The 141,747-nt window shown below is 52.6% G+C and overlaps 2 protein-coding genes across 2 annotated transcripts; one reads left to right on the forward strand and one right to left on the reverse strand.

The window, feature by feature from the left end:
- On the reverse strand, positions 8,770-14,451 carry GDF7 (growth differentiation factor 7). The gene is made up of 2 exons (XM_018054777.1): positions 14,058-14,451; positions 8,770-11,422 (listed from the first exon to the last, which is right to left on the reverse strand). The coding sequence occupies exons 1-2, from the start codon at positions 14,449-14,451 to the stop codon at positions 10,461-10,463; spliced, it is 1,356 nt and encodes a 451-aa protein (XP_017910266.1). The 3' UTR covers positions 8,770-10,460.
- HS1BP3 (HCLS1 binding protein 3) lies at positions 27,720-64,914 on the forward strand. Its single transcript, XM_018055593.1, has 7 exons — positions 27,720-27,835; positions 34,110-34,275; positions 38,955-39,162; positions 40,672-40,882; positions 54,635-54,795; positions 56,089-56,224; positions 62,635-64,914. Exons 1-7 carry the CDS (start codon positions 27,804-27,806, stop codon positions 62,900-62,902), a joined length of 1,182 nt encoding a protein of 393 aa, XP_017911082.1. The 5' UTR covers positions 27,720-27,803; the 3' UTR covers positions 62,903-64,914.

Genomic DNA, 141,747 nt, shown 5'->3' on the forward strand with positions numbered 1-141,747 from the left:
CGTCAATAACTTGTTTTCTAAATTAATAAGTTGTTGCCATACTTAATATGCAAGCTCTCAAGAAGTATAGTTCCCTCAGTCGGTCGGACTTGTCAGAGGATCACATCGCTGGGACTCCTTGTCCCTCAGAACTGAGTGTGTAAATGGAATTGTGACAAGGGCTTGCTCGCTTATCCCTTAAGCACTTCCCCAGCCTCACTGTGCACCGCTGAGTCAGATTCCAGGACATAGGCTGGCCTCTCTCAGCAAGGCCACTGCGTGCCATGGCCCATTCTTTGGCTGTCCAGCTGCAACTGTTACTTCCATTCTTCTGTGATTAGAAAACCTCTAGACTTTGGGTATTAGCAATGACCAAATATGTGGTTATTATTTGCTGTGCGCTAACCCCGTGCGGCACCCCAAGTGGGAATTATAAGCAACAATACACGAGCCCTGGCTCCAAGACAGCAGAGCGTTTTCATTTTGCATCACATTCCTCAGACGTTCTGGCAGAGGGGCTGTGCTGACCTCCCCACACCGGGACAGACTCCCTTGCTGGGTGAGTCTATGGGAAAATTCCTCTTCCCGGGACGGGAATGTGACCCTGTGACTGGGCAGCCACGACAGCCAGGGATGCGGGTGCACCTGCAGGGCCTCCCCCCGCACCCACAGCGGGACCAGCATCCCGCCTCTGCAAATCCACGCTGCGCGGGCTTCACACCACATCTGGGCTTCCTCCCGCTGGCCGCCGCTGCAGGGCCAAGCACCTGCATGTGATTAGGGCTCGGCGAAGCCCCCAGCCTCACGGTCGGGGGCTACACTCCGGTGACACGTCACAGCAGACGAGCTTATGCCCAGATCACTGTTTCTTCTGAGCAGAACAGAGCTTCCCTGGGGCACAAGAGCACAAGGGATCCACAACCAGATCAGGCAGCTCCGCTCTCAGGGAGGTAGCAGGTGGTAGCATCTTGGCCTCAGCCTGCCTTGAGATGAGCAGGCAGTGGGCACACCAGGGCCGGGGCCTGGAGGAGCGGAGAAGTCTTTCTTCGCCTCCTTTTAGCATCGGTCATTGCAGGGCCTTTAGACCATCTCTCAACAGTGTTTGGGAAATAGGATAAAATTTTAAATGCGGCTCCTGACTTCCCCTTCTCCCTGTAACTAGCCCTTCTCAGCTGAAAGCGTACTCCTCTAACCACAGAATTCCGGGGTAGGTTAAGTGGAGAGTAAAAATACGAAAATGAAGAACTGACTGAGGGTTGTTATCATCAAAGTAATGTAATACTTTACCTTTTTCAATGGCAGAGTCATGAAGCCTGTGCGTTTACAACAACCTGCCAAATGAGTTAGTTACAAGGTGAACATTTTTCTGCCAAAGAAACTCCTTGGAACTTACCTGGTGGTCCAGTTCAAACCCTGTGCTTCCAATGTAGGGGGCACAGGTTCGATCCCTGTTTGGGAAACTATTAATAAGATCCCACGTGCCCTGCAGTGCAGCCAAAATGGTTTGGTTTTTTTTTTTAATTTTTTTAACTTAGAGGCTCCTTTATTTGGTAGTCATGAAAGTAAGAAGCAAAAAGGGAGCTTTCTCTATTTACCTTTCACCAGAGAAAGACACATGACATGGGGATGGGCATTAAAATCCCACAAGAACACTGGATTACAACGGACGTGCGCTTGATCACTCTGCGAAAAGGTGAGTCACACTGGCCCAATCCATATCCCAGAGAAGGTGATCCTCGTCACAAGTCAGTAGTGAGGCCAAGTCCTCATCCCACAACTGCTGCTCCGTCACTAGTTCCCCAGAAATACCTAGGAACGGATGAAATCAACAGTTTTCTCACTCAACTACAGGAAACAGCTGGGAGAGGAAGACTGTGTGGTCCATCCTCTCCTGCCCAGTCTAGAAGAGCTGCTGAAGGAGCCGAGACAGCATCACCAAGCACAGATCTCTGTATCTGTCCAGAAGAGTACCGAGAAGCAGTGCCCCGTCAAACTCGCTGCAGGACTTTCTGGTTTTCCTGACGCATGTTAACTGGCCTTGCAGAGGAAGCTGCAGCAGTTGGGCTTCTGCTGCTAGGAGTCACAACTGTGCAGCCTCCAGGGAGGGAGTGCCTGGGCTTCTAGATCCAGCAGCAGCCCGATACATCTGTAAACAGAGAATCTGTCCACTCACTCTGTGCTTGGAATGACAGTGATCACACATTACCGATGCCAGTGCTTGTTTTCCAAAGAGCCGGCGTTTTCCTCTGTGTTTTGGCCTCTTCTCCCCTGAACCCAAGCTTGATTCTTCTCCCTTCCCCTGCAGTGGCTTCATACCATGTGTGGCTGCACAGTGTCCTCTGCAGTGTTATGACCCAGGGAGCAGCAGCCCCATGGCTCAAGCCCCCACCTTCCTGGACTCACAGCCTGAGGTGTTTCAAGGGGGAGCAGTCGGTCAGCTTAAAGACTCATGGGCCCAGAACCTCCGGTTCCAATGTACCTGCTCCTAAACTCTCAGAGGTTGACTGCTATTCTCAACACAGGAAAACACGATAACAAGTCAAAAAGTGGTTCTCTAAAGACCAGCCAGGAGCAATTTTAACAATAAAATATTTAATCAACTTATCTGTACAAAATATTAAAACAGTTAATGAAGAGTACACAAGCATGTTTAACAAATATATACTGCTATTTAACTGTCCAGAAAAAAAGAGATTGCTGTTTTACAGTTCATTTACACTCCAATATGTACAGTCTATTTAAATTTGAGAATACATATACACAGTGGGTTTGTACCTGCCCTTGAAGAGTCCCCTGCTAGCCGGCCTGGGCGCAGGGGTGGCATTCACGACATCAGCTCGTGCCGCTCAGATGGCCAAGCCGGGCAGCAGGGAGATGAACGGCCCAAGCTCCAGCCCCCAAGCCTCAGGCCGAACCAGAGCTAGAAGACAGGTGACAAAGGAAATTTCAGCTTGTGTTAAAAACCTCCCCGGCTTCCCCATCTCACTCCCAAGCCAAGCTGAGAAACAGTGTCATTGCAAAACAAAAGCGGGGTCTATCCATGCCCCCAAATCGTTAACTGTGTCTTTACCTGCTGACTGAACGGCATGTCATTCAGCTGTGATGGCATCGCCATCATTTCGAGTTTCGCCCATTTCCTTTAAAATCACCGTATCGGCACTGGAGGGCATGTTTGGCAAAGGGCAGGGTGCCCACCACATCAGACGCCACTGCCCGCCCAGCGCCTGTGCAAACACACCACAGGTAAGCTGGTGCCGGACTTCTGCAGAAGCCTTCACAGTGAGAAGAGCTGCTGCTTTATATATTTAAAAAAAGAAGAAGAAGAAAGAAAATGCTTTCTAAACTTTTCAGAATCTCCTATTTTCATCTATTGAAGGCAAGTAAAAAAATCATTACAGAAATCTTGTTAAAAGAAATCATTAACTTTCCATGTGGGATGAAATACTTGCAGCTAAAAGACCTAAAGTGACTTGAAGATGATTCTTCCTCATAAAAAACATAAAAGTTCTTCGTGCTACAGCATAAAGTGAAATGCCAAAAAACAAAATGAAACCACTACTCTAAAGATGCTCTCCAGGTGGAGAAAGACAGAGACGTTCCCCCCTTCCAGAGCCTCCATTCCTGGCTTGGAACTTGAGTACTTCCCAGCCAGAAAACACATTTTATCACGAGCTTGCTTTCTCCCTGAACTGTATCATCACTTTCGAAACAGAGTACTGCATGGCTGACTTTGCTCTGACTCTCACGGGTCCTGACCCGGAAATATAAGTTGCAAAGAAAATAAGCCCTGCTAATGGGTGCAGCCTTCCTCAAGCCAGCCTGCTCCCCTCAAGCCAAGTTCCTGCTGCCCTGAGCCACGGGGACACGTGCACCTTTTTCTGCCCTTGGCAGCCTTCAGTCACTCAGAGATAGACATGCAGACAAGGAAAGGCCTCTGACACCTTGTCACTGCTTTTCAGAGTCACTCACCCCCGGAAAAATCTAGGTGAGGGCCACTCCAGGTTGAGAGGCGTGAGAGAAAATGGGCCTGTCACAAAGAATGTACAACAGGTATGGTTGTGTGTGGCTGCAGCGAACCTCCAGCCAGAGATGGCTCTTCCCGATCCTGCAGCCCAGGGAGTGGCCTCAAGGGAAGGGCGTGCTTCCCGGGCAGAGATGGGTTTGTATTGACCCCTAACTCAGCAGGACTCCCATGAATAAGCCCCACAGGGTAGGAGTCTTGTCACTGTCCGCCACAAGCACACCTCAGCCCAGGAAGGTCCTGCTGAGGTTCTAAATTCTGGCAGCCAAGTGTCTGAGCGGAGTCGAGGCTGGGAACAGATAGATACTTTGCCCCCGCCTTTGGATGCAGTAACTGCTGGTCAGGTGGGAAAGCACAGAGAAGAAAAGAACCAGCTGCAAAGAAAACCGCCACTGGCTCATGCCCACCTGGCCAGATCTCCACACCAGCACACTCCTGTTGGCCTACATCTTAAAAGCCAGTGAAAAAGAAACGCAAAAGCAAAACCACCTCGCTGCGTCTGGAAGGTCTTGAACCTCCAGGCCTGAAGGCACCTGGAACTTGCTGTGCAAAGCTTCTTCTTGTTTTTCTAGACAATTTATTTCACATCCCATTACTGACTTAGAAGATTAAAAGCTTCTGCACTGCCCTAAACTAGTTCACCAGGCCAAAAACAGAGTGAAAACTGCTTCATACAGTAAGTACCACACCAAGCTGTCCTGCCCACAGACTCACCTGCCTGCAGAAACACCTCTTGGGAAGGGTCTATGAACACCCCAGCCGTCTTACTCCATAGGGGGGTGTGTGTGAGAGAGAAGCTAGTCCATTCTTCTGCCAGCACAGCACACAGACTAGATACTAGAGGATACTAGCAGGGGCCCACGGACTGCCACTGGAAGGTCTGCCAAGGCAGAGAAAGCTTACCACCGCCCACTGCCTGTGACCCTCTGAGGGTATATTTGTACTTTTCAACAAGTACAAGCATGACTTGAAATGCAAACTGATTTTGCAATGACCTCACACGCTTTGATTTTACCCTGGGAGGCCTGGATGGCTCTGCTACAGCTGCTGCTGCAGCCACAAAGCCCCAACCTCCCAACGCTGCCCGCCGCCAAGCCCCAGGCCCTCTGCTCACACAGCAAACAAGGTGGAGGCAATTGCGGGGCGGGTGGGAAGAAGCTGAGCTCTGGAAGCAGCGAGCAGCCCTGAATGACGGACCAGAGCCCACGTGGCCAAAATCACCCCCACTGATGGACCAGGCCGACTTCCAACCCTCTCCATGCAGCCACATCCATGCAGCTGGCTGTCTGCAGACTGGGAGTGTGGCCTTCCCAGACGGAACAGGCTTCTCTAACCTAGAGCCTCGGTGGGAGCTAACTGTTTGCGCAGTTTTAAGCTCTGGGTGCATATTAAAGTCCAGGACAGCACAAAAGGAGGAAGAAGCCTGCTCCAATAAAGGGCCGTAGGTTCCAGGAGCCAAAGGCTGAGCTGTCTGAAAAGTAAGAAATAACATCTTTTTTCTCTCCTCCCTTCTTGTGTTCCTTAGTGTTCAACTCTGCTACTGGTGTCCAGGGCTTCAAAAAGAAGAGGAAGCATAGCTTTTCTGGCATCTGCCCCTGGGTCCCACCCCTAGTAGCTGGGCCACACGCTGGCCCAGCAATGAGGTGACTGAGGGCCAGGTGGGGCCCTGGCGAAACAGTTCATCCTCAGGTGGGCTTGCCTGCCTTGTCCAGGGACTCCACGACAGCCCAAGGCCCTGTCTGGGCTGCAGCAAGGCGCCACCTTTTCTGTCCTTTCCTCCCAGAGGGGTAGTGTGGGAGCCCCCGCCCAAGACTTGGTCACAGAAAAAATCTCAGCTAAGTGTGGCTCTACCCACCCTGGAGCACAGGCAGAATTCCAGCGGGGCCAATAGCGCCCCTCAGCTGGGACATGATGTGAGAAAAGCTGTGGCTCTGGTGGGCTGAGCCCGACCCCCGGGACTCTTGGCCTACCTTGCCCCGGGAGGATACCAGAGCAACATCCAAGAAGCACCAATGGAAGCCAAGAGTGTAATGAACAGACACACACCCACCCCCACACACACACACAGGAAAAAGCTACAGCACCTGTGATAGCGGCTCTGGGGCTGGGTTAGAGGGAACCTTCTCCAGGAAGTCACCTCTGCTCTGCCTTTGAATGACATGAATGGGCTCTGGGGACGAAGGACAATTCTAAACCACAGGACCCAAGCGCTTCTCATTTTACTGACGCTCTGAGCAGGGAGGTAACCACCCATGACTTGCTAGACTTCTCCAGAGACGTCCAGTAGCGTGGCCTTCCTGCGGGTATTTTTACGGTGGGCTCAGCCTCCGCACTGCCCACAGCCCTGTGGAGGTGTCCAGCTTCTTCCCACCTCACTGCCCTCTAGCTTCTGGGGTCACTCAGCCATGACTCTTTCCTCCCCAATCCAGACCCTTTCTGAGAGCACGATCCAACCTAGGCCCTCTTGGACCCTGCTTTCCAGCACCTAACAGTCCAGCCCACCTGGCGTCCCCCAGAGGTCCGCTGCCCAAGGCCCACTGAGCTGGCCCTGCTTTCTTGACCTGCAGGAAGCTCTGTGTCCCAAGAATCCCCAAGGCCCCCGACAGCATGTATGGTCCACAGGAGGCTACAGTGCTTTCTGGTCCTCTCATTGTATTCTCTAGAGCCCACGTTCAAGCAAGAGGAAAGTCAGACTTTGCACGAGCTGCACTTGGAAAGCATTCAGTTTTTGTCTCTGCTTTAAGGAAAAGATCAGTCTACAGTCCCTAGTTATTTTTTGCTTAGAGTTTGAATGAGATTGCAAACAGGATAACTGACTTGTAGGGTTTGAGTTACACTGTGATGACATCCAGAAGGTAGTCAGACTCTCTTGAGCACAAATGGGAGTGAGGTTTCTGCTCCTGCTGACACCTCCTCCGAGAGGCGTCAAGGGAGAAGTCCCCGTAGAGGGTCTGACAGGGTGACTCGACAATCACACAGTCCACCTGTCTTCTCCCTTCCCTTCCATGGCAACAACAAAACTGGCCAGGACAGGAGGGTGAAGGGGAGTGCGTACAGGTGAACGGCGTGGCTCAGGCCTGCTCCCCCAAGCTAAGCTGACAAGGCCTGCCACCGTCTCCAGAGGACCCAGTCCTGCTGCTTGGAAACCCAGAATTCAACCAGGCAAGCATGGCAGCATCGGCGGGCACAGCCACTTACCAGCGCTGGGGTCACCCTTAATATGGAAGTCTGGCTTCAAGCGGCAGTGACCAGACTGCCTGGGTGCCTGGCAGACCTGGCACCATCCCCGAGGGCCCCAGCTGGCCTGCCCTGTGCTCCCCAGGCAGCAATGCCAAACTCTCCTCTCTAGCAAAGAATGGTTTGAAGGATCTCGATTCTTCCCCAGCAATCTAGAAAGTTGGGTCTCCTTTGAGAGGAAGAGTTTGGGGACCCAAGGCTAAAGGAGGGCCACCTTCACTCACAGTCCTGACACTCTGTCCATGACTGTCAGCAGCCCATTTTCCCTCCGTGGGGACCGGAGATTCCAGCTGGCTGATTCAGGCCCGCTCCCCACTGCCTGGAAGACAGATGACAGTACAGGGTACTACTGACCGTGCAGGCAAAACACGTGCGTCCACGTCTTGACAAAGCTATCCTAACCACATCGCCACAGCAAGAATCTGTCTCCATGTGTGATGGCCCATTTGCTGTCTTTTTTTACAAAGCAAAACACATCATCCTCTCTGTTCACCTCCTTTTAACTCTGAGATATAGAGGCCTGAGACGGAACACAGTGGCCGCTGGTTGGTTCATGCGGCTCCAGATGCAATCTAGGCGGCATTCCTTTTATCTGGTAAACAAAGAACACACTGAGGCCATAAGGGGTCATCGAAGGAACTGTCAGTGACTAAGGACAATGCCCCCCACCATGGGGTGCAGCCTGGACTCGAGATGAGGGAGACACCCCACTTCCTCCATCACTTCCATTACATCTTGGTGGAAGCGGGTCAACAGGAGGAAACAGAAAATAGACTTTTTTTTTTCCTGTTACAGAAAGCTCAGACTAAATCAAGACATTTCTTCCCCTCCAGTTGTTTCTCCTAGTCATTAACAAAGTATCAAATGTTTGCTTTTGTCCAAAGAGATGAAATATCCTAGAATTTCTTCAAAATAATATTTAGCTATAGTTTTTCAGCTCCCTTTCTAAAACTTCTAATATCATGACTTTTAATACTTTAGTGCCCTTTTAAAAAAATTCTTCATTGTGACAGGTCTCAGAGTAATCACTAGGCAAATACTATTCAAATCATAGTTTAGAAAATGAGAGTTTCACTTCTCTGGCAAAATTCATAGATGTTTGCCCAGTCACTGAAATTGACTGGAAGTGTACTGCAGCAGCTACTTTGGGATTTTTGTTTTAATGAGAAGAGACTTGCATTTTCTGGTTATGGATAGCTACTTACATAGCCACAGCATATAAATTCACATTATAAATGTGGTTTCTCCTCCTATGGGGGGATTTTAAAAGATAAAAAGGACTCAGGTGGGGACCCTTAAATAAATGAGTTATATCTAAATCTTTCAAATCTCTCTTTAAGAGAATTCTCTCTGAGAATGAAGATTTGTATAAATCGCCCTGGATCTTAGCATCCAAGACAAGAAGAGTAGCGAAGAAGGCCTCTCAGGGACCCTAAAGGAGAAAGACCAGCATAGCCTTAAGCAGGAGGACCAGGAGGGCTGCAGGGTTTCTCAAGAAAGCCCTTGGAGCCCCAGGCAGGTGGAATCCAACCTGTTTCTTTCCCTTCTCCCAATCATTTACACAGGCCACAGAGGGCCCCCAGGCAGAAATCAACCAAATAAAACAATGAAGGCTGGCATGTTCTGCCTCCCTTTTACAGGGACAGACAATCCTACTATCAGCAAGACTTCTTGAGGCAAAACAGAGAGACTGGGGATAGTCTTCCACTTCTGGCCCCCACACCACGGTCCTTCTGAAGGGACCACAGCAGCGAAACTGCAGATGCCTCTCCACGGAGCAAGGAGGGGAGGGACCGACCTTCCTCCTGCTCCGAACCACTGGGCTGTGGGGAACTGAAATCTCACAAAAGCACTTTTGTGTGGCTTCACTTCCCGTTACTATCACACTGCCAAAAACTACAGCAACAACACAGTGAAAGCGTGCAAAAGCCGACACAGACTTGATAGCTAAGCACAAGCACATGTGGGCCACTCGGAGGGTGCCATTTGGAGGGGGCTGTGCCTACCTGGCAGACAAGCCCCAGTCCTCCGTCCTTGGCAGGAGCCTGCCCACCCCACCCACCTCTGTGCCTCTTTCCAACCCTAGAAGCCTCCTCCCAGCTCCTTAGAAAAACCTCCTGGCAGGTCTTTGGGGAAAGTCATAGCAACCCCCTTTCCCAATCCCCAGACATTGCACCAGCTTCCTCCTGCGTCCCCCCAAGGCCCTAGGACCACCTTGGTCTACCCAGCTTAGGAGCTGCAGGACCTGGAAGACACCACTCTACCCCATGACAAGTCAGATCAGTCCCACAGTTAAAAGCCTATCCCCCATCTCACTTATCCGCTCCTAAATTGTTTTTTCCACTTTCCAGATAATTCCCAATTTGAATTGATTAAAACAAAAAACAAACAAACAAAAAAACTGGTGCTGACCTTTGCAGAGATCTGGGAAGCTCCACAATGCAGTCTTTCCGACAAACTCCCCTTTCAAAACTAGGAAATGTTAGACTTTTGGAAGTTAAAGGAAAAAGATGAGGCCTTTTGCAGCGGTTCCTCTCCAGAGTTAATGACGCGGATGCAGATACAACGCAAACTTTCAGAAAGGGCATTACCTGGCAGACAAGCCCCAGTCCTCCGTCCTTGGCAGGAGCCTGCCCACCCCACCCACCTCTGTGCCTCTTTCCAACCCTAGAAGCCTCCTCCCAGCTCCTAAGAAAAACCTCCTGGGGTGTTGCCCCAGGAGCAACACCGGGAACTCTGCCCCCTCCCTCCCAGCCAGCTGTGCCCCACACTTGGCCAGAAACAAAAAGGGGGTGAAATGAGACTTACTCGAGTATCCCGTTAGTTCCCCCTACTCTGAAGCCCCCAATTCCCTAACCTGATTCTACTCGATTTAGTGCCAGTTACTGTCACGGAAACGCACCCCCTCTCTCCCCAAAAGGGGGCAGTGGGCGCAAAAATAGATATCTATTTGCAAAATACACATGACCTGTGACATTCGGTAGCGTCAGATCCTCTCTTCCCAAGGCCTTCCGATGCGTCCACCGTGCACATGTGCACGAGTGAGGAGTGTGCGGCTGTGCATGCTGGTACGTGAACGTGCGCGCTCCCTCCTCCGCGAGGGCGCCGGGCCAGACTCGGACGCGCACCCCCGCGAGGCGACAGGCTCTGCCCCAAGCTGCTTTTCAGCGGGGAGTCCCTGGGTGGCGCGGCTGCGCCCGCCCTGGCCCAGCCGGCCCGCATGCTACCTGCAGCCGCACGCCTCCACCACCATGTCCTCGTACTGCTTGTAGACCACGTTGTTGGCGGCGTCGATGTAGAGGATGCTGATCGGGCTGAGGCGCGCGGGCACGCAGCAGGAGGCTGGCGCCGCATCCGGGGCCATGGAGTTCAGCAGCGTCTGAATGATGGCGTGGTTGGTGGGCTCAAGGTGCGAGCGCAGCGGGAAGTCGCACACGCCCTCGCAGTGGTATGCCTCGTAGTCCAGGGGCGCGATGATCCAGTCGTCCCAACCCAGCTCCTTGAAGTCCACGTGCAAGGGCTTGCGGCTACAGCGGCTCCGGACCCTGCGCCCGTGGCCCCGGCCCGCGCCCCCGCCGCTGCCCTGAGCTGCCCGCGCCCCGGCCAACGCCGTCCGCCGCCGCCTGCGCCCGCCGATGACCGCGGTCGGCGAGCCCACGCCGGGTCCCGGATCCGGCCGCGACTCCGCGGCCCGCGCGGCCCCGAGCGCGCGCGCCTGGGAGCGTATCTCTCGGAACAGGCTCTCCTTCCTCTGCGTGCGGGAGGAGACCACCAGCAGCGCGCGTTCCTCCGCCGCCGCGCCGCCGCCGCCGCCCCGCAAACCGAAGCCCAGCAGCCGCAGTGCCAGCGGGACCCGCGCCGAACCCACCACTCCACGCAGCGAGAGGCAGAACGCGCGGCTGGGGCGCGGTTCCCGGCGGTGGCGCCGTAAGGCGTCTGCCACGTCGAACACCTCCCAGCGCGCAGTGTCCAGGGACTCGGCGGCCCGGGAGTGCAGCAGGCGCGGGGCGCGCGCGGCGTTGGGGCACGTGGACAGCAGCAGCAACGGGAGACTCGCGCTGCCGGGGCCCCGCGCCCCGGACTCGCGGCGCAGCACGCGCAGCTCCGCGCCCAACACCTCGTCTGCGTCGGGAAGGCTGGACACGTCGAACAGGAAGTTCAGGCCCGTCTCGGCTGCCGATTCGTCTGCAGGGGACGGGCAGAGACAGAGAAAGAACGGGAGTGAGAGCGAAGCGTGCACCCTCTAACTGCAAACAGTCCCAGCTGCCCTGGATGTGGGAGCAAGGTTCGCTGTGGCCGGCGCCCACTCGCACATCTCGGCTCCAGTCCAAAAGCCGTCAGCCTGGCCGAAAAGAGAGGGAGCCGTCGCTCAGGTTATCGGGATGTGAGCTTTGATTCGAGCTAAATGATGTCCAACAACCCAACGAACTTAGCGCGCCTCGTGGGCACCCGAGACCCAAGCCTTAGGGCTCCTACAGTTCGGCTGTCTGCCCCAGAACCATGGGTTTTCGAAGACTAAGGCGGAGGCCAGACTTTCGGCCGGTGGCAGAAAAAGAGGCCTGATGGGCGCATCAGAAGTCGTGCACCTCTTAAAGACCTGGAGGCCAGGCCAGGCACGGTCCGGGGACTGCTCGTTATGGCCCTCCTTACCCGCCAGGAGAGTCTCAGAGTCTCGGTTGGGCGAAAACCGAAAGTTCTTGTCCCCTGAAAACTGCTTCTGCGGCTTCCCTTCCCTAGCCCTGCCTGGACATTCCAGCCGGACACGATCTCCCGGGCAGGCTGGGCCTCCAAGATTCGTCCAGAAGAGGCACGTGTCCGCAGGGCTGCAGACCCCCTTTCCCGCATCCAGGCTCCTTGCTCTGCCGGAGGGGAACTGAGGCCCAAATAGGGGCCCGGGTCAGGCCCTGGTCGCAATGGGAACTACAGGCTCAAACTTCTCCCAGTGTTTCCGCCACCTCCGACGGAAGGGAAAGGCGTTAAGGGAGCGCAAGCCACTTTCTGCGAAGGGCTTAAAGCGGCCGGGACGCCTTGCTGCAGGGAAGGCAGAGGACCACTGGCTTTCCCGCCAGGGCCCCGCTGGTCCCCTCGCAGACCTAGCCTTTCCCTCCGTTAGGACTCAACTCGGCCTCTGGGATTTTACTTCTCATCGTAGACACTTTTTTTCTTTGGGGGCTCAGAAAGGAAGAAAAGAGCTGAAATTCCACCAAGCAGCAGATAAGGAGCTCCCTTTGAAGAAGGTCATATGGTTTCGTTTTGCCCCAAACGCGAAGAAACTGTGCAGACTCCCCCCACTGTTGGAGTGTTGCTCACCAACCACTGGACGCCAAGCCATCGACTCCTGGGGACCGAAGTGTGGGTGCTGCCCCGGCAGCCCTCAGGCAGCCCTGCTCTGAGTGGAGGCTCAGGGCAGAAGGCAAGCAGGAGAGGCACTAGGCAAAGTGCTCCTTCGGTCTCCCCATGCGTTCTCCCGGGGCTTTGGGAGCGGCAGCACTCTCTCTGAGCTTCCCTTGCAAGCCTCTCCCTGGTTTGAGATTCTGCTGCTGCATCCTCTCCGAGATTTCCTGTGATTTAGCTCAGGCTGAGGCCACTGCAGGCCTAACTCGATCTAAGGAAGAGCATCTGGTGCCTCTCTACAAGCTCAGGGCCATACACATCTCACCTCTCCCACAGCTGGGAGACCCCCTCCCCAGGGTCTGCACACCAGGACTCAGGCTCCCTACAAGTACCCTAGCATCCCATCCAGGGGGCACCCCAGGCTCTCAGAGAATGCTTAAAAATTTCCACCAGACTTTAGGGCCATTTGGGCCCAGACGGTCCCTGCATTCCCAAATAAAGCGGCCTGTGTAGACCCTGTGTGTATGCTGGAGGGAATAAGAGACCTGATTACTGCACCCCCTCTACCTGCCTTCCCAGGCTAGCAGTGGATATACAGAACCCTCCATTGGCTCCCAGCAGGGCCTGGGTGGCAGCAGCACTTATTTCCCAGCCCTATTGCCTTTCTTTCCCTCCTGCCTTCCAGGCTGGGTCTCTGGCTGGATAGAATTAAGGCCGAAATTACTTGCATTTCCGCCTGAAATTAGTTAAATTTTCCCTATCTGTCTGCTCTAATGGCTTCAATAGAGATTAATAAAATCCAGATGACACTCCCCAACCACCACTGCCTCACCCAAGTCCTACCTTTGGAGGGCTCAGGGTGGAGCAAGGTGGGGTGCTTGGTCCCAGAGAGGCCTGAATTCCTGCAGGTTGGCGGGCCCTCCTCTCCTCTCTGCATAGCCTCCTCTCCTCTACCTCCCCAGGGATCCAGCCCCAGGCAGGCACCCGTCTACACCGAGATCAGCCTGCTGAGAAGGGCCCTCCTCGCACCTGGTGATGCCACCAGCCTCTCCGGAGCCCTGTACTTTAGTCTGATGCCCGCTCTGTCCTGCGTTCGCCTCCGTTTCCCCGTTTGTACAGCCCTCCCCGCAAGATTGAGAGCAGCAGAGCAGTCAAGCAGCCAACGCCGCCACCTCTGCTCAGTCCCTCTGCGCCGAATACCCTCCTTACTTCTCCGGATCTCCAACTCAGCCTGCCTCCTCGAAGGGACCCGCGGGGCTGGCAGGGCCAGGGCACCCCGGGCAGAGGATGGGCATAGCCCTCTGGGGCGCGGGCCCCCGCCAGCTGCCGCGGCTCTAGCCAGAGTCCAGGCGCTGCGAGGTCGGGTGCGTGGGCCTCGGAGAACTTTCTAACACCTGAGCCTGGGACCGAGGCCCCCCGAGCCACACCGAGGGGAATGGTGCTGGGGCGCAAGACAGGATGGACGGGCGCGGTAACGGCAGAGTACCTGGGGTCGCCTGGTCCGCGAAGCCGGTGACTGTGTCCGCGCGGCCGTGGCGGCCAGATCCCGAGGTGGAGGCGGCGACTGGCCCGGCCGGAGTCCTCCCGGCCAGGCTCCTGTAAAGCGACATCATGAACTGGTGCGGCACCACCGAGCCGTTCCTGAAGCCGGAGCCCGTGGCGCGGCGCGCACCGCGGGGCCCGGGAGACGCGGCGGCCGGGGCAGCGGAGGCGCCCGCAGCCGCGGCGAGGGTTGTCCCGCCGCCGCCGCCGCCGCCCCCAGGACTTTCGGCCGGCCCTGCCCCCGCCGCCCGCAGCACGGCGGCTGCTTCTAGCCCGTCGCGGGGGCGGCAGGCGCTCAGCAGCCAGAGGCACAGCGCGGCGGCCGCGCTCAGGTCCATGGGCTCCGAGGGCCAGGCGGGCGGGCGGCGCGGGCTCCGTGGCTTCGGGAAGTCCCCCGGCGCCTTTTGAACATAATGTTTAATAATGGGGGAAGTGTGCGCTGCAAGCTGCGGCCCCCCTCATCTCCCACTCCACCCCACCCCACCCCACCCCCGTCAACGCCCGGAGCAGCGCCCCCTGCTGAACACTCGAACCTCAGCGCCGCGCCCCCTACTCCGGCCTAAAGCCGAGCCCCGGGCCGGAGCCTCCTCGTCCCACCCGAGCTCTTCGTCCCCACTCTCGCCAGGCGAGTGTCACCGACCCGAGGCTCCAGCCACCCACCTGGGCCCCGCCTCGCTTCCCCGGGGCCAGGCGTCCACCCCCCCTCCTCCGCCCACGCTGCGCCCGGGGCCAGATGCGCCCTCGGGAGTCAGAGGCTCCGAGGCCTCGCGCGTACCCGCCCAGCTCCTTCCCAACTCCCCTGCGGAGAACCACCCGCCCCCTCCCCGCTCCTATTCTGCCCGAGACGCCGGAGGTGGGGCGGCGGAGGGCTCGCCCCGCCGGTCAGTGCCACGATTCCGTGGCCAGGGCGCACAAAGAGGCCACGAGGGCGCACAGAGGCCACAGGGCGCCTGGGGTCGTCGCCAAAGCGTATTTTTGCTCACGGGTCCCGCGGTTCCCCACCCTGGCACAGCCTTCAAAGATCGGAGCGGGAGGCGGGAGCAGGAAAGAGGACCGGTAGGGAAGAGAGAGTTAGGGGCCTGAAAGGACAGGCCGGAAAGACAGCTGGACGAGGACCGACGGTCGAACCAGCAAAGGTAGGGGTGCGGAACGCGTGCTTAGACGGGCGCCAGGATCTTAAAGGAGTTCCGGAACTACGAAGGCAACTTCGGGGTAATGAGGGGGTTCCCGCGCGGGAGTGGCTCAACTTCATCTGCGCGTGGACAGGAAGGACCCCTTCCGCCCGCCCGCCTCCCGGGGAGCCCCGGCGGACGGAAACGGGCTCTTGGGTATGTTGGAGAGAGCCTGGAGCCGGGAGGGCGGGCGGCGAAGAGCCTCAGGGTAGCGCCTCTGTAATTCCTTCCCGGGCCGCGGTTCTCGAGTTGAGTTGGTGGGTAGCGAGGAGGATGGAGGGGGCGCCCAAGACCGCCGTCGCAAGGGCGGCGGGGCGCTTGAGTGAGCAGCCGGCAGAGGTAGGTTCAGAGGCCGCCAACTCAGGGAGATGCGCCGAGGAGAGAGGTCTGGGTGTTGGCTCAGCTCCACCAGCAGCCGGGACATCGGTCCGTAGAGGGCCGGAAGGCTCAGCGGATGGACGATCTGCTGGTGGGCGGACAGAGGGCCGGAAGCTGACGGATCCTCATAGCAGGGCAGGCGCATCTTTTTCTTTTAACATTGTATTTGCTACCGAGCTCTAAATCTAGACGGGGGCAGCAAGTCACGGTTTCTTTGAGTAGGTGATCAGCGTCAATGCGACGCCTCGGGACCCAAAGTCTCAGGAGTTTCGCTCTGGCTCGGCCGCCGCGCGCTCTGACCCACGGAGGATGCCGGCCTCGTGGAGCTCCTGGGCCGACGGCGGCCCCAGGCTCCCGAGCTCCCCTGTACCCGCTGCTTCGTCCCAAGTCAACTTACCAGTCGTCATCCTGCCGACCACTGCGAAGATGCAGGGCCCACTCAGCGTGGGACTTTGGGTCACTCGCCACTCGGGATTTAGGGGAGCAGGAGAGACCTGGCAAGGGGTCAGACCCCAAGCGGATCAGGTGGACGGGGGGGGGGGGGGGGGTGGGGTGGGGGCCGAGGTTCGCGTGGGAATGTCTGGGCAGGAAGGGCAGTGGGGGGCTGGGATTACTGGGGCTGCATTAACCCAACTGGATTTGGGGGCCAAGGACCCAAAGCTTCGACAAGGCCGTGGTCAGGGATCTTCCTCTCTAGCTGGTGCTGGTACAGAGGGGCCCTGCAGGAATCCAGGCAGGCTGCCTGGCAGAACTGACCCCCTAGAGAGAGACACTGATCAGTCAAAGTAGTGGCCCCTCAGCCACAGCTGTCTCTGTGAAGGCCACAACTGGATCCCTGGTGTCTTTCTTGAACTCCCTTCCTGCTGGGTGCAACCACGGTGAACAGTCTTTAGATGTTTTGCATATCATCAAGACCCTGATTTGTGCAAACACTCTGGCATCTCTGAGCTGGAGTCCGGTAGTCTTGGTTCTTGTCCTGGTTTTGCTGTTAACAACCAGACCCCATTGCATCGTCTGGGCTTCAGTTCCTCCAATTGTGTGAAGGCAAGAACCTGAAGGGTCCTGGCACTGGCCTGGCAGAGCAGGTGCCAAATAAACTTTGTTGATTGCATGATACCGCCACCTTGAGATCACTCTGGGGCTTAGGAATGAGGAGTTGGTTGGAATCCCTGGGCCCCTGCTGTCCCTAGGGGAACAGGGACAGCAAGCTCCTTTGAGACAGAATGTCCTCATCTGTAAAATGGGGAGATTCTCAATTCAGGAGGTTGGTGTGGATCCAGGATAACAGGTGGGCACAGAGGGGGCTCGGAGCCTCGCCCCTCGCAGTCTGTTCCGGATCCCTAGGGTGATGACGGCTGAGGAGGCAGCAGCTTCTAGGCACTGGGAGGCTCTGGAGGAGAGTGCTGGGGGCAGGCTGCTGCTGCTGGAGCCCCACCCATCACGTGTGTGCTTGAGCCAGGCCTTAGCCACTGTCGCCTGTGTTTCTTGGTCTGTCAAGTCAGACAACAGTGCATTTCTTCATCATTTAGCCATTCCTCTATTCATCTCTTCTTTCCTGTAAACACTTAACCATGAGTGGCTTTCCGCATATTGTGAATTCAGCAACACACAGGACAAATGCACGGAGCTCTCGTAAGGGATGGTAAACACATGCATAAATGCACCTGAATATATGGTGCACTGTTAGGTGGTTCAAAGTAAAGTGATGGGGGACTTCCCTGGCGGTCCAGTGGCTAAGAATTTGCCTTGCAGTGCAGAGGACACCAGTCTGATCCCTGGTTGGGGAACTAGGGTCTTACATGCAGCAGAGCAGCTAACCCAAGTGCCACAACTAAGCCCTGATGCTGGCAAAAATAAAAAAAGTAAACTGATGGGAAGCAGGGCCTGGGGGTCTTTTTGACCAGCAGTGACCACATTGAAGCAGAGCTCAGAAAGGAGAGAGGCAGAAGGAAGCTTGGCTCATGCCTGGCTCCCTCTCCTTCCTCTCAAATAATGATGGTAACCAATGGTTACCGTTAACTAAATGATAATTATGGTTCTCCAAGTACCAGCTGCTACTGCTAAGTCACTTCAGTCCTGTCCGACTCTTTGTGACCCCATGGACTGTAGCCCACCAGGCTTCTCTGTCCATGGGATTCTCCAGGCAAGAATACTGGAATGGGTTGCCGTTTCCTTCTCCACCAAGTACCAGGCATGTTGCTAACTGCTTAAATGATCTCATGGCACTTACGTCTCACCACTGCTCTGTCCTGTGAGGTGCGTGCATGCATGCTCAATTGCTACAGTGTATCCAACTCTTTGCAACCCCATGGACTGTAGCCTGCCAGGCTCTTCTGTCTATGGGATTTCCCAAGCAAGAATACTGGAGTGGGTTCCCATTTCCTTCTGCAGGGGATCTTCTCGACCCAGGGGTCAAACCTGCATCTCCTGTGTCTCCCGCATTACAGGCGGATTCTTTACCCGCTGAGCCACCTGGAAAGCCCGTCAGACATTAGGGTACCCATTTTACCAACAGAGAAAGTTGAGTCACAGAGAAATGTAACACCTTCCGCAGGTAACCTGGTGAATGGCAGAGCCTGGAGTCATTCTGTCTGTACCCAACCCTTGGCTGCTCACAGCGGAGATGGGATTGTAGGGGTGTGACCTGCAATACTCTGCTCAGCTCCAGTGGAGAGGCAGAAGGTCCTGCCTTGCCCTGCAAGCTCTTTGGAAAATTCTTGGCAGAAAAAAAACTCTCAGGTCCAGGTGAGGCTTATGAAAGCATCGTCTTGAGGACTCCCTCCTGCCTCTGGCATCAGCTGGGAGCTCGCCAACTGAACATAGTCTGTCATCGGCAGCAGCAGGGCCTGCCCTTGGCTGGAGAAGCCACAGAGCTCAGAGCAGGACGAGCCGGTAGGAGCATGTGGTCTGACAGCTAAGTTTACATGAAGTGACCTGTCAGCAAGCCAGGCCCACAGCGAGGGCTTGACTTGGACCAGGTCTCCCATGCCCTGTTCAGGGCTTCCCTGGGAGCCATGACTGAGCATCTGTCTGGAGTGAAGACGGCTCCCTCCCTGAGGACAGGGGAACATGACACTAGGAGTTCCTGGCCCCCCATCAGGCCTTCTGCTGAGTGGGTGGCTGGCCTCCTGGGGCCCACAGGGCCAGGCCAACCCCGGGCTCACTTGGGGCTTCCTCCAGGGTCACAGGGGCCTTTGGTAGGTGGGCCAGGCAGGTGGGAGTGCTCTCTCCTGGCCTGGAGGCGTTGTGCCCTACCTGCTGCACGGCACACTTTGAAGGTGGCCTCCTAGTCCCCCATGGTATGCAGCAGTCAGAGGGCAGCTGGTTCAGGAAACTTAGAGACAGCTGGGAGAAAACCAGGGGCTGCAAGTTCCAACTTCTGTTCTTTATTAGTCTGAAGGCCACCCCTCAGTATCCCAAGAACTCCAGACTTCAGCTGTTACCTCCTCAGAGAGCAGAGGTGAGACTGGCTCCAACAGGGGGAGGACAGAGAGGCAGCCTGGTTGGGGGGTGGGTGTTTCTTAGCTGGGGTGGGGAGAAGCGGTCCCCACACTCTCACCCCCAGATCCTTGCCTTGGCGAGCACCTGGTCACCCACCTGTCCTCTGCAGAAGCTATTTGCTTCCTCTGGCCACCACGTTTCTGACTCAGGTCCTAGAATTCAAGGATTTGAAAGAATTTGCTGTTGTTGCTCAGTAGCTAAGTTGTATCTGACTCTTTATGACCCCATGACTGAAGCACGCCAGGCTTCCCTGTCCTTCATTATCTCCCAGAGTTTGCTCAGATTCATGTTCCTTGAGTTGGTGATGCCATCCAACCATCTCATCCTCTGTCGTCCATTTCTCCTCCTGCTGTCAATCTTTCCCAGCATCAGGATGTTTCCCAACGAATCAGTTCTTTGCATCAGGTGGCCAAAGTATTGGAGCTTCAGCTTCAGTATCAGTCCTTCCAATGAATATTCAGGACTGATTTCCTTTAGGATTGACTGGTTGGATCTCCTTGCTGTCCAAGGGACTCTCAAGAGTCTTCTCTAGCACCACAATTCATGTTGATGTATGGCAAAACCAATACAATATTGTAAAGTAGTTAGCCTCCAATTAAAATAAATAAATTTAAATTTTTTTTAAAAAAGCATCAGTTCTTTGGTGCTCAGGCTTCTTTATGGTTCAACCCTCACATTCATACATGACTACTGGAAAAAAACCCATAGCTTTGACTATATGAACCTTTGTCAGCAAAATAATGTCTCTAGTTTTTAATATGCTGTCTAGGTTTGTCATAGCCTTCCTTCCAAGAGCAAGCATCTTAATTTTGTGCATGCAATCACCATCTGCAGTGATTTTGGAGCCCAAGAAAATAAAATCCGCCACTGTTTCCACTTTTTCCCCTTCAATTTACCATGAAGTGATGGGTCCAGATGCCGTAATTTTAGTTTGTTTGAATGTTGAATTTTAAGCCAAGTTTTTCACTCTCCTCTTTCACCTTCATCAAGAGGCTCTTTAGTTCCTCTTCCTGGGTGGTGTGATCTGCATATCTGAGGTTGTTGATATTTCTCTAAGCAATCTTGATTCCAGCTTGTGATTCATCAGCCTGGCATTTCACATGACGTACTCTGCATATAAATTAAATAAGCAGAGTGACAATATACAACCTTTACATAGTTCTTTCCCAATTTTGAACCAGTAAGTTGTTCCATGTCCAGTTCTAACTGTTGCTTCTTGACCTGCATACTGGTTTCTCAGGAGACAGGTAAGGTGATTTGGTATTCCCATCTCTAAGAAATTTCCACAGTTTGTCGTGATCCACACAGTCAAAGACTTTAGTATAATCAAATAAGCAGTAGTAGATGTTTTTCTGAAATTTCTGTGCTTTCTCTATGATCCAACAAAAGTTGGCAATTTGATCTCTGGTTACTGTGCCTTTTCTAAACCTAGCTTGTACATTCGGAAGTTCTCAGTTCATGTACTGTTGAAGGCTAACTTGAAAGATCTTGAGTTTTACCTTGCTAGCATGTGAAATGAGTACAATTGTGCGGCAGTTTGAACATTCTTTGGCGCTGCCCTTCTTTGGGATTGAAATAAAAACCAACCTTTTCCAGTCCTGTGGCCTCTGCTGAGTTTTCCAAATTTGCTGACATATTGAGAGCAGCACTTTCACAGCATCATCTTTTAGGATTTGAAGTAGCTCAGAGGGGATTCCATCACCTCCACTAGCTTTGTTCATAGTAATGGTTCCTAAGGCCCACTTGACTTTACACTCCAGGATGTCTAAAAGAATATTTGGGATTCTTTGGGCCAACTTTTCATATGATGCCTGACTCTTCACAAACTGCTACCAAGGCTCTGTTTGCGTACCTGCAGAACGGGAGCTCCCTCCTGGTCCCAGGTAGTCTCCTGACAGCTCTGAAGGTGAGGCAGTCTGTACCCGGTGCCTGGGAGAGCCACTACACCTCTCAAAGGCACCTCTGCTGACAGAAGTTCATGAGTCACCTGGGAACGTGAACTGGCACACTAGGGTTGATGCCACTTGGGAAGTCAGTCTTGGATTCTACCAGCTGGAGCCACTGGAAATTGGACCCACTCTGCTGCAGCCTGGAGCCCCTGATGACAAGAGAAGGTTCCTTGCCCTGCGCCTTGCATTGTCCATGCAGGGCAGCCAAGTCCCCAAGGAGAGAAAAGGATCAGCACCCTGGCATTTGGCATCACAGCTGCCAGGGAAGGGGAGGCCCCTCTGTGATCCCGTGTCTTTGCTCTCTGTGTGTCTCGGAAGGTCCCAGCCCAGCTCTGCTCTGGGTACCCTGGAGGAGAGGAAGAGGATGGTTGAGGGCTCAGCCCCTGCCCTGCCCATCGTTAGGGGCTGTGGGCCCTTGCAGCCCAGCACTATATTGGAAGTAAAACAGATGCCCCCCTGGGCTATAATGTTGATGGTTCCTGAGAGTCAAGAGACCAGAATTCAAATCTGGCCTCTAACCTCAGACCCCAAGTCCCTTGGCCCTTCCTGGCTTTTGATCCCCAGACTCTGATAACGATCCCCAGTGAGGCTAATAATCAAACGTCCACCAAGGGTCCACCTGTGAGAGGTGGGAAGCGGGTGAGGATGGGGGCCAGTGCTAAGGACCAAGGTAGGGGCCAGCCCCCCGGTTTGGAATGTATTCAGAGCTGGAGAGGGTTAGCTTTGAGGAGGCAGCATCAGCCTGGGGCTGTGTCCCCAAAGAAGGTGTCCCTGGGAGGGCTGGGGATGGTGACAACCCCAACCACCGCATCCGAGCTGTTGCTTCCTGTTCAGCCAGAGATGTGCTGTAGCCACCTCCCCCCGGAAAGACCAGGGGTGGGGCTGTGCATGTGGGACGATCCCCACAGGCCTCTAGCTCAGCCCCATCTGATGCCCAGGTCTGGGCTTCCTCCGGCTGCGATGCATTTCCCATGCTCCATGCAAGGCTTGTCTGCCCCCAGGTTACCCCAGGCAACAGCTCTGGCATCCACACCGGGGTGGGCTGCAGCCCGTCACCAGCCACTGGCGTGGCCCCACCCTTGAGTGAGGGGAGGAGCTGGGCTGAGAAGAAGGGAGTGGAATAGTTTCTTTTCCAGAAGTTTCACAAGGGTTTCTCAGGGCCCTTCCTTTGGGGTTGGGACAAATGGCAGCGGGCTGGTGGATACTGCCACCTGCTGGTCACTGGTTATAACAGCACCACAGTGTGGCTGAACCCCCATCCTGCTCAGATTTACAAAGGCCAGTCTGGGAGAAGACTCAGGAAGCTCTGCACGGGGACCCTGAGGTTGAACCAGCTTACCTGGAGCTCTAAGGTATCCTGGGAGTTGAGGGGACAAGGACCACACGTCTCCACTGAGGTCACGAGAGAAACCAGAAGGTGGAGTCATGATAAACACTGGCTTCCAAACCACTTTTATAGTGCCCTAGTTTTGTGACCTTAAGTTAATTAACTTGTTATCCTCCACCTTTCAATGGAGACAGAGATTCCTGCCTGTCAGGTGTACCTAAGGATAAAGGAAACAAAGTAGGTAAGAGCTTTACCTTAGCGCCTGGCTCAGTAAATGCTGGCTTTTACAGCTTTTACTGGTTTAGCTGTAAAGTCAACTGGTTAAGTCAGTCCTGGTTTAACCCGTCCAAAGACTGATCAAACCTGTCCATCCAGTCTCTTCTATGTGGTCTTCCAGGCATTTCCCCTCTGTCGACTTGCCCATCTTGTGAACATTAATAGTCTGAAGCTATGCCTCCATTAGATTTTCTTGGAGACCTTTGTCAACACATGAGATTGAAACAAAACAAACTCCTTTTAGAATAAAAACTGGTGACACTTAGAATGTGCAGTGATTCAGAATGCTGGGTCCTCCAATTTGTCAGGTAGGAGCCCCGGGTTTCTAGTCTAGTCACACAATGAACAGAGAACCAAACTGTCTTCTTTCCCTGGGAAAATAGGGGTTAACAGAGGTCAAGAACAGGCTTGGAGGACCCAGAAGATGTGTCCCAAAGTCTAGAATGTGAGATCTTGCAGACACTCCAGAGGATGAGGACCCTGGGACCAGAATGTCTCATGTTCCCATAGCAGAGTGTCGAACACCACACAGCTGACCTGGGGACCCGGTATCCTCACCTTGGATGGCCTGTCTCAGGTTCTCTGGTCCACGTGGCAAACACATCTGTGAGATCTTCAGGAGGCTGGGCTCGAAGGCTGCAAAGTGTTGAGGCTGCCTACAAAACTGGGGACTTGGCCTTAGGCCACGGCAACCCCTTTGTTTCCCACTTTCCTAGGTAGCTGATCCACTTCTGAATAATACCTTAATTTAGGGCAGAGCCCCAGCTGGGTCCTGTCCTCCCAGACATTTTTTTCTGGCTTGAATAAAGAGTTGAAGAGCTCTAGTCAAAGTGCTTCGGGGAAGGCAATGGCACCCCACTCCAGTACTCTTGCCTGGAAAATCCCATGGACGGAGGAGCCTGGTGGGCTGCAGTCCATGGGGTCCCGAAGAGTCGGACACGGCTGAGCGACTTCACTTTCACTTTTCACTTTCATCCATTGGAGAAGGAAATGGCAGCCCACTCCACTTTTCTTGCCTGGAGAATCCCAGGGACAGGGGAGCCTGGTAGGCTGCCCTCTATGGGGTCACACAGAGTCAGACACGACTGAAGCAACTTAGCAACAGCAGCAGCAGTCAAAGTGCTTATCCTGATCGCTGAGGACACAAAGAGTTAGAAAAATACAGGGTGACAACATCAAAATCCCCAAAGTCACCAGCAAATCATTGCAAATTAAAACAATACCATTTTTATTTACTTCTCAGGTTAGTAAAACTGAAGAATGTAAAATGCATTCTTGGTGAAAGGAGATACAAGTAGGCATTCTAATATATACCCTTGGTGGGAATGCAAGTTCAGGGAAATTTCCCAAGAGCACTGTGACAGCAGCGACACTTTTTAAAAATTTATTTATTTATTTATTTTATTTGGCTGCACCAGGTCTCAGTTGAGGTATGCAAGATCTAGATCCCTGATCAGGGATGGAACCCCAGGTCCCTTGCATTGGGAGCATGGAATCTTGGCTACTAGACCATCAGGGAAGTTCCAGACAAACGCAACACTTTAAGGCAGGAAATTCTTTAACTCAGTACTGGAAAGGTACAAAGAGCTTTCTTGGAGCAAGGTAAACCCTCTCCATAGGAGAGACTGGATGGACAGGTTTGATCAGTCTTTGGATGGGTTAAACCAGGACTGACTTAATCAGAAAGCTGTAAAAGCCAGCATTTACTGAGCCAGGCGCTATGGTAAAGCTCTTACCTAATTTGTTTTCTTTGTTTTCCTTTACCCATATACATACAGAACTTGCATGTATATGGGCAGAATTATGTCACAAAGCATCTTCTGACTGCGGTTCCTTAGCAGCATGCATGCTGTACCTGTCTAGTCTTTACGGCTGTTGTTCGGTCACTCAGTCGTGTCTGACTGTTTGTGACCTCATGGACTGCAGCCTCTATGGTAGTAAAAGGCAAACAGGAATGACTGGCTTTCGGCTAGCTCACCTACAGGGTCTGCCATACATCGCCTCTCATTTCAGTCACAGGTGAGCTCATTTAAGTAACAGCAGTGCTGTGGATTAAAGATTTCCATCATGCCCATTTCACCAATGAGAAAACCAAGGCTCAAAGAGACAAAACCGACTTTCATGTCCTGAGTCTGGCACCGCCTCCTCTTGGAAGAGCTCCTGTATGCTCCAACCCCTGGATGAGTTGGCTGTGTGCCCTTCTCTACACTTTGTGGGCCTGCACTTGCATTGGCATCTCCAAGGGTCCCTGACTGGCGTGTGAGCCCTGCCAGGGAGGCCTGTGTCTTCTGCATCCTCTGGGCCTGGTATAAAGTCCCAGCCCCAGAGCGGTGCCCAGGAGCATTTGCTGAGGGACAGATGAGGTGGTGGCCTTGCTTGACTTGGGGTCCCCAGCTCCCCACTGGAGCGCTAAAGCATCACTATAGAGAACAGAGACAAATCAGCAGGTCCTCAGAAGTCCCACCCCACCAGGAACCAGGGCAAGGTTGACCAGAGCTCAGATAAGACTCCTTGTGGGCTGTGGTGCCTCTAACTTATCCCACTGGCCCTGAGGTGCAGCGACTTCCCTGGGGCAGGGGGTGACTGAGGCCTGGAGCGTTCCTCCCCGGGCAGTGGGGAGGGGGACTGTCAGCTTCCCTGCAATGTGGCTTGCGTTACTGCGGCTTCAGCCATGGAAAGGGCTCCTTGAGTCAGGCAGGAAGCAGAAAATATCAAATTTAGATTCCACATTCCATGCATTGTATGCAATTATCCGCTGGAGCCCCAGAGGGGCGTGTGGGACCCACAGAGGCAGAAAATGGGATTGCTCTCCGGATGGCCTCACTCTTTCATGGGGAACCAGTGGTTCTCGGCAGGCGCCAGGTGTGCCAAGTCCCCCCTCAGTGCACACTAGGGAAGCCTGGGGCCAGGGGTGAGGTTCATTTGCCTGCAAGGCACAGGTGACCGACATGCCACCAGCTCCCCTGGGGGTGCAGGGTCCCATTCTTTGCAGCTCCCACCTGTGCTTGCCCTGGGACGTGTGTGCTTCAAGTCTGCACCCTCCACAGGCTCAGCGTAACTCTCAGCTCCAACAGTTTTGTGACCTTGCCTGTTAGGATCTCCAGCTGTGGACCCAAAGGCGGCCATGGGAGCCAGGACAGGGACACCCATCACCCACCAAGCTGTGGCTCCCCGAAGACCCTCAGTGGACAAAGGGGAGTAAGCAGACAGTAGGAAGGAGCTAGAACCTTGAAGAGAGGACAGGAAAGGGGAAGCTGGAGGCAGCAAGTCCACAGACGGAGCCCTGGGCCATGGTGTCCTTGCCACCAATAGCTCAGGAGCCTCCGCAGGCCCCCAAACAGAGGCCCAGTCCAGTAGATAGCTGTTGAATGAATGAATGAAAAGGTCATGAGGGAGAGAGGAGAGTGGCTTTGTGAGGAACTCTGACTAGTAGCAGAAGCAGAGAGACCTGTCATTTTAGTTGCTCAACGTTAGAGCAACGGAGGCTTCCCAGGTGGCACTTCTGGTAAGGAACCCACCTACCGATGCAGGAGGCAAAAGAGACATGGGTTCCATCCCTGTGTCGCGAAGATCCCCTGGAGTAGAAAAAGGCAACCCATTCCAGTATTCTTGCCTGGAAAATCCCACGGACAGAGGAGCCTGGTGGGCTACAACCCATGGGGTCACAAAGAGTCGGACCTGACTGAAGTAACTTAGCACTTAGCAACACAAACACTCACACGACTCTGATGTCACTGTGAGCCAGGCCCTGAGCCAAGTGTTTTACAGGTGGTTGCAAAGAGCTGGGACACTGGTGATTAGAGTTCCAGGGTGGTGCAGGAGGGGTGGGAGGCTGGCATTTTGGGAGAATGCAGTCCAGCAGAAGCATTCTTAGAGCTGGGGGGCAGGGAGCAGTATGGGGAAGGAGGTGTCATTAGGAAAGGAGGAAAGGAGGGGATGGTGCCTGGAGAGCAGGGAGTGGGGGTAATTTTAGCAGCTCTCTGAGACGGAAACTTTGGGAGACAGAGACCGTCTTCTTGACCAAACTGTAGGCTCCTCTGAGCCCTCTTCTCAACTGGGCCTTTGACCTTGGTGCCTGCCCTGTCTCTGGCCTGCCCAGCCCAGTCTCAGCAAGAATCCTGCTAAGTCAGTTGAGAAAGGCTCTCTCCCTTTGATATCTGATCACCCTTGGTATCTGATCAAGTTCCTCCCCTCCCACCCGTTTGTGTCTTCTAAGCCCCTAGCCTGCCTTCAGGCTAGGATTCAGCAAGGATCCTCACCGTTGGCTCCCTGTACCTCCATCACTGACCTCCCCCTGCCCCTGGCTCCAGTCCCACTGTCCTTGCTGTATTCAGGGCTGAGCCTGAACTCTTCCCATTGGCAAAGTCTTGACTCCTGTTGCAACAGCCTTGAATAAAGTCTTCCTTACAGTTTTAACAAGGTTCAGAACATTTCTTTAGTGAGGAAGAAGAAACCCAGTTCTCAGAAGCTTTTGCTGGGAAGGGCCTGTTGGCCCCTTTAAGTCCTCCGGGGTTGGGGGGGGGGGCTGTGTCAGACTGCTGTTTCTTTAGATCACCCCGCACAGAGTGTTTCGTTTTGTTTGATGGGTTCTCTGACCTCGTTTGACGCTGGAAACATCTCTCAGAGCATCCTTGGGACCCTGTGCACGGTTGGGTTGTTTCCCCAAAACTCTCCCCAAGGAAGCAGAACCGAATGATTTATCATCCGGAAGCGGGACGCTTGGGGCACTCCTAAAAGTGAACGGGGCGCTGTCTCTAACAACGCCGGGCCATCAGACCCAAACCAGGACGCGCGCGCCTCGGGATGGCTCGGGACGGGAGCGCGCTCGGCGCGGCCGGGGCCTCCAGCAGCGCCGACCTGCTCACGGTCCTCAGCCCTGAATCTCCGCCCAGAATTCCAGAAAGGCCTGGAAATCACGGCCGCGTCCGGCCGAGCGCCGCGGCCACTAGGCGGCGGGCCAGGCAGGAGCCCGAGCTCGAGCCCGAGCCCGAGCCCGAGCCCGAGCCGGGGCGGGCGGGGCGAGGACGCGGCGACGCCGGCGCCCGCGGTCGCGTGATCGCACGCCCCGCCCGGAGCCCCTCGCCGTCATGCAGTCCCCGGCGGTGCTCGTCACCTCCAGGTGAGCCAGACCCCGCGCCCCGGCCGCATCTCGGGCGGCGTAGAGTCGGGAGGGCCCGGAGCCGCGGCCCTAGGTGTCCCGGGCGGAGGAGGCGGCGGGTCCTGAGGATCCCGCCCGGCGCCCAGCGTCCCCAGCGCCGCTGGCCGTGGACCTGGGCTCGGCCGCTCCCCGGCCCTGCGGGAGAGGCCGCCCGCCTCCCTTCCCGGTTTTACAGATGGGGAAACTGTGGTCCCTAGAGGGTAACGAACTCATCCAAGACTAGTGGAAGGCCTGGATTGGCTGATCCTGCACGGTGGTCAAAGAGGGGTTTCTCCTCACCCCTTTCCCGCTGACCTGCCTTCCTTTCTTTTCCAAGATCTAGTTATGCATCGTGGCAGCGCTGACTGTGTGCCAGGTCCGGGGCACGGCACTGGGGACGGGGTGAATCAGACCAGGCTCGGCCCGTCAGGGGAAACGGGCGGAGGACAGCTGTTGAGCCGGGGTGGGGGGGGTGGGGTTGCGGCTTTAGGTTGCCATGGGAACACAGGGCAGGGTGTGACCCGGCTTCTGCGAGGTGGGGGTGCGTGAAGCCAGGTCCTCCAGGGGAAGGGAAGGGGACAGGTGGCAGCTGCCTAACAGGTAGCCCAGGAAAAGTGCAGTTACCGCAGAGGCCTCCAGAGGGTCCCTGACTCAGGCCTGGGGGATTCAGTACATGAGGGACGCTGAAGGCTGCGGTGGGCTTGGTTTTACCGTCTCCCCCTTAGTCACATCTGTCAAGTGACTCTCTGCAAGTGTTTCCACACACTCTACCCTTGTTCCCCCTACACAAAATCTTAGGCTAAGACATCAGTCTCTTACATAAATGAATGTAAAATTTTTCCGGCTGTAATTTGAACAACTTTGTGGCTTCAGGTCTAGAAAAGTATGATTCTTTAAGGTTCTGATGTCAGAACCTGCTTGGTCTCCTCTCCGTGGTGGCTGGTCGTGTCCTTGCTGGCAGAAGAGGTTTCCCTCGTGCCGTGTGAATCACCTCCTTTCGCTGAGCCTGTTCCCTTTTGTGCGGATAGGAGGTTTGAGGTTGGCAGGTGTGAGCAGGGCCGTGGGCAGACCAGTGCGGGTGTGAGCTTGGTGCTGGGAGCCTGGGAAGGGAGTGAGGGGGCTTCCCTCTTTGCCCCACCTGAACAGGGCTTCTTAACAAATGCAGGTGCTGGTGGTGAAGGCCAGGTGAGCGGTTCTAGGATAGTGAACCACACACAGTCCCTCCTGTGAGCTTTCGTGGGGCAGATGGGTAAATGTATAGTGCACCAGGGATGATAAATGGTATAAAGGAAAATAAAGTGGTAGGGAAATGGGGTGGTTGGAGGAGTGAATGCTGTTTTATATGGTGTGGTCCAGGAGTGTCTTTCTGATAGAGAGTGGCAGCTGGGTAGATCCCTGACAAGTGAAAGAGAAATCTTAAGAAACAGGGTACCAGGCAGGGGGGACAGCAGGAACCAGTATCCTGGGGCAGAGAGATGTTTGCGCACCAGCCAGGAGGCCAGTGTGACTGCAGTGCAGTGAGCCAGCAGAGAGTTGGGTGATGTGGTGCAGAGTTTTACCGCATCTGGGGGCTTGGAGGCAGGGGACAGTCAGGACAGGCTCCCCAGGCTGGAGTGAGGCTCTGGGCGTGGTAGGACCTGCTTTGGAGTCCAGAAAGGTCCTTTGGCCGCTGTGCTGAGCAGAAGGGAGGCGAGCAGGGTGCAGTGAGGAGACCATTCAGGAGACTCTGGCAGTCATCCACGTGAGAGCTGATGCTGGCAGAAGAGCTTAGAAATGTTTGGGTTCTAGCTCTATTTTGAAGATTGAGCTTTCAGGGGTTGCTGATGATTAGATGTGGGCCATTAGAGCAAGAAAGAGGAGTCAAGATTGACTACAAGACTTCTCTTGAGTTCCTGAAAGAGGGGTATTGCAGTGGACCAGCCCAGGAGGCTATGGATGGAGCAGGTTTAGGAAGGTGAAATCACCATTGGTCTGGACATGTTTGTTAAGAAGCTTTCTGACAGCCAAGTGAAGACGTCGGGCAGGCAGCTGGGAGGAGTGTGGCTTTGAGGGGAGAGTCCAGATCAGAGAGGAATGAGGGATCACTGGCTCATAGATGGGATTTAAAACCTTGAACATATTTGAGCTCCTTGGGGAAGGTGAGTGAGAGAAGAGGTCTAAGGTGGGCACTTGGGGCAGAATTGCAGACCATCCAGGGAAGCTGAGTAGGAGTGGCCAGGGAGGTTGGAGAACCGAGAGAGAGAGAGAGCAGGGGTCCCAGAGCCTCGAGGAGCAGAGAGGGGCCATGAGATACCTTGGGAGTAAGAGGAGAGGGAGAGTTAGCCTTTGGACATCATCAAGGAGATCCAACCAGTCCATCCTAAAGCAGATCAGTCCTGAATATTCGTTGGAAGGACTGATGCTGAAGCTGAAACTCCAAAACTTTGGCCACCTGATGTGAAGAACTGACTCATTGGAAAAGACCCTGATGCTGGGAAAGATTGAGGGCAGGAGGAGAAGGGGACGACAGAGGATGAGATGGTTGGATGGCATCACCGACTCAATGGGCATGAGTTTGAGTAAGCTTCAGGAGTTGGTGATAGACAAGGGAGCCTGCGGTCCATGGGATCACAAAGAGTCGGACATGACTGGGAAGGCACATCACAGTTCAGGAAGTTTGGTCTGGGGTATAGGTGGGCAGACTACACCCATGGGCCAAAGCCTGCCCCCCACTCACTTTTTAAATCAAGTTTATGTACCAACCTAGACAGCATATTAAAAAGCAGAGATATTACTTTGCCAACAAATGTCCATCTAGTCAAGGCTATGGTTTTCCAGTGGTCATGTATGGATGTGAGAGTTGGACTATAAAGAGGCTGAGCACCAAAGAACTGATGCTTTTGAACTGTGGTGTTGGTGAAGAGAGTCCCTTGGAGAAGAGAGTCCCTTGAGAGTCCCTTGGACTGCAAGGAGATCCAACCAGTCCATCCTAAAGGAGATCAGTCTTAGGTGTTCATTGGAGGAACTGATGTTGAAGCTGAAACTGCAATACTTAGACCACCTGATGCGGTGGTCTAAGTATTTGAAAAGACCTTGATGCTGGGAAAGACTGAGGGCAGGAGGAGAAGGGGATGACAGAGGATGAGATGGTTGGATGGCATCACAGACTCAATGGACATGGGTTTGGGTGGACTCCGGGAGTTAGTGATGGACAGGGAGGCCTGGTGTGCTGCAGTTCATGGGGTCACAAAGAGTTGGACACGACTGAACGACTGAACTGAACTGAACTGAACTGAATGTACTGTCTGTGGCCACTTTTGCTCTGCAGTGGCTGAGTTGGGTATGGTGGTAATGGAGACCCGGTGGCCTGCAAAACCTAAAATATTTGCTATCTGGCCCTTCACAAAAAAGTTTCCCTGGGGGCCTGAGGAGAATGGGACACAGAGTGGATTAGGGTTAGGGGCATGAGAGTCCCCTGGGGGGCTTGTTAACGTGAGGATTGATTCAGCAGAGCCTGGATCTGCCTTTCTCACAAGCTCCCATGTAGGGCTCATGCGGAGAGGACCACACTTGGAGAATCCCCTAGACTGAGCTCAAGCTGGGCTTGCCCGGCCGAGCACCACAGGTTGCCGGTTGTGGCCATGAATTTCAAGTGGGGCCAGTCAACACGTCTAACCACAGTGCAGGAGACTTGGGGTTCGTTCCTGGGGTCAGGAAGATCCCCTGGAGAAGGGAGTGGCAACCCCCTCCAGTATTCCTGCCTGGAGAACCCCATGGACAGAGGAGCCTAGCGGGCTACAGTCCATGGGGGTCACAAGGAGTCGGACACAACTGAGCCACTAACGCTTTAGTCAGCGTGTTTGTGCGTTTATCCCAGTGGCCTGCCACTGCCGGACTCTGGTGCCCAGGACCTGGAGAACTGGCGGGTTTAAGGGAGCAGGCTGAGTCTGTGATCCCAGCCGTGGGGCAGGACCTCTCAACTGGGGTGGCATGACAGGACGAGAGGTACAATGGAAATGGGGGGGGGGGTGTCCACAGATAGAAGCCCTGGAGAACCTGTCGGGTGTGGTGTTCCGAAACGGAGCAGTAAGCGGGACTGTTAGGAGGTGCGGGTCAGCGGGAAGGCGGCGGGCAGCCTGCAGTGAACCCTGGCTCCGCCTCTGACCCACTGAGCCCAAGTACAGCTGACTCCCTTTTTGTGTCTGCTTCCCTGTAGCTCAAACGGTAAAGAATCTGCCTGCAATGCAGGAGACCAGGGTTCAGTCCCTGGGTTGGGAAGATCCTCTGGAGAAGGAAATGGCAATCTACTCCAGTATTCTTGCCTGGAGAATCCCATGGACAGAGGAGCCTGGCAGGCTGCAGCCCATGGGGTTGCAAAAAGTCAGACACGACTGAGCAACTAACACACTCCCTGACTTTGGGCTTCCCTGATAGCTCAGCTGGTAAAGAATCTGCCTGCAGTGTGGGAGACCCGGGTTCGATCCCTGGGTTGGGAAGATCCCCCGGAGAACGGAAAGGCTACCCACTCCAGTATTCTGGCCTGGAGAATTCCATGGACTGTATGGTCCATGGGGTCGCAAAGAGTCAGACATGACTGAGTGATCAGAACACTCCGTGAGTTGAAGCGGGTCTCAGTGGTGGTGTCCCTCTGTAGGGCTGCGGGAGCACCTTAGACAGGCGAGGTCCCCACAGCAGAGCCTGCGGGGGTGCCTCTTGCCTTTCGTCCCCTCTGCCGTCCTGTGTCCGTCACACTGTCTCGCAGGGACACCACACACAGCGCCAGGAGCAGAGGGTCTTAGCGCCCGGTTGGAAGGCCAGGACACTCATCTGGTCATTGGCGAAAGGAAAGGAGGGCTGATCATTTGTTTTTCCAAGTGACACGTGAATGCTGAACTTATTTAACACTCACCTGAAGGGAGGTTCGCCCGGGCCTTTCTCAGTGATTCGTGCCTTCACTTTCTTTCACTGTACCAGTAGTCCCCAGCCTTTTTGGCACCAGGGACCGGTTTTGTGGAAGACAGTTTTTCCAGGGATGCGGGGTGGGGGTGGGTGGGGATCGTTTGGGGATGATTCGGTCTCATTACACTTATTACATTTATTATGCTGCCCCCGATCCAACAGGAGGCAGAGCTCAGGCAGTAATGCGTAAACACAGCTGTAAACACAGTTGAAGCTTCCCTTGCTTGCAGGCTGCTCACCTCCTGTTGTGCGGGCAGGTCTCTAACCTGGACCAGTAACCATCTGTGGTCCAGGGTTGGGAACCCCTGCCTTCCACCCTGTGAAAATGTTCATGGGTGTAGAGGTTGCTACATTTGGTAGTAAGTGGCTGTGTGGTGGGTTGTCCTCCCAGCTGGTGACAAATGGCATCGTGGTATGGTGTCACTTGCCCGGTGTGGAAAGGGGGGGACCTGTGTGGAAGGAGTGCAGGGGGCAGGGTGTCACGTGTCGGATTGGGACAGAGTTCAGGGCAGGGAAGGGCAGCCCTGGCAGCCCAACCCTTTGGGCCCTCCCCTTTCTTGTCTTCTGAAAGCCCTGCCCTGCAGAGGGTGGGTCTGAACCCTGATAACGGTGTGCCCAGCGCATCCTGTCTTAGGTGTTTGTGTGGGTTATGTTTATGTGCTCAGGTCTCCATGATACCCTCACCCAGAAAGAGGAATACATTTAGCCTTTTTTCTTACCCCAGGGGAAGCATTTCTTCACTTCTTTGCTCACTGGGCAATCCATTGCATTTGTGTAGCATTTAAAAATTCTCAAAGAGCTGTAACGTTTTGCCAAGTATCCACTCGAAGCCTGCGTTAGTCATTCAGTCCTGTCTGAATCTTTGTAACCCCATGGACGAATGCCTGCCAGACCCCTCTGTCCATGGGATTTCAAAGGCAAGAATACTGGAGTGGGTTGCCATTTCCTTCTCCAGGGCATCTTCCTGATCCAGGGATCAAACTCAGGTCTCCTGCATTGCAGGCAGATTCTTTACCATCAGAGCAAAGAATTTGCTGTTTCCACAGCCCCATCTTCTCTACTGTCACCTGTTTTCTTGCTGAGAACAGGCCTTCGTTCTTGAGGGACCCACAGGTGGGGCCCTGGCCTGGGGAGCCAGGCTTCAGGAGGGGCTGGCATGTGGTGGGGTGGGTAGCCTGGAGTTGGACCTCTGAGGACTTGCCCAGTGGAGCAGCCTTGCACCCAGGCCTGCGGGACCCCCTGAGGACTTACCAGCATTTCGCTCGAGAAGCCTGCTGACTTGAACCTGACCTTCCTCTGCCTTCTCTCCTTCTGGCAGGCGAGTTCAGAATGTCCACACGGGCCTGGACCTGAGCGTGCCGCAGCACCAGGAGGTGCGGGGCAAGATGATGTCAGGGCACGTGGAGTACCAGATCCTGGTGGTCACCCGGCTGGCTGCGTTCAAGTCGGCCAAGCACAGGCCCGAGGACGTCGTCCAGTTCTTGGTGAGCTAGGCGCTCTGGCAGGGTGCTCCCCAGGGTCCAGAGGTCCAAGGAGACACACACGCCTCCCACTAGGGTTCAGGTAGCAGCAGGGTGCAAGCAATGCTCTAGCCAGCCCTCAATCGGAGGATGCCAGAGTGCGTTGGCAGTAAGGACACCAGTGAATCAGATGCTGACCATCTGTGGGGAGACAGATCTGTGAAGAGACGGAAGCCCAGGGGACGGGGGCAGGGGCTGTGGGGGTGTTGAGGGGGGCACCTAAGCCATCCTAGGGGAAGGGTTCGGAGAGAGGTCAGAGCTGACCTGTGGTGTGAAGAGCGGGTGGAGCCATCAGCGTTAAGGCAGATGCGACACTCCCTTGGTCTCTCTCCATCAGTCTAGAGCCAGTAAACACCCGCAGCAGTCCCGCACATCTGTCCGTCTAGAGGTGGGCCGCTCGGAACACACAGAGGAGGTGGAGCTGGGGGCATAGTAGACGCGGTGCATGTAGTCATGGATCCCCAGCCCTGGGGGCCAAGCCCACAGCCCCCGGAACCCAGTGGCATCAGGGAGGCGGCACACACACCTCCAGCCTCCTGGCCTCATCACCCGCCTGCAGCCCCAGGAACTGGGCAGGAGGGCCTGCAGCCCCATCCCTCCAGGTGCAGGGCTGGCCCACAGCTCCAGCCTCCCTACCCCCCAACCACAGTGGGGGCATCCCTAAACCTGACAACCCCAGACACGGCGTAAGTGCAGGTGACCTCAGCCCAACCCGCTCCCATGGGAGGCCGAGCCTGTGGCACAGCGGAAGGGCCCATCACCTCCGTGTCCTAGGCAGTGATGGCAACAGAGCACCAGCAACCATGGAGGCACAACAGGGGCACCAGGCCCGGCTCCACCAGGGGCATTGGAGGCTGGAAAGTGCCAGTCTTCTAGTGTAACTAGAGGCAGTGCAGTCCAGTCGCTCAGTCGTGTCCGACTCTTTGTGACCCCATGGACTGCAGCACGCCAGGCCTCCCTGTCCATCACCAACTCCTGGAGTTCACTCAGACTCATGTCCATCGAGTCAGTGATGCCATCCAGCCATCTCATCCTCGGTCGTCCCCTTCTCCTCCTGCCCCCAATCCCTCCCAGCATCATAGTCTTTTCCAATGAGTCAGTTCTTCGCATCAGGTGGCCAAAGTATTGGAGCTTCAGCTTCAGCATCAGTCCTTCCAATGAACACCCAGGACTGATCTCCTTCAGAATGCACTGGTTGGATCTCCTTGCAGTCCAAGGGACTCTCAGGAGTCTTCTCCAACACCGCAGTTCAAAAGCATCAGTTCTTCAGCGCTCTGGCTTCTTTATGGTTCAACTCTCACATCCATACATGACTATTGGAAAAACCATAGCTTTGACCAGATGGACCTTTCAGAAAAGTAATGTCTCTGCTTTTTAATATGCTGTCTATGTTTCTCATAGCTTTTCTTTCAAGGAGCAAGAGTCTTAATTTCATGGCCCTAGTCACCATCTGCAGTGCTTTGGGAGCCCAGAAAACCAAAAACTTGTGCTGTGGCGCCACCTGCTGGAAAAAAGAGAAAAGCCTCTCACCTGTTGACTTGTTAGAAATCAAATTTTAAAAAATGAAAAAGCTTTATCTAAAGAAGAAAGGTGTTTCATGCTTCAAATGTCCCAGCAGAGGAAGAACTCATCAAGCACCATGAAGAATCACAGTAACACTGGCACAAAAGAAAATGATGATTCTCTAGAAACCAAATTTAAAGACCCAGAACAGTGCAGCCTAATAGAGAATTCAAAACGACTGTCATGAAGAAGTTCAACAAGCAATAAGAAAACTCAGGGATGAAGTTAATGAGAAGATATACTTTCCCAAAGAGACTGAAACTCTAAAAAGGAACCAAACACAAATTCTGGATCTGCAGGACCCCAGAAGTGAGATGAAGAATACGTACTTTAGAAAAGGATTAGAAGTAGAGAAGACCATATGGAAGCGAGAATTAGCAAGTTTAAAGATAAAAATCTAGAAATGATACAGTTAGAAGAGGAAAGGGAATTAAGATTCAAAATAACAGAGAGAAAATTCTACAAGAACTATCCAAATCTCTTAGGAAAGGCAACCTTAGGATATGGGGTATCCCAGAAGCAGGAGAGAGAGAGAAGTGAGCAGAGAGTTTATTTAAAGAAATGATAGTGGAGAACATCTCTCAAACCGGGGAAAGGAATTACGTGTACAAGTCCATGAAGCCAAGAGAATACCCGATTGCCTCAGCGCAAAAAGGTGTTGCTAGTGGTAAAGAATCTGCCTGCTAACGCAGGAGACGCAAGAGATGCGGATTTGATCCCTGGGTCTGGAAGATCCCCTGGAGGAGGAGATGACACCCTACTCCAGTATTCTTGCCTGGAAAATGCCAAGGGCAGAGGAGCCTGGAAGGCTATATAGTCCGTGGGGCTGCAAAGAGGCACGACTGGGCAACTAACACTTCACGTGCGAAATTCTAAGAGATAAGTTATGGCACAGTTTTTTTGATTAAGAGACATTCAGCACATCCTGGAAAGTGCCCAAGAGTGTGATTTTTTCATTTGCTTCTTAAACAGGCTCTTGGTGAGAACCAAGGTGCAACGTGATAGCAGGTAGGAACTGCTTTGTTCCACGGGGTGGTTTGCAGCTTTGTTCCACTGGGTGGGTTCAAATCTGATTTGACCCCAGTGGAGCTTAGTGTACCCATGTTTTTCAGAGATGGGAGCAAAGAAGAGATATCTGAGGCCCAAGTCCCTGGGCAAGATGGAGAGGCAGCACTCGGGGGCCCGTGAAAGGCCCAGCCAACACGCTGGGTCCTGGCTGGCCTTCCCAGCCAGGGTGTGTGGGGACACCTCTGACACCTCCACGGTCACACCTGTGCCACTTTGTCCTGACCAGTGATACCTTTGCCCTGTGGGTAGCTGTGTGCAAGGGTGCCCGTGCAGGGAGTTGCCTCTCAAACATTTTGAACCACCTGTGGGAGCCAAGCATGCATTTACACCCTATGAGATCTGGGGGTGTAACCCAAAACCTGAACTTTCTTTGAAGTTTCATGATTTAGCTTTAAAAAACAATGAGCATTTTGCTTTCTGTTCCTCAAAAGGAGTGGCAGCCCTTGCTTTGGAGCACTTATGAGTGTGGGCCCGAGATGGGGTGGTACCCTAGGCTGTCCGTACTACCAGCGCCCTGGAGACCCACAGCTGGCTCCCAGAACCTGGATCCTGGTGGGCCTGGTAGCCTGGCCTGCATGGAGCAGTCAGGCCTGCAGAGGGCACTCTTCCCCCCAACCTGGTGGAGTCAGGTTTTGGGAACCACCAGGAGCTGGAGCCTGTGTCACTTTTGTGAAAGTATGCTCTTACCTTTCCTTGAAAGCCTTCCTTGAAAGCTGTTCTCAGCAAAGCTCCTGAGTCAAGCTCTGTGATGACAACTGCAGGCCACAGTCCCCTGTCTCAGATGACTCCCCGCTGGGGTTCCTGAAGTCTCCCAGTACTCCAGCCACATGCCAGCATCTGGAACTCTCCCAGCCTGGGGGCTCTGATGCCCATGCTCGACAGCCAGGGCTGTGTGCTCCAACAGAGCTGAGCGACTGGAATGCTGGGTGTCCCTTGTCTGAATGCATCCAAACTCCCCACAGCCCATCAGCCACGGCAGCGTTTCAGTGTGTGCTGGGCGCACAGCCCTGGTCTGGGAGCAGAAGTGGGAATATCTGTGTTCATCCCTAATGCTCCCAAGGAATTGAGGGGACAGGCCCAATGTGTGGGGAAAGCACAGAGGAGTCCAGGACAGGGGAGGGCACTGGGCTGTTGTGGGGTGTGGCATGGACAGGATGACTTCTCTGAGTGCCTGCATTGGCTTACACAGACCACAGTGATGGCGCTGATCCCCAGTCCTACAGCTGCTCCCTGAACTGGAAACCTGGAGCCTCAGGGACAGAGATCACCCTGGATGTCCCCGTACGGAGTAAACACACAGCAAGATCTTGATGAGTGGACGAACCCTTAGCTGTAAGGGGAGTTCCAGGGAGAGGCTAAGAGGCCGTAGCAGTCACTCCCCAGCTCCGCAGAAAGCCGAGTGACCCGGGGTGACTCTGACAGCCGAGGACCACCTTCTAACAACCAGGAGGAGCCCCAGCCTGCCTCCCTGAGGTTCCGGTGTGCAGAGGGGTCCTGGCTGGCCCCAGGACCAGAAACCAGCCTTGCAATATCTGTTCTCCACCATCTAAGCACTGTAAGGACCGGCTTTGTCGAAGGCTCTTGCTAGCTCACAGGAGAATGACCCAGAGAAAAGGTGACTCGTTGCTGGAAGAGGACCTAACAGCTGGCCAGACCGTGAGGTCACCCTGCTAATGCACAGAAGCCCAGAATGGAGGTGTAGGTCATAGTCACCTGCGGGCCAAGTCCCTGTATCAAGTGTCTCTACCCAGACCAGTGACAGGGCCCTGAATCCACCACGATTGCATCCTTCCTTTGGGCCACTGGGACTTCACGGCTTGTGCCCAGTGTTGATCAGGAGGCTTAGGGCGTGGGGCAGAGGGTCGGGTGGGAGGCACCTGCATCTGGTCCCAGAGGAGGGTCCACCGAGGAGCCCGGCCCTCATGGGGATCTCTGTTGTGGTTGAGGGGCAGGGTGCAGCCCTCTCTGCTTTCCCTCTTCCCTCAGGAAACCACCTGCTCCTCTCATTCCAGGTCTCCAAAAAGTACAGTGACATTGAGGAGTTTTACCAGAAACTTTGCAGTCGTTACCCGACGGCCAGCCTGCCCCCACTCCCCAGGAAGGTCCTGTTTGTTGGGGAGGGTGACATCCGGGAGCGGAAGGCCCTGTTCGATGAGATTCTGCGCTGCATCTCCAAGGATGCTGAGCTGGCAGGCAGCCCAGAGCTGCTGGAATTCTTAGGTACCTGAGGCCCTGTCCCAAATCCCTCCGGGCCCCTGGCCCAGAACTAGGCCTCACTGCCCTGGCTTGGGGGGGGTCCACAGCACCTTGTGCAGCCCAGAGATCTCGGCCAGGCTGTTGAGGCATGTGGGCCTCATTCACTGCCATGCTTGGGCCGAGGTTGTGGTGGTGGGTGGAAGGGGCCTGGGACCCAGCCCCAGAGGACGGACTGCTTGGGTGCTGGACGGGGCTCACCCAGGGGCCTTCCCCATAGTCTGACCCCTCCCGTTCCCCTCCTGGCCAGCCCCCTCCAGAGCTCCCCTTCACACGTACACACACAGACACACGTGCACATGCACACACACACTTATGGAGAAGCAGGATCAGGTGGTCTGAGAGAGGCACAGCCTCTCTGTGCCTCGGTTTCCTTATCTCTAAAATGAAGCTACAATTAGGATCTCTCACATGAGATTTTTGCAATATTTAAATGATTTATACCTATCAAACGGCAACCCACTCCAGTATTCTTGCTGTAAAATTCCATGAACAGAGGAGCTTGGTGGGCTACAGTCCGCGGGGTCGCAAAGAGTTGGATGCGACTCAGCAACTGAACATACCTGTAAAAATGTTCTTCGTGTGATGCTTACCCCATGAAACGGAAGGGTCGTGAGATTTTGCAAAGGATTTTACATTTGTCTTAATAAAATAACAAAGCATAACGTAATATGACATAATCAATACCACTTAGTTCCACATGTCATATCAGTGTACATGTTATATCCTGTGTGCCAGGCACTCTGTGGCATGCTGATGGGTTCTTTACCCACAGGGTGATACATCTTAGAAGTTCACTGCTTTCAAAAATACGCTGTTCAGTAACTGGATCGAGTTAAACAAGCATTCTAAACCCATGCTTCTCAAACCATCGGTGGGGGAAAGGCTAACTATTTTTATTCCCGATCTGTCGCAGACAAGCATTCCAAGGTGCTATGGAAGTTTCTGGATCTTGTTCCCTGTTTCTGTAGTTGCCTCATTGTGGACACCCGCCGGTGGACCACACTTTGAGAAGTGCTTACATAAGCCAGTTTGTGGTGATGCCATCCCAGTTTGTTCTGGAATCTTCTACCTGCTCACTGTGCCTCATGGAGTTCATAGTCCAGACCCTCAGAGCAGGTCTCATCAGTGGTTGGCTAGGCAGAGCTCCCCGACGTGCCCCACCGCGTGCACGTCGTTTCTGGAGCTGTTCTGTGAGGACCCCAGACACTGTCTGGTCTCCCATTAGCCTGTGGACTGTAGTCTATAGTCCTGACAGGCCCCGGGCTACAGAGGTTGAGGAACTGCTGTCTCTCTTCTGAGGCTCCCGCTTGTAACTTCAGCACCCCACGCTTTGCTGATCTCCCCCTCTACACTCACCCACACAGACCTGCCATCCTAGTCCCAGGACGCGTCAGGAGGCCTCCAGCCCTGGGTGCTGGTGCAGGAGCTTGAGTGCCAGGAGGTGCCAGGCACCATCTCTGTCTCCCTCCACAGGCACCAGGTCCCCCGGGGCCGCGGATGTCAGCAGCAGGGATGTCTCAGTACTGGACACAGATAGCCAAGCAGGGGACGAGGATGCTTTGGACTTCTTCCAGCAGCAGGATCAAGTGGAAGATGAGGGACTCCCCACGCTGGGCCACCAGGACGGGGATGCAGGGAAATCCTCAGAGGAGGAGGAGGCCCTGGACCCTCTGGGCATCATGCGGTACGTCTCCCCTTCTGGGTGGGGCGCCCCCCATCTGGCTTGCTCCGGGCTCCTCCCTCTCTCCTGGGGGTCGGAGAAAACCCATCTCCCTAGATCATCGCTGAGTACTCAGGGAGACTGGCTCTCTGTTCATCCTCAACATCTCCTGGGTCTTTGGGGCTGGGCCCAGGTATCGCCTGCCCCTCCCTGGTCACAGGGTGGGCCCCCAGCATTCTACAGAGGCCTGGCAGCCTGCCACCCCAACCCTGACACTTCAGCAGCCCAGGCATCCTGAACCCAGCCCAGGAGGCCTGGGTTCTCTGTCCATTTCATCATGGAGCCTGTGACTTGCTTCGCGTGGCCGGGGCTCCACTGCCCTGAAGGTGGGGCTGTTTACCTTGACCCTGCCTCCAGGTAAGGCTGGAGGGGACTGATGACCCCTAAGGTGCTGAGAGTGATGGAAGGAGGTAGAGTAAGCCCTGTGTAGACTGTGGTTCCCTCTGTGTGCACATGCGTGAACACATGTGCACACGCACGTGCACTGGGGAAGAAGAGACAGCTAGCTGTGGTCTTGAAGGCCCCTTGTCCTGATTCTGGCACTCTAATGTTCCATCTCCTTTCCTGGCCCTCTGACTTCCTTCAGCTAGTCAGTGAGCTGCCGGTGAGTCCCCATGGTGAGCCCCCTGAGGTGGGGGAGGGGCTGCAGGCTAGATGAGACTAGAGAGCAAGACTTCAGCTTCCCAGGCCCCTCCAGCGGGCACCGGCTAAGGCGGTGGGCAGGACCTCCCAACCAGAAGGAGACGGGAGCCAGACAGACTCAGCACCATCACCGCCTCCCCCAGCACCCTCACTTCTTGGCTGAAATGAGCAAGAAGCAAGGTGGGAACTGTTGGTTTTGAGCACCTACTATGCACCAGGTGGTATACCGTGCCCTTTGTCTCCCGGATCTCACTGACAGCTCACCCCGCAAGCAGGCGTTGTCACGTCGCTTGACACATTAAAGAGATTGGCGTCTGCAGGGGCCGGATGCCTTGCCCGCGGTCAGGGGACTGGGGAACAGTGGTGCTGGGATGCAAATGGAGCTCGGAATCCTGTCCGAGACCTCGGAGCCAACTGCCTGGGCTGGAGTCCTGGCAGTTTATCCCTCTCCGCCAGTTTTCTGCAGCGGAAGCACAGGGTAGTGATGGCAACCGGTCTCTTGGGGCTCTCGTGTAGGGTAAGTGGCTTAGATGTCACGGCCCCGTCTTTCTGCCTCTCCGCCTCCACAGAGTTGGACTGCAGACCCAGGGTGACGTTGTCTCTGCCCGTCTGGCAAGTCCTGTTCCAGAAAGAAATTAGAGCCGAAGAGAGATGAGGCAGAGGCAAGTTCAACTTGAACAGCATGAAAAGTGCGGTCCAGAGAGCTCTGCCCACTGCCGGCAGGGCTTCCTCTCCTGTGTGACGGTGAGGGTGGGTGCATGGGGACATGTGGTCACAGGGTCACTGTGAGGCCAGCCTAGCGGGGCCAAGGAGCCAGACTTGAGAAAGATCCCAGGTGCTCAGGGAGATGGGAGACAAGAGCCGGAGGCCCTGCAGCTCCTTGGTGCCCAGGAGTCAGGCTCCTCCCAGCCCCATGCTGGCCTTGACCTGGGAGGAGGTCAGTGTCCCTGAGGGAACCATAGTGAGATCATGTTGGGAGAAGTTCATTATCAGCCTTGGGCAGCCCGAGGGCCGTGTTGGGCTGTATTTGTTTGAACTCATCCTGTCTGTTGTTCTGAGTAACTGCATATTATTCGCCCTCAGACTGAGATCGGCTTACGTGGTTTGTGCCAGCCTTTGGCTGAAGGATGTGCTTAGCAAAGCTGCTCCGTTTTTGGGTAGGAAAATGCTCTTTGGGGTTGGCAAGGGCTGCCTTTAATTTCCTGCTTTTACTTCAGTAGCAGATTGTCGGGCAAGGTACTGACTGTCACCCCCACTTCGGCCCCCCAGTGCCATCCCCAGCTCTGCACTCAGGGGCCTCCTTCCTGAATCCGAGGAGAGCTGAGCACCTGAAAGAAACCCCGGAGTCTTTTGACCTTCTGTCAGTCTTTTCTTAAGCAATGTGATAATAGTCAGTGCTATTGCCTCCATTGGGAATAATAACAACTAGCTCTTTTTTGGAGAATGTATTAAATGCCAGGAATTGATTAGCCTTTACATGGATAGATATTTTCTATTTTTTTTTAAAGGTCATGACTCACCACATTGCTTTCTGGATCCGTTGTGGATCTGGCTTGGGAAGTGGTGCCCTAGGAAGCTGGCCCTGGCATCAGGCCCATTCTGTGTATAAAGAGCCTGATGTTTGGGGTCTGGTGATTCATTCGCATTCATTCAGCCCCAAATGGCAGAGTTAGGACTTGATGCCACCTCCCTGCCTTGGCCCTCAATCCAGTCTTCCAGCAGAGCCCTAGGATTATACCCCCCTTTCACAGATGGGAACATAGAGGACAGAGCTGAGAGGGCGCTTGGCCAGAGCCTTAGGTGTGGCAGAGCCCTGCCTTGAAGTCAGGCCTCTCCTGGGACCCCCAGGTGGGCCTGTTAACCCTCTTGGTGCAGTGCGGCCCACCCCACCCTGCGGTGAGGAACACTCTGATCTTTGCAGGAGTGATATGCTCTGCGTGCTCATTTCTCCATCCTGTGCTCTCAGTTCCTCTGTGGATGCAGCATCTCTGCTTTCCCAGCCACCCGACCCTGAGCGCCCATCTGGGCCAGGCTCTGGCGCTCCGTTTCCAGGTGTCGGCCCTTCCTGCCATGGCCACTGTGGGGCGCTGTTACTCCACTGCAGGGCTGCTGGGAGGGTGCGCGCCATGGCACAAAGCCTGGTTTTCCTTTGTCTGTTAAACCTGGTTTTGATTAGGGAAAGAGGCATTACTAGACCATTAGAAAGTGCCTCAAGATAGAAAAAAAACCTTACCACCCAGCCACTCTCCTGTTTGCAGATTTTTTTTTGCATCCCTGTCCCAGGCTGATCCACATAACTGCAAACATAGCACACATGCCTTTTATACTCTGCTTTTTCACTTAATGTCCTCACCATCACTTTCCATGTGGAACACAGTTTTCATATTTAACTTTCTGTTTTAGGGATTTCACAGTTCTAAGAAAGGTGAAGTTCTCCCAGAATAGTTCTGCCTTTGGCTGGAAATACTCTGCTAGGAACATTTTTAACTGTAACTCAAATAATATGCAATTAGCATAGAAAAATTAAAAGCACATTTAAAAGCCCTTTTGTCAGGAAGGTATGTGCTCCTGGTTCAGTTCAGTTCAGTCGCTCAGTCATGTCCGTCTCTTTGCAACCCCATGAACCGCAGCATGCCAGGCCTCCCTGTCCATCACCAACTCCCGGAGTTTACCCAAACTCATGTCCATCGAGTTGGTGAAAACCAAACTCATGTCCATCGAGTTGGTGATGCCATCCAGCCATCTCATCCTCGGTCGTCCCCTTCTCTTCCGGCCCTCAATCTTTCCCAGCATCGGTCTTTTCAAATGAATCAGGTCTCCGTGTCAGGTGGCCAAAGTATTGGAGTTTCAGCTTCAGCATCAGTCCCTCTAATGAACACCCAGGACTGATCTCCTTTAGGATGGACTGATTGGACCTCCTTGCAGTCCAAGGGACTCTCAAGAGTCTTCTCCAACATCACAGTTCAAAAGCATCAATTCTTTGGTGCTCAGCTTTCTTTATAGTCCAACTCTCACATCCATACATGACTACTGGGAAAAAACATAGCCTTGACTAGACAGACCTTTGTTGGCAAAGTAATGTCTCTGCTTTTTAATATGCTGTCTAGGTTGGTCATAAATTTCCTTCCAAGGAGCAAGCATCTTTTAATTTCATGGCTGCAATCACCATCCGCAGTGATTTTGGAGCCCCCAAAAATAAAGTCAGCCACTGTTTCCACTGTTTCCCCATCTATTTGCCATGAAGTGTTTGTTTCTCTGCCACTCTTGCCTTTCCACACAAGCATCTTTAGTTGGCAGATTCCTACTAACATATAAAAGGTTTTCAGAATTTTCTATGAAAAGAATTCATTTTCAGTTCAGTTCAGTTCAGTCACTCAGTCGTGTCCGACTCTTTGCGACCCCATGAATTGCAGCTTGTCAGGTCTCCTTGTCATGGGTGGGATCGGCCCAGGGAGTCCCTCAAGTCCTACATGACATTGTCATGGGTGGGATCTCCCGTGCTGGCTCCTGGCAATCTCTGGTTCCTCTGCCTTTTCTAAACCCAGCTTGAACATCTGAAAGTTCACGGTTCACATATTGCTGAAGCCTGGCTTGGAGAATTTTGAGCATTACTTTACTAGTGTGTGAGATGAGTGTAATTGTGCAGCAGTTCGAGCATTCTTTGGCATTGCATTTCTTTGGGATTGGAATGAAAACTGACCTTTTCCAGTCCTGTGGCCACTGTTGAGTTTTCCAAATTTGCTGGCTTATTGAGTGCAACACTTGCGCAGCATCATCTTTCAGGATTTGAAACAGCTCCACTAGAATTCCATCACCTCCACTAGCTTTGTTCATAGTGATGCTTAAGGCCCACCTGACTTCACATTCCAGGATGTCTGGCTCTAGGTGAGTGATCACACCTTCGTGATTATCTTGGTCGTGAAGATCTTTTTTGTACTGTTCTTCTGTGTATTCTTGCCACCTCTTCTTAATATCTTCTGCTTCTGTTAGGTCCATACCATTTCTGTCCTTTATTGAGCCCATTCTTGCATGAAATGTTCCCTTGGTATCTCTAATTTTCTTGAAGAGATCTCTAGTCTTTCCTGTTCTATTGTTTTCCTCTATTTCTTTGCATTGATCACTGAGGAAGGCTTTCCTATCTCTCCTTGCTATTCTTTGGAACTCTCCATTCAAATGGGTATATCTTTCCTTTTCTCCTTTGCTTTTTGCTTCTCTTCTTTTCACAGCTATTTGTAAGGCCTCCTCAGACAGCCATTTTGCCTTTTTGCATTTCTTTTTCTTAGGGATGCTCTTGCACCCTGCCTCCTGTACAATGTCATGAACCTCATATTGTATTAACAAAATGGGATTGTGTTAATGTGCACCGTTCCATAATTTGCTTTTTTTTTCCAGCTAGGTCTTTCCATGTCAATAAATAGACTTCTACTTTCCTAACTTGATGCTAGTGCATCAGACTAATGTGCTGTAAATGGCATTGGGGACATTGTGGTGTTTTCTGTAGGTTTTTGCAGTTACGGGCAATGATGAACTTGTTCGTGTATAGAGTGTTTATTCTGTTGAGCTTTTCCCCCAGCTGCCTGCCCCAGAGCAAGGTCCCAAAAGCTCTGTGAGGGGTCTTGGGTGTGCCTCTCCAGTGAAGGGGTCTTTAGAGATTTAATTTCCCCTGTGTTGGGATATCCTCTCTGCTTTTCCAAAGCCTACTCATCTGCAAGACCCGCTGCCCCCTGCTCTTCCCCCAGTGCTCAGGGAACTCCCCTCCCTCCCAGGTCCCTGAGAACCCTCAGCTTCCCGAGGGACAGGCTGGTTCCTGCATGAACACGCTGTCCTGTGAGACTGGGCTTCCCGCTGTCCGGGCTTGTCTGCTCAGAGGATGGGGAGCAAGCACCCAGGCCCTGGGCCATGGCCTGGAGTGGTGAGGCTGGACATTTCTTTGGGATGTGAATTGTGTGTTTTGTCCTAATAATTTATCTGAATGTTGTTTTATCTTTTGTAAAATGACCATATGCATTTTAGCATAAAAATGTCTTGCTTCCTATATTTGGATGAAGTTTCTGCTCTGGGATGATTGTGCGGTTTTGAAACCTTCTCGCACATTGCCAGGTAGCTCCAGATCTACTAACCAAGGTGTATTCATCCAACCACCCTCCCCACCCCCCAAGTTTATTAGGGGCTTCCCTGGTGGCTCAGATGGTAAACAATCTGCCTGCAGTGCAGGAGACCTGGTTCAATCCCTGGGTCAGGAAGATCCCCTCGAAAAGAGAAATGGCAACCCATTCTAGTATTCTTGGCTGGAGATTTCCATGGACAGAGGAGCCTGATGGGCTGCAGTCCATGGGGTTGCAAGAGTCAGACACGACTGAATGACCAACAGCACCAGCTTTATTGAGATGAAGTTGCCCTATGGCATTGTGTAAGGTTAAAGGGTACAATGTTGATACACCTACAATGCGAAACGATCACCATGCTAAGGTCAGCTGACACCTATCGCCTCACCTAACTGTTAATACTTTTTCCAAGATTTAAAAGTGAGGCAGCCCCTAAGGACAGGAGCGTGGCCACTTCTCCTTGGAGGCCTCTTTCTAAATAGTGCATCTTTCACCCTTGGGCTTAGGGCCCTGTAGTATTCTAGCCCCGCCTAGGATAGCAGAGCCCAGCTGGGAATTCTCTACCACCCTGGAGCTGGTTAGAAATGCAGGTTCACAGGCCCCCCTGGAACCTGGGTGGAGCCCTAGAACTTGTGTTTTCACAAGCTCCTGACGTGCTCTGCAGGCAAATTCACGTCTGAGGGGCCCCCAAAACTAAGCCTAACAAAAGTCTTGGAGAAGCAGGAGGGCACGCAGCAGAGAGCAGCCCCGCCAGCCCCCAGGCTCTGCTGCCTTCAGAGGCTTCTAGGAGGCAGGCTCAGGGAGGCCTTCCTGTTACTCTCAGCCCCCGGGTTTCCCTCTCTGGTCACCTGCTAGAGGTCCGTTCTTCCTGATCACTGCTGGGGCTGTGGCCCGGGGCTGGTGGCATCTCACTGTACCTCCACAGACAGCACTTACCCTTGATCTGTCCTGGGACCAAACAGTGAGGGTGCAGGGGGCACAGTGGGCACCCTCGGCTCACCCTAGAGCCGTCACGGTGATTGCAGTAACAGCTGCCGTTGGGGTGACCACAGCACCCCCCTCCCCCACCCAGGCATGCTGCACCAGCTGTGTTTCTCCATCCGCAGCAGTGCAGAGTCTGGCCGGAATGAATACTGTCAGGGGCAACACAGGAAAACAGCGCCTTCCACTTCTTTCATCGAGTAGCAGATGCTTTGGGGCAACAGAAATTGCATACAGAACCCTGATGGATAAAACACGTGGAGTCGAATTGGCCCAGGTTGGGACAGGGTAGCAGGCTCTGGATCTCTGTCTCCTCAGCCTCATCCCACCTCTCTGGTGGCCATGGGCACTTCTGCAGGAGGTCAGGGCCCCTGAGTGTGGTTTGAAAGCCACTTCAGAAGCTGGAAAAACTAGAGTATACGGTCACTCTAGAGCAGGGTTGGAGGCTGACCGTCCTAGGTTCAAGTTCCAGCTCTGTCAGTTAGCAGCCGGTGGACACTGGGCGGGTTGCTGGACTTCCCAGAGCCTCCAGTTTCTTTCTTTGTAAATTAGAGGTAAAGTCCAGGCCTAGTGGCTGTAAAGATAAAATGGGATGAAATACAGGAAATTTCCTTTGTATGATATTATCACTACTTCAAGTTTCCTTTCCTCTGAAGAAGCCAGAAGCCTTTGGGTATTTAAACAATTAAAATGAAAAAGGCAGCTTTTCCACTTCCTGTTGATATGTGAATATCAGCCCTGGGAGTTGTGCTCACAAAGGCCTTCTCCTTCGTATCTTTGTTGTTGTTGAGTCGCCAGGTCCTGTCCCACTCTGTGACCCCATGGACTGCAGCACGCCAGGCCTCCCTGTCCCTCACCATCTCCCAGAGTTTCCCCAAGTTCATATCCATTGAATCAGTGATGCCATCCAACCATCTCATCCTCTGTCTCCCTCTTCTCCTTCTGCCTTCAATCTTTCCCAGCACCAGGGTCTTCTTTTCCAATGAGTTGGCTCTTCACATCAGGTAGCCACAGTATTGGGGCTTCAGCTTCAGCATCAGTCCTTCCAGTGTATATACAGGATTGATTTCCAGCATCTAGGTGGTTGCAACAGAGGAACCTTTCCAAAATTACGCAGTCTGGGGCACCATCCAGGCAGGAGCCTCGGCCTCCTGCCTACTGGCCAGGACTTACCCTGTCACTGCCTACTGAGCCCTAACCTGTGCTGGGAGCTGACTTTCCCCGGTCCATTTCATCTCCATGGTGGGTGATGTGGGGGTGGGTATTCTCCACTGCAGGGACTGCCAGCATCCACTGGTCATACCAGCATCTGGAGTGTTGTGGGGGGTGTTTGAATAAACAAAGACCATCCATATGAGAAGCAGCAAAGGCCGTTTATTCATGGTGGGCCGTAGCAAGGGAGAGTTCAGCCACCCTTTTACAGAGACTCATAGACAGGTAGGGAGTGGGAGAGATGGCTGGTGGCAAACGGGAAGACTCTAGTCTGCCCTATTGGAGGCTGTTGACATGGGGAAACCAAAGGCCTAACTGGAAGTGGGGTGTCCTGTACGATTGGTCAGGTGAGCATATTCGGCTTTGTCGTGGGCCTAGAAAGTGATAAGCAGGGTAAAGACTAGGAAAAGAAGGAAAGAAAGTGAAGTCTCTCAGCCGTGTCCCACTCTTTGTGACCCCCATGGACTGTAGCCTGCCAGGCTCCTCAGTCCATGGAATTTTCCAGGCAAGAGTACTGGAGAGGGTTGCCATTTCCTTCCCCAGGGGATCTTCCTGATCCAGGGATCGAACCCATGTCTCCTGCACTGCAGGGAGAAGCTTTATTGTCTGAGCCACCAGGGAACCCCTGGGAAAGACTGGAGAAGATGGCAGCTGTTAATCACCTGGCCACTGGGGTCACTCGCTGCAGAGGTTGGAGTGAGGCTTCCTGGGCCAGTTGCTGCAGGCTGGGCGCTGAGTTCTGTCTTGTATCTGGATTCAGTCTCTTAGGGCCGTTGTGGGGGTGACCAGCAATGGGGTGGCAGAGCCAGGCTGCCCTGGTTTCTTGGTGGTGCTGCTGCTGGGCCAGGTGAGGGGCAGTGTTTGACCCCTGTGCAGAGAGAGAGAAATGGCATCCCCCGTGAGTGAGAAGAGAGAGAGGTCTCTGAGGTCCTGGAGAGGCAGGGTGGAGCTGCTGAGAGGGTGACTCTGGGAAAACAGCAAACAATGGGCGTCCAGAGTAGCCACATGATCCAGCCAGCTTACTTCTTCAGGCCCAGGGCGAAGTCTGCTGGGTTGAAACACAGTGTGAGCTAGACGTCCTCCTGTGATCATAGGCCTCTGCTTTGCCCAGCAAGATGGCATCTGGGCTCCACTTTGCAGTTTCTGAAGCATTCCTTATTCCCACCAGACAGATAAGGAAACATTCAGAGAGTGAAATGACCAACCTGGGGTCACACACAGGTTCTGAATCCCTTCCCAGGAGTCCTCTCTCAGGAACGATCAGAAGCCCCCTCCACCTCTCCTGGCCCTGACTTTGCTTCAGACCCTCCTCCTCCTCCCTCCATGTACCTGCCATCCAGCTGTTGGGCACTTGGACCTGCCAAGCCCTTCCCACCTCAGTGTTTTCACAGGGCTCTTGCCTATCCCTTTGTCCACTGTGTCCCTGAACCCCTGTCCCAGCGAGGCCCACGTGTGTCCATAGCATCAATGCCTTTCCTCCAGGATTTTCATGGTGATCCAATCACCGTGGAAGCCTATTGCCCAGTGCTGCTGAGGATAACATTGTCCTGGAATGAACTTCACAGTTTCATTTATTGGCATGCTGAGAATTTTCTCTAATTGAAAAAAAAACAAAAAAACAAAAAATAAATTTAAGATGAAAAGTGCCTTATTTTGAAGCAGGAAATTTATGTGCTTGGAAAAGAGGTCAATTTCTGTGTGTGGTTTAGCATCACCCTGACTTTGAAAGTTAACAGTCATGTTGTGTGTGATCCTTCGCTTAGAGGTACCCGCCATCTTCCGTTTAGTCTAAGAGATGCCTCTGTCACTCGGTACCCACGGGTCCTGGGGCTCTTGGTTCCCCCCAGGGGTCTACCACGGGGGCAGGTGCGCCGGGAACAGTGACACAAGCCCCCTGGGTGGCCGGAGGGGAGGACGCGCTGGTGTCAATCACTGTCACGGGGCCGCCTGAGCCCCGTGGAGCAGGGCTGTTCCTCGGCCTGTTAGAGCTGTCAACCGTGGCACCTGCCACCTCTCATTCAAGCTTAGGATGCGGCCTGTCCAGGACATCTGTCTTCGATCAGGCACACACGGCAGGAAAGCTGACATCTGTCCGTGCACACACAAGTGTATTGCAGGAGCACGCTTCCACGTGCCTGTACCCGTCCAGGGACTGCCCCCAACCACCACCACCACCTCCCACAACCCTCCCAGGGTCAGGAGCTGCCGTTCTGTCCACTGCAGACCCCTCTGTTTGATGCTCAGCTGCCCCATCCCCGGTGACTGGCCTGATCTACCTGCCTTCCTTTAGAGGAGAGAGAGGGCGGTGGGGGAAACGCTTTATGGCCAGCAACGGGCTAGGCAGAGCTGGGTGGTGTGTCCTGTGGACAGATGGGTGGATGCAGGTGGAGCTGAGAGGGGAATGGAGGGCGTGCCAGGACCGTGGCCCATGTGTGCAGCCTCAGTCTATGTTCATATGACCTGTGAGCGAGGGGCAGGAACAGGCTTGGAGTCGGAGTGACACCTTACGTGAAACGCCCATCCTATCGTTGAATCAGAATTGAGCACCATCCTCACTTGTCCCTTCTACCCTCGGGTCACTTCAGCTGTCCGCATTTACCGGCAGTTTGCCCGCTGACATTCTCCCTGCTTTTGTCTGCCCCATTTGGGGCCTGATCATTTCTCCCTAGACCAGGAGCAGAGATTCCACGGGGGACCCGATCTTGCCTGAGTCACACCTGCCGCAGCCCCTCCCAGATTGAGGGCCTCTCTGCCTGTGTCAGTCTTCTGCCCTTAGCCCCTGAGATCTCAGCTCACCCCTCCGCCACCTCTTCTCAGAAGCCCTCAGGCTGGGTTGACTCCTTCCTCTGGGCTCCGGCTGTCCAGTTGCCCCATGTGGTGATGACAGGCATGTGTCTGTGACTCTGCTCGGCTCTGAGCTTCCAAGCACAGCGCCAAGTCTCTTGTCTCTGTGCTCTCGTCACCAAGCACAGGGTCTTGCCCTTGGGAGGCACTTACTGAGCACTGGGCCATAGAAGGCACTGGGAGTGAAAGGATGAGCTCCCTACAGAAGGGCAAGGGGCTGCTGGAGAGACCAGCTGGGGTGCCTGAGAGGAGGAGCTATGGGACAGAGAGTCTCTGTCTGCTGGCATCCCCTCTCTCTTCCCTCCCATTCCTCCCTCCCGGGGGGAGGACATAGAAATAAGTCTGAATTAGAGGTGTACTCTCACCTTGTCCATCCACCTATTTGTTTGTCCATCTGTCCATCCTTCCGCCACCCCTCCATTCATCCATCCCTTCATCTAATATTTATTGAGCATCTCCTCTGTACCAGGCACACTACTGAGCACCTAGGTGCTGAATCTGGGGCCAGCCAGGACAGGACCCGGGGCTTTCACCTGTCAGAGCTCCATGTCCCTTCCTATTCTTTGTCTCCTCCGGGGACGGCCCGGGTGGAACGGGGTGGGGCTCAGATGGTGCCTGACAGAGCAGCCCCATGTGCCGTTACGAGTCGCCTTATTTCAATTCAAGACAACAGAAGATTAAAAAATGTCTCCAGGGAGGAAAACAGGAACAGTTTGAGAGGAAAACTTACATGGCGGGAAAGCCAGGCCTCATTTGTGCTCTCCGAACCAGAAATAGGTGCAGGAAGGGAAGTCATCGCCATCTCCGCGCGGCTTCTCCCGCGATAATCAATCATGTCTGTTTACCCTCTTCCTTTGTTCTTCAGACCCTCCTGCCTCTCTGGGCTCCCTCTGGTTTCTAGTCAGTGGGAAGCTCCCAGCTCTTGCCCTGGGGGCCCGTCTGCTGGGGAGGCTGCAAACGTGAGGTCTCAGAGCTGGTGGTTCAGAGTGAGATGGATCTGCGGATGGTGGCTGTGGAGTGGCCAAGCCCGACCCTGCCTCCTTGGGGGTTGCACCCCAGCTGGGGGGATGCTAAGGGATCTCCGCGCTTCACTGCTGCAGCCTCTGCTGAATCCAGGAGCAGGGCCAAGAAAAGGGCGGCTGCAATGGGTAATTGAGGGTCAGCCATGGAGCAAAGCCTGGTCCAGCTCCCAAATACAGCTGGTCACTAGAGCCCACAGGGACACAATCAGTGCCCAAGGCCTGTCGCTGTGGTTCTGACTCAGTGGGTCTCGGCTGGCTGTGACCATCTCCGGCTGGCCTGCGCTGAAGGCCAGGGCCTCCCTGGTGCCCACTTCTCAGGAGTCATTCGTGCTCCCCTGGCTCTGCCGGGAGTGTGAAACAGAAGGGAAAAGCATCCCAGGAAGAGTAGGATAGCCCGACTCCTTAAGGTGAGTGAGGAAGGGGATGTGAGGTTTCTGGAGGAGCCCAGGCCCCTTTCACCTCACCTAGCATCACGGACAGGGCCCGGGGCTGGCCTCGTGGCAGAGGCGTGGCCTGGGGCTGGAGCCTATCTGCCTTGTGCCTGGGATGAAGAAAGAGCAGAGACTGGGTGTAGCTGGAGAGTCTCTGGCCTTCCCTGCTGTGTAGCTTTGAGCCGACATCCAGCTTCTCTGAACCACTGTTTCTTCATCTACCCACAGAGACCTTCCCACTGGGGTCTCGGCCCTGAGTGTGGAGGTGTGTGGGTCCTGCGGCCTCAAGCAGGTACATTCCACCTTTCCCAGCTTCTCCCCGTCTCTGCCAGGACCCCCAAATTCTCCCAGACATCTAAATCCAGACCATGGGAATGGCCGCCTCTGAACGCCCTGCCTTCCAGCACCCAGGGCCGCCCTGCTGCTATTTTTATCTGCTGCTGGTTAATCTGTACCCTTGTGTACGGTGCTGTCAGCGCAGTTCAACCGCATAGTTATCACCAGCGTGAACCCAGACGGTGACCCTGGTCCAGTGGAGCTCCCCTGCAGGCAGATTGGCCCACGGAAATCCCACTTCCAGTTAAAAGCTTATTTCTGTTCTTTGCAGGAACCTTAAAATGGCTAATTTAGGTATCACCAACAGGGACTGGATCATCTTGTTAAAATAAAACCAAGTTTGTTTATTTACTGGCAGAATAACTTCCAGTGACGTGTGTAGGTCTGCAGCTTTTGGGTCCCTGAAGGTTGACGTGTCCACCCGAGCAGGAAGTAAAGCCCTCCCAGGGCCCAGAAACTTCCCTCGAGCCCCCTCCTGGTTTCCCGCAGCAGTGTCCAGCCCAGAGCAAGACCTTGGCCAGCCGATGCATGAGACATAAAAGGACCTGAGGGGTGCAGAGCCGATTGGGGTTCTGAGGAGCCAGAGGGGTTTGCTGAAGAAGGGGGTGGAGTGTTGCTCAGTGGAACTGAAATGTTTTCTAGAATAATGGAGGTTGCACCAAAGAGGTGGATTTGTGCAGGGAAAACAGCACTGACCAAGGCTGCCTTCTGTTCTCCCCTGGGCCCAGGCCCTAAGGTTGGTAGCCTCCTGTGTACTCAGCCTCATGTCCGAGCGTCTGTGCAGTGATTCTGAGTTTGGCTCCAGGGACTGCCGAGGTTGGGCGCCCCGCACGGAGGCCATGTACTTTGACCTGTGACCCGTCCTGCTGGCCCTTCCGGGCTGGGAGTTGTCTGCAGCTGGTAGTGCAGTCCAGATGCCCCCCTGATCTCTGCATGCATCTCCACCGGGGCCGCTCCCTGGGCACAGGACTGTGCTGCTTCCGCAGCAGCGTCTCACCCTCTCACTGTCAGGTTCTTGGCAAGGTCCTTCTTGACACAAGCGCCAGCCTGCCCCGTGCCTGTATGGGTCTGACTAGGGTGCCCCTGGGCCAGCAGGGCTCTTGTGAGAGGTCCCTACCTCAAGTTCTGTCTGTGATTCTCCAGCTCCAAGAAGCCCAAGAAACGTCCCGAAGTGGCCGTGAAGCCCAAAGCCGCGCCCCGGCTCACCATCTTTGATGAGGAGGTTGATCCTGATGAGGGGCTCTTCGGCCCGGGCAGGAAGCCCTCTCCCCGGGGCCACGCAGAGGACTCACCCCCCGGGGACCGTAAGTAGATTTCCAGGGTGTCCCTTCGCTCTCAGTGTCTCCCAGGTGACCCACCAACCTCTGTGAAGGGCGTCAGGCCCACTACACACGAGCAGGATGCCAGTCTTGACATGATACAGATTCAGCTGGTGGGGATTTTCTGCTGGAGAAATCTAGTCTTGTACCTTGTGTCCCCACAGCCCAGAACATTCCAGGGCTGTGTTAATGCTAGTCATCCCTCGGAAGCAAAGGGTAGTTTTCTTTGTTGCTTTGAAAAGTGTGGGTTGTGACTGGTGTAAAGTTATCTTTATTACCTCCACAGCCAGATGTGGGCATCAGATAGAGAGGGGGTGCTGGGACTCTGCATGGCTTGGATTGTAACAGGAGACTCCGTGTCCCCTGCAGAGACCCCATGAGAGGGTCCAGTGTGGAGCTGGAGCTGGGAAGGCCTGGCACTTCTGCACTCACTCCTGGGTCTGACCTGTCCCCCCAGCTCCCAGCTCTGCGTCCAGGGCAGGGAGTTGATGTCACCCATTAATTCAGTTGGTACCGGGCACCTGGTGAGGGCCAGGCTCTGTGTGGGGGCCCAGGAACGCCTGAAGAGAGACGCAGTCCCGGCCTCGGGGTCTCTCATGGGATAGACAGGACATCTCCTGACCATTACGAGGTAGTCTCAGCCTATAACAGGTCCGAGCAGAATGTCAGTGCCCGTGGGGACCCCCAGGCTGAGGGGCTTCTTGAGTAAGGGATGGATAGAGGAACTGGATCCCAAGGGGTTGACGGAGTTTGCCACGGCTGCTGACAAAGACAATTCCAGGCAGAGAGGCTGCAGTCGCCTGTCACAAAGGGCAGCGCTGAGTATTGAGACTGGGAGGGGATGGGGAGCAGACCCCGACTTCCAGAGCTGGTGGTTGGCACTCAGTGAGTGCTTGTAGAAAGACGGGGCCAAGCCCTGGGGGCTGAGCTAAGAGATGGAGGGGTGCTTGGGCAGCCGGGGGCAGTGAGCTGAGGAGTCAGATTCTTCCTCAAAGCAGTGAGGAGGCCTTGAGGGCTTGAAACCAGGGAGGTGCCTCCACGTGGCTTTTGGCCCAGCATGCAGGGAGGTGGGGTCGGGGCTAGGCACACAGGTGTACCAGGCCTGCACAAGTGCCTGGTTCTTCTACACTCTGCCTTGCAGACCAAAGGGGCAACCTTACTCCCTTTCTTTCAGCTGGGCCAGGAGGTTGGGCCAGACAGTCTCCACCCTGCACCCCTCAGGAAGCCCAGGACAGGCTAGCACGTCCTCTGACCACTCTGCCGCTCCCTCCTCTGCAGCCCTGAAGCTGTTTGACGATCCTGACCTCGGTGGAGCTGTCCCCCTGGATGACCCCTTACTGCTGCCAGCTGCTCCCCAAAGTGGCGGAGCCACACCCCGTGAAGGCCACAGGGAGGCCTCCGAGGAGCTGTTCAGGTACCGTTCAGTGATGTTCAGGTACTGTTCAGGTAGCTGTTCCAGTGATGCTTCCCCAGGTCGGGGTGTGTACCACGGAACCACAGACTCTTCCCCGGGTGGTAGCACTTTAGCATCCTTGGGCTCTGAGGGAGGGAATCCTGACCCATCAAAGGTGAGAGCCCAGGACTTCCCTGGTGGCCCGGTGGCTAAGACTCCAAGCTCCCAATGCAAGGAACCGAGGTTTGTTCCCTGGTGAGGGAGCTAGATCTCACATGCTGCAACTAAGACCTGATGCAGCTAAATAAGTAAATATTTTTTTTAAAAAAGGTGGGAGCCTGTGGATGAGAGCTGATTGATTGGGAGGCAGTGAAGGGGATTCAGTGGAAAGGCTGGAGGGAGGGGTCAAGGGAGTGTTAGCCGCTTAGCAAGTTCTAGAAAGAACTTCATTTATGCCAGCAGTTTATATAAAAAATAATTAAATTATGTAATTTCAAGAGAAAGTATAACTGGCATAAATAGGTTTGAAAACAAAAATGACTCGTGGTAGCATACAGCTCCCCCGCAGGGAGCAAAGTCCTGATGTTCTGGACAGCAGCAGGGGCCCGTCAGCAGATTTTACAGTGGGGAACGTGTTAGTCACTCAGTCATGTCCAACTGTTTGTGACCCCATGGACTGTAGCCTGCCAGGCTCCTCTGTCCATGGGATTCTCCAGGCAGGAATACTGGAGTGGGTTGCCATTTCCTTCTCCGGGGGATCTTACAGAAGGGAGAATGAGACTTAATCTGTTAGAGGGAGGTTGATTGACAAAATGTGCAAGACTGATTGCCACAGGGTACATGCTGTGCCTCAGACAAGTGTGCCAGGCTCTTTACGTGTTATCTTACTTGATCCTCATAAAAGCATCCTCTCCCCACCCCCATCCCCCACCCCCCACGTAGGTGCTGTTATCTCCTTTTTACAGAAAGTGGAGGGTGGGAGAGGTAACTGGCCTAAGGCCATAGGTCCCAAGTAACAGGATGAGGAACCGGGTCAGCCTGCCTGAGTCCGGTCCTCCCACCTTCCCGGGACCCTGAGCGCTCGGAGGAGGAGAGGCTGGCAGACTGCCTGCCGCCTCGGGCCCAGCAGGCTCTCCCTGGGCTCATGGGGCTGCCTTCTCAGCACCCGCGGCACCGTGTGTCCCTGCCTCCCATCGTCACGTCATCCACGTCCCCGGGATGCAGACTGAGCCTGGCGATTACAGGACGCCGAGCCATCTCTTTCCAGGAACAGTTACATGGCGCCGGCCGGAAGTCCCGGGAGACTGTCATCCACACCCTCGTTAGCAGCCATGGGCTGTTAGCCCCCCTGAGTGCCCGCCGGGCCTGAGTCACTGCGACGGCTCCTTGTCATTACACGTCCCTGAGGCCCCGGGCAGCTGTTCGCTCTCATCCTTGCGTCCTCGCCGCGGACGTCCTGGCAGTGGTCCTCCCTGGGAGAAACTGGGACTGTTGTTCTGCGTTTCGGCTGACTCTGAGGCCCAGGGAAGGTCAGCCCTGGGAGCCTCTGCTGTCCTGAGGATGCAGCGTGTCCTACAGGGGCAGAGCCGGTGGGACCTTTGGGCCTCATTTGTATCAATATTAAATCCATTACACATACATCCCAGTGTGACCTCAGCACAAACACATACACAGACACATACCCCACGCAGTGCGACCTCAGCATACAGACACAGACACACACACACACACATACATACATCCCAGTGTGACCTCAGCATGCACACACCCACACACACACATCCCTGTGTGACCTCAGCACAAACAGACACACACACACAGACACACATATATATCCCAGTGTGAAATCAGCATGCACACACCCACACACACACATCCCTGTGTGACCTCAGCACAAACAGACACACACACACAGACACACATATATCCCAGTGTGAAATCAGCGTGCACACACCCACACACACACATCCCTGTGTGACCTCAGCACACAGACACACACATCCCAGTGTGACCTCAGCACAAGCACACAGACACACACCGCCGTGCAACCTCAGCACACAGACACACACACACAGACACACACACATCCCAGTGTGACCTCAGCACAAACACACAGACACATACCGCAGTGTGACCTCAGCACATAAACACAGACGCACATACATCCCAGTGTGACCTCAGCATGCACACACACAGACACATACCACAGTGCGACCTCAGCACACAGACACACATACACACACACACACATCCCAGTGTGACCTCAGCACAAACAGACACACACACACAGACACACATATATCCCAGTGTGAAATCAGCGTGCACACACCCACACACACACATCCCTGTGTGACCTCAGCACACAGACACACACATCCCAGTGTGACCTCAGCACAAGCACACAGACACACACCGCCGTGCAACCTCAGCACACAGACACACACACAGACACACACACATCCCAGTGTGACCTCAGCACAAACACACAGACACATACCGCAGTGTGACCTCAGCACATAAACACAGACGCACATACATCCCAGTGTGACCTCAGCATGCACACACACAGACACATACCACAGTGCGACCTCAGCACACAGACACACATACACACACACACACATCCCAGTGTGACCTCAGCATGCATACAGATACACACACCCACACCCCGCAGTGCGACCTCAGCACACAGACACGCATGCACACACACACACATCCCAATGTGACCTCAGCGTACATGCGCACGCGCACACACACACATACACACACACCCCAGTACGACCTCAGCCTGCACAAACACGCACACAGACATACACAGACATACCAGAGTGAGACCTCAGCACACAGACACACACACTCTTTCAGACCACATTCTGTAGAACACTGGGTTGGGGGTGTTGAAAGGTATCACCTTCAAAGGCTTCCTGTGGCCAGAGGGCTGGGGCAACACCAGGGTTAAGCAGGGCTTTCTGCACCTGTACTGTGTGGGCACACGTGGCTCGAGGGGAAGACCACATGGCATTTCACGTTCCAGTTGGTCCCTGGGACCCTCTCGTGAGTAATGCCTCCTACATCCCCCAGGCCACTCTGGGAGTCACTGCTTTAGAGAATGTGAGTCCGTGGCCCTGCCTTCACTCCGTCAGACATCTGGTGAAGAAGGAATTACCCTCTTGAGAGCAGGAACCATATTTTGTTTTTCTTTGTGTGCGTCCTGGGACTCTCCAGGTGGTGATCAGGTGTCTTTATGATGAACTTTCTCATATTCTTTCATCCTCCAATGCTTTCCTCACCCGTTCATTCCACAGCTGGCATCAGCCCTCCCAAGCAGTATTGACGGGGGGAGCATTTGAATAGGGTTTGGAGTCTGAGACACCCCCATTCCTTCTTGCCATGGGGCCCCAGCTTTGGTATTCAGTTGAGCTCTGTCCTCTGCAGGGACCTGGGGAGGAGGAGTGGGCCAGGGGTCTTCAGACCTCTCTCCAGCCCCTCAGTGATTGGCCTCATGCCTTCAGGGCCTGGAAGAGAGAGGAGCTGAACCATGCATCAGTGGGAGCTATTTCTAGCCATGACTCAGGGAACCCAGGCTTCCCTGGTGGCTCAGTGGTAAAGAAACTGCCTGCAGTGAGGGAGATCTGGGTTCGATCCTTGGGTCAGGAAGATCCCCTGGAGAAGGAAATGGCAACCCACTCCAGTATTCTTGCCTGGAAAATCCCATGGACAGAGGAGCCTGGTGGGTTACAGTCCATGGGGTCACAAAGAGTTGGACATGACTGAGCGATTAACACTTTCACTTTCAGGGAGCCCAGTTGGAAATGGGGTGCTTGGTGAGGGGTGCTGGGTGGCCACCTGGATCCCCAGTGCAGCTGCCCCACCTCCCAACTCAGCAAATCCAGCTTCTGGTTAGCTATAGAGCATCACTGCTATGCCAGGCAGTGTAAATCCTGAATTCTGATGCAAGCTTTTAGCTGCCACTCTGTTTCCTTGTTTGAAAGTAGTTCAGCCTCTCAGAACTTTTCTGGGTACCCAGCCTCCGGTGGAGGACATGGGATGTGCCAGCACCTGTCCAGGGGAGCTTGAGGAAGGGCAGCCACTTGGAGGGAGCTGGGACAGCTGAGCTGAGCTCGCCAGGAGCAGCCTGTCTCCCAGTAATACCTTCAGGGATTGCCTGGAAGTCACTCCTTCAAGGCCTGGCATGGGCCAGTCGCTCTGGGTCTGAAGGACCCCTTTTTGCTCACTTCTCTGCCCTCCATAGGAAGCTCTGCACTCTCCTGGTCATGGGAGGTTGACCCGGGAAGCAGGCAGGTGACAGCTCCTTCAGTAGCTGGTACCTGGCAGTCAGCCCCTCCCAGGTAGGGCACCTGCACCCTCATGCAGGCCTCTGTCAGGTCCTGTGTGGCCAGGAGTTGTTCTGACCAGAGACCCCGCCCCTCTGCTCCTGCCTTTACTCGGCCCAGCCGGTGTCTGAGCTGGATCCAGTTCACAGGCGGGGAGATGTAGGGCCAGGCAGGGGGTAGTGGCAGGATGAGGAAGGTAACTGCACTCTGCCTGCTGGACTGTGTGTCTTGCATATGGAATTACAGCCCTGTGGGGGTGATGCCGCTTGTTCCCATTTGGCAGATGGGGAACCAAAGCTTGGAGAGGCCATGTGGCCTGTGTGAGGCCCCCTGGTCTCCTGTCTCCAGTGCCTGTGCCCTCCCTCCCTCGTCCCCAGCTGGCTGTGGGCCCCCGGCCGGGCCCTTCACCTTTCTGTGCCGCTAGTTTTCACATCTGCAAAACGGAGCTGCTATCTGCTACCAGGTAGTGTCTCGGGATTGTTGTTGTTCGATTGCTGAGTCGTATTTGCTCCTTTGCTGCCTTTGTGGACTGCAGCATGGCCGGCTCCCCGCCCTTCACTGTCTCCCCGAGTTTGCTCAGATTCCTGTCCAGTGAGTCATCTAACCACTGATGCTATTGATGCGGTCTAACCATCAGAAAAGTTATGACCAATCTAGATAGCATATTCAAAAGCAGAGACATTACTTTGCCAACAAAGGTGCATCTAGTCAAGGCTGTGGTTTTTCCTGTGGTCATGTATGGTATGGATGTGAGAGTTGGACTGTGAAGAAAGCTGAGCGCCGAAGAATTGATGCTTTTGAACTATGGTGTTGGAGAAGACTCTCGAGGGTCCCTTAGACTGCAAGGAGGTCCAATCAGTCCATCCTAAAGGAGATCAGTCCTGGGTGTTCGTTGGAAGGACTGATGCTAAAGCTGAAACTCCAATACTTTGTCCACCTCATGTGAAGAATTAATTCATTGGAAAAGACCCTGATGCTGAGAGGGATTGGGGGCAGGAGAAGAAGGGGATGACAGAGGATGAGATGGCTGGATTACATCACCGACCCGATGGACATGAGTTTGAGTAGACTCCGGGAGTTGGTGATGGACAGGGAGGCCTGGCATGCTGTGATTCTTGGGGTCGCAAAGAGTCGGACACGACTGAGCGACTGAACTGAATTGAACAAACCATATCATCCTCTGCTGCCCTCTTCTCCTTTTGCCTTCAATCTTTCCCAGCATCAGGGTCTTTGATTACTAGATGAATTAATGGATGGGAGATGGCTGTGATGTGTGGTAGCGCTGAGAGGGGGCGCTCCCTTAGACAGAGTGCAGAGCAGGGTGACTTTCTTTCCTGCCATTAAGGACTTGGGCTGGTCCCATGTGACTGTCACCCTGCCTTGACCTTCAGTCCCATTCACTGATGGGCTGTCCGGTCCAGGGTGTGGCCAGCTCCAGCCCTGCAGGGTGGGAGGCAGCTTGTCCAACACACAGGTGGCCCACCAGGCGACACCATGAGTAGGCAGACACCTCCCCACCACTGCTCAGAGCCCCTCATTCATTCTTTCTCTTGCCAAACTTGGATCTGGATGAGAGCTCAGCTCCTGACGTCAGCTCTCCTGGTTCCAACTTGGGGCCCATCACATGCTGTCACCTCAGGCAGGTGGCTCAGCTTCCTGGGACTTGAGCATCCACCTCTGCTGAGCGAAGATGGGGCTGAACATCCCCAGAGGTCGTCAGGGGATGAAACAAGCTCCTTGGCCCAGAGCAGGAGCTCCGCATGTGGCAGCTATTAACTTCTTGAGGGGCTGAAGGAAAAGTCACCTGAGGAAGCTGGCTTATCTAGGGTGGGGTCCCCCAAGAAGCCATTCTGCAGAGGATGCTGAGGGGTCAGCTCTCCTTATCCCAGGCTGTGGGGCTACACAGAAGGAGAGGCCTGCCCTTCCATTCCTCCCCAGGGGTGGGGTGGGGCGGGGCGGGCAGGAGGGCCAGGCTGGGGGGGTGGCGTGTGGCAGGAGGGAGGGGGGACAGTGCCCTGCGGGGCCCTGCAGTGGCCGGGGAACCTTGTTCCTATTGCAGCAGGCTCTGCCCAAGGACTTCTCCCTCTGCTTCTCTAGAGTTGAAGAGGACTTGGACCAGATTCTGAACCTGGGGGCTGAGCCCAAACCTCAGCCCAAGCCCCGGCCCAAGCCCAAGCCTCCAGTGGCCGCCAAGCCAGCGCTGCCCAGAAAGCCAGCCATGCCCCCCAGAGCGGGTCCACCTGAGGCTGCAGCCACGCAGCAGCGGAAGCAGCAGCAGCAGATCCAAGCCATGGATGAGATGGACATCTTGCAGTACATCCGGGACCATGACGCACCTGGCCAGGCTGCCCCCAGCCTCTTCTGACCAACCCCCAGCCCCCAGGCTGTTCCTGGGCCAACAGACCCTCTCCCCTAGAGGGGCGTCTGGTGAGGAGCAGGCTTTGCCCTGCAGGGCCAGAACCAACCTATTCCCAAGGGAGGGAGGGTGGAAGCCCAGATCAGAGGACCCCTATACTGCCTTCTTCCTTGTTCTCAGGGCCTGCGGGGTCATAGAACCTGCACAATGCAGAGAGCAAGGTCACCAGAGGAACTGGAGCCTCGGTTGTCTCAGCCGCGTGGATGGGAGGGGGCGACACGTGGGAGGCTTGTTCACCAGGAGCCCAAACCCCTAGGATGTCATGGGACTGTGGTGGAGGGGCAGGGAGGCTCTGCTCAGGGCAGGGAAACTTTTCTGCCCACTCGTGCCCACCGAGTCTGGCAGCCCTAGCACGGGAGGGGGATACCCTGGCCAACTTGGGGTTGGGGTAGGAGTCTGCACGCCAAGGCACCTGCAATTTCCGGTCAGCACAGCCCCCGGAGGCCTGCAGGCCATGGGAAGGTCCCCAGGAGAGCGATGCTGAGTGGGGGCCTGGAAGGGCCTGGCTGGGATGGCTGGCCCTGAGCCGCCTCTGCTTACCAGTGCGCTGAGCAGGGTGCCTTCCTTCCCGTGTGCCAAAGCTCGAGGGAGACATCAGGTCTGGCTCTGCCCCCAGAGTGTGGACGGCCTGACAAATCTCTCCGTCTCCTCCCCCTTCCTTTCCTAGGGCAGGCCTGGCCAGACCACAGCCTTCTTGGGCCTCCGGCCGTAGAACCAGTGTCCGCCCTCGTGGCTTCTAGCAGAGTGGGCCCCATGTCCTCCGGGTCCACCTGCAGCCCAGCTGCCCCTCCCTTTCACGGCAGGCCTGGGCTGGCTGCTCTCGGGCTGCTCTTGAAGGCTCCCTCTGTCCGGCGGTGGATTTGTCTGTCAGGCCTCCCCCGTCCTCGGGGTCTGGACTTGCTCTCTTTCCTTCCCGCCGTGGGAGTCCCTTCCCAGAAGCAGGAGCCCTGGGCCCAGCAGAACCAGTCAGTGCCTTAGACCTCTCCCCGAGGCCCACGCCCCAGCACAGGGGTCAGGGCATGCTGCGGCGCTCAGGAAATCCTCTGTGAATGAGTGATGCTTAATGGAGAAAAGAATGCCTTTTTTGATATATTCTTCACTTTCAGAGTTAGTTTTTAACAAAACACAGGTTTTTAAGGAAATGCAACCATTCTCGTCCCTGGGGTTGTGCTGTTTGACAAGAGGATTGGAAGGTGGGGTTTGGGGCTAGGACCCCAGGCCCTTCCTGATCGGGACCAACAGCCAACCCTGAGGGAGTCCCCCCACCGACCAGGGCTGGTGTTAGTCTCTGTGTGTAGCACCCACCGCCCTGTGCCAGGACCCACAGGCAGGTGGGAGCACTCAATCTGTCCTGTGTCTCATGCACCCTCGTGAAAAGGCCATCGGCTCCCCCAACATGTGCCAGGGTGAGAAGAAACAGGTGGCTCTGGGGGCCCCCTCTCCCCGCCTTACCTTGTCCCAAGGGTGCTCTCCCTGGGGACACCCAGCACATGCCACTCCTCTTCCCTCTCACTGCCAGGCCTTCACACCCCCAACCCTCAAGCGCAGGTGGACACCCCCATCCTGCCCTGGGGTCTGCACCTGTCTGACTGCAGGAGGGTGCCCGAAGGAAGGCACAATGAGGGGCCTCCTCAGGCTCTTTCCCCTCTCTGTTCTCTCCTCTGGGCCTGTCCCTCCCTGGCCCCCTCCCCTCCACTGCACCCTACTCCCCCATGTGACATAGGAACAGAGGATGTTGCTGGCAGGAGCCCAGGGCGGGGAGCGCTGGTCCTCCAGTGGGGGTCACAGGCAGAACCCACCACTCTGGGGTGGCTTTGTCCACTGTGAGCCTGGCCTCCTCCCAGGGGGCCGGCCACTGGGACCCCCTCAGCAGAGATGCGTGCCTCAGGATACTGATGCTCTGTGATCTACCAGCCAACCCAGGACCCGGTCATCCAATAAAAAGTCCATGTCGAGGCTCATTCCCTGTTTGTTAGTGGCAATCTTTTCTGTGCCCGGGCTGACAGAGGACCACATGGGGGCTGTCGTTACAACAGTGGGCTCAACAAGGGGAGCTGCCCCAGAAGGACCTGGGGTATGTAGAGGCTTCCAGGCTGCTGCTGGACAGGGAGGGGGCAGGCAGAGTGAGGATTCCCATGTATAAACGTAGGCAGAGGGGCCAGAGCCCCAGGCCGGGTGGGGTCATCAGTCAGTAACTGCTCAGCCAACACTGGCTTGGAAAGAGGACTTTTCCCTTCTCCAGACCTCATACCCCTCTCCTCAGTGTGGGGACTGGTCTGGGCTTGACCAGGCCGTTCTGAGGCGCTTTCGGCTCTGACACCAGACAGCCCTGCCAAACACACATATCCCTCCATATCCAGACCTGCCCTGGACTCTGCTCTCCTCCTGGAGTCAGATTCTGACATGCCATTTCCTGCCCGGGATCCAGAGATTCTGAGCAGACAGCCCTCTGGAGACCTAGAAATGGGTCCCCGGGAGCCAGGGAGCTCCACGCAGGGCAGTCCATGAGCCCACCTGGCCTCCCCCAACTACTTGGCTTTGGATCTTGCGGCTAAGCTCCGAGTGGGGATGTCGTGGTTCCGAGGGACCAGCAGAGGGGCTGTTCTGAGGACTGCAGAGCCCACAAGCCTGCAGCGGAGAGCTCACCATAGAAGGAAAGGGAACACCATGGAGGACAGCATTTGTTTGTTTAGAAGCCCTGTGAGCCCTGTAGACAGGATGTACCGGCTGCTGCGGGGGCCCCCCGCTCCTGTCCCCCATTGTTCCTCTCAGGAAGCTGGGAACTCCAGCCTGTTCTTCTGGAAAGTCCCCATCGTAATGCTTGACCCCGCCGGGCTGCGATTCAAGCTCCACGGGGGCACGACAGACTCCGGTAACACCCTGGAGCCCACCTCCATGTGCCCTGGGGTGGCCCCAAGGCTTGAGCTCTCCCACGAGACTCAGAGGAGCCAGCAGAAGTCCAGGTGCCTCTCAGGGCTCCGTGGCCCTCGTGCCCAATGGCCAGTTTGGTGGTGTTGATACACTCCGTGCGGTGGCTTCAACCTTCGGTGTTAGGCTTTGTCCAGGGAAACCTTGTGTGAAAGTCACGCTCGGCTCTCCAGTTCACCAGCTGCCCAGCGGAGCATCACCTGCGAACAAGAGAAGGGAAGCAGAACTGCCTTCTGGCCAGTGGCCCTGGCTGGACAACAGGCGCCTCCCAGCACTGCTGTGTCTCTGTGTGGGCTGACAGCCACCCAGAGCAGACGTGGTCAACGCCCAGAGCCCCCTTGAGTGATTGACCTCTTGGTGTTAAGTTATGGATGGTGCTGTTCATTGCAAACTGTGATCGCTCCAAACCCTTCCCTGAGGCCTCACAGTTGGGGCAAGCTGACCAAAGGGCCAGGCTTCGTGGGCCTGGAGGGATGTACATTCAGCCTAGCTATATGATGTCCCCTCGCCACGCAGTGCCGAGTGAAGAGACTTCCTTGGGCCAGGTAGACTGTAACATCCTATTTGTGTCTGGTCACTCCAGTTCATCCCAGAGGGCCCCCTGCCCAGGACGAGATGGGTGTAGTGGACGTGACGGTGGTCAGAGGCACTGACAAGCCTCAGCTCAGCCTTGCCTCCAGCCACGGGCACCGACGTGGACGTCCAGGCATCTTGCTGTGTATGCTGTGGTGAAGGGGACCCAGGTGTACAGCCTGGTGCGTACACCATGGAACACAGTGCTCATGCCTCTGCTCTGGTTTAACACAGCTCTGGCCCCCAGTGAGAGTCAAGGGGGTTCATTGCTCAGGTCGCACTCAAGATAGAGCTGCACTTCTGGAGCGGGGATTATGGGCTCAGCACATAGCCTCGGTAAGCAAGAATTCCTGGTGACAACTTTCAGAGGTGCCGATGCTTCTTTGCTAATTCAGCAAATGTTTGTAGCAGCAGCCTCCAAATTCCTTTTTAAGGAAAGCTGGGTTAGCTTTCTCCAGTGCAGCTAGCCAGTCACATCTGTTTCTTCACATGCCAAGTTTCATCCAAAAACACTAAGCATTTAATGGCACCTACTGTGTGCAGGCACTGTGACCTGTGGCACCTGGGGAATCAGATGGGTTGAGGGACGGGGGAGATGCAGGTCAGCCCTTCCAGTCTAGAAGCTCCCCATCATGCCGGGCACCAGTCAGTTTGGTGAATAAGCAAATGCAGAAAGCGAGAAAAGTGCACGAAACGATGCAGCACGAAGCAGCAGGAGGCAAAGGCTGTGGAGACCTTGGTGCTCCAGGGACGCAGGGCAAGAGAGATCAGGGCGGCCCAGCCAGTGAACATTTCCTGCAGTACCTGCTCCAGGCACGGTGGAGGATGCAGAAAGGGGAAAACATGAGCCATCAAAGGCAAATCCGCCATGAGCCACACTGAGCCGTAGGTTCTGTTCTGTTCTCTGGGCCACCTGCCCAAACAGCAGACACAACTGCAACTCGCTTCCTCCCATGCAGCCCTCTTTGCCCGCCCCCCACCCCCTGCTGGTCCAGCACATGCCATTTTACATGCCACATGACCCCAGTCCTTGGTCCCTGTGTTCATTTCCTAGGGTGGCTGTGGCCAGTACCACCAACTGGGTGGCTTTAAACAGCAGCAATTTATTCCCTCTCAATTCTGGAGGCCAGAAGTCTAAAATCAAGATGTCGGCAGGGCCATGCTATCTAGGGAGAATCCTTCCTTGCTTCTTCCAGCTTCTGGAGGTTGCTGGCAATCCTTGGCTTGTAGCTCCATCATTGCGGTCCCTGTCTTCACATGGCCTCCTCCCTGTGTGTCTCTGTCTTCACATCATGGTCTCCTCTGCATCCTGTCTGTGTGTCAAAATTTTCCCTGTTCTTGTAAGTCAGTCACCAGTGGATAAGGATTCGGTGGATCAGGACCACCGAATCCAGCATTACCTCATTTCCCCTTAGTTACCTCTGCAAAGACCCCATTTCCATATAAGTTCGCATTCACAAGGTTCCGTGTGGACAGGAGTTTTAAGGGGAACACTCTTCCACCCATTTCAGTCCCAAAGGGTCTGGTACCTTTCAGGAGGCTGAGTTACCTGAGTGCAGAAGTGAGGACATTCTTATCTCTATCAGCTTCCAGGCTTATGGGGTCCTATCTGGTACCATGTGGGCTTGGAGCCTTTATATTACACCAAATTTGGGGAAATCTCCCCACCACTAACAACAGTCCTGGGTCTGTGTACATCGCTTGTGTCCAGTGGTGGGAGCAGGATGCACTGAGGATGTGACTTGTGGAGCCCAGGGCCTGACCCCCTGGGCCATCATGTTCCTCCTCCAGGGCAACGGCAGGCCCCCAGTGGGTCTGATGACCTCTTCTCTGAGTGGATGCCTCTCAGGAGTGAGCTGAGACAGGCACCGTCCCACCTTGTCCTGTCCAGGCCGGGGCCTCTGTGATGGCCCTGTTGGCGGTGCATTTCAGCAGTGCCCAGTATCACTCCCACCCCTCTCCCACCTCCCACTCTGTCTGAGGAGGGGATGGGCGGGTTGGGGAGGGAGCCGGAAGGGAGGAACCTCTGTTGCACACGTTCCTGGTGCCAGGGTTAGATTTCTTTCACTTGTGGCTGCCACCAGAAATGTCGAAACTTCTTCAAATCTTAGCAAGAATGACTCTAGAGCACCGTGTGAGACAACATGGAGACGAGCAGTGCTCAGAGCCGTCGTCCTGGCTCACCGCGGGCTGGGACTTGCTCCCTGGAGGGTCGCCCGGCTCTGAGGGCCTCTCCTGGGGACCCGCTGTGCCTCCTGCTTGGAGCCCTGGCTCCAGAGCCTCCTGATGGCTTTCCTGGGCGTCTGCCCTCCCCTCAGCACCCATCACCCTCCCTCTGGGCCCCTGAGGAAGATGGAAGAGTCTCGACAAAGCAGGTAGCTGGACCAGCTTCCAGAGCCTGAGAGCTGCTGCTGGCCAACTCACGGGCGCCTGAGGGGTCTGCCTCGGCCTCGGTTTCTCAAGCTGGTTTTCTTCCCTTGACAAGGTTGCTCTTGGATTTTCCACGTGTATGTTTCTGTTTTTCCTTTCGGTCTAATAGCCACTTGGCTCATTTCTCCCTAAGAAGGGTTCTCAGTCCCAGGAGACAATTTTTTTTCTGAGTGTAACAGCTAGTTTATTTTTTTAAACTTTTTATTTTGTATTGGGGTTAACAATATTCTGATAGTTTCAGGTGAGCAGCAGAGGGACTCAGCTATACATACACATGCATCCATTCTCCCCCAAATTCCCTTCCCATCCAGGCTGCCATATAATATTGAGCAGAGTTCCCTGTGCTATACAGTAGGTCTTTGTTGGTTATCCATTTTAAATACAGCAGTGTGTACATGTCCATCCCAGACTCCCTAGCTATCCCTCCTCCCAACATTCCCGCCTGCAGCCATAAGCTCAGAACAGCTAACTTCTTATCCACCTGTCTCTTGGACCACCAGGAGCAGCGGAGGCTCAACTCGACCTCTGGCCTGAGGGCCTCCTTCTCCTGCCTGAGGCTCTAATGAGGCTCGGTCAGGTTGCATGGGTGACCCTAGGGTGGGCATAGGATTGGAACCCTGGCCTCACAGACTATATAAAGTCTACAGACATGAGGATGGAAAATGTTGCACCACCTTGGCGGGGATGGGGGAGACGTTTGGCAGGTTTTTAAAAAGCTGAGCATAGATTTACAACAAAGCCCATCATCCCCCCTTCTAGGAATATACCCAAAGAGAAAGGGAAATATACATCCACACAAAGGCTTGTGCACAAATACAGCAGCTTTGTTCATCATGGCCAGAATGGAACCACTCCAAGTCCATCAGCTAGTGAATGGATAAATGGAATATGGAACAGGCACACAACGGAATATTACTCAGCAACATAAAGGAATGATGCCCTACAACACAGATCAGCCTCAGTAACATTACCCCGAGGTAAAGAAGTCATGCTCAAAAGACCGTATATCTCATGAGAAATTGCCAGATGACAAATCTATAGAAACAGGAAGAAGATTAGTAGTTGCCTTTGACTGGGGGTTGAAACAGTGACCAATGGACACAAAGGATCTTTTTGGGGGCTGGGGAGGGGATTGGGAAATGTTCAAAATTGGTTTGTTGTAATAGTTACACAATTTTCTAAATTAATTGAAATCCTATAATTGTACACTCTAAGGGAGTGAATTTTAAATTATACCAGTAATTTCTACGTCAGTAAAACCATTAAGAAAATTAATGACTGGAAAATGAAACAAACAAGAAAAAAAAAAATCCATGGGCAGCAGAGGGCAGTGGCTGAAAGTGTGGGCCAGCTTCTGGTTCTCCAGCCACCTCGCTGTGTGGTACTGGGTCAGTTAGTTACTCTTTCTGTGCCTCAGTTTCTTCACCTGTAAAATGGGGATAATAATTGTACCTGCTTCATTAGGGTAGTTTTAGGGAGAAAGTTAATATTTGTGAACTTCTTTGATCAGTGGCTCAGACGGTAAAGTGTCTGCCCACAATGTGGGAGACCCAGGTTCAATCCCTGGGTCGGGAAGATCTCCTGGAGAAGGAAATGGCAACCCACTCCAGTATTCTTGCCTGGAAAATCCCATGGACGGAGGAACCTGGTAGGCTACAGTCCATGGGGTTGCAAAGAGTTGGACACGACTGAGCAACTTCACTTTTCACTTTGATCAGTACACATTTTATGTGAACTGATAGTCAAAATCACATTGAGTTGTTGGTTGTTTTTTGTGCTATAAGGAATTCGGAATGAGAGCCAGACCTTTGGGTAGAAAGGGACGCCGTCGGGGGCTTCTGTATTAGGATGGTTGTAGGAGAGAGGAGAGGCTGGGTCAATCTATGGCAACCTCTCAGCTTCTCTGAACCACTATCTGCCCATCTGCCTAGAGGGCTGAGACAGTCTCCTCCTGCTGTCTCACAGGGTAGGGATCGTGAGAGAACGCAAAACTATTTGTTGTTGTTGTTCAGTTGCTAAGTCGTGTCCGACTCTTCGCGACACTGTGAATTACAGCACGCCAGGCTTCAGCGTTCGTTACTCTCTCCTGGAGTTTGCTCAAACTCATGTCCGTTGAGTCGGTGATGTCATCAGAGACCCACTAAGGGGCCCTGGTGCTGAGGTGCCTGGTGTCTGCAGGCTCTGGGAGGTAAGCAGGAGCCTAGATCTGGATGGGCCTTGGAAGGCCAAGGAAGCACAGTAGATGGAACATGCTGGAAGTGAGCTGGTAGAAGATGTCATTCCGATGCAGAGTCCTAATAACCCCAGGAGCTCATCCCTACAACCCCCACACTCCAGACCTGGTGCAGCCCTCCCGTCACCACGGAGACAAGGAAATAAACACCACACTTCCCTCTCCCGGCCCCCGACCTATTGTTCAGAGCAACTGGCGGGGCAGGACTAGAAAGGGAAGGTCAAGGAGAGTTTTCTGGCAGCCTTGTGGCCTGATTGGACTGTGAGGAGGGCGTGAGGGGCCTCAGCACTGACACCTCTTCCTCTTTTCGCCTGGAGCCTACGCCGCCAACTTCCTCATCATCCCTGGTTCACTCAGGGCAACCGTTGGGCAGAGGGTGTTCAGCAACCCCTTTGAAAAGCCACGCCCGCAAAGGCTTACACATAGATGTCCATGGCAGCAGTTACTCAAAACAACCCCACCCACAACCAACAGAAACAACCCAAATATCCATCACAAGGCAATACATAGACTTAGCAGGTACATCTATACAATGTAATGTGTGTGTGTGCCTGCTAAGTCGCTTTAGTTGTGTACAACTCTTTGTGACCTTATGGACTGTAGTCTGCCAGGCTCCTCTGTCCATGGGATTCTCCAGGCAAGAATACTGGAGTGGGCTGCCATGCCCTCCTCCAAGGGATCTTCCTGACCCAGGGATCGAACCCAAGTCTCTTTTATTTCTTGCACTGGCACAGGAGTTCTTTACCGATAGCACCGCCCTGGAAGCCCCCTACGGTACAACACTACTCAGCAATGGGGAAGAGACTACTAGTAGATATAATATAATGATGCAGATGGACCTCAAAACATGGGACTCTGCATTTTCTGTTCAATTTTACTGTTTTTATAACATATAAATATAAAAATAGATTTTTGTTTTTTAAAAAAAGAGCCACAGTGAGAAAGTTCTTTAGTCCAGAAGACACTCAGCAGTCTCGGAGACCAGCTCTGTCTCCCCAGACCATGCTCTACTTTTAGTGAGCTTCGCCACAGCCTCCAGGTGCCTTAGGCTCCAGCTGAGGCTCAGTGAACATTTGGTGGTGGAAGGGGCTTGTGGTTCAGCAGACGTGCAAAATGGAGGGAAGAAGCTGGGGGCACATTATGAAGGGGAGGCCCTGCCCCCAGAGTCCTCTGAGGAAATGAGAGGCCCAAATCCTCGAGGCCTGGAAGCCCTGGGCGCTGACTGGCATAGTTCATCAAAGGCTATCTCTCCTCCTCCAACTTTCCTTTTTCTTTCCTGTAGCCCTATGTTGTCTGGGGCAGGCAGATGTGGAGAACTTATTACAAGGCAGTTCACCACCTTTCGGAGGTAGGTGAGATGGCCTGAGCAAATCCGTGGATTCCCTCCCCTCGTGGAATGAGGCTGAGGGCCTCAGGATCGGAAAAACACGCCCAGGCTGCTCCCAAGGGCCTCATCAAGCCCCAGGGGCTTGGACTGCAAGGGCCTTGATGAGAATGAGCCTTCCTGGGAGAAGACCTAGTGGTCCACCTGGACCCCCAGAGCAGTTTTCAGGTCTCAGTGCTGCCAGAGGTGCCCACCAGCTCTCCCTTCGGGTTGGAAAATGCACGGAACCTTGTTTGCTGGGGTCAAGGAAGTGCTTTGGCAGAGTTCTCAAGGGCCAGAGAGGAGAAGACTGCTCACTGAGCCTCTCATAGAGCAGTAGGTAGGTCCTGGGGGTAGGGTGGCTCTTCCTGCTGCAGGCTTTGATCAGAGAGGGGTAGGTGTGTGCTGTCCCATGGTCACATGAGAATGGACACGCTGCATGGTTACAGGCCAGCAGCTTTACACACAGCGCCTCATTTTCCCTTAATCTAAGCTGAAGCGTTATTATTACTAATTAGTGAGAAGCAGTCCAGCTGATGCACCTGCCTGTTCTTGAAGTCATTTTTTCTCTTGACATTGGTGCTTTTGGGCTCAGCTTGAAGAGGACCCCTTTAGACCTGAGGCTCAAAGGTTCCAAGTTTAGTTGAGGGAGAAGAGTGAAGCGTGTGTATGTGTGTGTGTGTGTGTGTGTGTGTGTGTTAGTCACTTGCAACCCTGTGGACTGCAGCCCACCAGGCTCCTCTGTCCATGGACTTCTCCAGGCAAGAATACTGGAGTGGGTTGCCATGCCCTCCTCCAGGGATCTTCCTGACCCAGGGATCAAACCCTGGTCTCTTGCATTGCAGGCAGATTCTGAGCCACCAGGGAAGGGCAACAGAGACTGAATCCAAGAGTGGAGTCTCCAGGCTCAGGTGGAGAACGGGACAGCAGACCAAGAGTTAAAAAAGACAGAGCTGGGGCTTAAACTTTCCATCCAGCGCCCCAAGCTGACCCCTTCCTCTCCTCCCCCACTGGGGCTTCATCTTCACCTGCCACTCAAAGGTAATCCTTCCTGGGCCTGGTCTTAGGAGGGACTTACTTCACTGATAATTATTTCTGTTTTTTCCATGAACATTAATCTGCTCAAATTTTTCTAATTTTTTTCAAGTTAATTTTGATCCTTTATATTTTCCTAGAATATTGTATACTTCATCCAGATTTCACATACATAACATACTCTAAAAATTATCGTCATGTTTGTGGTTATGGTCCAATTTTCATTTCTAGTGGTGTTCTCTCTCTTTTTCTAATTGGTTATATTCATCTGAAATTTATCCTTTTCATTTTTTCAGAGAACCAGTCTTGGGTTTTAAAGATCTGCTTTACTACTTTTTTCCCCATCTAATTCGTTCATTTCTATTTTAGCTTTATCTTTTTCTCCTTTTAGTTTTTTTAGTCACATTTTATTTTCCTTTTTTGTTGTTAATTTTTAAAACAAGGCTACAAAATTTCCTCTGTCAGAGTTTTGGCTCCATCCCATAGATTTTATCACATAATGTTCTTGTTTTCATTAATTTCCAAGAAGTTTTTATGTGTAGTTTTTATTTCCTATTTAAAACTGAAAAGCTATTTTAAATACTAGTAGTGTTGGTATGTTTGTACTTTTGTTTCCAAGGTTTTAGCACAATTTTTATTATCTCTTTGTAATTCATTTCTAGCCTTATTGCATTATGGCCTCAGAATGCAAATCTGTATGACTGCGACTTTCTGCAATTCAAAAATCTTTCTTGCGACTTCCAGTCCAATGGTTAAGTCTCTGTGCTTCCAATGCAGGGGATGAGAGTTCCATCCCTGGTCAGGGAAATAAGATCCCACGTGCCATGCAGCACAGCCACCAAAAAAAAAAAAATCATTTTTGGGATCTAGATTGTAGCCAAATTTCAAATGTTCTGTAGATATTTTAATATATATATATGTATATTCTATTTGTAGAACATATATACATATATATAATCTTGAAAGTATGGATTATATTTCTTAGAATTCCGTATCCTTGTTTCCTCTGGGTGCACTCGGCCCTGAGGCGGGGATTGTAACCATCCCGCTGTCAGGACGGCTTTTTCCAGTCCTCCTGGGAATTGGTCAGTGTCAGCAGTGGTTGAGGCACAATGTTGGTTGTGGCCTCAGAGAGATGCTGAGAGCTCCTGTGAGGAGATGACCTCACGTTAACCGAAGGAGCTCATGGTCCTAGGCTCACCTGGCTCTTGTCTCAGGACTTAGGCTCCAAGCCTGCTTTTTACTGTGTGTGTGGTTTGAGCCATTGTCTTCACAGAGGTCCCTGGCCTCAGAGGCATGGGTATCAGGGTGGGCACTGATAGTATTCCCCTTCAACCAGGAGGGAAAACAGCAAAGGGTCCAGCCCGCAAGCTTTCCATGCCAAGTTGCCAGGCTCCACCTGCCATGGAACAGGTGCCCTGGAACACCTGTGTCTCTTGGATGGCAATTGGTTCTCTCTGGGCTCCTGCCAATCAGGCCAGCAAGAACTGGTGATTTGTTTTTCCTGTGGTCAGACAAGTCCCAACATAGTTCTTTTCAGCAAGCCTGACCTCTCAGACTCCCGAAAAACAGGTGCTTTTCAAGACTTCAGCATTTACGCGATTCATTCCTGTCCCCTTTGTGGTCAGGACCAAATGAGAGTACTAGGGAGGAGTGCTGCTGCTGCTAAGTCACTTCAGTCGTCTCCGACTCTGTGCGACCCCATAGACGGTAGCCCACCAGGCTCCGCAGTCCCTGGGATTCTCCAGGCAAGAAGACTGGAGTGGGTTGCCATTTCCTTCTCCACTAGGAGAGACACTGCCTATTTGGGGCCATGGGGCTAAGGTTCAAAGCTCTAGATTTAAAGGATGGGGAACTTCATGGGATTGCAGAGGGCAAGAGGTGGGTAGTGGAGGATGTGGCCAAGACTGAAGAGTGGTTTTCCTTGGGGGAGCAGTGGGTGAGGGAAGGAGACAGGCAGCCTGAACAAGGTGGGGAGATGAGCCAATAAGAGAGTACTTTGTGGAAGACTGAAAACTTTCTCTTAATGAGTGTAGGCTTTCCTTTTGAGGTGATGATATGTTCTGGAAGTAGATGGTGTAATAATTATACAGCATTGTGAAAGTATTAGATACCACAGAATGGTACACTTTAAAACGGTTCAAGTGGTAAACTTTATGTCGTGTATATTTTAACACAGACACACATACGTGTTTCTAGGACCTGATGGAGGAACAAGCCCAGTGAGGAAGGTAGCCTTGCCCTGCCTGGCCGTGAGGCCCAGGAGTCATCTGATGATGGGGGCCAGGGGGGTGATGTGAAATCTGGAGCGCTATGGAGGATGGAAGCTGTAAAGCCAGTAAAGGCAGAGGGAGGCAGCATGTTTTTACAGCCGATGCTGAATCCTGGTAAGAAAGGCCATTGGGAGTATAGGCCTCCCAGATTTTGTGTGTTTGCTTGTTTCCTGGGAATGCTAAGGGCTGGGACTTGTCTTTCTTGGCTGCATCTAAACTGAAGACAGGCTCTCCCCTGGTTTGGCAGGAAACATTTGAAACTATTTCTAAGACATCTGTTTCATTTTCCTTGGCAACAAAAGGCATCCTGAGAGATAGACCCAGGCTTGCAACTGGGAGCATCCGTAGTTCTTTCTCCTTTTCTCCCATGGGAGTTTCAGTGGAAGTTCCCAAGCTCGTGTTTAGCGAGGGTCAGACCAGAGGAGGCTGAGCTACAGAGAATCTAGTGTTAGGGGAGAGAAATGAGCAAATGAGGGCAGGCAGCACAAGCAGGTGAGGCCCCAGAAGATCCTGAGAATCTGGAGTCTGGGAGCAGACTCCCCCTTGGAGTGGGGGAAGTGAGGAGACCCCTCTTCTCTGTGACCTTCTTAACTTCTGAAATGGAGAAATTGGGGAAGTAGTCTAGGAGAACAAGCAGCGGTTTTGGCATCAGACTAGCTGGGCTTGAATCCAGCTTGTTTACTCTCTATGTGACCTTGACTTTACTCTCTGTGTTCATGTCTGTATAAGGGAGAAGTAATATCTACATCACAGGTTGGTTGTTGGGATTAACTGAGGCGATGCAGAGTGGAGCACACTGGAGGGTCTAGAAAAATGCTTCCAAATCCTCCAGAGAACTGGGCTGGAGAGTCATCTCTGTGCCCAGTCTCCCAAATGAGCACGAGGGGCCTGGAACTGACCATTACTTTTATGACTGAGAACTCCCGATCCAGGGCTGTCCCTGGGGATTGTTTAAAAGGAGGGTGGCTTGTACATGAGCTGAAAGAAGCAGAGTGCAGGGTATTGACTGAAAAGCTGAGAGTTAAACAGCTGAATGACCACTGAGGGCAGTAGGCTGCCTCTCAGACTATTCCCAAGACAACAAAACCCAGTCCCACTCTGGACCAGGTTCCCAGGGAACAGAGATAGAAAAGATGGTCCCAGCTACATTCCTGCCTTCTAGCACCCTCCCTGAGTTTCTCGGAGCTGTAAAGCCTGATGAATCATTTAAATATTGAAACATCAACAAGGCCGATGGTAGTCAGTTCTCATGAAGACAGTCTGCAGGTCCTACCCATTTAGGAAGTTTTGTACTTTTCAAGGGCAACTGCCTTGGAAGGCCCTCTTAGGGAGCAGGGTATTCAGTTCCTACTGATTCTCCAGGACCCTTCCACCCAGCAAGCCCAGCAAGCCCACCTTGAACCACATACCACTGTTTCCATTTTAGGAAGATAAAACTATTTCTCTGAGGAGGTTGCATGGCTGGGAAGTGGCTAAGCTGGAGCTGGAACCCACCTCGGTGCTGCCATGTAGACTTGGGTTCCCATTAACACCCAGCCTACAGATTGGGCTAAGCATGGTGACTTCACAGTTTTTTTTAAAAAACAGCTTTATTGAGATATAGTTCACACACTGTACAATTCGCCCATTTAAAGAGTACAATTCAGTGGGTTTTGTCACATTCACAAAGTGGCTCAATCACCACCACAATCTATTTTAGAACATTTTCTTCATCTAAGAAACCCACAACCCTTAGCTGATTCCCCCAGCTCCTTCAGCCCTAAGCAATCATTAATCCATTTTCTTTCTCGATATTTGCCTATTCTGGGCTTTTAATACAAGTGGGATGAATGTATATCACTTTTTATTTCTTGCTTCTTTCAACTAGCATGCTGTTTTCAATTTTCAGCAGGTTATAGCATATATCAGTACTTCACTCATTTTAATGGCCAAATAATATTCCATTATGTGATTAGACCACATTTCATCTCCCATTTACCAGTTAATGGACATTTGAGTTGTTTCTACCTTTTGGCTATTCTGAATAATGAAATTGAAAAGTGAAAGTGAAAGTTGCTCAGTCATGTCTGACGCTTTGCAGCCCTGTGAACTATCTGGTCCATTGACTTCTCCAGGCCAGAATACTGGAGTGGGTAGCCTTTTCCTTCTCCAGGGGATCTTCCCAACCCAGGAACAGAATGCAGGTCTCCTGCATTGTAGGTGGATTCTTTATCAACTGTGCCATCAGGGAAGCCCATTCTGAATAATGTTGTTATGAATATTCATGTACAAGTTTTTATGCAGACATATACTTTTATTTCTCTTGGGTATGTACCTTGGGAGTATACTTCTTTGGTAGATACTTCTTTTGGGAGTAGAATTGCTGGATCCTTGGATAGTTCCATATTTAATTTTTTGAGGAACTACCAAGTCTGTTTTCCAAAGTAGACACACCATTTTACAATCTCACCGGTGGTATATGAAGAGTCTGATTTCTCCATAGCCTCCCCAATGTTTATTAATGTCTTTTTGCTTCTAGCAAATGCTGGAATATGAAGTGATACCTCATTATAGCTTTGAGTTATATTTTGCTGATGACTAATGACACCAAGCATCTTTTCACGTGATTATTAATCATTTCATATCTTCTTTCAATACATATCTATTCAGATCCCTTGCCCATTTTTATGAGGTTACATTTTTTATTATCAAATTCTAAGATTTCTTTATGTATTCTAGATACAAGCCCATTACTAGATATATGATTTGCAAATATTTTCTTTCATTTTGTAGGCTAACTTTTCCTTGATGATGTCCTTTGAAGCATAAAAATGTTAAATTTTAAGAAATTCAACTTATCTAGCTCATCTTTGGCAGTTTATGCTTTTGGTGTCACAGACTTTCAAATTTTTTAAAGCAATGTTTAGTACAGAGAAATACGCCCATAACAAAATAGCAAGCGGTATTGATTCTTTTTCTGTTTTTTTCAAGCTCACACTTTTAAAGAATGCTTATTTATTATACTCCATTCCAAAAATAATATGATGCCAGAACTTCTCTGGTGGCACAGTAGATAAGAATCCACTGCCAGTGCAGGGGGCATGGGTTTGATCCCTGATCTGGGAAGATCCCACATGCTGTGGAGCAACTGAGCCTGTGCTCTGGAAGCCTTGAGCCACAACTGCTGGGCCCGCATGCTGTGACTATCGAAGTCTGCGCTCTCTAGGGCCGGCGAGCCACACCTGATGAGACCCCGAGCTGCAGCCACTGAAGCCTGTGTGCCTAGAACCTATGCTCCACAGCAAGAGGGCCCGCCCATGAGACACCCATGCGCCACAGCTAGAGAAAGCCCACATGCCGCAACAAAAACCCAGGGCAGCCAAAAATAAATGTTAACAAATAAAGCAGTGTGTATACATGTAAAAAAAAAATGTATGCCACTGATGAAAATTCAAATGATACAAAAAGTGTACCATAAATTAAAAATTCTAGGCAAAAGGAAACCGTATATCTGCAATGAAGCCAAGGAGAAAGTCAGTGTTGAATTATATACAGTAGAGCTTCCTAGTGACCAAAGCAAAGAGAAACTGTGATTATTTATAAGAGTCACAGGCCCAAGAGATTAAAAACTATGTCTGTATCTTAGGGGAGGCATTGCGTTTCCTGGCACAGAGGCCTAGGGCTCTCTTAAAGGGAGGATATGTTTGGGTTTATTGGCCAGAAGAGAGCACATGTATAACGTCCCCGATAAGCTATCTCTTCCCAGCCCAAGTCCCTTCCCTTTCTGTTTCCAGATCCACGTCTCTTCCTCTGACAGCTTTCCCACGCATGAAACTGTCCCTGTTGTAGTCATCTTTTAAAAACCCAAGTATGAGAATCTCACTTCCCTTCTTGAAATCCCCCAGTAGCTCCTGATTGCCTTCAGGATAAAGCTCAAATTCTTTAACATGACTTATGTGATAGGATATGATTTAACCCCAGCATATAAGAGTCATGAATTGGGAACCCTTCCCCATTCTGGGTCTCAGCTTATCAGTGCCTCCACCCTGAAGCCCCCACTCAGACCAACATTCTCTTAGTTTACTCACACTTCTGACAAGTGTATGCTTTATTTCCCAAGATGACAGTAGATTAAAAGCACCAAATCTAAAACAGTGTACAAGAGTTTTTACAGGTGGGACATAGATTGTCAGTTTATCAACAGTGGAAGAGACTGATAAATTATAGAAGGCAAATTTAAATACACAATAAACTGACTAATCTAAAGCCATTTAATGCAGGCACAAATATTTCTGCTCATCCAACAGCCCTGAAGATTAGCCTATTATAGAAAAAGTTGGAATTTGGACCCTTCGCAATGGTAAAGTTAATGATAAATTCTTTTCAGGGTACTCTGTTGTAAGAAGGCATGAGGATATGGTGTTGTTCAGAATGATTTTCTTATATACATTTTTATATACATTTTAAAAATATTTGTTCTTGAATTAATAAATTGTTAGTTATAAAGAAAACTTGGTTCTCCAAAACAAAGCCCTCTCCTGACTTTTACTAACTGAAGTTTGATTACAAAGGGAAAGGACAAGCACCCTCTAATTCTCTGAACCAATTTTTTTTAAAAATAAAGTTTTTAGAAGTGCAAGAGAGCTGAATGTTCGTTAGAGAAAACACAGATAGACTAAAGAAAAAATTACCCATAATCTCACTTTCCAAAGGTAATCACTGATAACATTTTGAAATATTTTCTTCTATATTTTTATTGGATACATATGTATCCTTTTTTGTTTTTTTACAAACATAACATCTAATCGACAGTCTTGTGACCTTGTTTCTGTGAATCACAGGGACTTTAATGTAATAAGTATAACTGGCAGCGTCATCTGAATGAGTGAAATCTGTGCTGTCATCCGCCTGTCTGTGCTTCATGTCACTGTTAGATGTTTGGGTTTCTTTCTGGTTTTTCTCCTCTTCCTCTGGTTCTGGGAGCGGGGTGATTTTGAGGCTGAGGCTGGAACCATTCTCTTCAGTGTACTGGGCTCTCTGTGACTTGAAAGCTTGATGCATCTCCTGGTAGGACCATTGCGACTGGTAATAATGGTGCTTTGTGGCTTAATGAGAACAGGGCTCTATTAATCCCTCTTTGTCTGACCTCAGCCAACCTCGCTCTCAGTAGAAGCTGGATTCTTGGGCCCTTGGGACCCTATTGAGCTGTTGTCATAGTGATCAGTGCTAGGGGGCAGGGTCACTGGGCCAATGTCCCTAACCAGACCATCTCTGTCTTAATGACACACATAGGTCACGGCTGTTCAATCCCAAACCCAGAGAGAGACACAATGAACCCCGCTGCAATGCCAGCGTTTGGCCTGACTGTCCCGAGGCCTGGGGACTCTGAAGGCTTTCAGGGGCCTGGCAGAGCTCCCCCCGCACCCCAGGAGGGCAGCTCAGCTGGTCTGCCCACAGAGCCAGGGCTGCTCTGCTGTCACCCACAGACCTGGGTGGGTGGCACCCACTCCCAAACAAAGGCCCAAGCCTCTGCTTCTGAAGGGAATCCTCACAGTGCAGAGAAGGCCCCGCATAACCCAACCAGACAGTGAAGCTTCTCGTTACCTGATGTCAGGGCCAATGACTCTCAGAGACTATTGGGTCCACCTCCCCTTGGTACAGATGGGGAAACTGAAGCCCAAGGACCAGATCTGATGCCAAACTATTCAGCAAGTCTGGAGCACTGTCTCAACCAGGCAGTGCCCACCTCTAGCTCTGAAAAGGAACCCTGGAATCCCTTCTTAGACAATTAATATTTTTATAGTACGTTTTTAAGGTCTGATCTTTTTTTTTTTAAGTTTCTTTTTATTATTACCGAAGTAGTTGGGTACGAATACATACCCAATGTATTCATTCTTACCCATGAATACATTTTTCTTGAGAAAATAAAAAATAAAATGGGGCATTGCAGAGGAGGCACAAAGCCTCATTTGGTCTCTTGCCTCCAGCCCCAGTTCTACCCCCTGAGACAGAGTCCTGGGTTAGTAGGCATCCAAATCTGATTTTAAATTACCCAAATCTCATTTACTTGACTTGGGTGGCCAGGACAGCTGGGGTGATCCAGACCCATGTCCCCAACTGGGCAAGAATCCAGGTGGCTCGCAGTGGTTGGCAGGACTGCCCACACAGGATGCACTTCCTTGGCCCCAGGGCAGCAGCGAGTGTGCCACGTGCTGGCACCGTGGTGTCCTCACTCGGCCCTGGGCTGTGACAGCTCCTCCATCTTCTTGCCCTGCTTCCTGCTTCGGAATCCCGACAGCCTCTGCTACTGGCCTGGACTGGATGCCAGAAGTCTAAGCTGAAAAATAGAAAGTTTTCCACCAGCATTTAGCAATCTCGCCAGCAGGCTGCTCATCCCAGGGGACAGAGCTCAGACTTTGGGTTCCTGTGTCTGTCTCAGATTTCCACCCTCTACCCTTTCCCGTCAATCCCCACCCCCCACCCAACCTCCCCAGCATCAGTCCCCTCCCTCCCAGGCGTTCAGGACCTCCTGCCAGGGAGAAGCTCAGCTGACCCTCTCAGTGCCCCCTGGATAAGGAAGAAGTTTAAAAGAAGAATTTAAATTGCACAGAGATATATTCAAAGAAGTTGGGGACATCCCCAGTGACTCAGCGGTGAAGAATCCGCCAGCAATGCAGGAGATGAGGGTTCAGTCCCTGTGTCAGGACGATCCCATGGAGGAGGAAATGGCAACCAACTCCAGTATTCTTGCCTGGAGAATCCCATGGACAGAGGAGACTGGTGGGCTACAGTCCATGGGGTCTCAAAGAGTCAGACATGACTGAAGCCACTTGGCACGAACTCACATACTCAAAAAGTTAGACTCATATGAGAGAAATTGCAACACTGAAGACAAGTTCAGGGTGGAAGGAGGCCTTCCTGGCATACCTACCTCACACCAAGTGGGGGGACCTTGGAGGTCCCCATTTTTGTCTCCTTAACCATCTGGGGCTGAGCCTTGCTCCAGGCATCGAGGCAATGAGGCAGCTGATAAGGAGGGTGCCAGTACCTCTAGCCACACGTGGAGAAGATAATAAGAATGAAAACAACACAAAGTTTACCGGATGGAAAACAGAAAGCCTCTCTCTTCCCTTGAATTCTCTCAGTCCAAGTCTTGAGAACCTACCACGGTGCTTACTGTTTAGATTTCTAAATGCGTGAGTGCATGCCAAGTCACTTCAGTTGTGTCCGACTCTTTGCAACCCCATGAGCAGTAACCCACCAGGCTCCTCTGTCCATGGGATTCTCCAGGCAAGAATACTGGAGTGGGGTGCCGTTTCCTTTTCCAGGGGATCTTCGCGACTCAGGGCTCAAAACCATGTCTCATAGAATCAAATCCAGTAGTTTTCAGGAATTTTTAAAATAAATTAAAAAAAATATTTCTTTATCTGCCTGTGTCAGGTCTTAGTTGCAAGGACCAGACTTAGTTGCTCAGCTGCATGTGCGACCTTAGCTCCTCAACCAGAGATTGAATCCTCATCCCCTGCATTGCAAGGTGGATTCTTAACCCCTGGACCATTAGGGAGGTCCTCAGGAATTTTTTTTTTTTAATCAATGAAAATCTTTATTTTTTTTTTCTCAAGCGAAAAAATCTTGCCCATAAAAAAAATCAGTCAGAGAAGTTTCCTCCAGGCAAAGTATTTTGCCTGGCAAAAGTGCTCTCATGTCTGGGGGGATCCCTAATGTTCCCATAGTCCAGTTTTGATTACTACTCATCAGAATCAACTTCCTCCTCTTGCAGCTGAGAAAATGGAGAAAAGACACTCAGGGCCTCGCTGGAGCTCCCAGCAAATCAGCGGCAGATCCAGCACTCAAAACACCAGCACAAGACCTTCCTCAGCCTGAAGGAAGGAAAGTAACGTGGACAAAATCCGAGCTTAGGAGGACCCTTCACTAGTCCAAGGGTGCTGGAGAAGGGCTGGGGGAGGAGGGGTAGGGAGAGATGACGTTGCTGTGGTTACCCTGGCCCAGGAAGTGACCCTTTGCTCCAGACTCCTGGAACCGATGCTTATTTCCTGCTGGACTGGGGAAAATGGCCAGGGATAAGGCCGAGGGCCTCGTGCTGCCTGTGGCCTGTGAATCCCATGTTTCTAGGCCACACCATGAACATGGGGGGAGACCAGGGGCCCTGGGATGGTTGACGAGGCACCTCTGAGGGTCATGTTCTCGAAGCTCTTCTGGGCTTCCCCCTTCAGGTGGGATTAGCAGTGATGCAGGCTCAGCCACTTTCTATGGCTATGAGGGGTGCCCTTAGCTGGACCCCAGACACACGCAAGTGGCCCAAATCCCACCCAGGCTCCATCCAGTTTGCTGAGGTTCCTGGTGGCTGCCTCTGGTCTACAATAAACAGTCGCCAGAGGGGTACCTTGAGGGCCTAGGCAGGGAGCACAGTGATGAAAGGACACAATGGAGGGGAGAAAGAGGAAGACCAGACCACTTTGCCTGTGTGTGGGCCGCAGGGAGGAGGGAGATCGAGGCAAGCTTCTCAGAGGAGCGGAGGCCCTGAAGGATGACTAGGAGTTTTCCAGGAGGAGAAAGAGAGGGAAGAGGGGAAGGAGAGGAGAGAGACTGGGCATTCCAAGATGACAAAGCAGAGAGTTTCAAAACATATGAGGGCCAGGACAGGAACAGGGAGAATCCACTATGGCCAGAGGGGGGGGTTCGAGGGGTGTTGCAGGATGGAGAGGAAAGTCAAGAACTGTGGACGTTTAGGTCTCATCAAACCCCTGGAGCCCTGGGTTTGGTGGGAGTGCTTTGGGGCCCTGACGCAGTGGATAGGGAAGACCTGGGTCACTTCCTCTTCTACTTTTCACTGTGGACCTCCACACAGGAAAAGCTCTGAACTGAGATCCCAGTGATTAAAAACACAACCCCAGGTATCAGTTGCAAGCCATGCTAGAAGCTCCTGTCAATTAGTCCAGGGCTCTGCCTCCTGGCCACCGTTTCCAGGTGGCCGCTCAGAGGACTCAGGGCCCCGCCTCCTCACCTGGCCGAGCCCTGGAGGCTGGGCAAGATGAACAGAGGCTACCATCGCCCCACCCACCCTCCCTGCGCAGCAGGGTCATGCGGAAGTGGCTTCAGCTGCTCCTCCCTTTGCTTTGAAGCTGGTGTGCCTGTTGTCTTATTTGCATTTATGTCCCAGAAGTCAGCGGGAACCAAAAAATAGATACAGGAGAGAAAACAGTCACGCTGGGAAGGTTAACAGTACAGAGCAGATCAGGATCCTTTGGTTGGATCAGGTGCCAGACACAGGCTGCGGATGTGATCCCTGGCTGTTACAGGCCCTGCGAGGCAAAGCTCAAATCCCACCTCCTCCAGGCAGCCCTCCTGGTGTGGTATGGGAACAACCCGCTCTTACTGGACCTACCTGCATGAGTAATTGTAATGATGATGAGGATGGTTCTGCGTGATGTGGAACTCCAGAGCTGTCACTGGCTCATGGGGCACTTTTGTGAAAATTAGAAAAAGGCACCCCTTTCTCTGGAAGTGTTCAGCTCTGTCCCAGGGTGAGTGACCCCTACTTGCTCTCTCAGTCACTGCCTTACTGCAAAGCACAGCCACAGGTGTCTGCCTGAACAGTCGATGGCCAGTATGATCTCTACCTCAAGGGTGGGAAACTAAGGCTCATTATGCTGTGCGAAGGGTCGTGCTGGGTCCACTGCTGTCCTGGGGAAGCCTCATTCCCAGCAGCTATGGACAGCCAGGCCCAGCCAGTGCCCCAGGTCTTATATACATATACATATTTATTTATTTATTTGTCTGTACTGGGTCTCAGTTGCAGCATACAGGATCTTTTTCAGTTATAGCAACTCTTAGTTGCAAAATGTGGAATCCAGTTCCCCAACCCAGGCCCCTTGCGTTGGGAGTGAGGAGTATTAGCCATTGGACTAACAGGGAAGTACCCCCCCTCCCCCAGCCTTGTTGATCCAAGTGCCGAGCCAGAGACCAGCCTCTGCCACCAAGCACCATGGCCACGTAGGAAGCGCCTTGAAAAGCATGGCTCTCAGCTGACCCAGCCCTGCCTAGGGAAGAAGCTGTCTCTCCGCAGGGTCATCAAGCCTTCCAGGCAGGAAGCCCACACCAGCTGCCTCCTAGTCACCATCTGCGTTCAGCAAGCGTTGGTGCCACCAGCTGTTCTTTTCTGGCCCATTTACCTCTCCAGGGTTTCCTCTGTATACCGACCTCCTTAGACACACATAGATCTGAGCACGGAGCATCCTCCCAAATCATCTCATTGAGGTTTTGCACGCCTTGGCACTCACTCTTCTCCCTTGCCTCCATGGCAGACACCACTGATTAATCATGGCTCTTTACCTTTTAAGCCTGTACTGAATCTCTGAACCCTCCTCAACACAGTGCTCTAGGCAGTCACAACAGAGCTATTGGAGTTTGTAGATAAGAGGCAACTATTTTAGCCCCCTCTGATGTGCTGAGTGCCCAGGGTTTGAGATGAGTCAGAGGGGTCCAGTGAAGACCCCCTCTAGTGAAGGCGTCAGACAACCAATGAGTGAAATGCCTGTGTGTTTAATGGTGACAAGTTGGCAAAGAAAAAGCAGGAGAGAGACTGGAAGTGTTCCTGAGAGGGTCACCGTTCAGACCAGGTGGCCAGGGAAGGCCCTGTTAGTAACAGACCATTGACTGAACCTGCAGAAAGTGATGGAGAAAGCCCTGTGGAAAGATCTGGGGAAAGAACTTCCTAGATGGAGGGCCAGCATCTGTGAAGCCCGAGCAGGCGTGAGGCTAGTGTGCTAGAGAAGGGGCAGGAGCCCTGGGGCGGGAGGAGAGAGGGCCAAAGGGTGGAGCATGGTGGGCTGAAGCCTGAGAGCTGCAGAATGAGATGGGAGATGCCGAGGCTGGATGCGGGGGTCAGATCCTGTAGAGCGCCACTGGTCAGTGTGAAGACTTGGGGTGTGTTATTACTGGCTCATGGGTTGAGTTGTGCCCCCACAGAAGATAGTCTACATCCTAACCCCCAGATCCCCAGAACCTGTGGATGTGACCTTATTTGGAAATGGGGTCTTTACAGAGATAATTAAGTATTTTGAGATAAGATCGTTCAAGATTACCTAAGGGGGCTCTACATTCAATGTCTCCTTTTAAGAGACCTGAGGACAGACACAGAGGCGAAGGCCATGGGAACACAGAGGTGGAGACTGGAGTGATGCTGTCACAAGCCAAGGAACACCAGGAGCCACAGAAGTGGGGAAGGAGGTCTCCCCTGGAGCCTCCAGAGGGAGTGCGGCTTCTGTGCCAAGATTCTGCTGCCCTTGGACCGTGTGAGGCTCCAAGGGGCCAGATGGCAGCAGGCTGCATGTGTGGCCCGGCAGAAGTCTGACAACAGACACTCTGGCCTTAAATCATGGGGCAGCTTCTGGTTCTCGGGGCTCCCAGATTCTGAGTGGCTGTGGCTCTCTGGGGGCCAGTGGCCACCGTCGCCTTTGAGGCTCTCTGTAACCTGGTGGTGGGTGGCTACAAGCCAGACTCGGCCCTTTTTCCATCAAGCAGGAGAGAGTGTGCCACAGGAGGGCTGTGTCTCGTCCTGGGAAGATGACGAAGCTTTCTCTTCCCTTGGCAGCTCCCTTGGAGGGAGGGATTGGTGGCATCGCACGGACTCAGGGACAGATGGAGATGTCTCTCTTCAGTGGCGGGGGCGAGCTCGGATTCTGCCCCCTGCATTGGGAGAACAGTAAACTATCAGAGCCTGACTGATTGGCTCCAGGCCCCCAGCATGACCATCCTGCCTCGGGCTCACCCCTGCTAGGAGCTGCCATGCTTGCCAGCTCTCTGGCTCTCTGTCACAGGTTGAGCATGGTATCCTGCAGGAAGGCAGAGGGACTCATATAGGAGCATCCTCAGAATGGCTGAGACCATGATAGCCTCTGATGCCTTCTCCTCATTCTTTCCTTTATTCATCCGCCGAGTGTCAGCTCTGTACCAGGCACCTGGGACACAGCAGTGAACGGAGTCCCTGGGACCCGCTGATCCAGTTGGAGCTGTTGAGGGCTCCAGCATCCACAGGACCCTCAGTCATCTTTCTCTCAATATAGCCAGGGTGTGAAATCCACAAAAGCCCTCACCCCCTTATTTCCTCCTCCCAGCTGTGCAGAGCATGAATCTGAAGGCTGGCAGAGGCCCCAAGTGCCCAGCTGTCAGAACTCCTCCTGTCCTGCAAGGAGGCCATGTACTGGGTTGGAGAAGGAATTGGCAACCCTCTCTGATATTCTTGCCTAGAAAATTCCATGGGCAGAGGAGCCTGGTGGGCTACAGTCCATGCGACTGCAGAGAGTCAGACTGAGCAATTGGGCACATTTACTGGGTAGGTGAGTGATCTGATGGGAAGACTCTGGGTGAGCCTAACATGAGCCCCCTTGCACAGTGACCATGTGGCTGGAGGGAGCACCTTCGGCTCAAGCAAGTCCCTTCTTCCTCTCGGGACAGAGCCTTTTGCAGCACTTGGTCACCAGCTCTCTGGTCCCCCAGCACCCCCCAGTTGTCCTCCTCTGGGCCCATCACAGGACCCCTTTCACTGATGGGACCCAAGCATCCAGCTCTGGGGCCCTGGTCTCCAGCAGCGAAGGGATTAGGTGTATGAGGCTGGATCCAGCTTCACATTGGGCTCTCTGCTCATAGAAGAGCAGCCATTGCCCCTGGCCCCGCAGTGATCACATCCAGACCTCCTGGACCCGGGGGTGTTCCTCCCCGTCTGCAGTGGAGTTTAGCCTCAGGACTGCTTCCCGGCAGCTGGCATCTGTGTTAGGGCGGGAGAGGATTAGCTTCTGCCCCCTAGCTTGGTGCTGAACAGAACTGTGGGGGTTAAGTAGAAGCATCTGGACTTGGATGGGGCTCGATGAGGGGCCCAGGGCAGTGGAAGGTTAATTCGGAGAAGGTGGTAGAGTCACCTGTAGATCCTTGAATGCTGAGCTCAGAGAGTTTCACATTCATGTTAACCTCATAGTGAAGACAACTCCCCATTCTGGTTCTCCCGCCCCCCGCCCCACACTCTGCAGATAGAGCCCTTCTCCAGGCAGCTCTGAGCTGCTGTACCAGGAAGGGGTGGGGATGGAGGGATGGGCCTGAGGGCTCTGCAACTTTGGAAATGTTCTGGGTTGCCCATCAGTCAGGGGGCAATGTCCACCAAAGCCAGGAGCCACCTCCCGCCATGTCCAGAGCCTGGGCTGCGGTTAGGCTGGACCTTCATCCTTCCAGCGGCCACACCTTCCGGAGGCTAGGCAGAGCATGCAGGGCTCTCTCTCCCACCCCCAGACCCAAAGCCCCTCCACCAGGGTGAACCTGAGCCTCCCCGCAGAGGCTACCACCAACTCAGCTACAGAGATGCAGGGACACACCTGGTGGCCTTCCTTGTCCTTCTCAGCATCATGACAAAGGCAGTTAAAACTCCGGGACCCACAGAAGTGTCTCCTTCACAAAAACAGGGCCTGACCCCGGGGCAAGGCCGACTTCAGCTTCCAGTCTTCCCAGCAACCCTGCCCAAGGGCAGCAAATGTCTGAGACGTCCTGCCTGGATAGGGCCACTCCAAATAGAACTGCTGAGGCTCTCCAGCCTTGTGTATAGTGGGCACAGGCCCTGGTTTGGGGTGACTAATCTTCACTCCTCCTTTGGAGGATCCACCCTGGTCTCATGGTGACAGAGTTGCTTTGTACCCCTTAGGGTAGAAGTGGCTGGCTTCAGTCAAAGGGAAGCAGGGTCCTCCTGGATTTGAATGGACTATGTTTTCTGTGGAGGGTGAATGTTGCCTCGGAGAATAATGTCTCTGAAACTCAGGGTTTACAGCACTTAGAATTCTCCATGTTTTAAATCTCAAGGGTGCTTGTGATCCTAGAACTTGATGCTTTGGGATTTGGAAGAGGTCTTCGAGACAACATATATGGCCCATTGTGGCACCTGGAAATTGAACAGCCTCACTTGCTGGCTTCTGAACGTATTCCCCCACCCGCTCCCTGAAGTCAAAGGCCCCTCTTCCTCAGTTGGTGTCCAGGGTCTCCTGATGCCAGGTCTGGTCTCTTCAGTTCAGTTCAGCTGCTCAGTCATGTCCGACTCTTTGAGACCCCATGGACTGAAGCATGCCAAGCTTCCCTGTCCATCACCAATTCCTAAAGCTTATTCAAACTCATGTCCCTCAAGTTGGTGATGCCATCCAACCATCTCATCCTCTGTTGTCCCCTTCTCCTCCTGCCCTCAATCTTTCCCAGCATCAGGATCTTCAAATGAGTCAATTCTTCACATCAGGTGGCCAAAGTCTTGGAGTTTCAGCTTCAGCGTCAGTCCTTCCAATGAATATTCAGGACTGATTTCCTTTAGGATGGACTGGTTGGATCTCCTTGCAGTCCAAGGGACTCTCAAGAGTCTTCCCTAACACCACAGCTCAAAAGCATCAATTCTTTGGCGCTCAGCATTCTTTATAGTCCAACTCTCACATCCATACATGACTACTGGAAAAACCTAGACAGACCCATTGATAGCCTGTGGCAGTGCTCGCCATTACCTCCAGGCGGCGCTAGAGCAGAGTAACCAGACAATTGCATGAGACCCTGCCAGGTCACCCTCAAGAGAGGTGCTCACACCCTCCAAAAAAAAAAGCCTTCTGAAATGTTTCCCTGTTCCCCGTGACCCCCACACAGAACTCGGGCCATAGAGAAGGGAGATGTAATTAGCAGTCATTTATGCAATAATATAATTGGAAAGGCAAGCTTTTCACATGAAACAGCTGAGGACACAAGAAGAGTGTTAGGAGCCCTGTGGTGGGTCCAGAAGAGACAGCCTGGGGCTCAGGGAACAGCCGGCTTGGGAGGAGCCCCTGGGTATTAAGGCCTGAGATCAGCTCAGAATCTCTCCTGGATCCTATAGACCCCTGAACCTATCTACACAGCCTGCTTAAGGTCCTCACCACAGACAGGCAGGGGGAGAGCTAATGCCCCGTGTTAGAGATGAGCAGGTGGAGGCCAGAGAAGCTCAGGGTCTCTGCAGGATTGCATGGTGACATGGAGGCAAATACAAGGACCGACTTCTCTCCTAATTCCTAGTGCCATGTATGTTGTCTCGAAGATCTCTTCCAGACCCCCAAACTTCAAATTCTGACTGGTAGGGTAGAGCCAGGCTCTATCCTCCTTGTCCTGGACATTAAACATCCATTGTAAAATAGATAGCTAATGAGAAGCTGCTGTGTAGCACGGGGAGCTCAACGCGATGCTTTGTTGGTGACCTAGAGGGGTAGGATGGGAGTGGGGGGAGGTCCGAGAGACGATATATGTATACATATAGCTGATTCATGCTGTTGTACAGCAGAAACTAACACAACATTGCAAAGCAAATATATCCCAACCACAACAACAACAACAACAAAAAACAAAAATAAAAGCAAACCACCAACTGAGTAGGACCTAAATAGTGAGCATTCCCACAGGCCTCGTGTGCATTCCCTCTGATGAGCCTACTGTCCACGAAACCCCCAGCTCGAGGGTGTTCAGGTGGGTGGAGGCACCAGGATCAGTTAAGCTCCAGAGACTATTGTGGACTCAAGCCTCCTCAGGGAATGGTTTGAGCTGCCATGTGGGACATCTACCCCACAGGTCAGACCTTGCAGTGTGTTCTGATGAGAGCAAGCAGGATGATGAAGACCCTCAGGGGCTGCTGAAGAAGGGCTGGAGGTACTGGATGTGTTGGCTCAGAGAAGAGAAGGCTCTAATTGTGCTCAATGTCTGCAAATGACGACTCCCTCTGGAAGGGGCAGGGGTCTTATTCTGTGGCTTCAGGATGGAGTTAGGGCTGGAGGGGGAGCCATAAGGAGAGCACTTAGAGCCTGGTGGGTGGAGAGAAGGGCACTGGGTCACAGTGGCTTTAGTCTCAGTTCCCTTGCCTTGGTTGACAGCATCTGGTCCCCGAGGGAGGTCACACGATGGACATCCTGGCGTTTTTCCATCTGGCAGCCCTCACATTAGAGAAGTCAGGTTCTCAGAATGTAGGGCCTGCTGGGACCTGAAACCTTGGGGACGGGGGCACCAGCGCCAAGAGAACCCCGGGCAGACCCTCTTCATCTTTGGAGGGCTAGCAGACCCACCAGAGAGGAGGGGCAGAAGGGCTGAGCCCCCATGTGGTTGCTCTGCACTCTCAGGAGGGAGCTGGGACCCTTGGGCCTTGCCAGCTGGCAGTAGAAAAGTTGATTTGGAATAACTCTGGCAGTATTTTCCTTTGGCAAAAAAATAAAAGAGAGTGTATTATTTAAACAGTGTTTTTAAAGAACTTCTCTAACCACCCAGTGGTCAAGACACCGTGCTTCCACTGCAGGGGACGTGGGTTCAATCCCTGGTTGGGCAACTAAGATCCCACATGCTGTGCAGTGCAGTCAAAAAATAGAATATATAATAAAATTACAAGGTTTTTTAAAAGTATTTTTAAAGTAGCCTTTATCATTTTTCTGATTATAGAAGTACTTGATCTAGAAATTTTTGAAAAAATGGAAAAGCACATAGAAAACTAATCTCACTTTTCATCCTATCACCTATTACAGCTATATTTTGGTCTCTCTCTTTTTAAACATGTTGGAGAGACATGTCCATTTCCATTGGTCACCAGCTTGGGGTACCCTCATGTTCAGTCTAGCCCCCAAGGACTGATGCGAGAGTGCCTCCCACCCTGAGGTGTCCTATTTCCTGGGCATTGGGGTGGGGACATCCTGGGGTGACCAGGCCTGTTCTGGGCTCAGTGGTCAGCCTCCCCATGGCTCTTGGCCTCCTGGATCATGCCCCTCAAAATGGTCCTACTCTTGATCCACCAGCCCTTGGTCCACCGTCCCTGACATTTTCTGACCTACCATGGGACCAAGATCACCATCACTGATGATACCCAAACATCTTGCTTTTGAGGCCCTCTCTGGCCCTGGAAATTTCCTCAGGCTCCTCCCCGCTCCCCAGCCCCACCTCCATCCTCTGAAACATTCAGTAGTTTCATGACATGCTTGCCATCCTCAGGAGGGCAAGAGATAGGGCCAGCCTTCACGCTTTAGAGACTGTATCTGACTGCAAAGCATCATGGCTCCCTCTCCCTGCCATGGCTGTACATGGTTGACGGTTGTTCACATACGGCCATGTCATGCCTCCATGTACATAAGCCTTTTAAAATTGCAAATTGCTTTGCAGCCTACTTTTTTCACTTAAAAAAAAAAACAACCTACTATCTTATAGTTATTTTTCCTTTGTATAAATATAAACATTCTTCAAAAATACCATTTTGAAGGGTTGTGTCATTGAATAGCTATATTGTAATATATTGGAGCATCTGAGCTTCCAAGTATTGCTATTCAGCATTCTGTTTACTGATCAGCTTTGTCCATAATTTTTTGTTTGAATTTCTAATTATTTTCTGTGAGAAAATTCCAAGACATTTAACTTTTCTAGTATTTTAAAATATCCTTGATATGTTCTGTGAGAGTGTTTCAAGAGAGGTACACCTGGCTTATTTTTATGCCAGCACCAGCCCAGATCTGAGAGGGCCGGTGTTATGGGTTTCTTACAGCTTATAGTAACACCAGTAAAGCGAATCTTAGTATCAAAAAGCAAATAATGGTATTTCAGAATGATAACTTACATGATTATCCACAAAACAAAAGCATTCATAATTACTAAACAAATTTTAATTTGGGGGGATCAACTATCTGCTTCTGTTCCCTGTTTTTCTAACAAGTATTGATGGATTTGGGACTTCCCTGGCGGCTCAGCAATAAAGAATCCACCTGCCATTGCAGATGTGGGTTTGATCCCTGGGTTGGGAAGATCTCTTGGAGAGGAAAATGGCAACCCATTCCAGTATTGTTGCCTGGGACATCTCATGGACAGAGGAGCCCGGCGGGCTAGAGTCCATGGGGTCACAAAAGAGTTGGACAAGACTTAGCGACTAAACAACAACAAATTGATGGACTTACTTAAAAATCATTTTATGAGTTCTCTATCCACTGTCATTGTGACATTTGTGGTGTATGTGGTTTATGAGTGTGTTGATTACTTTCATGTTTGTTTTCCATAGTTTTCAACATACCAAAGCTTTATGTTTTTACATTGGCGTTTCCTTTTGTGACATTGTTCATTGCTTAGAAAATCCTTCTTGGGAAATAGCTTTTTAAATGGGTCAAGAGGTTGCCTCTTCCTCTTCTTGCTTCTCTATTTTTGGTTGATTTTGAACAAACATCCTTTTCCCAAATCCCATTTTCCCTGCAGCGTCTGGAATGTGCTTGCTTTTATTTCTTCCTCCCCTTGAGGCCAGCGGGTTGGGGCGGCAATAGACCACATGACGTGGTGTGATGATCTCTTCCTGGAGAAACTGGAGTGGGGAGGTTGGGGCTCCAGAAATGGTTTGCCTTCCATCTTCAAGGTGGCTGTGCTCTGTTCTAAAAACTGTCTGATCTTTCCCGCCAAAGAAAGGAAAATTCTGTTCAAAAACTCTTGAATATGGGCTTCCTTGATGGCTCAGGGGTAAAGAATCTGCCCGCCAGTGCAGAAGATGCAAGAGACGCAGGTTCGATCCCTGTTCCAGGAAGATCCCACGTGCCACAGAGCAACGAAGCCCATGTGCCGTGACTGCGGAGCCTGTGCTCCAGGGTTCTGGAACCACAACTACTGACCCCCTAGCACCCCAGAGCCTGTGCTCGGCAACAAGAGAAGCCACCACAATGAGAAGCCCACACACTTCACCTAGAGTAGCCCCTGCTTGCCTCAACTAGAGAAAAGCCCACACAGCAACAAAGAGCCAGCACAGCCAGAAATAAATAAATAAATAAAATTATATATATATACACAGACACACACATATATATTTATATATACCTCTTACATGTAAGGTTGTTGTTCAGTTGCTCATTCAAGTCTGACTCTTTGCCACCCCGTGGACTGCAGCACACCAGGCTTCCCTGTCCTTCACCATCTCCTGTGAAGTGAAGTGAAAATCTCTCAGTCGTGTCTGACTCTTTGTGACCCCATGGACTATACAGTCCATGGAATTCTCCTGGCCAGAATACTGGACTGGGTAGCCTTTCCCTTCTCCAGGGGATATCCCGAACCCAGGAATCGAACCCAGGTGTCCTGAATTGCAGGTGGATTCTGCTCAAACTCATGTCCATTGAGTCAGTGATGCCATCCAGCCATCTCATCCTCTGTCATCCCCTTGTCTTCCTGCCTTCAATCTTTCCCAACATCAGGGTCTTTTCCAATGAGTTCTTTGAATCAGATGGCCAAAGCATTGAGGTTTCAGCTTCAGCATCAGTCCTTCCAATGAATATCCAGGGCTGATTTCTTTTAGGATGGACTGATCTGATCTCCTTGCAGTCCAAGAGACTCTCAAGAGTCTTCTCCAGCACCATAGTTCGAAGGCATCAATTCTTCCACAAGCAAAGACCAACTGTGTATGGTCAGACGAATTCAAAGGACTTATTCCTGTGCTTTTGGGCAAGATGGTCCTGGCTCCTTGGCAGCCAGACTGCCTCGGGACCTTGAGGGTCTGTGGGTCCCAACATGTAGCTTAACCATCTCTCTGCCATGGACCCACTGGAACCATATGCCCATGTAGCCAAACGGCAACCTACTGCTTACTTCTGCAGTGTGAGCACCCAAATGGCATACCATGGAGAGTTCCCTCAGCTCAAAGCCAGGATCCCAAATTCTAGCCCCTGCTCTGGCTCCTCCCAGCTGTATCACCTTGAGGAGTTTTCCTTCTGCGGAAGGAAATCCGTAACATTCAACTTGCAGGGTCAGTGTGAAGATTAGCTGATTGTACCTTGTGCATCGTCGGGGCACAGGTGGCACAATGATGCTTGCTCATCCGATGATAATGAAGCTGCCACTACCAAGGAGCAAACCAGATCTGTCCACAAGATCTTGTCAAAAGGGAACAATGTGGCAGAGATGGCCAAAGTGTGGGGCTGGGAAGAGAGTCGAGATAAACTCCAGGACTTCACTGTTATTTCTCTGCTATTCAGAGATACCAGATGGTCAGTCGCTCAAAGCATCAATGGATTTTAGGAGAGGAAGTTCGGTGTGGTGGCTAAGCAGAGGGCTTTGAAGTCAAGAGGTGAGTTGCTAACAGTTTCTGGGTCTGCCACTTCTAACTGTGTGACCTTGGAGAGGTTACTTATCTTCTCTGAGCCTTTAGATTCTGCATCATAATATGGGGCTATTAGCAGCTCCCCACTTTGTAGGGCATTTGGGGAATTAAATAAAATACCTATAAAGTTAGGGCAAACATGTAGTTATCTTCTAGACTAGATTACCTCTGAGAGTGAAAGGAGCCATTATAAATAATTGTGGAGTGTCCCAGGACAGCCCCAGGCGCACTAGGGCATATGGCCACACTGTAAAGAGCGTAGCACAGGGCTTGCTTGAATATGATGGTGATAGGGACAGGGTAAAGGGACAAAGTAAGTGATTAAATAGCTAATCCCACTAGTGAACTGTAAGTAGAAAAAATACGGGAGGCCCCTGTAAGTTAATGATTACCCAAGAAGCAGGTTTGCTTAACCACAATACCAAGTAGGTTTTTATGTGTACGTGTGTGCTTAGTCAGTCTGTCATGTCCAACTCTTGTGACCCTGTAGACTGTAGCCTGCCAGGCTCCTCTGTCCATGGGATTTTCCAGGCAAGAATACTGGAGTGGGTTGCTATTTCCTTCTCTAACCAAGTAGGCTTGCTTAGCAACAAAACCACTAAACAGAAGCACGAGACATGCCCCCCAAAACAATAAATCAATGGTGGCATGAGACCCATATCCTGCCCAGTGAGCTCAGTAAGTTAATGATCCCTAGGACATGCTCTCTGCACACACACTCATTCACTCACACACACAAAAGAATAGTTTGTGAACCTAGCTTCACCCTGTAGGGATAAGAAAACTCCCCTGCTCAACCTGGAGGAGGAGCTGAGGATAGAAGCATGACATCTACTCAAGAAAGACAAAGAAGATCTTTTCTCCCCATCCCCCTACTTTTCCTTTGATTGTAAAACTATAGCCCAGTAAATTCTAGGGGGCATGGCACCCCCTCGCCCACTCACTTGTAAGCCCCGCAAACGTCCTATTCTAATAAATCACTTCTTGTCTATCACTTTGTCCCTCGCTGAATTCTTTCTGCGCTGAGACATAAAGGACCAGGAGGTCTTCAGAGTCCCCCTGAAAGACACCAGACAAGTTCAGTAGCAGCAGCAATGCTGAAGTGTGTGGGGGGCTCTCCCCACAGCTGAATGGCCCACGTCAAAGGCAGAAAAAGAGAGCCCTGGGTGGGGAGGAGGCAAAGGGTGAGGGGCAGAGACTCACAGCCACTCCTCTGAGGCGGAAACCAGGGTCTCACCAAGCCCTCAGCACCCTCTGAGAGGGTGTCCTTTGTGGAAGGAGATGGGGGTGGGGGTGGGGGTGGGCGGTGGGGGGAGCAAGTTCCTTTCCCAGGGTCACCGCAGGGGAGGCTCTGCTTGGACTGGGCCCTCTCCACTCTCATCCCATGGGATCAAGTTGAAGCCAGTGCTGGACAAGGCAAAGGCTTCAGCTCCAGCCCGAGTCCAGCCCTCCCCGCCTCTGGGCCTCTGGGGCCCACGAAGAGCGTCATCACAGTGGCTCCGGAGGTCACAGCCTTGCCCCCTTCATCCCTGAGAGACCCCTCAGCCCCCGTCCCCAGGCCAGCCGGATATGGAGTGAACAGACACACTGGCCTGTGCAGTCCCTCTTAGGCCCTCCCGTAAACACATTCCTGAACCAGAGCAGCCGTGACTCACGACTCAGGAATGTGCAATCTGATCCCCTCTCTAGGGGGTGCAAATTCCTCATCCTAAGGTGGGCAGCTAACTGGCTAAGCAAAGAAGCCCTGGAGGGTCTCTGCTCCTCCGAGTCTTCTGAGCTGGACAGGCTCTAAGGGAACAAGTCCTTACAGCTGCAGCTTCCGGGCTCTGCTCTCCACCTCACCCCTGCTTCAACCCCAGAGCCTTGTGGCGTTGGGAGTGGTGACGCAGGGGTGGAAGGAGTGCTCAGGGACCCCATAGCATCTTCAGGTTCAGGGCTCAGATGGCTGGAGCAAACAGGCTGAGTCAGCAGCAGTGAGAGGCAAGGCACCCCAGTCCTTCCCAGGTGCATCCCTTGACCTGTGGAAGAGAAGAGATCCCTCTAGGTCTAGGCCTCAGAGGACAGTCTCTCTTGGGCTGGGAGAGTCCTCACCCTCCCAGCACGGCCTTCCGAGATGCTGGCCACTATCAAGCATGACAACCAGGAGGTGCAGCTCTGGGTTACTCAACCCCAGCCTGGCCCCTCCTGCGGCCGAGCTTCTCTGGGGACACAATTCTGTGTCCTTATTCAGTGCCATCAAGCAAGTTAATGGGGAATCGCTCTCTTTAAAAAAAAAAAAAAAAAAACCCACACATTTATTTATTTTGCTGCACCCCATCTCAGCGGTGGCATGGGGGATCCAGTTCCCCGACCTGGGCCCCCCGACACTGGGAGCGCAGAGTAACCACTGGACCACCAGGGAAGTCCCGGGGAAGCTCCTAAAATCACAGAAGAAATCCCTCCTGTAGTGGTCTGAGGGTGGCCATTTGTTGGAGGAGCTAAACACTGGTTAAGCCTAAGTCTGTGAGCCAGGTACCAAATATAGAAAAAGTCAGAAATCGCAAGTAATGGAACACAGATCAGAGACACAGTACCTTTCGCCTGAAGCAGAGACCTGGGCAACTTGAGGGGGGGTTGGTGGTGTTGTTCTGGGACTACACAAGGCAAAGTCACTCACCACCACCACCATAAATGGAAAAGTGGAAAAATGCCCTCCCAGTTCCAAAGAGGGACCTGCCTTCTAGCTGCCCTGAAACAGGTCAGGGGGATGCTGATCGCTAAGGAATGGTCTAGTGTGTGTCACCACAGGGCCCCCAGGTCGTGACCCCCAGAATGGGGAGCTAACCCAAGGCTGTGTTGCCCACATCCTTCCTCTGGGGGGGTGGGCTCCCGCGGGCGCAGCCTCCTCCCAGCACGGAAGATGACGGAAGGCTGCTGTCTGCTCCTCGTCCTTTGGCCAGAGTAATGGTTGGGACTCCTGCTTGACCAGTTAATGCTTCTCCCTGAGGCTCTGACTCTGGAGGGAGTGATGCAAGGCTTCAGAGAGAGGCTGGAAGGACAGGAGGCTCCAGCAGTGTCTGTCCAGGATGAGAGGCCCTGCACTTCCGAGCTGTGCTCACCCCCTGGTCCCTGCCTGTCCCCAGCCTGGTTCCCCAGCCTTCCCGATAATCCAGTGAGCCATCTAATGCTGCTGCTACTATTGATTCATGTCTGATTCTTTGTGACCCCGTGGACTGTAGCCCGCCAGGCTGCTCTGTCCATGAGATTTCCCAGGCAAGAATACTGGAGTGGGTTGCCATTTCCTTCTCCAGGGGATCTTCCCAACACAAGATGGGACCCAGTCTCCTGCTTGTCAGCTGAATTCTTTACCCCTGAGCTACCTGGGAAGCTGAGCTGTCTAATATCCTTCCATAACACCATTTTCTCAGTAAGTTAGCCAGAGCTGGGTTTCTACGGTTTGTGTATAAAGGTTAAATGCAATGGATTAGCCTGTGCCAAGGCCTGGGGTGTGAGAGGGCAGGGCTCAGAACAGCTCAGAGAGTATCCACAAGATTGCATAAGCCTTGCTCTAAAAATCTTGCTTGCTTAGGGAATGAGCAGAGGCTGGGGATGACTGAGGGTCTTGGTTTTGGGGAGAGGAGCTGGCCCTGGGAACTTTCAGGTGAGGCTGAGGATAATAGGCAGGCCAGAATGTGAGAGGGCATTGAGGCAGGCCCAGGCCCAGGCCCAGGGTCTGGTGAGCAGCACAAGGCTGGGCCCCGTTTCCCCAGTCTGGTTGGAGTGAGCAGCTAACCCTATGCAGCCCATAGCTTGGCAGGCACAGAGGGATCAAAGGTAGTCAGGGTGCAGAAGCAGGGCAAGCGGAGGTTCTCAAGAACTGGACAAGGAGGTGGGTGGAAGAACAGGGCAGGATCAGATTCAGGGCTCAGACTCTGCCAGGCCACTAGTTCCTTGTGCCTGGTCTCTCACGAGGGCACAGAGGCCTGAAGCACGAGCTCCCAGGCCAGGGCAGAGGTGCTGGAGATTGTGACCCTGTAGAGAGGGTTTCTGCCTGGTCTGGACCCAGCAGAGGGAGGAGAGACCCTGCATGGCGGGGGCTTGTTTCTGTTGGACAGAGTTCCTCCCTGGGGCAGAAAGAGCTGAGCCGGCAGACTGAGGTCACGTCTGCCCAGTGACAGCCTTCCCACTGTCCCTCTGTGGGGACACACAGTGCCCTCCTAATCACCCCTTAACTGACCTCCTCCTCCTGTGAAACCTGAGTAGAGCAGTGGGTGGGCATCCCCTAATGGCAAAGATGGCAGGAACAGAAAAAGAAGCTATGATGTAAGAGGCTGACATGTGAAGGGCAGAGGGGCCCACCTCTGGGGCCCTCTCAGCTGAAAGTGGAGAAATTTAGGGACCATTCCAGGGTATCCGAAGAGAACATCCTTGCCTGTGGCCCACACCCCACCTTACTTATTTAAGCTGCCTGAGAGGCCAGACCTCTCTCCAGGCACCATCCCTCTGGGCCCTCCCTCCGAAGGTCTGGGCCCTCCCTGACCCACCTGGAAAGGCTGTGTCTCCCAGGCTGTTCTGTGTTGCCCGAGGCTTCCCCCTTCAAGAAGGCAGTCTGCCAGTTCGGCATTCTGTGTGGTGATCTCTGCTTTGATTAACTCAGATTCAGCTGATTCACGGTCATAATGACACCTGCAAAATCCCTTCACCTTTGCCATGTTCTATGAGGCAGAAGCAAGTCACAGGGCCCACCTTCACCCAAGGGCATGGAACTGTGGCCTGAACACAGGGCAGGGAATCATGGGGCTCACTATACGGTTTGTCCACCAAACTGTTGTTCATTGTTCAGTTGCTACATCATGTCCAACTCTTCTCAGCCCCACAGACTGCAGCACACCAGGCTTCTCTGTCCTTTACCATCTCCCAGAGTTTGCTCAAATTTGTGTCCATCGAGTCGGTGATGCCATCCAACCATCTCATCCTCTGTTGCCCCCTTTTCCTCCTGCCCTCAATCTTTCCCAGCATCAGGGTTTTTTCCAATGCATCAGCTCTTCACATCAAGTGGCCAAAGTATTGGAGTTTCAGCTTAGCATCAGTTCTTCCAATGAGTATTCAGGGTTGATTTCCTTTAGGGTTGACTGGTTCGATCTTCCTGTTGTCCAAGGAACTCTCAAGAGTCTTCTCTAGCACCACAATTAGAGAGCATCAATTCTTTGGTGCTCAGCTTTCTTCATGGTCTAGCTCTTACATCCATACATGACTACTGGAAAAACCACAAAATATAGCAAAGGTGAAGGGATTTTGCAGGTGTCATTAAGATCCCATCAGATGAATTTGAGTTAATCAGTCAGTTCAGTTGCTGAGCTGTGTCTGACTCTTTGCGACCCCATGAACTGCAGAACACCAGGCCTCCCTGTCCATCACCAACTCCCGGAGTCCACCCAAACCCATGTCCACTGAGTCAGTGATGCTGTCCAACCATCTCATCCTCTGTCGTCCCCTTCTCCTCCTGCCCTCAATCTTTCCCTGCATCAGGGTCTTTTCAAATGAATCAGCTCTTCACATCAAGTGGCCAAAGTATTGGAGTTTCAGCTTCAGCATCAGTCCTTCCAATAATACCCAGGACCAACCTCCTTTAGGAAGGACTGGTTGGATCTCCTTGCAGTCCAAGGGACTCTCAAGAGTCTTCTCCAACACCACAGTTCAAAAGCATCAATTCTTCTGTGCTCGGCTTTCTTTATAGTCCAACTCTCACATCCATACGTGACTACTGGAAAAACCATAGCCTTGACTAGACAGACCAAAGCAGAGATTATTCTGTATGGCCCTGGCTTCCTTTGTGGCTCAGCTGGTAAAGAATCTACCTGCAATGCAGGAGACCTGGGTTTGATCCCTGGATTGGGAAGATCCCCTGGAAAGGGAAGACTCCTTGGAGAGGGAAAGTCTACCCACTCCAGTATTCTGTCCTGGAGAATTCCATGGACTATATAGTTCATGGGGTTGCAAAAAGTCAGACACAACTGAGTGACTTTCACTGGCTAATCAGATGAAAGCCCTTAAAAGAGGGGCTGGATCCTTCCTGTGCCAAGAGCCTTTCCATGCCAGACAGCTGGAGTAAGTGACTGTGTTGATCAAGTTTCCCTAGCAAGGAACCACCAGCAGCTGCTGTGATCAGGGAGTAGCCCCCAGATGACTGTCATTAAGAGAGCTGGGTCCCCATACCACAGCAGCCAGCAAGTGCACAAACTCAGAAACAGATTCTTCCCCTGTTGAGCCTCCAGATGAGAGCACTGCCCAGCACTCATAACATTATAGTCTTACGAGACTCTGAGCAAAGGATCCAGCTAAGCCATACGCAGACCTCTGAGATGAAATGATAAAGAAGTGTTGTTTCAAGTTGCTGAGTCTGTGTTGATTTTTTTACACAACCATAGAAACTAATACTGATAGTCAGGTGGGAGGGTTAGGATGTCAGACTGGAGCACAGAAAGGGAGTGGGGTGTCTTGCCTTCTTGAGGGTCAGAGTCCTGATTTCAAACCCCCATTGGGCCAGAACTGGTGGCTGGACAGTGAGCCAGCTCTGGGCTGGGCTGGGGTGAAGACTCTCCCTAAGGCCTGGTTTTCAGGTTCAGCTGAAGCAAGCCTGCACAGAGAGGAAGAGTGTGGCCATGGGTGCATGTGGGGGACACTTCCCCGGGGATGGGCCCTCGGCAGTGGCATCCTGGGGCCTGGTTGTACACTTTGGCTGAGCTCAGCAGGAGCAGAGTTCCTGTTAGCATGGTCTGTGTGTATTGAATCTGCATAATGATTCTCAATAAAAACCCACCACTCACCCACCTGGGGTTCACTCCCACCAGCAGCTCCCTCTTCCCCATACCCTCAGCACTGACAGTCTCTGTCCTGGTGATTTTCACCAATCTCCCGGGTGTAAAAATTGCATCTCACTGTTTTAATTTGCATTTCTCTGACAACCAGTGAGGTTAACAACCTCTTTGTGAACTTCTTAGTCATTTGGGTTTCCCTTCCTGTGAATTATCTTTTTTATCCCACAATTCCTCTCAGAAAAGGAATCCGAGAAAAATTTGCTTTTTTCCCCTTGAGGTTTGTACTGGAGCTGGGTCCAAACCCAGGGGCAGCTGCTCAGCACCACCAGCTCTGCCCAGCTCAGGCCACCACACCCTGAACCTCCTACTCCAGCCCCCCAGGTCTATGTCCCCGAGCCTGGGCCACATTCCAGGTAGAGCGTGGGTGTGGAATCAGGGTGTTTCTGCCCTAGATGAGGATCTGGAGAGATTAGAATAGAAACAGATCTTTAGCTGTCTCTCCTGCTTGGTCCACACCCTTTTTACTTGCTTTTGTTAAGCCAGAAAGGAGAGAGAGGAGGTCTGCCTTCCAGGCCTAGCCCCGGTCCTGTAACAGAAGCATTTTTATGGGATGGTAGGTGGGTGAATAGATACAGAGTTTTCTCCTCTTGCAGGGGCCTAGGCAGCCCGGTGGACCTTCAACCGCCAGAAGGAACTACAGTCACAGAGAACCGGGGAGAAAACATAAATGACCCCATTGAGACTGCAGGGCCAGCGGGGGTGCTTCGGAAGCAAACAATGGCCCTGTGTGTCTGGTTTCTCCTGAGGGCCGGAAGTCCCCTGGGGGGTGGCCCACCGATGAGTCACGCGGGATGCGTCCTGTGCTAGCTTTGTTGTTCCAGAGGTGCCCTGACCCCGCCTGAAACGGCAGATGATGTCATCGAGGAAGATCACATTCTGGGGAAGCCCTGTCACTGGACAGTCCCTGGAAGCTCGCCGCCCACTAATGGCCCTGAGCCCAGGTCCCCGGCCTTGAGGGGTTCCTGAGGTGGGGGTGCGTGCTGAGCTGAGAGAGCCAGCCAGCAGCACCCTGTCCTCACGGAGCCCAGGGAAACCCCCGCTTGGTTCTCTCCGCCTCAATGCATGTTTGGAGCCGCCCAGGCTCAGCTGTGTCCTGTGGAGTTTCCTGGACTCCAGGAATAGGGTCCAGACAAATGCATTAGGAACATTCCGGTTATGGCTGACCTGGGCCCGGCAGGAAGCCCCGGGCTGGGGTGATCACCAAACCTGGCTTAGCCTGCGGGGCTCTGGAGGGGACGAGACCTGGACTTTCCACTTGGCTGGATTCGACAGAGATTTCCAAAACAAAAAGCCATGTGAGACTGAGGCCATTTCAGTGATTGGAACTTTGACATTGTTGTTTAAAGTACACCCCACTAGTTGTACAAAGCATGGCTCCAGGATCACACATCCACACGCCCACTGACTGTGTGGCCTGGGAAGGAGTTACTCTACCTTTATGAGCCTCTGATTCCTCCTCAGGTGGGGTTGGTGGTACAGCCTGTAGGCTGTGGAGGGCACACCTGAGTTTACCTGGCCCAGCCACCTGGCTCATGGCCGCCCTCAGAGATGTGGTATCCTTTCTAACCTTCATTTCCTCACAGCCTTGAAGAGGCTTGTTACTCTGGTTGGGTTCGTCTTCTGGTTCGCTTCCCAGAGGCTCAGGGCCTCAACGGGTTCCCTGGAACACTCACCTCTTCTCTCCAGGTGCAGGTGGTGGGTGGCACCTGCCAGGCCTCCAGGGAAAGAACTGCCCCAGCCAGTCCAAGGCCCAAGAATGATGTCATTGCGGGTTCCACATCTGGTTGGTTACCATGGTGAGCAGTTGCTCAGAGCCCAGCCCAGAGAGAAATGCTGTAGGGATGGGAAGTCCAGGCCTGCAGAGCCCAGGGGAGAGGTGCGCGGAGCCCAGGAACCTCGGAGGCTGAGGCCCCTCTGCACCCATCCAGCCCCAGAGCCGTCGAGGGGCCACAGGTGGGCCTGCAGGCACTGGGCACCAGGAGCGGTTCTCAGTGGGCCGCCTCCGCCTCCGCCCTGCCCTGCAGTCCGAGATCTGGGAGCACTGCGCCTGAGCCTGCTTCCTGTGCCCCTGGCCAGGGACCAGCCAGTTACCTAAGGGGAAGTGACACAGCACTGACGGTTCCGTGTCAGAGGCTCCCAGCCTGGTAAATCATCATGAGAAACTGGACATATTACCATGGCCGTTCAAACCCACGATCACCTCCGGCCACAAAAACACCCACCTGTGAGGAGAGCTGAAGAGTCACACGGGAGAGATTTGACGAGAGAGGCCCTGTTGGCAGTTCTGACGTGGTCAGCATGAATGTTACTGGCCTGTGTTATACCGTCTTCAGCCCCAGTGCTGGGGACTGTTGCTTTGACAATACCCTTCTCACTGCCCTCTTCTGCTTGCATGCTCTATAAGGTCAAAAAGCACAGTCTGAAATCAGCCTCCACACAGGCCTCCGCCGACCTTCATCTCCCGCCTGTCTCTGCTTCTCCATCTACCACCCCGCCATGGAGAGGTGCCTTGACACTTCCAGGGGGGCCCTAACCTGAAGGGCCTTCCTCTTCAGGCCTCCTCTGTCCACGGCTGCTGTATTAAAACCACTGATAGGGGAATTCCCTGGTGGTCCAGAGGTTAGGACTCAGCGCTTTCTCTGCCTAGCGCCCGGGTTCAATTCCCAGTCAGGGAACTAAGATCTCATAAGCTGTGTGGCATGACCAAATAATAATAATAGTAAAACTGCTGATATGTTACAGGAAATATGCAAGAAGACGAGAAGACTGCCCAGATGAGAAATTCTCTTAGGGTAAGCCCTGCCTGTGGTTTGGAGGAAGCCTTGGACAAGACGCCTGGGGAAGCCCCCATGAATCATGCTTGGCCCTGGCAGGTGACGGGGGTAGATTCCTCAGGCCTCTGGTCTCTCTGAGTGCTCTGCTTCCCTTTCTTCCTTCCTCCCACTCTGCTCTCAGCCCCTCCCCACCACACACATATTGAACCAATATTTAAAAAACATCAATTTACAGTGTCCTCAATTCTTCATTTCCCCAGAGGCCATATCCTTAGCCGCACTGGACCACCCATGTCCCAGTGGAGGACCCCCTGCAGACCCCCTCAGTGGCTCTTTCCTTCCGAAAGCTGAGTGTACAACAACTCTAAAGGAATGCTGCTTTTGTTCTTACTCTAATACTTATCACAGCTCTTGGCACACGGTGTGTGCTCCAGGATGTTTGTGGATGACCGCAGGGCCTCTCACCTGGGTTGGCAGTGGGCACTTTGTGACACCCTCGATTGGCCAAGAGGGCACCCCCTTAGGCGAGCATTCAGGGGAAGAATGCGTGCAATGACCTCAGAGGTCTCATACCGGGCTGACATTCTCTCCTGTGCCAGACGTGTTCCCCTTTCTGAAGTCCCTGTTCCTGTTGGGCCCCAGTGGCTTCTCAGCCCAGCTCAGTCCCTTTGGAGTCGGTCAGCAAACCTGCTTCATCCCACCTGCGATTTGTGGGGTTCCTGCCCTCTCTGCTCAGGAGACCCTGCCCTCCCTGCAGCCTCACCCTGTCAGCTGGCCTCACGAACAGTCAGGACAGTAGTCCCCAAGCCCAGCTTTCTTCCAGATGCCATTCCACCTTTAGAAGAAGCCCCAGACCCCCTCCTAGCCCCTGCTGGCCACTTGCAGTCCCATTTTGCCCATCTGGCCTCCCTAACTCCCTCGCTCTGAGCCTCTGTGTGCCCCCAACCCCCTCCCAGCTCAATTCCACATTTGGGCCTCCTCAGCTGACTCTCCGCCTGTCCGGTCTTTCCTCCCCTCCTGCCTGGCCCTCCGAATCTCTGCCACCTCCACAGCCTGGCTCAGCTCTCAGCCACCCCCGTGTTACCCTCTCTGGTCAACATAGCCTCCATGATTTTGCCCTTGTCTGTACTCCTGTGGGTTTGATTACTCCTTAGGGTCTTTAGGGCCGTGGTCTAACTCACATCACTATGAGCACCTCCTGTAGGCAGCACTCTCGTTTGTCTAAACAGGCCCCCACAGTCAGACTGATAACAGCCTGGCTGGACATGGACTCTGGGTGTAACATTCTCTGGCACTGGTGTTGCACAGGACTGGGACCTCTGGGGACCCTTGCATGATGCATGAGTCCAGGCCTGGACTTCCCCAGGACTGTCCAGATCTGGAGACAGAGCTTCAGACCAAAGAGGGTGTCAAGAGACTGTGGACCCCGAACAAACTGGTGTAGGGGATTCCCGGGAGTCACCCATTCTCTACATCCTGAGGGGAAATTTTCGTGGTGGAAATTCCAACCCCAAGCTATGTTTTCCACTGGACAAAATGATGTGACCGGATGTTTTTTGGTTCTTAGAGAGCAGCTATTTTACACAGAATAGAAACAGAAACTTCAGCCTGCATTGTCCTACTGGTGATAAGTCCTGCTTCCCAGAAGGCAGGAAAGGTCCAAGAAACAGTATAGACTCGGTGATGGGGCCAGTCTCCATTCTACCATAGAATAGAAAATGCCTGAATTATGACGTGTGCCCTGGGCTCACACCACCCTTATGGCAGAAAGTGAAGACGAACTAAAGAGCATATTGATGAAAGTGAAAAAGGAAAGTGAAAAAGTTGGCTTAAAGCTCAACATTCAGAAAACTAAGATCATGCCATCCGGTCCCTTCACTTCATGGCAAATAGATGGGGAAACAGTGGAAACAGTGGCAGACTTTATTTTGGGGGGCTCCAAAATCACTGTGGATGGTGATTGCAGCCATGAAATTAAAAGATGCTTACTCCTTGGAAGGAAATTTATGACCAACCTAAACAGCATATTTAAAAGCAGAGACATTACTTTGTCAACAAAGCTCTGTCTAGTCAAGGCTATGGTTTTTCCAGTAGTCATGTATGGATGTGAGAGTTGAACTATAAAGAAAGCCAAACATTGAAGAATTGATGCTTTTGAACTGTGGTGTTGGAGAAGACTCTTGAGAGTCCCTTGGACTGCAAGGAGATTCAACCAGTTCATCCTAAAGGAGGTCAGTCCTAGGTGTTCATTGGAAGAATTAATGTTGAAGCTGAAACTCCAATACTTTTGGCCACCTGATATGAAGAGCTGACTCATTTGAAAAGACCCTGATGCAGGGAAAGATTGAGGGCAGGAGGAGAAGGGGACGACAGAGGATGAGATGGTTGGATGGCATCACTGACTCAATGGACATGGGTTTGGGTGGACTCTGGGAGTTGGTGATGGACAGGGAGGCCTGGTGTGCTGCGGTTCATGGGGTCGCAAAGAGTCAGACACAACTCAGCAACTGAACTGAACTGCACTGGGCTCACACTGAGGACTGTGTTCAAGCCTCCCTCTCCTGCAGAATATCTGGGAAGGGCAATAATTGTTGGCACCTCTTATGTTCTGGGCATTTGACAACACTACAAAGTTGTGTCCCCACTTTAGAGACAAGGTGATAAGACTTTGAGAAGTCTTATAATAAGACTTCTTATCTTGAGAAAATACACTCGAGAAGTATCAGAGTCTCTAGAAACAGGCCTGGGGCTCAGGGAGGTCCCATATGAAGCATGGAAAGTGGGATGCCTGTGTGTGATTCCAGCGGCAGAAGGGTCTTCATTGGGAGGTCTTCCTGGAGGAGGTGAGGCTCTGGCTGTCTCTCTGAGACAGAAGAAGAGGTGAGGAACCAGCAGAGTCCAGTAGAACGAAAAACATGAGCAAAGATGGAGGGAGAGAAGCCTGGCCAGAAAGAAGATGGGAAAAGATGGGTTTCCGTCCCCTCCCAAGCAGCTCATCAGGAATTCTTGGGCATCCCTTTTTGGAAACAGTTATCTATCTGAGCAGCCTCTCCTTGGGCCTGAGTATCAGGGGCCTGACAGCCACTCACACCTTAAATTAAATCCTCAGCTGTTCCTGTGCTCCCTGAGTGCGGGAGGAGGTGGCATTCAGGATACAGAAGAGTCACGGACCAAGGCACCATGTGGAAGAACAAGGGCCTGTGGACTCCAGGACTCTGGACAAATCATGTAGTTATCTGGAAACTCAGGTCTGAAGAGCAGCAGAAGGAGGAGGCACACCTTGTTTTTTCCCTCCATGCACCACTCCTCACCTGGCACTGGCATGGGGCATCCAGGGATACTGAAATAGGATCTCACAACCTTTGGGGAACTTCGAGGTGGGAGCAGAGTGTGGCTGAGGAGCAGGGGAGCCTGGGTGTTGAAGCCAAACAGCTTCCCGGATGTTAGACCTGGAGGAGGAGGAGAAGAGGTCAACTCTTGGCCTTTCTGCCTTCCAGCCAGCTGATGGATCAAATCGGCCCACGAGGCTCTGGACTCGGGCCCGCAGCTGTGGGGCTGACATGGGAGTGTCTCTGGGTTTCCTGCCCCCAGCACAGCCTCTCCAGGCTGTAAGACTGAGCTGGGTAAACATCCCTGCAGACCCCTTATCCTTGGAATGTGGCCTCAGCTCCATAAATGCATCCCCTGGGAGTGTGAATAGCTGCAGAACCAACCCCCAGAACCCATTGTTCTGGAAGTTCCAGAAAAACCAAAACAAACTCCCAACAATATGGGGGTGGGGAGGGAATGCGGAAAGGGCCAGCGGGGCCTTTGTCCTTAGGCATGCAGACGTTTACATTTTCCACATTAATGAGCTGGGAGATAGCTCCTTTTATGCCAGTAATAACAACCACCAACCCCTCTGTGTTCTCATTTAACTCTGGCCAAAACCCAAGCAAGGCCAGCACGACCCGAACATCCCATTTCAGAGATGAGGGGATCGAGATTCCAAGGGGCCCCGTGACTTCACCGAGGTTAATAAACACTGAGCTGGGACTTGAACCCAATGTCACAGCTTCTTTTCAGTCCATCTTGGGGGTACCAGGGGCAGCACTGACTAAAGGGTCTTGCCTGGTTCCCTTGAGCTTCCCAATGTGGAATACACTGAATTAGGAAGTAGATTCTTCTGTGAGGTGACCAGGAGGCCCGGCCTGCCAGACACTGCCTGTCCTCAAGTGCCGCTACATGAAGGCAGGAGCCAGCTGAAGGGAGCTGGCCAGGCCATCATCCTCCATGAACCCAGACTGGCCATGCTCCTTCTCAGCAGCCACACATTTCTCAGCTGGGCAGTACTCACGTATCTTCCTGCTGGTACCCTGGGAATGAGGCCTCTCATAGTTCATCTCCAAGGCCAATTCAGCCCTACTCACCCAGCCTAGGGCCCTTTGCAGGGCTGGGGAGAAGAAGGTAGCAACAGATGAATTGCTCATAGATAATTAGCAGTGGGTTCTATCTCTTCCAGCACTGTAAGCTTTAAGCAGACTGATATTTTTAGCTGAAAAAGAAAAATCTGGCTGAACTCATAAATTGTGATTTTTGCATACTCATCTATTTCCAAAGCTCACTGCTAGAAAACTAAGAGCTTGTTCTTTGATTATGGCCATTTAGGAAATGGGATTCTAACAGACTTGCTGGAGTTTCACAAGCCTTGCAGTTTGCATGGAGGAACTGTGTGTGACCGCACTTCCATCTGGCAGGTGGTGTCGCTGGAAGGCACGCAGAAGTCTGGAGAACTGAGGCATGAGCAGAAGCACAATTCATCAGTGCAATTGTTTTTCCTGCTGTGAACATGGTATTTCTCCGGATTTTTGAGGGCAACACGCACAGGAAGGAGCTGGCTTTGCATTCTCCGTGGCATTCAAGAAAGCATCAGATGTCCAACATGCTTTGATTTCTGGCCTTGGTCTTCCTGCTTGCATTTCATCTCCTGGAAAACTTAGCCATGAGCCAGGCTGACACGCAGCAGCTGAGCCTTGGCTCAGCTTGTGCCAACCCGGGCAGGAGCACTGTGTCCCCTGAGAAGCCTGAAGTTACTGGCTCTAACTGGAGGCTCTCTGGAATCTGGGTTTTGTTCTTTATTATTTTTATGAGAAAATTACTTGTTTTTGTTCCTTGCAGACCAGAAAAGGGAAAATAACTCAAGCCAAGAACAGAACAGGAAGGGGAACCCATTAGCTCCTTAGGACTTGACAACACGGAGTTGTTGAACTGGTTGAGCTTCGGGAAACAAGGGCTCAGAAGGTCTACCTGGCCCTAGTCCTCTTGAGGGAACCTCTAAACCTTAGGTTTCCAGTCTATAAAATGGCAATTCAAAACTTTCTGAGTGATGTGGGTCTCAGGATTAAAATGAATGATTCTGGGGTTTGGGGTCACCCTGGCTTCCCTGGTGGCTCAGTGGTAAAGAATCCACCTGCCAATGCAGGAGATGCGATTTTGATCCCTGGGTCGGGAAGATTCCCTGGAGAAAGAAATGACCACCCATTGCAGTATTCTTGCCTGGGAAATCGCATGGACCGTGGAGACTGGTGGGCGACAGTCCAGGGGGTTGCAAAGAGTCAGACACGACTGAGCGCGCAGGCACCAGCGCACCAGCTGAGAAGAGCAATTACAAAGCACACCTCCTAGAGAGTCCCAAGGTGCGTTGGGTGGGGGTGGGGAGTCCCAAGGCTGAAGAGGAGAGTTTTTCTGTGGGAAGGATGAGGTTGGTGCTTCCCCCAGTGGGAGACCAGACAGGACCCCGGACACCCTGGGACTCTTCTTCTCGGGACCCCAGGGCCTGGCTCCTGTTGCACCCGGGCTGGCAGAAGTCCAGGGGCAAAGGCTGGCCGCACCTGAGGGAGGGTTTCCTTTCTTGCAAGTGTCTAAGCTGGCAAACTGCCCCTTGCCACATATTGTAGCCCCACCTCAGGGGCCTGACCTCCCAGTTTCCCACTAAACTCCAGGAACTGGGGTTGGAGAGAGGGATTTGCATGTTCACCTATAAACACTAGGAATCCAGCCCCAGAGGAGGGAGGCTTTGGGATGGGGCCCGTCTTCTGTTTGGGGTTTGGGAGGGGAGGAATTAGAGAAAGGCAAAGGAGCTGCTGCTGCCTCTGAGACAGGCCTGAATGGGATAAGGCCCTGAGGAGAGGAACCCGATGGGGCCTCTGCTGTGCTGCTCAGTATTCATTTCTTACGCTCACTCTGACCAATCACGAGGTCTTCCCAGGTGGTTCCGTGGTAAAGAATCCACCCACCAGTGCAGGAGACACGGGTTCAATCCTTGGGTCGGGAAGATCCCCTGGAGAGGGGAATGGCTACCTTCTCCAATATTCTTGCCTGGAGAACCTCATGGACAGAGGAGCCTGGTGGGCAACAGTCCATAGGGTTGCAAAGAGTCGGACATGACTGAGCAACTGAACCAATTACCACAAACTGGATGGTTTAAAACAATAGAAATGTGGGACTTCCCTGGTGGACTATTATTTAAGGTTCCTCGCTACCACTGCAGGGGCATGGATTCCATCCCTGGTCAGGGAACTAAGATCCCAAATGATGCAGCAAATAAAATAATAAATGAATATTAAAAAACAATAGAAATTTACTCTCTCAGAGTTCTGAGGATCAGAAGTCTCAGTGTCACTGGGTATTAAGCTGGCCATCAGGCTCCAACGTTCTCTGGGTGCTCTGGGGGAGAATCTATTCCTTTCCTCTCCCAGCTTCTGGGGGCAGCTGCATCCCTCGAATCTTCCAGGCCAGTCACCCTCAAAACTCTCTCTGGTCCGTCTTCACATCACCTTCTCCTCTATGTCAGGCCTCCCTCTCTCTCCACCTACATGCAGCTGTGTTGAGGGCTTGCATGGCAATCCAGGGTCATCTCTCCACCTCAAGATCCTTGACTCCATCCCACCTGCCAGACCTTTTTTCCAAACTAGGTAACTGCATTAGCTTCCTAGGGCTGCCACAGCAAATTACCAGACGCATGGTAGCTAAAGTTAATGGAAAGTTATTCTCCTGCAGTTCAAGGTCAGAACTCCAACATCAAGGTGTCAACCAGGCCATACTCCCTGCAGAGGTTCTAGAGGAGACCCCCTCCTTGCCTCTTCCAGCTTCTGTGGCTCCTAGTGTTCCTTGGCTGGTGGCAGCATCTTGCTAATCTCTGCCTGTTTTCACATGGGCTTCTCCCCTGTGCAATTTCCTCCTTTTTCTTATGACACCAGTCCTTGGACTAGGGTCCACCCTACGTGTGTGCTTGAGCATTCAGTGGCTCAGTTGTGTCCAACTCTTTGCGACCCCATGGACTGTAGCTCCCCAGGTTCTTCTATCCATGGGATTTCCTAGGCAAGAATACTTGAGTGGGTTGCCATTTCCTTTTCCGACCCTACATCCAGGACGATCTCATCTTGAGATCCTTAACTACATCTGCAAATAAATGATTTCCATATAAGGTCACATTCCCAGGTACCAGGGGTTAGGGCTTGAATACATCTTTTTGAGATACTGTTCAACCCACTATGGTGACCCAGGTTCTAGGACCTGATATCTTTGGGGGAACATATTTTGCCTACCACTTTCCTTATGCTAGGTTGGCTACTAGAGGGTCCTGGCCCTGAGGGCTGGAGGGTCATGGATATGTTGAGTGACAGGCTGGCTGCATAGGCACATATTTCTTCTTGGGCATGGCAGGGAGCAGATAGACGTGAAGGGGGCAGTGCTACCGTCTCAGAGCAGTGGCTACCTATGCCTGTCCACAGACTCCTGGGCAGGGCCCATGTCCCCTGAGTGGGGCAGCCTGGGAGCTGATCCCGGGGTTCTAGTTTCCCCACTGGAAATGGGAGGGAGAGAGCTTATGAAGGTTATAATAATTTGTGCCATTTATTGAAAATCTTTTATGCTCCAGGTACTTATCCTCATTGTTTCATTTAATCCTCAAGAATGCTGACCATTTTACAGATGAGGACACTGAGGCTCCAAGAGCTTTAGTGACCTGACCCAGATCTCACAGCTGTTAAGGATGGAAGTTGGGGGAGGACAAGGTCCTTGATTTTTTTTCCCTCAACTTCATACTGTCTATCTTTGTAACAAACTTAAGAATTATAAATTACAGGCCTGCGGTGGAAGACGGTTGGGGAGATAATTTCAAACTCTTAGGGCTATACCAAGAACTGAATCAGGAGTTTATGTAGCCTTATGGCATGAGTCAGGGATGGCAGGGAGCCGTGGGAGGGGGATTTGATGGGAACAGAGATGTTAAAGAAACAATCACTGCAACACTTGTTCAAGAATGATAAGACAGACTTTGGGCTTCCCAGATGGTGCTAGTGGTAAAGAACCTTTCTGCCAATGCAGGAGACTTTGATTCGACCCCTGGGTCAGGAAGATCCACTGGAGGAGGGCATGGCAGCCCACTCCAGTCTTCTTGCCTGGAGGAAATCTGTGGACAGAGGAGCCTGGCAGGTTATAGTCCGTAGAGTCACACAGAGTCAGACACAACTGAAGCAACTTGGCACGCATGTATGCAAGGCAGATTTTACTCAGGGAACCTTCACTGAGGTGGGGTTTTGTGATGGGAGAGAGAGATTGAGCTCAACTGCAAATATAAGGAAAAGCAGGAATTTATAGCTAAGAAGCAAGAGGTGACAGGGGGTAGAAAATTCCTAAGGGGAAGCATCAGGGATAATGGGGTTCTGGCTAAACTTACCTAACAGGATGCTTGTTGGAGGCAGATCTGGGTGACCACACACCAGCTGTGAGCTATCGGGAGATGAGGAACCCCAGCAGATATTGAGGGTGATCAGACATCGAGGATGACAGATGCTGGCTAAACTGACTTAGCAAGATTCTTACTAAAATTGGGTGAACATGGAAGCCAAAAAGCCAGGACCTAGTTGAGAGGGGAGTCCAGAAGAACCTGACTAGAGTTTGGCCAAAGAGAGACTTATCAGAAGAAAGTGGCCCCAACCGGGAAACCTTGGAGTGCTGAGCTGGAAGGAGGTCGCTGAGCTGGAAAAGGGCCTGATGGGGGAAAGGGCCTGATGGGGGAAAGGGCCTGACGGGAACCACATAATAAGCTGGTTGCAGAGCCAGGCCTGAGCCAGGCTTCCCAGGCCTCTCCCTCCGGGGCCTGTGTGCCCCCGCTTCAAGAAATGGGCTCAGGACCAATTGGCAGAGAGAAGAAAGGGCACTGGTGTGAAGCTGGAAGTCCCGAGTCCCAGGCCTGGCTCTTATCAGCTCTGTGACTTCGGGAGGTGGCTTAACCCCTCTGAGCCCTGATTCCTTGCTGGTAAGATGAGAAGGTCACAGGGCAGGCACACTGGGACCTGAGACCCTGTTCTCAGCTGCCCTGGCCTGCCTGAGGAGAAGACGAACAGATCGGTCCCAGACTCCCCAGGGTGGTCCCCCCCACAACCCCCTCCATGCGGACTGGCTTCCGAAAAAAAGACTCCCTCAGGAAGCCGCGGTGAACGTGGACCCAGGACAGGATCGTGGCGTCCTTGTGGGCCAGAACGAGGGCCCGGGAGGGGAGGAAGCAGGGCGCAAGGGTCTCTGCTGGCCTGTCTCCTCCACCAGGAGGAGGTCTTAGGGGGTCGAGGGGCTCTGTTTCTTCTAATCCATGGCGCCAGTTTCAGTTTAGCAGAATGACCCCTGGAGAGAACCAGGGCAATAAAGTTGGAACGCTCAAGCACAGGAAAAAGGACACAAAGGTGAACAATGCGGGGAGTGCTCGGCAGGAAAAGAGGCGAACTGGAGCCGGGCTGCTGGGCAGACCTCAGGCTCCTGGCGTCTGGAAGTGCAGGGTGATCCAGGGCTCCAGAAGGGGAGGGGGCCCAGGCCCAGAGGTGGACAAACACTGAGGGAGCAGGGGAAAGGGAAGGCCTGAGACCAGGGGCACAGCCTGTAGAAGGGGTGTCCGGTGTGAAGGCCTGAGGAACTGCTATCTCAAGTCAGGCCTTAGTTTTTCGTCACTTTCTTTGCTAAGGGGCAGAGATTCCCATCTGTCCTGATCCATGTTGACTTAGCAGACACGGAGCTCCTGTCACATGCAGGCTGGGCTGCAGAAGGGGAGAAGGAGACGGAATCTGGATCTTCCCCAGTGGCCTCCCTGCTCCTGTGAGCACGGGTGAGCTCTGGTCTCCCCTGGAATTCTACCCTCTTGGGTCTCTGTCGGATGAAATCCAAGCTCCAGCTGGCACCAGAGGCCTTACATCACCTGCTCTACTGCCCTCCTTGGCCTGACTTCCCATGAACCGCTCCAGCTCAAAGACCCACATGGCTTCCAAGCCTCTAGGCCTTTGTCCATCTGCTCGTCTTTCTGAAACTTCATTTCTCTTCTCCTTTCCAGCAGAATCTTCCCACTCTTGGGACTCAGTTCAGCACTGCCTCCTCTGAGAAGCCTGCCCTGCTCTCTCAGCCTGGGCAGTCCCCAAACCCCACACCCCACTCCCCTCGAGCCTAGAAACACTGCAAGGTGATGAGACATGTACCCATCTCTCTCCCACCATCCCAAGCTTCTGAGGATCAGTGGAACTTCTGTGTTTTCACCTATCCAGACTGAGCTAGGCCAGGCTGAGAGTAGGTGCCTTGGGAATGTTTCTCAATGAGTGAACCTAGCGTGGGATCTTTCAGAGGTGGTGAATGGAAGAAGCATGTCTCACCTGCTCTAGGGCTCCATGTTGTTGTTGCTGTTTAGTAGATAAGTTGTGTCTGACTCTTTTCAACCCCATGGGCCATAGCCCACCAGGCTCCTATGTCCACGGGATTGCCCAGGCAAGAATGCTGAAGTGAGTTGCCATTTCCTTCTTTTCCTTCTCCAGAGTATCTTCCCTGCCCAGGGACTGAACCTGCCTCTCCTGCATTGCAGGTGGATTCTTTACCCCTACACCACCTGGGAAACCCCTGTGCTATGCTGTGCTATGCTTAGTTGCTCAGTCGTGTCCAACTCTATGCAACCCAATGGACTGTAGCCTGCCAGGCTTCTCTGTCCATGCGGATTCTCCAGGCAACAATGCTAGAGTAGGCTGCCATGCCCTCCTCCAGGGGATCTTCCCAATTCAAGGATCAAACCCAGGTCTCCCGCATTGTAGGCAGATTCTTTACTGTCTGAGCCGCCAGGGAAGCCCCTAGGGACTCATAAAGTTGGAAAGAATACTTTCTTTCTCAGGGGTCATGATGTAATGCTTTAAAATGGAAGCAGGACTCCAGGTTCAGGTATCTCAGCCAGAAAAGGAGGGAGAAAACTCCCCCTTCACACACTGCAGGAGCTGGGGTGAGAGGTCAGGTCCTGGAGTGTCAAACTCCTGGAGGAGTTGGTAGCCAGGGAAGGTGGGTGAGGGATGGATCCAGGGTGGGGTTCCGGGGCAGGCACTCTTGTAAAGGGCCAACTTTCAGCTTGCCTCCCCTCAGGTTGAGGCCAAAAAGCCCTGAGCAGATGTTGTGGCCTGGTGAGATCTCCTCCAAGACCAGATTGAGGGTCCTGACCTCAGAGAGGTCCGGAGACCTCCCTCCACCTCTCAGTCTTCCCAGGAATTTGATGGAAGGAGGGGCAGATGTGGAACAAGGTTTAAGGCCTGAATGGGGTTTGGCCTCTTGGCTGCTCTAAAGCTGAGTCACAGTCTGACTTGTGACTTGAGGGCCCAGTGCCCTTTTCCAGAGACACAGCCAGAGCAGGGTCAGTGATCAGGAGACAGCAGACCCTTTCTAGGGCCAATGGAGTCAGGAGGGACCTCAGGAGCCCTTGGGGATGGTCGCCAGGAGTGGCCTGGTCCATGAACTTGAGGACAGGGTTCAGTTCAGTTCAGTCGCTCAGTAGTGTCCGACTCCTTGCGACCCCATGAATTGCAGCACGCCAGGCCTCCCTGTCCATCACCAACAAAATACAGGTTAAATCCACATTTCAGATATATAAAAATTTTATTTTTTTAAGTGTAAGTCTGTCCCAACTATTGTGTGAGATGTACTTAGATTAAAACAATGATTTGTTCTTCTTCTGATTTGCCTGGGTGTCCTGTATTTTTATTTGGCCAATCTGATCACCTTATTTAGAGATCAGCCTGGTCTGAGGGGAAGTGTGGCTCCCAGGCCTTATTACAGTAAACCGTTTGTAAAACAAATACTACCCCCAGCAGCCTGCACAGAAAAATAACATATGTAACTTCCTGAGAACACGTTATTGTCTGAAGGTGGAAGTCTGTGATTTTGAAGGAAAAAACAGTTTTCTGCTGAGGAAGAGTGAGTCACAAGCAAGTTGAAAATGTTTCTCTGGATTTTGGGGTTGGGTGGACATAGTCCCCTCTTCCCTCCTTCTCATATCTACTCATTCGGCTGCCCTGGGCTGGGCCCTGACTCCAAGACTACCAAGAACCCCACCAGCCATGCCACTGCTGACCACCAGTCTCCTAACTCCACTTACCATAGCGAAGGCCGACTGTTTCCCAGCCACGGGCCCAGCTCTGCCTGTGCCTGTGCAAGGTGGCCCTGGGGTCCTCAAGTCTCAGGCTAGACTGTGGGCTAAGCTTTAGAGCAGCCAAGAAGGCCTCTTGGAGGAGGCCTCTTGGGTCTCTTTCCTGAAGCTGCTGCAAACTTGAGACACCATCCCAATGGTGTGGAAGAGCCACTGGAGGGAGGCCCAGCTCACCCTTCCCTCTCTCCACTACCTCCCCCTGCTGTGAGGTGAGAGGGCAGGGTCACAGGTCAGGGAGTGACCTTTCTAACTTGGGGTCAGTTGCCCTGGCAAACTGAGCACAAAGCCAGCCTCTCGGCATCTGCAGGAGGCTGTCTGGCCCCAGCGACATTCCAAGCATTCTCTGGGGTCCTCTGTCTGGAGGGAAGTGGGGCTTTGTGCAGTAAGGAAGTGTCTGACTGACTGCGACCCCTTGTTTGGCTGCCAGCACTGCCTGACATCCTCAGGCCCCACTGTCTGGCCTGATGGACCAGCTGGGGAGAGGGTGGGGGGTGGGGGAGAGGTCCCTGGGGCTGGAGCCCTCCTGTCGCTCCGCAGGCATGCAGTCCCTGACAGGCCTTTCTTCATAGGGCCCAGAAACTGCAGCTTACGTGGCCTGCAGCTTGGCCTGTGGAGAGAACTTGAGCCCAGGGATGGCCCACATTGGTCTGAATCCTAGTGCCAGCATTTACTAAGGTGGTGGCCTTCTCCCAGTGATGTCAGCTCTCCAATCTTAGTTTTGTCAACTGTAAATAGGCTAATAACACTCACCTGTACTTGTGTCTGCATGCTCAGTTGTGCCTTAGACTATAGCCCGCCAGACACCTTTTGCCCATGCAATTTTCCAGGCAAGAATACTGGAGTAGGTTGCCATTTCCTTCTCCAGGGGATCTTCCTGACCCAGGAATCGAACCCACATCTCTTGCATCTCCTGCACTGGTGGGCAGGTTCTTTACCAGCTGAGCCACTGGGGAAACCCAATAACACTCACCAGACAGCCATTGAAAGAATGAAGTGAATCTATGTGACGGTGCCTGGATGGTTTTTGGCACAAGCAAGCACCCAACAAATGTGAATTCCATGGAGTCAGGAGATTCCAAGAAGGGGACAGAGCAGGAGAAACTCAGTCCCTATCCTTGAGGGCTCATGGGGTGGATGGGCAGTGAGGAGAGGACCCCCCGCCCCAGGAGGAGGAAAGGGAGACCTGGGAGGGGTGCCCATACCTGGCACTGGTGTGCTTGGGGGGTCCAACCATCTCCTCTTCCTGGACCAAGGGCTGCAGTCGGGTGGCTCCTCATGACTCAGAGAGCTCTCAGTTAGCAGGGACAGATATGCAGAGAGCTGGGGGCTCTCCTGCCCTGGCCCATGTGGGCAGTTCAGAGGCCGGGAGAGGGAGGAGGGGGTTCAGGCAAGGAGGTCAGCCAGGGCGCTGTCTGTGACTCTGAGAGCCCCGCACAGGTGCAGGGGGAAGCGGGAGACCACAGAGGTGGAGGGGGCACGTGACCGTCACAGGAAAACAGCTGCAGCCAGTCCCTGGAAGCATGACTCTGGCCACCACGGGAAGGCCTACCTGAGGAGGGTGCTCCCGGTCAGTGGCAGCATGGGGCAGAGCTGCTGAGTGTAGACTGGAAGATGCCGAGGGCCCCTGTTCTGGGAAAAAAGCTGGCCATGTCCAGCCCTGGGGGGATCCTGGAGGGGCAACAGAAGCATTTCTAGCTACCTGACCTCAGCGAGTTACACTTCCTTCAGTAATAAAAGAGGATTCTCAGAACCACCACCCCCAGCAGCTTTGCCAGAGAAGGAGCCAGCTCAGAGCCTCCATCACAGAAGGCCGGCCCGAGAGTTTCCGCAGAAGCCTTGGCCGGCAGGGCAGAGGGCGCCTCAGGCCAAAAGCCCTGGCTCTGCAAGGCTCACTGTGTGAGGCCTCCAGCAGGTCTCTGGCTCTCTCTGATTGCACTTCTCCCTTTATATCCTGAGAGGAGTGACAAAGCCCTTCCTGTCTTGGCCTGCTTGGTGGCCATGCCTTGTCCCCGGAAGGTCCTGCTCCATTGAGGTGGGGCCAGCTTCAAGGTTCCACATTCACCTTCCAGTGGGACAACTCCCGCTGGTATTAGACATGCCCCCGTGCTGGGGGTGGGGAGGTCCTCTGGAGCATGGTGGGTCCCCTGGGGAAGGGGACAGGTGTCCACGGTTGCCCTTTTCAGGTGTGTCTCAGGCTGCAATATCTACCAGGATCAAGCCCCAGACGGAGTCTCCTCGGCACCCATGGTTCAAGCTGTGGTATGTGGCAGGGAGGCCCACTTAGTAAAGATCAGTAATTTTGGGGAGGGGCCAGGGTGCTCGGAGCATCCCCCAACACTATGGTGAGTAGACAGGAGAGGCAGGAAGTAGTGGCCTTGGAAATGTCTAGTCAGTCCGGTGGAGGAGCCGCCATGGTGAGGGTGAAAGCAGGCTGCGGGCCAGGGGAGGACTCCACAGAGTAGTGGGCCACAAGTGGGCACGCAGGCAATATTTGCAGGCTGCTGGGTTTGGAATCCTGAGCTGGGCGTAGCCCTGCCTCTGCTTTAATCCCTGGTCACAGCTGACACCGAGCGGGCAGCTGCAGCTGGCTCTGCACTGGGCCTCACTGTCTTAGGCCTCTAGGAGACCCAGGTCTGGGGAAAGGTCTGCCCTCCGCCTGGCGTGCAGGCTCAGAAGTGAGTGCCTGTCATTGACCAGATACTGTGCCTGTGTATCTTCCCACAGGGAACACGGGGTCTGCTGGTGGGAAGATGCGAGAGTGGACGGCTCCCTGGAGTTCAGTTGCCAAGTGACCTCAGGACAAGGCCACGGTCTGAGGCTGGGCCTGCTGCTGCTGTTCCTCTCCACCTGAGCCCCCAACGAGCAGGGTACAGCTCTGATGCAAGTGATCCCAGGCTCCCTGTCTTTGCATGGGGTAGCAAGTTTGGACCTAGCAGGACGTGCTTCAAGAGAGAAGTGATAACGCACTACAGCAACTATTTTGTGGAACCCAGATGGACTCAGGAGTCTCAGACTCAAATGTGCGTGTGAGCCAACTGGACGGCCCATGAAAATGCAGATTCTTGGGCCCGGCACCTCTCTCCCTCGCACCCCCACCCCAGAGCTTCTGATTCAGCAGGTTTGGGGCGGGGCGCAAGATTCTGTATTACTAAGATGCTGCCAAGTGATGCTGGCCCCATATCCAGGCTAAGCAGTTTAGATCTCTGCTCCTCCAAGTATGGCTCACAGCCTCAGAGTAGCAGCAGCAGCAGCAGCACTGGGGAGCTTGTGAGAGGCATAGAGCCTGTCCCACCACCAGCCTGAGTCAGACTTTGCACTGTAACCAGAGCCCAGTTGGTTCCCAGACTCATTCCGATTCACTCGATGGTGGAACAGCGCTGTCTGTGAGAACTTTCTGTGAAGACGGAGACGTTCTAAACCTGCTCTGTCCAATAGAACTGCCACTGGTGACGACTGAGTGTTTGAAACGTGGCTCATGTGATTGAGGAGCTGAGTTTTTTATTCTACTTAACTCTCATCAACTTAAATATAAATAGCCAAACGTGTCTAGTGACTTCCGTTTGTCAACACAGGTCTAGAGTAATCCAGTTCTGAGGGCCTGTAGAGCAGAGGACCCCAGCCTCTGGGCCACAGATCGGTACCCGCTGTCATATCAGCAGTGGCATTAGATTAGAAATAAATTGCACAATAAATGCTATGCACTTGAATCATCCCGAAACCATCCCTCCCCACCTCTCATCCATGAAACACTTGTCTGCCACGAAACTGGCCCTGGTGACAGAAAGGTTGGGGACCGCTGTGTGTAGAGGTTGTCATTGTAGATGGGGCAAAGGTTCAGGGGGGAATTTGAACCTGCCTGAGTTCCCAAAGTGAGTCACCCACAAGGTAGGACCAGAACAATGACCTGGGCTCTGTACCAGCAGTTTCACTGCCACCAAAATTCCAGGATTCACAGAAATCCGTGAGTGGCACAGAGGAGACGAGAGGGAGGGAGGAGGGGGCTAGAACTGACGGTGACCCCGTTTGTAGCTTGGATCCTAACAAGAGCATCACTTGATGAGATACTAGGCCTCGGTGCTGATGAAGGGGAGGATAAACTCAGCCTAGAAGGTGGCTGAGACCAGGATGCCAGGCTGGAGCCCCATGGAAAAGCAGGGAGGAGCCAGAGTGGTGGGCCCCCCTCGAGTGCACACCCGCTGTCCCCCACCAGGCTCCTTGGGACTCCCTCCTCCAGTGCCCTGAGGTTCCCATGGCCCTGCCAGTATAAGGGGTGATGTTCGGCAACCACTCAGTGTCCTGAGCACCTCTGTCCTCACCGAGCAGCACCAGAGTGTCTGCGGCTTAGAAAGGCCCTTGGAGGCGACACCTCCCTAGGCCCCTGACCACCAATCCTGCCTGCTGCCCTCTCCCTCGTCTGATGGCTAGTGTCAGGCGTGAAGTGAGGCCACCTCAGCGAATCCTTACAGCAGAAGTTCTGCCTGGATAGAGGCCTCCTCAACACTTCTGCACTCAGTGAAAAGAGACCCATACAGTGACTCTCCACCTCAAATAGAAAGACTATTTCTGGAACAAGAGAATAAAGTGGTAGGGTGTCGAGGATCAAAGGAGGGACAGACCTAGTTACTGACAGCCCTGAGGGGACCAAGGGCTCGAGAGCAGGCCAGCTGGGGCCATGGAGGTGAGTCGGCTCCATGTCCACCCCGCAATGGCCTGCCTAAGAGGTGGTGAGCTCCCCATCATGGTAGGAGCTCAGGCTGGGACTGGAAAGCAGCCACTGGGGAGACTGCAGAGGAGCTCTGGCCTTAGGAAGAGGGCAAAAGCCTCTGATCCTTTATTTTCCCAGATTCAGTCATTCCATGAACCTTGTTCCTCCAAAAGAGCTGAACAGCAATCTCCACTTTTGTTTTTTAATCTATTTATTTACTTAGCTGCACTGAGTCTTAGTTGCCACGTGTGGGATTTAGTTCCCTGACCAGGGATTGAACCCGGAACGCCAGCACTGGAAGCCCAGAGTCTTAGCCACTGAACCACCAGGGAAGTCCTAGCAGTTTCCACTTTTCACATGGATTTGCTATCTCAGGCATCCTCCCTCTTCTATTAAAGTCCTCCCTGCCTCCCTCCCAACAGCTAACTAATATTGTTTATGTGCAACTAATCACAGGTGTCACCGCGGGATGTGACCTGATGCTAAGTGGTTCACAGGCCAGTGCTTCTCACACTCTGAGGAGCCTAGGAGCCACTTGGGGATCTGATCCAGCTGATCTGGCCTGGGGCCTGGGGGTCTGCCTTCCAACAGCCTCCCAGGTACTGCTGCGACCACCCTTGGAGAAAACGAAGCTGAGGTGGCTGGGGAGACCTGGAGGATTCTAAGATGGGTGGGTGGAAGTGAACACCAGGAAGGCTCCTGTGCAGGAATTTCAAAGGACTGGACTCACTTCTTTCTGGAGCATACTCTCCAGAAAGATGCTCTCCAGATGAAGATGCTCTCCATCTTCGGAGTCATTCCCAGTCTCCCTGCTTGAAAAGCATAAATCTGCTGTAAGAGGGCAACTCCACCACAGCCTGGGCACCCTGTATGACCTCCCCTCTCGCTCTCCTGTCCCTGGGAAACTGCTTTTACCTGAAGGAGCTTTTTATTGTATCTATGGGGTGGGCAGCTGTGGTCCCATCAGACCAGGGCTCGTTCAGGGCCAGCCCAGCTCAGCCAGAGCTCTGGACAGAAAGCCTCCCTCCTGCCTTCCCTTAGCTTGCTGCTGACACAGATGCAGCATCTGCAGAGAACCCCCTCACCGGGAACCAGGGGGTCTCTTGCCTTTCCCACTTCTGAGCCTCAATTTCCCCATCTATAATGTCGGAGAGGACTGAAGGCTCTCTCAGAGATACCTGGCTCTGCACCAACCCATTCAGCATTTGGGAGCTCAGAGCAGGTGGGGATGGGGCTGTGGGGAGATATGGGTGTGAGGGGTGGCCAGGGGACAGGGACAGGCAGGGTGGCTCCATCAGGGTGCACCCGCCTTCACAGACTCTCTCTGCACTGAGGGTTCTCAGATATTTTTAGGAAGGTTGGCGCCTCCTGGGCTGTGATTCATTAATACAGCTGACAAGGATCAGCACTTTTTGAAACGGCAGTGGGAAGTTGAGAAGGTTCCGTAGTGCGGCTGTGAGGAGAAGGGGAGAGTCCTGGTGTTTCTTGCCAGAGCTGTGTGTGTTGCAGGGAGGTGATTAGAGAGTGGAGGGGAGTGAGGTGTTGCGGGGAGTGGGCAGAGGTCCTGGGAGTATCCATTTTGAGTGAGGGACTTGGTGCCCAGGGCAGGGCTATTTGACCACGACTAAACAGAACCTCTTCAAAGCTTTGTAAGTGTTCTAGAGAGATGCTCCTATGTGTGTGTGTGATGGAGGAAGTCAGTGGGGACATTGTGACATCATGGACCAGGCTTCAGGGCCTCTTTTGCTGATTTCAATACATATTTGCTGACCTCCTACTGTAGTCATGCCCTGAGCTGTGAGGCCCATTTATTTATTGCTTTTTTGTCCATTGTGTATTTACTCTGTGCAAGTGTATCAGATAAAGTTTTCAATTAGCAATAATCACGCTTTGGATACACCTCATTAGCTATGATACTGCCACTGTGCAAAGCTGTGTACTCATGGAGCCAGTACCTGCTCTGTGCTGGCCCAGAGGCCAGGCTCTCATTCTGACTTCAGTATACTCTGCTCTGTGACCTTAAACGAGTCTCTTCCCCTCTCTGAGCCTTAGTTTTCTCCTCTGACAAATGGGTGTGGTGTAGTTTCTTTCCTGCCTGCCTCACAGTAAACACAATGGAGGTCAAGGCATTTGATTAACATCAAAACACACTATTCTTGTTATTCCCACAGCATCCAGGCCCCTCCCCACCTCACAGCCCTCTTGGAGGATCCCCCCCCCCCAAACCCCCACCCAGCTGCTTCTGGCCTGCCCTTTCCCACAGGGCTCTTGGCTGGAGTGAGGAAGGAAGTGGGTTGCACCGGCAGACCCCGCGCTGGGCCAAGGTGGAGAAGGCTGCTCCCCAGGCCTAGGGGCCACCCCAGGTTCTGCCACTTGCTGCCCACCAACGGGATTGAATTCGTCAGGGTTCTCCAGAGAAACAGAACCGAGAAGATGTTATGTTAGCTCAGGACGTCATAGGAAAAAACCACAGACTGGATGGGTTGAACAACAAAAATTTGCGTCTCATGGTTCTGGAGTCTGGCTGTCCAAGATCAGCATGCCAGCAGAGTCAAAGGCCGGGGACAGCCCTGTCCTCAAGGCCTGATTAACCCCAATTAACCTCCCAAAGTCCTACCTCCTAATACCATCACACTGGGGAGTTCAGGCTTCAACATGTGGATTTGGGGGGACACATTTGGTCTGTAATAAACATATATGTGGAGAGATTTATTGCAAAGAATTGTCTCACAAAATTACAGAGACTGGAAAATCCCAATCTGTAGTGTGGGTCTGCTGAAGGAAGGGAAACGTCTTCCAGGGTCCAAGAGAGGCCTCTTGTCTAACACTCGGAAATGAATTGTCTGAGGAGACACACATGTTGACAAGGGAAGAGACTTTATTGGGAAGGGACGCCTGGGCGGGGAGCAGAGGGGTAAGGGAACCCAGGACTGCTCTTGGGTTTTATGGTGATGGGATTAGTTTCTGGGTTGTCTGGCCAATCATTCTGACTCTTGGTCCTTCCAGATGGCGCACGCATTGCTCAGTCAAAATAGATTCCAGTGAGGAGGATTTGGAGAGGTGGTAGGATACCTGGCGTCTCCTTTCGACCTTTCCTGAATTCTTGTTGGAATAGTTGCATATTCCTTACCAGGACCTGCTGTCATAAAAGAACTCATGCAAGCAGTTACCATGGAGCCTGGCCAGGCAGGATGGGCAGTTTCAGTCATTGTTTCTCTCTAACAGGTCAGCAGGCTGAAGATCCAGCAAAGCTAATGCCCAGAAGACCTCCTGGCAGAATTCCGCCTTACTCAGGGGAGGCTGGGCTTTTTGTTCTATTCAGGCCTTCCAATGATTGCATAAGGCCCACCCGCATTACAGAGGGCTATTGGCTTTTCTCAAAAGTCTATTCAAATGTTAATCTCATCCTAAAACACCTCTCCAGTTGACATATAAAATTAACCACCATATAGCTGGGTGGGCCTAAACTCTGGGAGCTTCTGGGGGCCCTGGAGCCACCTTTCCCATTTAATCTTTCTGGACCATGCTTAGAGTTTACAAAACTGACCCCCAGGGCCAATCTGGCCATGTTAACTTAAGATGCCAAACATGTGGGGTCTGGCTTTCAGGCTACCAGGTGGGATCAGGTACAGTGCCGCTTCAAGGGCAAGCTGGCAAGTCACCCCAGTGCCCACACCACTGCGAATTCAGACTCAGAGTCTGACATTTCTCCTTCCCCAGAACAACCTCCAAGATGCCTTGGAACCTTTTAGGAACAATTTCGCAGTTTAAAAATAGGAAATATTGCACAGCTCAGGCGACGGGGGAGGCCAGGAATGGGTACCCCTAGGCAGGACGAAAAAGGCTGAGGGCTGATGAGGGGGCCTGGGTGGGGCCTAGAACTAGAGGGGCCCGGGGACAACGCCATTCCTTCTTTTCTTCCCCCACTAGACCTCTGAGCCTCCTGAGCCCCGAGAGACCAGGAGAACAGGACCCCGGGCCCAGCTGGAGAAGCTTAGAAGCTGATAGTGGGGTTTTGCTCTGGACTCTTGGAGCTGGGGGATTGAGGGTGTATGACTCTGACCTGCCCAGAGGATTAGGTTGGATCCCAAAGGAAAAGATGACCCTGAGGGGAACTGGGGTTTTACCAGATGCCCAGGGTGCTCTGTGGAGGAAAGACTTGGCCTCCGCCTTTGGGCCCTGGTTCCCACGTTGGTTGAACAAGCAGGTCAGACTAGACGAGCTCCGGGGCTCCAACTGAGACTTAGGGAGCTAACAAGTCTGCTTCCGGTGCTCCTGGCTCCTTCCCTCACGTGCGAGTGGATGCAAGTGAGAGCCCCCAAGCATCCAGACCCATCCTGTGTCATGCTTCCAGCTGGGTTTGTGCTGAAGCGGGGTCGTGGTTCAATGCCATGAACTTGAGCCTTTCTGCAGTCCATGCACGCCTCAGCTCTCTCACACTTGTCACAAGCCCTGGGGCTGCCCTTAGAACTCAGGCTGTAATGCAGGCTCATCAGCCACCCACTCACCTGTCGCCTCTGAGTCCCCTGACTACCTCTTCCTACCAGGCCCAAGGGGCCTATCCCTGGGGCTGCCTGGCTCCAGCTCCCTTGTTGGTCAGGGCAATGTTCTTTCGTGTTGGAAGTCAACCAAGTTTCTCAACTGGGCTCTGTTCCTCCCCACTCGCTATTGGCTCCCCGAAGGCAGGATGCAGGGTCCTCTATTTCCCCTACCCCCGTAGTGCCAGCCCAGGGCCTGCTGCATCCCCTTACTCAGTGCTTCTGGACAGCTGGGCCGTTCTGAGTCTCTGGTCCCAGGCAGTCGCCTGCCTCTCACCTGAGCTGGGACTGATGGATGCCCACTGACCTCAAAGAAACTCAATAAGGAGCAAATAGATGGGAAACTGAGGCACAAAGTCACCAGGTGGTCAGACAGGAGGGGCAGGGGGTACCAGCAGGTGCAGCCTCCTGGGAATCCCACTTTTCTCCACTTGGTGGCCTCTTCCATTGTCTTGCCCCATCTCCCTTTGACCTTCACTGCCCAGAGTCTCCATTGCCATCCCTTCTCCTATTTGTCTCCCTCACAAAGGGTCCCACACTTCAGAATGATCTCGTAGTCTCCCCTCCACGTACACACTGCCAACCCCACCCCATCCCTCCCGCCCCGCCCTGCCACTGATTCCTAGTGTCCAGAGGAAACTAACCGGCTAAACTAAACCACATGGATGCAGACACATCAACTGAGGTCCAAGTGGACCCTCAAAAGGTAGCCTCAGTCCAGGGGATGCTCTGAGTCTAGAAAGGAGAGGAAGATGCTCTGTGAGTTGCCAGCTACCTGCTTGGTGGCCTCAGTCTTGCAGACCTGATAAGGCAGAAACAGAGCCAGGTCACCCCAAGGCTGCCCACAAAGGCCTGGGGCCCCACTTGCCCCTCTCAAGGCTTCTCCAGCCCACCTAGGTAGCTCTCTTTCCTCCCATTCTCATGGACGCTCCTTCCTTCCTATTACCATCTTGGCATCTGGCCCCCAGGTATGTTCTACATTCTTGAGCTGAGTGAGAGCCCATGACCACTCCCTCAGTCACAGAAAGCTAGTCAGGCCTGGGGAAACATGCCTAGCACCCTCCCTGCCTCCCCTGATCCTTCTCAGCCTTGCTCAGAGGGACCTGAAGCCTTCCAGAGGAGAACTTCCCATTCCAGATGTTAGACCAAATACAGCCTTATCCCTCCCTTTCCATCCCCTGAAATTCCTGTAGAAACATACAACCGTGGACATCCCCGGCCACATGGCCAAGAGTTCATCAGTGGCAAGAGACTGTACTGACTTTCTGGAAAATGGGAAGAAGGTTATACTGAACTGAAAGATAAGCCAGGGCAAGGAAGCCACAACCTAAGAGTGGCTCAGAGGAGGTCAGCAGCCACTCTCTATCAGAGGTCTGCCAGGGATCCACCCTCTTCTATGAGAATTCCAGAAAGAGAAAACCAATCGTGCAGGTTTTGAGGTCAGGAAAAGATGACCTAGTTTGAAGACATAGGTCTTTGGTCTGAAAGGCAGAATGCCCTGGAATATCCTTATGAAATTTGAGAAGGCTGATGATAAGATCTTATCTTCCAGACAGGGAAAAACAGATAACTTGTCAAGAAAGAGGATCAGATTATCCGCAGAATTCATAGCAACAGCTCAGACAGTTAGAAGCCAAAGGGTTCATAGGGAAAGTGATTTTGAGCCTTTCATCTTGTAACTACAGAGACTATCAACTAAATAGCCTTTCAGAAAAGGTTGTTTGAGGGTGTTCCACAAGCAAAATGAAACAGGAATCTACAACAGAGGAAGGCGTGGGGTGGGAGAAAGAGTGGAACTAGCCCAGCATGATGACCTAAAAAGAAATCTCAGCCGGGGAGCGCACCAGAAAGCTGATGGTCTGATATAGAAACTTCTGGTAAACAGTGTGATTAAAAATCTGGGGGGTTTTTGGAAGGCTATGGAAAAGAAGAGGAAGAGTTTGTTTCTTTTTTGAATGAGGGGAAAACAGGCAGAATGGGGAAAAAAGAGGCAGTCAGGAAAAAGAAAAGCTAGTCAAGAAGTCTTGGTGCAAATACATATGTGGCCAGCTGCAATGCAGCGGCTGACTGGTCCGAGAAACTGATGTGTGTCAGGAAAGAGCATCCCTACATCCCTCTGATCCAGGCTTCGCGTCTTGTTCAAGCAGCCCCGGTCCTGTGACTAAGGAAAACACTGCCATCGTAAGGGGTTGGTGATGCAGGTGTCACTGAGTCCTTCTCTTGTCACCCTATAGAAATGACAACTCAGAGACCTGGCACCAAAATGCCGATACTCTGGCGACTGAGATTGCTGTTAGAAATAAACCGTCCTTCATGCCTAATCCAGGAATTTTGTTTTCTACCAGCATCCATGACACTGTGGCAGGGAAATCTCTTGCTGGCAAGTAGGAGAAAATCTCAGACTATTCACAGTTCTTGACATATTTGAAAATACGTATGTTTCGGTGTACCTGCCTTTGACCACATTTGTATGTATGCGTGAGGATTTGAGGGTTGTGATATCAGTGGGAGTGGGTGTTTCAAAGTTTGTACATACTGGAAAATCAGCGCTTGGCTGTTTGAGTCTGTAAGAGACAACTGCAAGCCTGTATTGGATACAGGACTGTCCCAGCTCTCCTCTCTGAAGGACGGGAAGGACTTGGGGAACTAAGGGACATGAGAGACCAGTGCTTCACTCCCCAACTTACCCACCTGCCACCTGGGCTTTATCGGGACCACTGGGGGGGCACTGGATTTTCCCCTGGAACAACTGCAGTGACCACAGGAAGAGGCCTACAGAGGACCATCAGAGCAAAGTAACTGAACTCTTAGAAGGGGCCCCTGCTATGTAGGATAAGACCTTCCCTGCCTCTGTCCCTTCCATTCCCCATTTAACACAATATTCCAAACCTTTACAATATTCCACAATATTCTAAATGTCTGTCAACACTTGGCCCATCCCGGGCCGACTGAGTCAGATCCTGGGGCGTGTGCCAGAGAACTAGGATTTTAAAACCTCTCTGAAATTTCTTCTGTAGTAGCTTCCCTTGAGAACCTCTCCTCCAAGGAGCCTATGATCTCTTTCCAGCCAAGAGAATGGAATGGGTCTCCATGAGTTAACTTTTATATCATGATGTTGCAAGAGGAGCCTGGATCCATCCCCACCAAACAGCATTTCAACCTTCCTCCTATTTTTCATTATTTTGCTCCCATCTCTGGATCCAGTTGGTTTGGTGGAGAGGGAGGCTGCGTAGAAAAGAAGTTAACACTTGAGTATTTACTGCTCTGAGTATAGCGTTGAGTGCTTTACCTGAAGTATCTTCTCTGCCTCCTCAAATAGTGCCGCATGATCAATGTTGTTACCCGTCTTTGAGAGGAGAAAGCTGAGGACCAGGAGAGCTTGGCAAGTGGTCCAAGCTTATGCAGAGAGGGAGAGCCCAGCAGGGTTTAGAGGAAGAGGGGGTGGGAGCAGGGACAAACAGGAAGTGAGATGAGAAGGTATTGCCTGTGTTACAGACATAAACTGCATAGGTACCAAGAAGCCTTTTCGGAGGCAGATGAAGTACAGGGGATCGGCAGGAGGAGACTGATGAATGTCTGGAAAGGCGGGCTAACTGGAGCCCCCAGCCTGCAGTGGATGGAGGCAGGAGCCCTCCAGGCTGTAATGGGTGACAACTGCATGTTTCTGTTCCTCTGCATCATCTAGAGGTCAAATTGCCCCCATCCCCATATCCACACCACCCCTGAAATCTGTAGGTGGTCCATCCGGACAGGTCAGCCCGACAGCCCAGCCGCTGGGGAAGTCTCGCAGGCACAACATGGCCTCATTACCTCCTCCTCCTTCTCGGAGCCCCTCATTAACATTCAGACGGCTCCTCACACCATTCATTGAAGGCCACAGAGGAGTTGAGATCTGATCTAGCCAGACTGAGCTGCATTAAAATCAATTAAAAATGAGAGATAAGCCTCCTCTTTCCGCCTGAAAAATCCACAGCAGCAAGAGAAAGACACATGCAGACCATCGATCATCCAAGTCTCTGCTTTCCTTGGCTTAAAAAAAAAAAAAAAATCAGCTACAGTTGAGCTGGCTGAGCTGGGGAAGGTGTTCTTGGGATGAGCCCTGGCTGGTGGGTCCCAGGCCCAATCTCAGTTGCCAACAGGACATGCCTACCATCCTGGGGCATTGCTCGCCTTGCCGACTTGACAGTCTGGCAGTCTGTTACTGAAAAGTGTGTAGAGTCCAGGATTCACCGCTCAAAAGCCAATAAACAGGCTAGGTTGTTGGAGAGGAAATGTTTCTTTATTTTAGAAGCCGGGAACTGGGGTGGGAAGGGAGGGAGTCGGCCTTTGGACAGATGTCCGCCCCAACCGCCCCTCACTCCCAGTTGCCAACATCTGAAATAAAGCAGACTTTCCTTTCTACCAACCTGGCCTGTTTATTGGCTTTTGGGTGACGAACAGCCAGACACCACCCCCCCCCACACACACACATATCTTTTGGTAACATGACCTCAAGTGGAGTGAACAGAGAGCAGCCAGGGGAGGGTTGGGAAGCTTGTCCTTAGAGCCATCTTTAGAGTTCCCGTTTCACTCCTGGTCCAAAATTTAGCCCTCAGGGAGATCACTTATTCTAGGCTTATCTTGGCTGTCCATGGAAAGCTGGGCAGAATTACAATTCTCTTTTGTTCCTATTGGAGAATTTTTACTGCTTGATAATGTGAAAGTGCATTTCCTGATTTTCCAAGGAAATTAGTGCCCGTGTGTGTGTGTGTGTGTGTGTGTGTGTGTGTGCACGCACACGTGATGTGCTGGGCCCTACACCTCATAGTCTAGCGCATAAACAGGTACTAAGTAAACATTTGATGAATAAAAAAAATGGGATCAAAATGCATCCAACATAGTCAATTAAACAAATAGCGTTTGATGCCAATTTTGGTATTTCTGGTCGTAATTATATCAATTTAATCTCTTTGTTCATTTATTTGTTTAACTGGTGGCCCAGCCTCTTGACACACTGAGAAAGTGTTCGTACAGGCACAGCCTGCCCCAGTATACTGTCATGCCCAGGATGGCAGGCTTCCAGGAGCAGCTAAGGTTTGACCTCAGTCTATACGATGAGTGGACTTGGTTAAGCAAGGCTCAATGTGAGAATATATAAGATCTTAATTGCCAGAAAAAGGAGTACTGACTTGCTCTGTGCATGGGCAACCCTGCTTATCCTACGGATGCTGCCTCACACTCAGATGACTATTTTACACTTTCCTCTGGGTCAGGGGTGACCCTGGAGAGCAGATTTAATGGATGATGAAAGAGTGTCTTGATCCAGAGCCACTGGGGCTTTACTGAGTACTCCAACATGGGGGCAATGATTAGATTGGATTTAGAATACAATTCTTCCCAGCAATTTAGGGAAGGATATTGACTCCAGTGTAGAATTATTTCAAGTAACTGGAGCACTTTGTAATTCATTCAATGAGGAGCTAAACATGTTTGTGCTAAGTAGCTTCAGTGTTTTCCAACTCTATGCAACCCTATGGACTGTAGCCCACCAGACTTCTCTGTCCATGGAATTCTCCAGGCAAGAACACTGAAGTGGGTTCCTATGCCCTCCTCCAGGAGGTCCTCCTGACCCAGAAATCAAACTGGCATCTCTTACATCTCCTGCATTGGCAGGCGGATTCTTTACCGCTAGGGCCACCTGGGAAGCCTGCTTAACATGTAACGTAGCTATTAAAATACAACTGCAAACGTGGTTCAGTTCAGTCTCTCAGTCGTGTCCGACTGTTTGCGACCCCACGAATCACAGCACGCCAGGCCTCTCTGTCCATCACCAACTCCCAGAGTTTACCCAAACTCATGTCCATTGAGTCGGTGATCCCATCCAACCATCTCATCCTCTGTCGTCCCCTTCTCTTCCTGCCTTCAATCTTTCCCAACATCAGGGTCTTTTCAAATGAGTCAGCTCTTCACATCAGGTGGCCAAAATATTGGAGTTTCAGCTTCAACATCAGTCCTTCCAATAAACACTCAGCACTGATTTCCTTTAGGATGGACTGGTTGGATTTCCTTGCAGTCCAAGGGACTCTCAAGAGTCTTCTCCAACAGCACAGTTCAAAAGCATCAATTCTTCTGCGCTCAGCTTTCTTTATAGTCCAACTCTCACATCCATACATGACCACTGGAAAAACCATAGCCTTGACTAGACAGACCTTTGTTGACAAAGTAATGTCTCTGCTTTTGAATATGCTGTCTATGTTGGTCATAGCTTTCCTTCCAGTAGTAAGCTTCTTTTAATTTCATGCCTGCAATCACCATCTGCAGTGATTTTGGAGCCCCCCAAAAATAAAGTCTGACACTGTTTCCCCATCCATTTGCCATGAAGTGATGGGACCAGATGCCATGATCTTCGTTTTCTGAATGTTGAACTTTAAGCCAACTTTTTCACTCTCCGCTTTCACTTTCATCAAGAGGCTTTTAGTTCCTCTTCACTTTCTGCCATAAGGGTGGTGTCATCTGCATATCTGAGGTGATTGATATTTCTCCCGGCAATCTTGATTCCAGCTTGTGCTTCTTCCAGCCCAGCATTTCTCATGATGTACTCTGCATATAAGCTAAATAAACAGGGTGACAATATACAGCCTTGATGTATTCCTTTTCCTATTTGGAACCAGTCTGTTGTTCCATGTCCAGTTCTAACTGTTGCTTCCTGACCTGCATATAGGTTTCTCAAGAAGCAGGTCAGGTGGTCTGGTATTCCCATCTCTTTCAGAATTTTCCAGTTTATTGTGATCCATACAGTCCCTGGTGGCTCAGAGGTTAAAGCATCTGCCTGTAATGCAGGAGACCTGGGTTCGATCCCTGGGTCGGGAAGATCTCCTGGAGAAAGAAATGGGAACCCACTCCAGTATTCTTGCCTGGAGAATCCCATGGACGGAGGAGCCTGGTGGGCTACAGTCCTCGGGGTCACAAAAAGTGGGGCACGACTGAGTGACTTCACTTTCACTTTCACACAGTCAAAGGCTTTTTCTTAGTCAATAACGCAGAAAGAGATGTTTTTCTGGAACTCTCTTGCTTTTTTGATGATCCACTAGATGTTGGCCATTTGATCTCTGGTTCCTCTGCCTTTTCTAATACCAGCTTGAACATCTGGAAGTTCACGGTTCACATATTGCTGAAGCCTGGCTTGGAGCATTTTGAGCATTCCTTTACTAGCATGTGAGATGAGTGCAATTGTGCAGTAGTTTGAGCATTCTTTGGCATTACCTTTCTTTGGGATTGGAATGAAAACTGACCTTTTTCCAGTCCTGCGGCCACTGCTGAGTTTTCCAAATTTGCTGACATATTGAGTGCAGCACTTTCACAGCAACATCTTTTAGGATCTGAAATAGCTCAGTTGGAATTCCATCACCTCCACTAGCTTTGTTCACAGTAATACTTCCTAAGGCCCACTTGACTTCACATTCTAGGATGTCTGGCTCTAGGTGAGTGATCACACCATTATGATTATCTGTGTCGTGAAGAACTTTTTTGTACAGTTCTTCTGTGTATTCTTGCCACCTCTTCTTAATATCTTCTGCTTCTGTTAGATCTATACCATTTCTGTCCTTTATTGAGCCCATCTTTGCATGAAATGTTCCCTTGGTATCTCTAATTTTCTTAATCCTTGTGCACCAAGGATGTCACTGACCCAATGAAGAAACCATACTCTGCCTCTTCTTGTAGGACAGGGGTTTTCCTGCATCTAATGGTGTTGCTGCTAAGCTGCTAAGTCACTTCAGTCGTGTCTGACTCTGTGCAGCCCCATAGATGGCAGCCCACCAGGCTCCTCCGTCCCTGGGATTCTCCAGGCAAGAATACTGGAGTGGGTTGCCATTTCCTTCTCCAATGCATGAAAGTGAAAGTGAAGTCGCTCAGTCGTGTCTGACTCCTAGGGACCCCGTGGACTGCAGCCTACCAGGTTCCTTCGTCCACGGGATTTTCTAATGGTGTAGGTGTGTGAAAAGCCAGCCTATAGGGACAAGATTGTCTGCTAAAGGAGCTTAAGCTTTGATTATTCACTGTTATATTTTCAGAGAAAACTACCAATGAAAACTACAGATCTCAGGACAGTGCAGGATGTTTCAAAAGCTAGACCGGAGTCATCCCTGGTGGTCCAGTGGCGAAGACTCCATGTTCCAATGCAGAGGGCCCAAGTTCGATCCCTGGTGAGGGAACTAGATCCCACATGCTGCAACTAAGTGTTCACATGCTGCAACCAAGACCCAGCCCAGCCAAATAAATGATTATTATTTTTTTAAGTAGCCAGAACAGTGGCACAAGAGAAGGGCCTGATTCACCGGCTCTGAGATTTGGGGCCCAGAAGGCTAGATTCTTAAGCCAACTCACTTTGTGACTTTGGAGGCCAGAGGACTTTGTTCACCTATTCATTTGAGAAATATTTAGTGAGTTCTTGCTTTCAAGGCCTTTGGAAGGGGTGGTCTCGAAAATAATTAGCAACTAGAATGGCATGGGCACCAAGCAACCAGAATGAGAAACTGACCAATCAGAACGGACACTGCCTGTAAAGGACCAACACATTCTGATTGCATGGGTGAGATCTCAGCCCCGAAGCTAAGAATGTGGGGGTGGGGGCACAACATTCTAGTGGCCTGGGGGGGAGGGGTCAGTGCTGGTCCCCAGACAACATATTTCTAAGCTAAATCCTGCAGGACCAGAGGAAGAAATGGAGGAAGCAGGCGTTTCAGGCACAAGTAGGATGCAGCTTGGACATCATATAGACAACATCCCATAAACAAGAGAGCCCCTGGGACTTCAGAAATATTTCTGTATCCAAGTGAGGCTGCTGGGAAGTCTTGTTGCTGGGAGGTTCCAGGCCACCAAGGACCTTGATGATTTAATAAGATCTGGGATTTAATCTCTCAAGTTGATTTAGAACAGCTAACAGACTTTTAATCAGAGGGGAACAGGATCAAATTGTCTTTCTAGTGTTTTTAGAAAGATCAAATGTCTACATTTTAATTAATAGGTGAGTGTAAGGGGCCAGAAGGAAGGTGACTAGAAACTTCCCCAGTGAAAGAAGACACGCCAGCATTTAGAAAAGAGCTGCTCTTAGGTGCACCTTTAGAGTCTAGGGGAACAGATTCCCTGGAGAACGGGGTGGCAGAGGATGAGATGGTAGGTAGCATCACTGATTGAATGGACATGAGTTTGCGCAAACTCCAAGAGATAGTGGATGGGGAAGCTTGACGTGCTGCAGTTCATGGGGTCACTAAGAGTCCGACACAATTTAATGACTGAACAATAGCAATGTTTGCTTACGCAGGACATTTTCAGCCTGCAAACAAAAAGTGATGCTTTGGAACATGGTACAGCACAGGTGAATGGTTCAGGGTGCAATTTGTGCCTAAAGTACATGTTTCCAGTATTGCTGCTCTACCGCATAGCATCTTTTAATGACACAGCTGCTGATGAAATGCAAGCCTATAGAGGAGACAAGACTTCAGTCAAAACTGCAGGCATCTGAAGGCTCGACTGGGGTTAGAAGATCCACTTCTGACCACTGGGCCTCTCCATGGGACTGCCTGAGTGTCCTCCCAACATGGCAGCTGGCTTTCCTCAGAGGACAAGTGATCCAAGAGGGCAAGGCAGATGCTACTACAATTTCACCTCAGACACAATATTCTATTGATTACACAGGTCAATCCCAACAGTGTTGGAAGGGGCTGTGCATAAATACAGGAGGCATTAGTCACCGGGGCCCATCTTGAATGAAGGCAGCCCCATCTGCCCTTGCTCACAGTTTTATCTCAGTGCCTGGCACATTGTAGATATTCAGATAATGGTTTTTTTAATTCAGGAAAGAGGGTTTGACTAGGTTATCCAGTTCAAAGAGTAAGAGAGGATGGGTAAGTGAGCCTGCCCACCCCCACCTTACCATTTCCAGCAAATTTTCAGGGATAGTTAAATCTCAAACCTTGCCTTGCCCCAGTGGTCCCAAAGCATGGGAGGTCTGTGTCTATCTCAGCAGGGGTCAGAGAACATAGTCTGACCGCAGCCCCACCCACAGGCAGCTGAGGCCTCAGATATGCCTTTCCTAAGGATGCTCCCTGGACAGCTGACCATTCCACAGACCATTTGGACCAGAGGAGCTGCAATTGAGAGAATTGCAAAGGGGATGGTTTCACCTTATTTGCTTGTTCCGTGTCAGCTGCCCTCCAACTAGTCTGAGGCAAGGGTGGGGTAGCCGCACAGAGAACTCTGTCAGGTGCCTATTTTTAGTGGCTCTGGCGGATGACAGAGCTCCATCACCAAGGAACGGGGAAGCAGCTGACACTCCAGCCTGCAATCTGGATTGCAGACGAGCCCTGAAATGCGGCTCGTAAATAATGCATGGGGCTATTAACACCAAGCTGGGGAAGGCTTGCTCTCTCCCAGCGATCAAAGCTGCCGCCTGGGAGCTGAGTTGGCGGTCAGATTTCATGGGTGCCTTAGAACCGCTGCCCCTCCATATGAGATTAGAATGGGCTGTTTCATGTCCAGGGATGAAAGCAGAAAGGATTTGGGAGAAAATCCGCTTCCCAGAGAAATCAAAACATTTCCATTTCATTACAAATAGATGCATGACACAGCTAATAGCCCCTCTGAGCGGGAACGCTGCGGGACCAGCTGTCTACATCAGCGGCTTCTCTCAGATATTGTGTAAAACATGTGGGATGCAAGATCAGGGAAGCTGCTTGATTTCCTTATGTTCAGTGCACCTCCCAGATCATAGATCCTCTGTTTCAGATCCTCAGGAGATTCACCTCCATCCTGCAGCATTAGCAAGGGTTGAAACAATCTCCTCGGAGGTGATTGGGTGGTGGAAGCAGGGACCACTGAGGAGGAGGTGGCTGCAGCCGGCAGCTGACATCATATTAATAGCTCCTCATTACTGGGCGTGATCCTATGTCCAGCACTTTGCATACAGCACCTTTAATCCTTGTAGCAGCTGCCAGTGTATTATTAGCTCTCGTCACAGTGAAGAAACTGAGGATCAGAGAGTTTAAGCAATCTGCCCAAGGCCACCCAGTTAAGAAATGCTGGAGCTCAGAGAGGAGCCCAGGCCAGAACCTTTGCCCCATTCTAGCTGCTCTCGCAGGTTCCCTCCAAAAACAAAGCCAAAGCCCGTAGCAAAACAAAACCTTCCTGGAGAAGTAGGCCTTTTCATGTGAAATGTGGTGCTTTTAGCCAAATCACTAGGGCAACACCCTCGCCTGAGTTATGTGACTCTGCACAGTAACACCCCTGCCTTCATCCTAGCCATCTTTTGGTATCTTCTCCAGGGAGCTCTCCTTTCCAGCCTACAGGAGCTGGCCTGAGTACAGGATAGCTGAGAAGCTGATTTCTTCTGGCCCTTGGCTCTGAGCCCTGGTGCTCTTTATCTTCTCTGGCTTGGCCTTCATCATCTGTGAGCTGCAGGTAATGCCACCTCCCTGGCGGCAAGGCAGCACAGGAGACACTTCATCAAAGTAGCTGAATAGGACTCTCTTGGCTTGTCCTGTAGGTCACAGCAGGTGCCCACTATGGCCCGTGTGCCCGACCATGCCTTCCTCTTCAGTAGCTTTCCCTGATCCATCTATATCCCCAAACTATAGAAGCTTGGGTCAAATCTCCTTCTCCTTCCAGAACGTCCCCATGTCAACATCCCCACCAGACTGCCACCCAGATGAGCTGGGCCCCCACTTGTTTTGTGTGATGAGCCTACATGGTACCAGCTTGGCCAGGAACTCCATCTCTTCCTCCTGTCTACCTTGCCTCCCACCCAGACTCACCTGTGCATCAAGCACAAGGTAGACGCCAAGAGGGTTGATGGCAATTCTGCAGACCTGGCTTCAGAGTGCAGGCAGGCTCTGGGTACAACAACAATCAACGCTGTCAATCTCCCTGGCCCACTGGACAAAAGGGATCCTCACACAGCCAGAGTCAGAGGCGGGCACCCTCAGCACACTTGGAAAATAGGCTGGGCTTTCCTGGCCTGGGCTGGAACCTATCCCTGTCACTGACCTAGAGACAAAGAGGACATCTGGGAGGCTCACCCACGTGATCCTCTTTAATGTGTGCATGCTAAGTTGCTTCAGTGTGTCCAACTCTTTGTGACCCTATGAGCTATAGCCCACCAGGCTCCTCTGTCCATGGGACTCCCCAGGCAAGAATACCAGAGTGGGTTGCCATTTCCTTCTCCAGGGGATCTTCCTGACCCGGGGATCAAACTGTGTCTCTTGTCTCCCACGTTGGCGGGTGGATTCTTGACTACTAGCACCACCTGGGAAGCCCGATCCTCTTTGATATGCCTATCTAATTATTTACTTGTCTCTCCCATCCAACTGGAGCCCCTCAAGGGGTGGATTGTGTCTGGTGCATGTCTGTGTGCCCAGGGCCAGAACAGCATCTGCACCAAGGAAGCATTCAGAGTTCTAAGTGTTACCCACAGTTGGAGGGCTGGTGAGGGATCTGGGTTGAGGTCTGGAGAAGTGGGAGGAGGGCATTTTAGGTGAACTTGGAAGCCCAGGAATGCTGGGGTGATGGGGCAGAAAGGAACCTCAATGACTGTCTGTCTAAGGCACTTAGGAACAGGTGTTTGCAAATCACAGACCTTGTACAGAGCTCTGGCCGCTGTCAATCCACTTGCCAGACTCAATCTCATCCAACACTGGAGTCATCTTTCTGCCTTCTGTGCCACCAGCTCCGTGCCCAGGGAGGCATGTCGGTGCACGTGCATCTCCCGCAGCACCTGCTACACTGTGGTGCTCAGCTGGCTTGAAGTGAAGAAAGAGCCGGGAAAGTCCACATGCTCTTGACCCAGCTGCAGGGAGTCTCATTAAACACCCATGTGGCCTTTGATAGCGCTTCCTGCATCCAAACCTGCCTGGCATCTAATCCAAATTCTTCCTGCGGAAATGTAAATAGCTGTTGGTTTCAAAATGTGTCAGAGTCCTTCTGTCCTCAGCATGGCTGGCAGTGACAGCGCTTTTGCACAGTGGGCCGCAGTGCAGACACCGTCCCTCCCAACTGGCCCTCGTTACCCCTCCTCATCGGTCATCAAGACTGTCTGGTGATTTCCTCACCCTTTCTCCTGGAGCGCCCTCTCTCTGGCTGCCCCAAAGCTCCACTCCTTGCCAGCTGATGCTCAGTTCATTGGACCGAGAAGTTGCCATGTTCACAGACTGTGCCCATGATCCACAGCCCCCAGGGCAGGTGCAGTGCCCCAGGGTGCTGGACACAGGCCATTTCCACTCAGCTCAACAGTCCACCTCCAAGCTGCCCCACTTCTGTCTTTCAGACCTCTTTGCATACCCAGCTCAGAGGTTTTCTTTTTTTTTTTTAATTATACTTTTTATTTATAGATAGTTGTAGATCTACAACTCCAGTACTCCTGCCTGGAAAATCCCATGGACGGAGGAGTCTGGTAGGCTGTAGTCCATGGGGTCGCTGAGGGTCGGACACGACTGACCAACTTCACGTTCACTTTTCATTTCATGCATTGGAGAAGGAAATGGCAACCCACTCCAGTATTCTTGCCTGGAGAATCCCAGGGACGGGGGAGCCTGGTGGGCTGCCATCTATGGGGTCGCACAGAGTCGGACACGACTGAAGCGACTTAGCAGCAATAGCAGTTGTAAATTGGCACCCCACTCCAGTACTCCTGCCTAGAAAATCCCATGGACGGAGGAGCCTGGAAAGGTGCAGTCCATGGGGTCGCCGAGGGTCGGACACGACTGAGCAACTTTACGTTCACTTTTCACTTTCCTGCATTGGAGAAGGAAATGGCAACCCACTCCAGTGTTCTTGCCTGAAGAATCCCAGGGACGGGGCAGCCTGGTGGGCTTCTGTCTATGGGGTCGCACAGAGTTGGACACGACTGAAGCGACTTAGCAGCAGCAGCAGATTCCCATGCAACTGTAAGAGATTCTGTGTACTCCTTACCCCAGTGATAACATCAAAACCATGGTGCAATACCGCAACCAAGATACTGAGATACTGACACGATACAGATACAGAACGTTTCCCACATCATGAGGATCCCACATGCTGCCTTTCAAAGTCACACTCACTTACCTCCCACCCCACCTCCTCCTTAACCCCATGGCCAAGATTAACTAATCCAGTTCAGAGGTTTTCTAAGCAACTCTGCTCAGGCCCCAGGCTCTTCCACCCTGCTCCTGGCTCCTGTTGGGTTCCCCCACTCCCCCACGCCATTCTCCCACCCATCTCGTCTCTGGCTCACACCTGCAGACAGGGATCGGTTTGGTGTGAGCTCTGGCGTGACACATCACAAACTCACTGGAGAAACTCAGCAAGCCTGGCCTCTCCCTGGGCCTCAGTTTCCTCCCCCAGAGAGCCAAGTCAGGGTAGATGTTCTCTATAAGTCCCATCACAACCCACAAAAGTGCCATTGTGAATTCCTCTACGCTAAGCTCCGGTTCGCCAACCCCAGACCATAGCTAGGTCATCCCCAGGAGGGTGA

The sequence above is a fragment of the Capra hircus genome, chromosome 11 (genome assembly GCF_001704415.2).
Source record: "Capra hircus breed San Clemente chromosome 11, ASM170441v1, whole genome shotgun sequence".
In the NCBI taxonomy this organism is placed as follows: domain Eukaryota; kingdom Metazoa; phylum Chordata; class Mammalia; order Artiodactyla; family Bovidae; genus Capra; species Capra hircus.

Bases quoted from the DNA above. Each gene is read 5' to 3' on its own strand.
- HS1BP3 (XM_018055593.1), top strand. From the start codon at position 27,804: ATGCAGTCCCCGGCGGTGCTCGTCACCTCCAG. The intron at 54,796-56,088 runs GTAAGTAGATTT...CCTCCTCTGCAG, and splicing joins GGACTCACCCCCCGGGGACC to CCCTGAAGCTGTTTGACGAT. The intron at 56,225-62,634 runs GTACCGTTCAGT...CTGCTTCTCTAG, and splicing joins GCCTCCGAGGAGCTGTTCAG to AGTTGAAGAGGACTTGGACC.
- GDF7 (XM_018054777.1), bottom strand. From the start codon at position 14,451: ATGGACCTGAGCGCGGCCGCCGCGCTGTGCCTCTGGCTGCTGAGCGCC. The intron at 11,423-14,057 runs GTACTCTGCCGT...CGTCCCCTGCAG, and splicing joins CGCGGACCAGGCGACCCCAG to ACGAATCGGCAGCCGAGACG.